Raw genomic sequence first — 111582 nt, 5'->3', positions numbered from 1 at the left:
CAAGCTTTTCAGACACGAACTCAATCAAAAGTAGCACTCGCTGCTCCCTGACTGACAGCACTCTTCACCAATGTCTTAGGATTGCATTGACATCCTATGAGCCAAAAATCACTGCTCTTGTTCAAAACAAAACATTTCCCTTCTCCCATTGAGAAAGTCAGCGATGACAAATCACAAATGAGGTGATAGTAAGCACCTAGTTTACTATAGTAGACGTGTAGTGTAGTATTCATTTATATAGTTACCCGTATCCCTTGTTATGGGTTTGTGCACTGAAGGGTTTGACAGTCCTTTCTGTATTCATTTAAATGCACTTTGTAACGTGTCTGGGTCAAATGTGACCAAAACATATGATTTTTTTGTTATTACTTGAAAGTGAAAAAATAGTATTGCTACAGTACTACCTCTTTGTGTTGCATTGGAGCTCTTTAGCTTTTTGTTTTGTATGTGAGGACATTTATTAAGACTGCTATTATTTTATTCAGTAAATGCACTTTTTGATGTGCCTGGTTCAAAAAACATAACCTGAATATTTGACTTCTAAAGCAAACAAATGTAATGCTATAACTGTGCACTTTTTTTCAGATTCTGTTAAATTAATGCTAATTTGTTGAGTTTTTATGCACTTTTTGACCTACCTTTGTTAGATGAACAATGAATAAAAATTGCATGTTTTTCATCGCAGTAATATGTGTTGGTTTAAAATGTGTCACTACCCGCTTTTACAGGCCGCTGAATGTCTGGCCCAGCTCAATTTTGTAGTTATAAAATCTGGCCCAACTGAATGTGTAGTTGACTAGCCCTGGTTTAGAGCATGGTGGTTACTTTATTCAGGCTTGTACTCTCCATGTCATTTGGTAGTAGCATGACCAGTCGTGTCCACATCCGGTCTCATACATCCTGTTAGCTCTATCACAATAAAAGCATAACAGCTGGCACCACATCACACAGAACAGACTGTCACATTTATATACTGTGACTCAGAAAATGCAAAATCAGGTGATAAACTGAAAACTCTGCAAGAACCTCAGAACATGTCATCACACTTCTTTCTGCACAATCACATAGCTATATACTTAAGCAATAGCTCACGACAGGCCGTGGTATATGCTCATTATATCAACGCTAAGGGGCGTGGTTCGGCCCGACGCGAAGCGGAGGGTTGACAACCCCCCTTAGCTGTGACGGTTACCAAGTGTGGCAATATGAAAGAAGAATACACACTCTAATTTAAATAGTTTTTATTAGTAAATAATGATGTTCAAAATAAAATAGTTCCTCCGTTGCCTTCTGCACAAAACATAGTGCGACGTGGTTGCTATGCAACGACACTAACAGCTGGCGAACATATTAGACAGAGAGCGTTGATCCATTATTTGGCTGTTTATTTACATTAATGTGTGTTGCCGTTTATTGTGCACCCACTGAAAAACTGTCCAGCATAGTACAGTAGCATGGCTTACGTGGTCACTTCTAGGTTGAGGTTGTTCTAGGCTGTTGCTTGGTGTGGCGAGAATATTGCTCCACTTTCTCCGGTCCCCGAGATTGGGCTTCCAGTAGCTCTGGAGAGAGCTTTCGCACCTGTGGCCACTAACGGTCATAATTTCTCTGCTTTGTTTCAAGACCCGCATCAGAAAGCTTTTGAATGGTGGTACTTTTCCAGTTGGTCTACCTGCTCTTCACGTAGCTCTGCATGCCGTCGTTTAGGTCCTTTTTTTTTTCTGGAGATAGGCACTGCTAAATCCACTCCTCCATAGTAAGACCCCCCCGGAGGTCGAAGTTAATCTTAAATGTTTCCATCTTATGCTTTGTAAGTTTGTTTCGTAACGGAAGAAATTTAAATATATTTATAAAACTGACAAGTCAAATCAAGCAATCTGATTGGTCGCTAGTGTTTTTGCGGACCTCTTTGATTACAGATTTGAAAACATCGTTGCTTGCTTTAAAAGTAGCACAATTCATGATGTCAAACCTTGGAAAGTATCTAGATATCCCTGCCCTATTGCCAAAGGAACTGCACACTGAATATGTTTTGCCCTTTGATGTCTATGTCTGGACCGCTGCGTAAAAAGGAGGCTTTCTGCCCCGTTACTTCTCCGCTGCTTTCTTGTTCCAGTAGCCTATGTCAACCCAAAGGTATACTGTTTTTCTCATACGCGGAGGGATACTGACTTGTTGTGAAAAGTAACTTACAATTCTACCCGTGGTATATGCTCAGTATATCACGGCTAAGAACCAATCAGATTGCTTGATTTGACTTGTCCGTTTTATAATCAAAAATAGAACATTGCACTGTTAAGGCTTCTCATGGAAAATAACAAAAACAACCACTGAGTCAGGCAATATCTTTGTGAGCATAAGTGATCTAAACATTAAAAGACAAAATTATTCAACATTCTGGCCTTTTCACATCGTCTTTTTTTTTTTCTCTTTTTTTTTTCCACATTCATTTGTCTCCCCCCCCAGTTCACAAGTCCAGTCTGTGAGGTTTTACCACCACTCTGCCATACCTAGTGGTAGGGCCGTGTGTGTGTATACGGACAGGTGTGTGCCCCTTGGGAGCCTGTTTTGGTGACTCAGGGCGTTCTGGAGAACCCAGTGTAGGCTCACCTGGTTGGGGTGGTGTGCTGGGTGTTGGAGTGTGAGGCGTGTGTGGTACAGTCTCTGGAAAAGGGACAAGATGGTGTCTGTTCCGCCTGATGGTGCCTGAAGGCCCGTCTACTATGTAGGAACGTGGAGCTGAGTGCGACGAAACCACTGTGCCTTGAGACTTTGTATCTGTAATCCACACTGGCTGACCTGGTGTGAGCTGACTTAGATCTCTCACACGGTGCCTTTTGTTGAAATTTGCAGTGTCCTTCACCCTCCTCTCCCTTTCTTTAGCTGCCACAACAGTGCTGTCTGGAAGCTCTGGGGTGAGTAGAGAGGGATGCATGGGGCACTGGAGTGTGCAGTCTCCTACCCATGAGGAGCTGGGCAGGACTGTAGCCATTAGCAAGTGGTGTAGCTCTATAGGCCAACAGAGCCAGATACGGATCCTTAGCTTTCTTTAGCAGCTGTCTCACAGTCTGAACGTGACGTTCCGCCTCCCCGTTACTCTGAGCGAACCTAGGGCTACTAGTGACATGTTTGAACCCGTAGGCTACTGCAAGTTCCTTGAACTGTTGACTGGAGTACTGGGGGCCATTGTCACTAAAAACATTCTCTGGGACCCCGTGTCTAGAGAATATTGATTTGAGATGCACAATAACATCCTGAGATCGTGTGGGAGTTAGTTTGGCAATCTCTACATACCTAGAGTAGTAGTCCACTACTAGTAGGTAGTTATCATGGTTGAGTGTGAATAAATCAGAACCTACTTTTTGCCATGGTCTCTCTGGGAGCTCACTGGACATTAATGGCTCCACAGGATTGCCACCCTCTTTGATGCATGTTTTAGTTGGCCGCTCAAGCCAGGCCACCATACCGTCTCTCTGGCCCGCTCTCTGCACCTGGTCATCCCCTGATGTCCCTCGTGTAGTGCATCGAGGACAGTGTTGCGCATCGCTGTGGGAATGACTAGTCTGGAGCCCATGAGCAGGAGTCCATTATGTACAGTAAGTACAGCTCTATCAGGCCAGTAAGCTTTAACTGGACCTGTGAGCTCGCTGCGGTCAGGCCATCCTCTCTGACATTATGACATGACCTCCGAGCAAACACTGTCTTCCTGCAGTCGCTCTCTCAGTTGTGCCATGTATGTTGAGCTGGCGGGCATGCTATTGATGATTTCATCCACATAGATGTTTGTGTCTTCCATTAAGTCGTTGCCTGGCAGTTCTGAACTTGAGTTTTGACTGACAGGTGAGCGGGAGAGAGTGTCGGCTGTAAACAGGGCTTTGCCAGGTGTGTGTGTGATTGTGTAACTGTACCTCATGAGTCTGAGTCGAAACCGCTGGATCCTGGGAGGAAGCTCAGTTAGTGCCTGGTGACCTAGCAGGCTGACAAGTGGCTTGTGGTCAGTTTCCACGGCAAAATGTCTCCCAATTAGGAAGTCTCTAAAACGCTTGCACCCCCATGTCAATCCTAGCGCCTCCTTCTCCACCTGGGCGTACCTCTGTTCTGTCTCTGTCATAGAGCGCAATGCGTACGTGACTTGTTTTCACTGCTCTCCCTCCTTCTGTAGGAGGACCGCACCCAGTCCGTAGGAAGAGTCATCTGCAGACAGTTTCAGCTCTTTGTTGGGGTCGTAAAGTGTCAGCACTGGAGGTGATGTTAGATCATTTTTCAGCTGGTCAAATGCTTTCTGTTGTGCACAGCCCCAGACCCACTGATACTTCTTTGAGAGAAGGTCTCTCAGCGACTTGTCCTTTTTGGCTAGACCTGGAGTGTATTTTCCCAGCTGGTTTAACATTCCCAAGAAACTGCGAACCTCTCCTGCGTTGGACGGCTCTCTCTTGGACATGACAGCCTTTACCTTGTCTGGGTCTGGCTGCACACCGTCAGCTGACAGAATATGACCTAGGAACTTGACTTCACGTTTGCTTAGCTCACACTTCTCCATGTTTAGTGTGACCCCGGCATCTTGGAGCTTGTTGAGGACAGTGTATAGTCTGATGTCGTGCTGCTGTTGATCTCTCCCCCAGATGAGGACATCATCCATGTGACATACAACCCCCTGCAGCCCGTCGATAATCCTTGACATGTGCCGCTGAAAATGTTCTGGGGCTGACCCTATGCCGAAGGGCAGTCTGTTAAAGTAAAAGCGCCCAAAGGGAGTTATGAACGTTGTGTACAGTGATGACTCGGGGGATAATGGAATCTGCCAAAATCCTCTGTTGGCATCGAACTTGCTGAAGATATGGGCTCCTGCCAGAGATCCAATTGTCTGCTCAACTGAAGGCATTATGTATTTCTCTCTGCAAACTGCTTCGTTGAGGCGGGTGAGGTCGACGCAGATGCGCACTGAGCCAGTTTTTGTAGGCACCACAACCATGCCCGAACACCAGTCGGTCGGCTCTTCAACTCTGGAGATGACCCCAATGTCCTCCATTTTTTTGAGCTCCTCTTTCACTTTGTCGAGTAGAGGGATGGGGACCCGTCTAGGTGTGGCCAGGGAATAGGGAATAGCGTCTTGCCTGAGTTTAATAGTGTATGGCTGCTGCATCATACCTAAACCCTGACACAACTTTGGGTAGGACTGTTCCATCTCTGACTTGTCTATGTTGTCTGCTCTGTAGTCTAGTTTAAGCTTTACACTTGCTGGTCTGCTTAACAAGGCTACGTTTAAGTCATTGACAACGTAAACATCCTCCTGTATCACCTGCTCTCCTTTGCATAGTGACTCTCTGTATCTGCCTAAAACCGATAGAAGCATGCGACCTGGGCCAAATAGTGGTCTGTCAGGCTTAGCTAACTGTGTGTTGCTCTCAGCAATGGCATAGTAGGTCATAGAATGGGTTTTGTCTTCTGCCTTTTGTTACTGCATCAATGTCCATTCTACCCCCTCCTCTGAGGTCTGTTTGCTGCCTTTTAATCACTTCGGACTGTCTGGCCATATTGACTGCTTTTTCGAGCGTCAAATCCTTGTCTAACTGCATCCTCTCAGCTAGACTGGTGTCCCTCAACCCCACTACGAGCCGGTCTCTTATTAACTCGTCGTGGAGTGCTCCGTATTTGCAGTTTTCTGCTAGGGCATACAATGCAGTAATGAAAGCGTCTACAGCCTTGTTTGGTTGCTGCACTCTCTGATTGAATCTTGCCCTCTCATATATCACGTTCTTTCTAGGCACAAAGTACGTTTCAAGTGTGGCTTTTACCGAAGTGTACTGCTGTCTCTGTGCGTCTGATAAATCATGACCCCGTAGGATGTCGTCTGCTTCCTCCCCCATGCAGTAGATCAGCGTGTTCACCTGGTTAGCTTCTGTGCTAAGATGGAGGTTGCTGGCCAGTCTGAATCTCTCGAACCTGCGTATCCATCGCTCCCAGTCCTGAGGCTTTGCAAAGTCGAATGCTTCAGGTGGTTGGGTGGTGAACGTAGCGCTCGGAGGAGCGTTAGCATTAGCCTGAAGCTGGGGAGGTTGTGGAGTCTGTGCAGCCGGTGCGGCTGCAGCTCCGTCGTCGTCTAACATCTCGCCGCTTGCAGACGTTAACTTTCCACAACTCTCTTTCCAACTTCAACCTAGCTCTTTACCGCTGCCCACGTTCTGACACCATGTCGTGGTAAGCGTAAAGTAATACAGACGGTTTAGAGCATGGTGGTTACTTTTTTCAGGCTTGTACTCTCCATGTCATTTGGTAGTAGCATGACCAGTCGTGTCCACATCCGGTCTCATACATCCTGTTAGCTCTATCACAATAAAAGCATAACAGCTAACATCAAACCCCCCTCTCTGGTCACTACATAGAGGAAAATAAATTACGGGCCAAAAGTTTTATTTCCAAGTATTAAAAGTGTCTGTCCGCTGCATCTACGCACACACTGTACCACACACACGCACCTACAGCTAACAGCCTAACAGCCGTTGTGTGTTTTATTTTGTGAAGCACTAAATGGTTTTAGAAAAATATCGACTCCTTGTTTGTAGATATCTACTAAACTAAAGCAAATAAAGAGAGTAGGCCTGTTATACTGAGTGATATATATTATACACACTGCTATGCTTTCTGCACGGACCTCACAGCTTTTCTCACTGTAAACATCGCGTCGCGATGAGAGCAGTTAATAAAATAATATCCAGGGGATGCATGCAGAGGTGTCATTGGCTGAGATAAGTCCGGCCGTGCGTCACGACTCTTTGTTCCCGGAAATGCATCCACGAAGGAGCCGTGGAGGGCCGTGGAGGACCCATCAGTGTATCCTCGGTTATAGCTCCTCCAGAGAGCCTCCTCGACGCTTGATCCTCGGTCCTCGAAGTGCATTTAGAGAAATGAGATGTCCTTCAACATGGCGCGCTGAAATTCATTTCCGGGTCACTACCGGAGGACCGAGGAGTCGAGGAGTTGAGGAGGGGGATTTGATGAAATGAGAAAGGGCCACTGCGATGGATCGTTGGAGCTATGTGCAACTCAAGGCGTATGCTCGAACGAGAGCTGCCTGGACGCTGCAATCATGTTGCGCGCACTATCCGTGCTGAGTGTGCTGACTTTTCGTACAATGCCCCACTGTCTGGCTACCTGCATAAAGTCAAGTGCTCGGCGCAGTTGTCGGCGAAATGTCGCTCCTCTGTTTTCATTGAAACAGCTCCTTATATCCGTTAGCGCAGCTAGCTAGCACCAGATGCTAACAACAACAATACACGTAAGGTGTGCCCCGGCAATTTCTGCCGGAGCCTCCGCCATGGAGCATCGGCACTTTCGGCAGGTTATTCTCATGCTGCTATTAATCTGGAGATCAACAGACACTAGCGGCCCGCGCATATGATTATATAGGCTAATCAGACAACGTCCGTTAAAAAACATTATAACACATATAGCCTAATGAGAGACGTTCTGCAGTCAGGAGGGCGTTTCACCGACGACAGGTGTTATTACTTTTATGTAGCTGACGGAGAATTTTTACTTTACACGACACTGTTCAACACTTCATTCTGCTTCACTCTTTAACCAAACAACCGTGGATGTCTTGAAAGACTCTTTCGCTAATGATTTTGAAGATATCCGCGTTCTTGTGACACGTAAATACTACGCTTCCTATGTTTTTGTGCGGACTGCGTTCACACCAGCAATTAACCGCTCCAGAGTTTGCAAGCCAGCGGTCCGAGACCACCTATTTTAGCGGAACGGAGTCCGGTTGTTTAGTTCACTTAAGAGGTCTCGGACTGCGTTCACACCGGTTCACACCGACCCAAATGAACCGCACCAAGCGGCTAAACGCACCAGGGTTCGATTGGTCCGTGCGCAAAGCATTGTGGGGATTTTAAGGACGCGAAGTCTACCTATGTGCAGCCTCGAAATTTTCCCCAAACCAAGGACGCGGCCTCTTTGGAATTCCAAGTATGCTGGAGATTGGAACAGTACTTCGGCGGCACTCGATGAATCCTTGAAAAGCATCCTTGAAATATTGGCTTGGAAGCCAGTATCCTCGAGATTGAGAAATGGCCTGAGAAACGGCCCCTGTGTTTCTGAAAGAGAAACAACGTGCCGAGGAAGGGCAGCGTTACCCCTGGGGCTGATGGGTAATCACTCCCAAATGAGGGGAACAGAGACTAGGGCCCTTTCCCATGTCTCTAACTCCCCTCCTCGACTCCTAGCCTCGACTCCTATCCTCGAGACTTAGTCCCGCCCACAGGAGATGCGAGCGGAGGAGCAGGGAATCGAGGAGAGAGGAGGGGAAGCAGCAGGCGGTTAGAGAAATGAGAACTCCTCTCCTCTGAGTGGTCATTTTAAAGAGACGTCCATTAATGATGACATGAGGCACAGCAGCACTCTGTCTGATGGACAGATGTGTTCATGACGACTTATATTTACTTTTAATTCATTCACAGTGCGGTATAATGACTTACACACACATAGTTATATTACAAGTATTAAAAGTAAGCATAGGACACCAAACCAACTGAGACCCGTATGTCCGCCGCATCGCACTGTGCAACACACACACCTACACACTGTACCACGCACACACCTACACGCTGTACAACACGCACCTACAGCTCCTAAAGCATATAATCAGGCTACAGCCGTTGTGTATTTCATTATGTGAAGAACTAAATGGTTTTAGAAAAATATCGACTCTTTGTTTGTAGATATCTACTAAACTAAAGCAAATAAAGAGAGTAGGCCTGTTATACTGAGTGATATATTTACACACTGCTCTGCTTTCTGCACGGACTTCACAGCTGTTCTCACTGTAAACATCGCGTCGCGATGAAAGCAGTTAATAAAATAATATCCAGGGGATGCATGCAGAGCTGTCATTGGCTGAGATAAGTCCGGCCGTGCGTCACGACTCTTTAGAGGTTTCTCAATACTCAAATTTCCCCTCCTCGACTCCTCGGTCCTCCGGTAGTGACTCGGAAATGAATTTCAGCGCGCCATTTTGAAGGACATCTAATTTCTCTAAATGCACTTCGAGGACCGAACATCGAGCATCGAGGAGGCTCTCTGGAGGAGCTCTAACCGAGGAGACACTGATGCATCCTCCACGGCTCCTCCACGGATGCATTTCCGGGAACGGTGGAAGTGCAGCGAGCCGTTTAGTGGAGAAAGTGAATACTGCTGAATACACATACTTTACAGAGATGCTGTATGCGAAACCAATGTGAGTTTGGAAAATTGCACAGTATTTTTCTATTTTAGTACTCAACAATAGATTTATGATCAGTGGAAATGGCCATGACTGACATGTGACGTATCGAAAACACATGTTGGCGACTGAAAGACATCCAGTGTTTGGTGTTTTATGGAAGCATCCTACAGGAGAGGTTTCTCAATACTCTAATTTCCCCTCCTCGACTCCTGTCCTCGATACTTAGTCCCGCCCACTGGAGATGCGAGCGGAGGACTGAGGAGGGGAACCGAGGAGAGAGGAGGGGAAGCAGCAGGCGGTTAGAGAAATGAGAACTCCTCTCCTCTGAGCGGTAATTTTAAAGAGACGTCCATCAATGATGACAGGAGGCACAGCAGCCCTCTGTCTGATGGACAGATGTGTTCATGACGACTCATATATTTAGTTTTAATTAATTGACAGTGCGATATAATGAGACAATAACAGGCTACAGATGCGGACATATATACACACATATATTTATATAAATATATACAATTTCAGAATCAAACAAGAGCACTCTCATAACAACGTAACACAATCAGAGACTGGATATATATATTTACTTTTAATTAATTGACAGTGCGATATAATGAGACAATAACAGGCTACAGATGCGGACATATACACACACATATATTTATATAAATATATACAATTTCAGAATCAAACAAGAGCACTCTCATAACAACGTAACACAATCAGAGACTGGATATATGCTTTCTGCACGGACCTCATAGCTGTTCTTACTGTAAACATCGCGTCGCCGTTCAATCGGTTACTAAAATAATATCCAGGGGATGCATGCAGAGCTTTCATTGGCTGAGATAAGTCCGGCCGTGCGTAACGCTTCCACCGTTCCCGGAAATGCATCCGTGGAGGAGCCGTGGAGGACCCATCAGTGTCTCCTCGGTTAGAGCTCCTCCAGAGAGCCTCCTCGATGCTCGGTCCTCGATGTGCAGTTAGAGAAATTAGATGTCCTTCAACATGGCGCGCTGAAATCCATTTCCGGGTCACAACCGGAGGACCGAGGAGTCGAGGAGGGGAAATTAGAGTATTGAGAAACCTCTAGTGTCTCAACTGAAAGAGGACCACAAAGACACAACAAATATAATACAATTTTGAGATTTTGGGATATTTCTCTCCTATTTTTTCCCTTTTTCTGACATTTTCAACACCAAACATTTCGTTAATGTCTCTGTTTAGTGAACTACAGCAATCTGAAAGCCTTTACATTATTTATATCACACTTTATCAGTAGAAAAATGCAGGAAATGATTTTTTTAATGCATTATTATCTGATGTATGGCGCAACACAAAGATATTTCGCTCTGTGCAAACCTTTGACTCTAATATGTCAACATCATGCAGGAGAGGGCTCTTTAAAGTACAGACACTACATACTGATTTCCCTTTCAGTATAGAGAGGCGAAGTCACGCCCATCTACTTCCGGTCCATGGGACCCCGGAAGCGAAAAATTATACATTGAATTCAATGGAGAGAGAAAACGTATCTTTTGATCCCGTTTGAATTGTGCCACGAACTACGCATATGATGTTTGTCAATCTTAAACAATCATTTCCATGTCAAAAAAGTCACATTTTGTCGTAATACTGTTGAAATATAAGACTATGAAAAATACGCGACTACAAAGACTACAAATCCCAAATCCCATTCTGGGTCGCGCATGTGATGTCACAGGCGATAATGCTCCAAGTGGTTGCGACTCGTAATTAAAGCGAAGAAGAAGATTTCATAACTGATTTATTCCCTCCAATAAATATAAGAGATTGCTCCAATAAATTCACTTTTACAAGATGCCTGTGTGCTTTGTACCATGTTGTAATCACAAAAGTGATCATACCACTTGCTCGTTCTATCGCTTCCCGTCTTATGAAAGGACCAGGAGTCGCTGGATCAGACATATCAGGTAATATCATAGGTAATATACATGTTGTGCATGGAACATAGTCAAGTTAGCTACCTAGCTAGTAGCGACGAGTAGCGAGCACGTTAGTTAGCATTACATTACTTAGCCTTGTCATTTTTAGTAGCCTTACCATTAAGTTATTATTTTATTACATGAAGTACACCAAAATGTTAAACAGTAAGAGTAGTCATCATGGTAAGTATTTCGTGAAACATTTGAAGAGTGGCCTGCTGCGCCCTCCACCGGGTGCTAAGGAAGCAGTTCAGGGAGAGTCGAAGGAAGGCAGGCAGGCAGGGAGCTTTGCGTGACATTCTTCTGGACATGTGTCATTGTGATGACAGTGAGAGTGAGTCAATCTGTTTGTTGGAAAGACAGTAGTTGAGTGATTACTGAGAGAACATTATTAAAAGAGATAATTATTCAGTGTTGTTACTTTAAAGTGTTGTTACTGACCTGTTTCTCTTTTATTGTCTTTACCTCACCTGTAACTGCTGAGACCCTGAGGAACATGCACACTGACCTGCTCTGGCAACCTGATTTCCACTGTACGTGATAGTATTTGGTTATGGTATATTATTTATATACATCAAAGGCACAATGCACCCCCCAGAGACACACATGTATTGAGTGTGATATTTTGCATAGGTCATGTGAAATCATCTTTACATACTAGAAAACTGTAGGAGTGGCAACTTGTTTTGAAATTGAATTTTTAATATCCGATAATAAAGTTGATCTGTTTTCTTTATTTTTCTCTCTCCCCAGCTCCATCCATCACCGTTCTCTGTTCCTGCAGGTCCTGCTTGCTAATCAATGCTCATATGTTTTTACACAATTACAAATAAAGTCAATGTACTGTATGACATGAAGTTGTGCTTCATTCTGAGTCAATAATAAATTCATTCTGCTTTCAACTGCAAAATGATTGTGGACTGCACCGACATCCATGTAGCTGCCCCCCCCCCACCCAGTAAGATGAACCAAGCAAAGCTGACACTCAACATACAGCTGTGCTCTTAAGTTTACATGAAGAATTTGTGAAATATTGGTAATTATTTGGAAAAAATGACTGACGATGCAGAAAACTTTTTTTATTTAGGAACAGTGGTCAGGTGAAGCATTTATCACTACATATGTGTCACACTTAAAAGGCCAAACACACTGGCCAAACACACCTCGTTTACAACTCCCCAGTTGACAGCCATGACTCCGTCTAAATTGTACCCCCCTAGCACCCTCTTCATGAGGGACGCGCATGGAGTGGATGAAAGTCCCGACCTCAGCACAGCACCAAAATTATTGGCTGTCAACCTGCCCTGCCTTTGTAACTGCCACTGAGGATTTGTCCGCTGTCCTACGGTGGCTGTCTGGATGGCAGCTTAATGGTCTCTGCTCAGTCGCATTGAGGCAAGAATTGCCTCAAGCCCCCGACCCCCACGCTCCTTCACCAGCTCCGGCACGTTGAAAATGGCCTGATGTTGAGGCTGCAGCTCTGGCTCAGGTGACAAAAGCCATGCCATGCCACGCTGCGCCCCTCAGTGGAGACCTGAACAAGTCTACTTCCTCAGTGGCGATGTCTCTGGCCAGTGGGTTGTATGTCTCCTCTTGTTGTTGGTAGAGTTGAGACACCGGCTGGACTACTTTTGAAGTGCCAGGCTTCCTCCACTGGCACTCAACTTCTGTGGAGCTGATCTGCCACATGGCAAATATTGCCAATGCTGCAGCGTGGCTGCATTTGTACATCCCCCGTGCACAACCACAGACAGCGCTCTGCATCGCGCCATCCTCTCCCATGTAGATCTGTACAAATAAAGTAAGTACCATGTTTGTTAACATGCTATAATAGATTGAATGAGCAATACAAGGATGGTCCAGATCTGGGGGTGGGAGGGTTTATTTTTCCAAAATGTTGTCCTCTTGTCTGATTGTTGTTGTTTGTTTTTTCTGAATTTTTTGTAATTTGTGTTGTATTGGTTGTGATTGTACATTGTATTTTTTAAAATGTGTATTACATTTTTGAAAAACATTTGATCAACAAAAAAGGATTTGGTCAGGGTCTAGACTCAGTGTGTAGTTTATGAATTAATCAATGCTCTCTACATTAGGAAAACATACCAGTGTACCAGAGGGAGTCACACACAGCTGTGCCTAGATAACCAAACAAATTGACAAGATAACCAAAATCCTTGAATCTACACACAGCAAATAAACTGAAATGACACAACGAGATGTAAAAAGGAGATCACACATATAGTCGATATAAAACTGGCCGCTTCAATCTGAAGAGCAACTAAAACAAAACACGGGAGTGTACCTTGTTCTTGTGAACACTAATGTTATCCACAGCATACAAACCCGTATACAGTACACCCGTTCTAGGTTCTGATTGGCTCTCTAGGTTGGCATTCTAGCTTCTGACTGGCTGTCCAGGTTGTCAATCACAGCCGTGGTTCATATTATGCTTGTCGACTCGTAACATCGCTAAACTTTTTTTCTTGACGGTTTTCTCAGTCAACTAATGCTATTGATAACAGTAACATAAATTAACACAGCCCTGCACACTGCAGTCATTATATGCCGGGTCTGTGGTTCATCATCTTCTTTTTCATTCTCCTCCTTATTGACTGACATTAACCTGTTAACATTGCACTCATATTACTCACCGAAACCTTGTAAAGCCGGTCCCGCGTGCTGGCTCTTACAGAACCGACTAACTCCCCTTTCGTGTATGTACAGCTCTCAACGTGCCCGGACTTGTAGTGATTTTCACCTCGTTTTATACTTTTATTCTCATTCTGAAAGAATGAGGTTAAATGTGCCAACGTGACGGCCATCTTTGTGTTGGTGACGCGTACTGTGCGGGACCAGAGACATGTAGTTCACTGAGCGGCTTAACACAAAAAAATGTGTTACTTCACAGTTTTACGACACATTTTAATTTTTTTGACTTGCAAAATGTTCTTTTAAATTGACAAACATCATATGTGTCATTCGTGGCACAATTCAAACGGGATCAAAAGATACGTTTTCTCTCTCCATTGAATTCAATGTATTATTTTCCGCTTCCGGGGTCCCATGGAGGCTCCCGGAAGGGGAGGGACTTCGCCTCTCTATACAGAAACGGACCACTATTGCGGTAAGCATGTTGTAACTTCCGGTTGTTGTGGTCATCTCCGGGTATCCCGTGTGCCTGTTCTGTTGCTGATAGCTTATTATCTTAAACTTAATCGATCGTTTTAAAACTCTTGATCACGGCAACTGCCTGACGTTGTAATCACACGTTACTACAGCTTAAGCACTCACAACTCTCCTTCTCTTAGCCACTGTAACTCCACAGTTGCCTACACTCTTTTCGGGTTTGCTAACTAGCTACTTTAGCTTGATAGCTAGCCATGTCTCTTTCCCCACCCTCGGGTGCTATTTCCTGCTCTAATTGTCTCATGTTTGGTTACTTCCCTACCTCCTTTACTGGTACCGATACATGTGTTAAATGTAGTATAGTTGTTAGGTTGGAGGCGGGAATCATAGCCATAGAAGCCCGGGAAAAAGGTAGCTCCTCTTAGCCGTCCCCTGGCAACTCCCGAGCAGCAGGGAGATTGGGTGACTGTTCAGAAGGGGCATAACGCGAAACCCGCAGGTCCCCACCAACCCGTTCACGTATCTAACAGATATTCCCCACTCAGCGAGACACCCGCTGAGAAGCCAACTCTGGTTATTGGTAGCTCTATTATGAGACACGTGAATTTAGAGACCGAAGCCTCCACAGTCACATGCATTCCGGGGGCCAGAGCGGGCGACGTTGAGGCGCATCTTAAACTGCTGGCTAAAAATAAACGTAAATACAGTAGGATTGTTATTCACGTCGGTGGTAATGATGTTTATTTACGCCAATCAGAATGCACCAAACTTAATGTGGCGTCGGTGTGTAGTTATGCTAAAACAATGTCGGACACCATAATCTTCTCTGGTCCCCTCCCCAATCTGATCAATGATGACATGTATAGCCGCATGTCATCAATTCAGCGCTGGTTGTCTTGGTGGTGCCCAGCAAACAATGTGGGCTTCGTAAATAATTGGACAGCCTTCTGGGGAAAACCTGGTCTGATTAAGAGAGACGGCATTCATCCTACTTTGGAAGGTGCAAATCTCATTTCGGCAAACATTTCAGGGGTTTGTGGACTTAATCCATGACAAACTGGAGTTGAGACCAGGAGGCGGAGTCGCAGTCTTACACGCTTCTCTGCGCTCTCTCCTAGGCAGTCATCCATAGGAATCCCGAACCCAATAAAATACCCAATATTAACGGTGTGTGTGTCTGCCCAAGGACAATTTAAGGTAAAACCTAATAGGGGTGTCATACATAATAACCTACTAAAAGTAAATGTAACAACTACTACAGTGCAACAAAACAGGAAGATTAAATGTGGTCTCTTAAACATAAGATCTCTAGCATCTAAAGCAATATTGGTAAATTATTTAATATCAGATTATAATATTGATATATGCTGTCTCACTGAAACTTGGTTGAGACATGAAGAATATGTCAGCATAAATGAGGCCACTCCACCCAGCCATATCAATACTCATATTGCCCGAGGCACGGGCCAAGGAGGTGGAGTTGCAGCAATCTTTGACTCAAGTTTACTTATCAATACTAAACAAAAATGTAATTATACCTCCTTTGAAAGCCTCGTTTTCAGTCTTACGCATCCGACCTGGAAAACTTTGCAGCCAATCTTATTTGTTACAGTGTACCGTGCACCAGGTCCTTATTCAGAATTCTTATCAGAATTCTCTATCAGCTTTGGTACTTAAAACAGATAAAGTAATTATCGTAGGTGACTTTAATATTCATGTTGACGATGATAAAAATAGCCTTACTGTTGCATTTAACTCTATATTAGATTCTGTTGGTTTCTGTCAGAGTGTAAATAAACCAACCCACTGCTATAATCACACTCTCGACCTTGTTCTGACTTATGGTATTGAAATTGAGCAACTATTAGTCGAACCGCATAATCCTGCTTTATCCGACCATTTCTTAGTAACTTTTGAAGTACTGTTACTAGACTACAAAGCATTAGTCAAAAGCTCCTGCAGCAGAAATCTATCTGTTAGTGCTATAGCCAAATTTAAGGAAGAGATTCCACCAATACTTAACTCGATAGCATGTCTGCATGTAAGGGAGGAAACTTATACAAAATGTACACCACCCCAAATAGATCATGTTGTTGATAGTGCTACAGATGCACTGCGAATAAAATTAGACTTGGTTGCTCCTTTGAAAAAGAAGAAAATAAAACAACATAGATTAGCTCCATGGCATAATGCCGAAACCCGCAAAAATAAAGCAAAAGTCGAGACAACTTGAAAGGATATGGCGTTCCACTAAACTTGAAGAATCTCGTTTAATTTGGCATATTACTCTCAATGAATATAAGAAAGCACTGCGTAAAGCGAGAGCAGCCTACTATTCTTCATTAATAGATGAGAATAAGAATAATGCAAGATTTCTTTTCAGCACTCTAGCCAGGCTGACAGAGAGCCACAGCTCGATTGAGCCTTCTATTCCCATAGCACTCAGTACTAATGATTTTATGTGCTTTTTTAACGATAAAATTGTTACTCTTAGAAACAAAATTAATGACCTCTTGCCTTTGACCAGTATAGTGTTATCAACAGCTCCCGGAAACGTAAGTTCTAATATTACACTAGATAGTAAACTAGAATGCTTTTCAGCCATAAACCTTGAACAATTCAATTAAATGATTCTCTCTTCTAAACCATCAACGTGTATCTTAGACCCGATTCCAACTAAGCTGTTAAAAGAAGTTTTTCCATTAATTAGCACTTCTTTATTAAATATTATGAATATGTCTTTATTATCCGGCTATGTTCCACAATCAATCAAAGTAGCAGTGATAAAACCGCTTCTTAAAAAGCACAACCTCGATCCAGAGGTTTTAGCCAACTATAGACCTATTTCTAATCTTCCGTTCCTCTCAAAAATTATTGAGAAAGCAGTCGCAAAACAGCTGTGTGATTACTTAAAAAACTATGATTTATTTGAAGATTTTCAGTCTGGCTTTAGAACACAACATAGCACAGAGACAGCTCTGGTTAAAGTCACAAATGACATTCTAATAGCCTCAGACAAGGGACTTGTCTCTATTCTTGTTTTGCTCGATCTCAGTGCTGCATTTGATACTATCGACCATGATATCCTATTGCAAAGACTAGAGCACTTAGTTGGCATACAGGGAACTGCTTTAGGCTGGTTTAGGTCCTATCTACCTGAACGCTCTCAGTTTGTACGTGTCAACGATGAATCTTCCACGCAAACCAAAGTTAGCCATGGAGTCCCACAGGGCTCAGTGCTCGGACCTATTTTGTTCACATTATATATGCTTCCGTTAGGCAATATTATAAGGAATCATTCTGTAAACTTTCATTGTTATGCGGATGATACTCAACTATATTTATCAATCAAGCCTGATGAAATTAATCATCTAAATAAAATTCAAGACTGCCTCAAGGACTTAAAAACGTGGATGACCTTACATTTTTTTATGTTAAACACGACCAAAACTGAAGTTATTGTACTTGGCCCAAAGAATCTACGAAACAAATTATCTAAAGATATACTAACTATGGATGGCATTAATTTGGCCTCCAGTGAGACTGTAAGGAATCTTGGTGTTATATTTGATCAGGATTTATCCTTTAACGCCCACATAAAATCAATTTCAAGGACCGCCTATTTCCATCTACGTAACATTGCAAAAATCAGGCATATCTTGCCTCAAAACGATGCAGAGAAACTAGTCCATGCATTTGTTACTTCAAGGCTGGATTATTGTAACTCCTTATTATCAGGGTGTACCAAGAAGTCAGTCAAGTCGCTTCAGCTGATTCAAAATGCTGCAGCTCGTGTACTAACCAGAGTTAGGAAAAGGGACCACATTACTCCTGTTCTGGCTGCCTTACACTGGCTCCCTATAGAACACAGGATAGAATTTAAAATTCTTCTTCTCGCCTACAAAGCCCTTAATGGGCAGGCGCCATCTTACCTTAAAGAACTCATTATACCCTACTGTCCTACTAGGGCATTGCGTTCCAAGAATGCAGGGTTGTTGGTTGTTCCTAGAGTCTCTAAAAGTACAATGGGAGCCAGAGCCTTTTCTTATCAAGCTCCACTTTTGTGGAATCAGCTTCCAGTTTGTGTTCGGACGGCAGACACCCTATCCGTTTTTAAGAGTGTGCTTAAGACCTTCCTTTTTGATAAAGCTTATAGTTAGGGCTGATTAGATTCAGCCCCTAGTTTTGCTGATATAGGCTTAGTTTGTCGGGGGACATCTTACTTCTTCCTTCTCTGTCAATACCTGTGTACTCTCATGTTCCGATTAACCCAGCTTCCCCAAATGTCTTTCTTTTTGGTGTCTATATACGCCGGGATCCGGAGTCATGGATGATCCTGCGGTCCTGTTTAATGGATCGCAAGTCCTGGATCTTGAGTCGTGGCTATGGTCCTGGATCATAAGTCCTGGATGGATATCCTCGTGGATTCATCTTCCTATTATACACACATGCATTTCCAAACATTTGGACTACCTATGTTGCAAATGTATTATCTTTTCAATTTAGACACGGCATCTATTGCACGTCTGTCCATCCTGGGAGAGGGATCCCTCCTCTGTTGCTCTCCCTGAGGTTTCTCCCATTTTTCCCTTTAAACTGTGGGGTTTTCTCCGGAAGTTTTTTCTTGTACGATGTGAGGGTCTAAGGACAGAGGGTGTCATATTGTCATACTGATATTCTGTACAAACTGTGAAGTCCACTGAGACAAATGTAACATTTGAGATATTGGGCTCTATAAATAAACATTGATTGATTGATTGAACAACATGAAACAAGAATATGAACCTGGCTTTATCCAATGTTCACACAAGAGTTCTGGCTTTCCTACATCCTGACACATCCTTCATCTCTCAACTGAAAGAGGACCAGAAACACATTACAAATATAATAAAATATGGAGACATTGGGAGATTTATCTCCCATTCTTTTACTTTTCGGGCATTTTACAGACCAGAGATGTCGTTGTTGTCACTGTTTACCACTTTTTCTGAAAAATGCATAAAATGATGCAATATATATTAAATACATGGTTTATACATGTAATTACTGGGGTTCCATTTCTTCTGATTACCTAATTGGGGCGTGCACATTTGCAGCGCGCAAACCTACCTCTTTTGGATTTGGAAAGGTTGGCATGTATGGTACTGTAGCATATTACTTTGGAATCAATCATTTTTCCAAATATGAATTTTACACATAAAAAAAAGAAAATACACATACATTCCTTAGGGGTGCTTAGGGGGTGCTATGGCTATCCTGGGGGTGCTTCAGCACCACTGCACCCACCTGTTTACAAACCATCAAGGCCTGCAGTATGAAAACCACGACAAAAAAGGAGGGAGACTGTAGTCTAAAATAGAGCCACTAGATGTCACTGCTATACAGCAGGAAGACTCGACCCCATAAAGCTTTTGGCTACAACTCGATTCACATAATTTAAAAAACAAAAACAAAAACCTTTCAGTAAATTGTAGGTTTACCTCAAGGTTTGTGACTTAAAAAATATATATATTTTACAATACAACAATAACAATACAAATGTATATACTGCTTTGCTTGATAAAAAGTTATCGTCTGTCAATCATCTGATCTAGTGGTAGGAAGTACACTTTTGGCTACATTTTCTCAATAACTGTGCTAAAGTACTATTTTGACTTACTGATAGCCTACTTTGCTTGTGTCTTATTTAATTCCTGCTGCTTAATATATACTCTAATATATTCCATAAGAAATAGGTTGTACTTTTTACTTGACCACAATTATCTGTGTGCTATAGTTGCCTACCGACGTGCATATTCAGATTACTATTCAGATTAGGCCAACAAAATATAATCACAAATACATTACAATATGGCTATTCATTATAATACAAACATATTACATACATATTTCTGAAACCGTCCATTCTGCACAATATGTAGGCCTACCATAATATTGGAACTTCCAAAAAAGACGGCTTTAGCCGAAGTGATATACAATGCAAGTGACGTATTTCGATGTGAAATGATTTGATTTAGCGTCAGGGTGCTGATCAGAAAACAGATTTACTACTTTTGGCGTCACTCTACCCGCTCCTCCAATAATCAATTCTGCCCACTCATCAGTGGATTTTTGGTCCAATCCATCGCGCGCTCAATGGGCCTTGAAATGACCGTTTATGTGGCGCCTCAAAACAATAGCGACATAAGACCCTCGCTGCGAGACCAACGGCACTACTGCCGCTTTAATATCGGATAAAATATGCTAAATAAAATAAAAATAAAAACAAAAAAAGTTCTCTCGATTGTGAGAATATCATTGAATAAAATAAAAGGCTACAATAGGCTATAGATAAGCTTTTTCTTATTTTATTTTTTATATTGTTAATAGATTCGATCAGCCTGCAGCCTATTCACTTGCTGATAGCTCTGATCGCTTGAGTCTGCCGAGCAGACAGCTCAGTTTAAGAAGATTAGCAGTGCCTCACGTTTTCTCCTCATTTGCAACAATAATCCACCACAAAAGGCTAATAATAACAACAGCAATATCCCTTTGGTCTGCTTTCAAATAGATTATCTACAATATGCCGTTATTAGCAAATTGGAATATTATCCTATTATGACATCCATGTTTCTCCATATTTCTTAACATCTCTGAAATTAATTTTCAAAATTGTTAGACACTCAATTTGATAAATTACCATCATCAGCTTCCCTTTCTTTTATTTTGTGTGCAGTGTTGTGTGAGCAAATTCAATTACTTCAACTTAAAGGAAATGTTTCAACAGATCCTCTGAGGTGCCCCAACTGACTAATGAAATTATGGCAGTTCTCCCACCTAATGTCATTCAAAGTCCCCCCTGCTACAGCAAATCTCCAAACCACCTGATTTATTTTTAATGATATTACACCCCTCAGTCGGCAGTGTCATGGTAATAATCGGGGCTGCTCCAGCTGCCTCTAGATCACATTAGCCAGGCTTAATATTGACAGTGCCGGGCCTACTAAACAATGAGGCTATGGGGATCGGGAGCTTAGGGGCTGCCTAGCCAATGGGCATACTGCAGGAGGTAGAGGAGGTGCAGGCCAGGATGTTCCAGTTCCCTATGCCCTCGAGGACTGGCACCATCATTAGGCAGCATCTTCTATAGTCCTGTGGAGCTTTAAACCCACCACTACAAGATCCAGACCCCAACCAGCACCAATACATCAAAACCATACTGACAAGGGACCATGAAACTAGTGGCAATTTGATTCCCTGCTATTCCTTTACCGGATGGAGAGACCTGCCGGGACAGCAGCTTAGCCGCCCCACCTTGTGTGACTTCATGCTGTGACAAAGTCTTAGGAAAGCTCAGGAAAAACTGCTCTGCAGGGCTCACCTTGTGTCAGCGTGGATCAGCTGTTAAAAGTTCATTGTCAAGCATACAGACAAATGAAAGCAATTTCTGCATTTATGTACAGAAAATAAGGTCTAACAAAAAAAGATAAATCATGTGAAACACTAATAAAAACATTTACTTATATTTTGTTATTTTGGACGTATACACTAATATGCAAGAAAAACCTTTTGCAATTTGAAAAGTGCTTTTATCCGTTAGTCTAATTTATGTTGCAGGCTTGTCTAGTTGCTGTATTAGCATAATGGTCACACTGGGAATCAGATAGGCCACTTGTGGGACACTCACACCTGATCACAGAGACACCATGGCTCTTTGCCAATAACACCTCCAGAGTTGATTCTCCCAATTAAAAATCACCTGGATTTATTCTTGGATTTGTCAGGTTGTTCAACATCAGTTAGATGTCCCTGTACACTGAGGTTTTTTCTGTCACAAATTGTTGTTTGGATCGTAGGGGATTTTACACGGGGGCTCACAGATTACCGTCCTTGATTAGTGGTTGGGTGTAATCCTTTCAGCCCTTCTCTCTCCTAAACACTCCTGGGATATGCCCGTCTCCCTGAGGACCGGCAGCATGGCAGATGGATCCTCCTCCCCCTCTTTTGCCCCCTCTAACAGCACACCCAAAAACACTGTTGATGTCCTGGGACGGAGGTTGTAAAGTATCCTGAATATGAAACCACAGGCACCTTTGTTTAATGGCTCTCTCCCCACTTAGTGAGAATTGCCCTCAGGCCTGATTCCCATTCTGTAGCTACATTTCTGCCCGATTGGAATGTTTTCCAAGTCCATTAGCCTAAAGGAAGAGGAATAAGATGCACACAATCTGCTCATATTGTCTGGGTGAGATTCTGCTAGATCTTATCAAAGCAAACCTTTTGAACCAGATAACTATAATTTGTTGACATCTTAGTTTTCTGGATATGCTAGCCATTTGCCCAGAAATGTATGCTTGTGTGAAGTCAAAACATGGGATCATATTCCTACACAAGGAGATATAGACAGCTTTCCTCTTGTCAGTCGGGCATCAGTTCACACATATGCCTTTTTTGAGTCTACATTGTGTGCCTTGATATATTGTACGATGGCATGCAGATGGCACAGTGAAAACCTGCAATTGCAAACTTAAATTTAGGTTGTAATCATTATGAATATCATATAGTTTGAGAGAAAAAACACATGTATGCATAAAATAGAACAAATGGCTTGAGTTTTAACTTAAGAAATGACAAAAAATAACACAATTTAGACTTATCTCCCCTATCTTCAAAATCTTGTTTAAATGTTTTACAATACAAATGACCACATATTTAAAGAATAAACAACGATCCAGGTATTTAACTGAGGTTAAAAGTCCACAACTGTGTGTGCATTTGTGTGTGTTAGACCACTGATGTTCCCCTGTATGCAGCACAGAATCAGAATCTCCCTCAGGAAAGTCTGCGTAGCATATTCAGCCTCAGTGAGCAGCAAACGGGGAGAACTGAGGGACTTCTTAACACCCAAACAAACACAATTACTGTAAAGCTAAGCTATAAAATGTAAATAACTGGTGCATACGCACATGATTAACTTGCTCAAGAAACTTTTCTCAAAAAACATTGAAACAGATACAACCTTTAAAAGTGTAAAAATGAATACAGGTTGCCAAAACCAAACCTTAACATTTGCTCTAACAACAAAACAATTTCATCTCCGAGTCTCACCATCCTGTGCCACATCACCCCCACCCCTTACAACGCCAAGCCCTCTTGCAAATCCACGCTCGCTCCATCTTTTATGATCACTACAAGGGGCTCAGCTTTCAGAAGCTGTGCAGGGAGCATGTGTGTAGAGCTTTAATTCCTATTGTATTCGTGCAGTCTTGGTGTGTGAGTGTGTCTGTGTTTTAGCAAAAGAGGGAGAGGGAGATAGAGATGAAGAAAAAGACAGGAACAAGGACCCATCTGTCAGCACAGCGCACGATTCCCTCCCATTCCACTCCGACTCCCAGGGGACCAGAGCGAGACAACTCACTTGTGGCAGGTTTTTTTTTTGTAAGGACAGGGGTTACCCCTTTAATAGCAACAACAGCCCTTAAATATAGCTAAGACTGGTACTTTAGGTCAAATCTTATTATAAACATTTTTGGGCCAGCTCATGTCCAAATATGAATGCATCTTAGCCAGTTTTACCAGCCTCACAAACTTATAACACGTGCGAAATTATCTTAATATTCTCTCACACTTTCTTAGGATATTTTTAAGCCATGCAGTAATAGACTGTATAAGTCTACTCAACATTTGAATTGGTTAGAAAATCCAGGTTAAGAATCATGCAAACTCATCAAAAGCTGTTTTAGATCAAATGTGTTGACCATGACCTCTTCCAGAAGGCTGCCTATCTATGTTACTGCTCAAATGAGAGCAGAACACAATTCCCTCTCTGTTAGTCAGTCAGTCATTTGGGAAACCGATGGGGATTGTGGGAGACTGCAAGGCTTCAATTCCCCATGCAGGCTGCAGGTGTGGTGGAGGCCATGCTCACACTCATGGGACAGAAGGGCTGAGTATACGTTCGGGGGTAGGGGTGTATGTACCTGGGGACCTTTGGGCACATCACATTAGTCTAGAGTTGTTGCCGTACACATCACATGGTGCAACACACACACACACACACACACACACACACACACACACACACACACACACACACACAAAGGACATGGGCGCTTCTTTCTCTCTGTCCACATGCCTTTATGGCCAGTGATTAGGGCCGTTAGTGGGGTGAATAAATGCTGTTTCAGCACGAGACATCATCTTGGGCAAGCAGTGACGCGTGAGCATCCAAGCAACAGATGCCCCCACCCCCCAATGCTTCCTATCCAGCCATCTGTTCAATAAATCGTTGGGTAAGTGCCTGTTTTTACGCGATGTTGCAGATTAGCCACGTGACCATATCTTTATTTTCTGAGATGTGGAAATATATCGCACCCTCAGAAACAAGGATAGCCTACAGTTTAGTTGGCAAAGTTCAGTCTCCAACACAGCTGTGCGCAATCGCGCGCACAATGGGATCAATGCAGGGACACGTGCGGCTCACGAGACCCCGGCTGTCAATGGCCACTGATGACAAAAGACCCCCATTGCGCGGCGGCCCGCCACGCACGAGGACTCGCGGGCGTTTATAAAGCCTTGGTATTTGTTGTCAACACTTGGGAAAATTCTCAATGTTGAGATAGTATTAGTGTTTGAACAAAAAAAGTCTTACACTCTTTTCAAGACCTGCACTAAGGGTTGAAAAGTTAAGTATAAAAGTAAGTGTCAGTGGGACTTTTATCATTTAGAAAAACAATTTGGAAAAACACTGAAAGTAATAGATCAAATAAAAAAAACTACAAATTGAAAATTAGCCAGCAATGCTGTGTCGGCAATTCATCTACGAGATTCGCCGTTATCAAAAATACGGTATGATGGTACGTTTACAAATCCCCCTGCCTGGGTCAGCTTTAAAGCCTACCATTAAGTACCAGTCCGTTCATTATTGCGCCAATCGATTCAACAATCAGATAGCCCTTGGGGGCAGAATATGACGCTAAAAATGGAAGAAAACAATTGAATGACTGGATGAACAACGCACACACCTGCTCTCTGCACACTAAACTGTCACAATCACTTAAATGCACGCACATGGAAGAGCGTCTCACTCAGCGAAGACCAGGCCTGCAATGTGTTTAATTAAGTGGAAAATTCCTAATCCAACCGACTAATGAAGAGATAGACAATCGATTAAGATGGTTAACACATGGAATTAAAATAGAATAATGGAATGTTTTGGCTAGTCCCATATTTTCAAGTGCGAAGATGTATAATGTTGCTTTTAAAAAGGAACATTATGCAGGACTTTGCCTGCCAACATGATGCTAGATTGGGACGATGTATTAAAGTGACCCTTCGGAATCGGTGTTATGGTTAATAACAGAAAAATATGGGTTTATAAAATAATGACAAGTAGGGGAATACTAAAATACAGCTCCTCGTTTCAGCTATTAAAATCGTGAGAAAAAAAACTAATATTCATTATCATGCAAATAGCCTTTTACAAAAATATGACGAAAATATTGCACGGTGAGAATATCTCAGACTGAGAGAACATGCAGGTGTCTAGCCAGCCTGAGTGTGTTTTGCTGCTTATTAGGGACGGATTTGTTTTTGGCGTTTGTGCATTTAGGGAAAATATTCCTTGTGTGATTGAAAACAAGTGACGTGGATTTGAGTAGGCCTATGTTCTAATGTGCTCCAATAAAACATCGCCTATAGGCTATATCAATCTGTGCTGCCAACATCATTTATGATGGGAATGTTTGGGAGTGTGCTCCTAAATTTGCGCATTGGATGAAGTGACCCAAGACCTCCCAGAGTTTTAGGAGCGTTTGATTTACAAATAAACATTGTCTACACGTGCAATAGGCCGCGCCCGGTCTCTCTGTCCAGCATTATGTTTCTGGGTGGAACTTCTGGCCACGAGCCCGCCACGCGCGTTTGGATGAATTGATGGTGGGTGGGGCCCCTGAGGGAGGGGCTTACCCGGCTAAGTCAGCAATATCAGCCCGATCGTGCCATTTGGAGAAGCAAGTTCCAAGCGCACTCATGATTATCTGAGAAAGAAGAAGAGTTCAGGACAAGAGCGACTCTGGACTAATTCCCAGTTTTATAGACCTGGTCTTACTCTTTCTTTACACAGAGCGAGCAATTGCCGAAATCCACACAGGTGAGTTTACACGTTTGTTCATTATCAGCCCAGCTGTATAAAGTAACAGATCCAAATTACATTTTAAAAAGGAATCACATTTTAGACTACTAAATTCAGCAAAATGTCTGTTGATGTCAACAAATTAAAAATATTTTATTTTCAATGCTCTTGCAGTTACGTCCTGTGGCATTAGTCCGGACACAGTTGCGTGTCTAAAGTTCTGAATTCATATATTACAATAATCCGCCCCATTTACGTATGCATTAGTGCACAATAATTAACTGGGGCAGATATATTTTTTCTCCAAACAATAGCACATTCTTTGTCTGGACTTTAAAAAAAAATATTGTTTTAATTAATCGATTGTAACATTTGGGCTTTATTAATTTATTCTGCAAGATTTTAACATGTAATGAACAAAACTGCTCTAAAATCAGGGCAGCTTGTCCACATGTGTGTTCAGTTTTATGTTGCCTATTTAATCTTTGAGCTTTATGATGAGTAAATCCTGTCGTGTCCTAGATTGATAGCATCTCTGTAGCAACTCCAGTGTAACAGCAGGGGATCATTCATTCTTAAAACAGCCATATATTTCCTCTATTAGAAAAACACCCAGTACTTCATTCTAAATAATCAAATAGACATAGACTGAGCCACCCTCTCTTTAGAGTGAGCTGTCCACACTTCAGTGCTGAAATGAGAGCACTCATTCTGTACACTCATTCATGATATTGACTGAATTGTTTGTTTTTTTCAGACAAAAATGATGACCAAACCATTTGGAAAGAGCGGAGATGTGAGTGAGCTGGTGAGCTCCCTGGGCTGGCTGGAGGAAGATGAATGCAGCTCTCAGGATGGAGAGGAGAGCCATGGCATGAGTGTAGGGGGCCAAATTCACTCCTGCACAGACATGGGCAGTGAGGATATGGAGGAAGATGAGGAGGATAACAATGATGATGATGATGATGATGATCAGGAGATTGGACCAAATGGAGAACATGCTCCCAAAAGGAGAGGCCCTAAGAAGAAGAAGATGACCAAAGCAAGACAGGAGAGGTTTCGTAACCGGCGAACTAAAGCCAATGCGAGAGAACGTTCCCGTATGCATGGGCTGAACGACGCCCTGGAAAGTCTGCGCAGAGTGATGCCCTGCTACTCCAAGACACAGAAGCTGTCAAAGATTGAAACCCTACGGCTGGCACACAACTACATCTGGGCCCTGTCGGAGTCGCTCGAGAACGGCCAGTCCCCTGACAGCCATGGCTTTGTGGAGATTCTGTGCAAAGGTCTGTCTCAGCCCACCAGTAACCTCGTGGCCGGCTGCATGCAGCTGGGATCCAGTCCGATAAACAACAAGATGGACGATAAGTGTGGAGGCCCGGGGATGGGTGGTGTGGGGGGTCAGGCAGGCCATCCTCTCAGCTTCCCGTCTCCAGGCCTTCCCAGCCCCCCCTATGGCTCCCTGGAGGCATCCCACCTACTCCATATGAAGGGATTCAAGGGGCCTGTATACGACAACCCATCCCCTAACGAGTGCAGCAGCGGCACCCCACCATACGATGGGCCCCTTACTCCCCCCCTGAGCATCAGTGGCAACTATGCCCTGAAGCAGGAGCCCTCTCCACGTGAGCCCGAGAGAAACTACACACCCCACTCCGGCCACAATCCCCACTACCTCTCGTCACACCATTACCACACTGGCGGCATGCCAGGAGGGCCTCAGGGCCATCCACTCTTTCAATCTTCACGCTATGAGATGCCCCTCGATGTGGCCTTTGACTCCTTCAATCCCTCTCACCTTGTCGCCTCACAGATGGGCAGCATCTGAAATATGAACATGAAAAGTTGAGAGGAGCAGTGTTTGACTCTTTGAAACTGGCCTGAATAGGAGCTCTGCTCTTGAATGAACTGCTGTACAAATGGCCGTGGTACTGACTGTATAGAGAAATGTGTTTGCATTATGTTGTCTAGTTCCTCTGGGAGAGCACTGAATACTCAGAGAGACTTACCACCTCAACTCAATCTACCTGATACAAACACGCACCCATTACTTTGAAATATTTTATTTATTATTTTTTTGTTATGTTATTTAGATTATAATTATTTTTTAAAGAATGTTGTGACAGAGTGACTAAAGATGAATGTACCAAATCAGATATCCACACTAAAGATTCACACAGATGTTCCAAGTGTAGAGATTGGAGAAAAACACATGAACAAACGAACTTTGATAGGAAATCTGAGTGTCTGCGTATTAAGATAAATTAAACAAAAGTTCATCCAGGGCAAGCCTAAATTGTGCACTGAGGCCTAAAACCAATGCAAACAAAAAGCCACAAAAAGCAATGCATTTATTTATATCTGTATTTAATATTTATTTTGATTACGTCTTGTCCTTTTTTATATTTTTCGCAGCAGTTTTTGTTCCGATGTCTTCTTGGTTTTGTTGTCACTAGCATCTGTACTGCATTTTATTTATTTATTTGAGGTCTTTCAGGTACTTTGAATTTGGTGTCACATTGTGTCATACTGTACTGTAAATATTTTGCAGTTTCGCACTTAATTGAATAAATATTCTTATATTATATGCTATTTCTTAGTAACAATATTTGTTTATATATATGTGTTTTCTGTTACACTTTCATCCTATACTTGAGTTTCAGTTAAACAAAAAGTTAATGTCTCCCTGTATAAAGTATACCTACACTATATCCAGCATCAATACATACAATTTCAAAAAAACATTCAAATAGATTCCTTTTTGCTTTTCAAATTTTTTATCACTTTCTAAGTGATAAGGTTTGTGAAATCCCTTTTTGTAATTTAGAAAAAAATAAAATCCTAATTAAGTTAATTGGAATCCTTTTTAACGGGTAAATCATTGCCAGCTCTTCTAACACTTACTCTCTGAAATATATATTAGCACACACTTTGTTTCAGATGTTGACTGAATTAATGCAATTTGGCAAGTTGTGCAGCTTTCTTATTTTAACATCTCTCAGTAGCCTACTTTGATATGAAGGCATATGTTATATGAAACAACTCCAATACACAAACAAACAAAAACAGGAAATGGATTCTGAGACCAAGAAAAAAAAAAATGTTAAGTGGCTCAGTTTCATTTCAAAATAATTACATTTGACTCTATTGTACAGAAATTAAGATTAAGTTGCAAGCTAAAATAAAGGAGAATTTATTTCCAGTGTGTGCGTGTATGTGTGCGTGTGCGTGTGCGTGTGCGTGTGAGCGTGTGTGTGTGTGTGTGTGTGTGTGTGTGTGTGTGTCTGTGTGTGTGTGTGTGTGTGTGTGTGTGTGTGTGTGTGTGTGTGTGTGTGTGTGTGTGTGTGTGTGTGTTTCTATGTCATTCAGAGGCTTGCTCTGGGTTTCTATCAGGTCAGACGGGAGGCTGTTGTGGGCCATGGGAAAACAGCTCTGGGGAACAGGTGAATGTGTCAGAGGCTTTTCTAAACCTCTGCTGCTGTTCTCACCCACATGTCCCATTTTCACATCTAGCTCATGCCAAAACACTGTAGGGCACATTCTCCTTTTAAAATAATTCATCCACATTAACACAGAGAGAAAAGAACCAGATTTCTGTTAAGAGACAAGACGATAGATGTTGAAAATATTTAAATATTTTTGGGGAAATGATCTTACCTCTGTCCTCAGTACATTTAAAAAATGTATTCTAAAGGTGAATGACGAGAAAATAAACTTTAGTTTTATTATTTACAGATCACGTTAAACTGGCAAGTTTCCTTCACACATTTATATCACTCAACTAATGACACTCAATTAATGACTGCGTTGAGGGAAATTATTGCACTTGAAACAGACAAAGAGCGGGGAGGCTGAGTGTAAAGATGAAGAGGTGAGAGCAAGAGGTGTGTTCAAGTGTGTTTATCATTGTGGTCAGTGAGGCAATTGTAAGAAGGGGAAGGTGCCTCTAAAGCTGTTGTCCAAGAGGACTTCCCCCCTCTTCAGCTACCTCTCCAAAAGGTTTGTCTTTTCCAGTCCTGGCAACAGGGGAGAAAGGCTGGAGGAGAAAAAGGGAGCGATTGTTTTACTGGGCGCCACTGGTCCATTGTGAACGCAGCCTGTTCTTTCTCTTGACCTGTGACCCGTATTGTTGTGGGGCTTCTCGTTTGGGGAGGGCAGACAGCTGGGGGAACTGCGGGGGGGCTGATGGACAGCTGGGCCAATTTGGAAAGCAACAGAGATGAGAGTGAGAGCATGTAAGAGAGGGATGAGAGAGGGAAAGGGGAATTAGTGTGTTGGGAGGTTAAAGGAGAAGAGGAAAGAGAAGGAGAGGGCAGAAGAGGTGACCAAGGTCCTTGCTCCCCATTCACAAGTTAGTCCTCTCTGCTCCTGTGTGTCAGCCTTGGCATAGGAATGACACATAGCTTTACACACAGGCAGACATTTGGCCTGTGAGAAAGTACTGGCAGAGTTAGCTGGCGTACACCCTCTTTGTGTCTTTGCTGTTTTGTTTCCACAAACATGGTGGGGGCAGGGTATGTGGATTATCCTCCTGAGTCCAAATACATGAGTGGGTGGATATAGAAATAATCCACGTAAATTAATTTTGGATACAAGATTACAAAACCCAGAGATACAGGACAGTCTCTGGAGATTGGGGCATGCTGATGAAGAGGCAGTGTGGGACCATTTTGGAAGAAATATTAATAATCATATCGTAATTTGGAGGAAATATTAGCATTTTGTTAGCTTGAAATACTTTTTAGGTTTAATATTTGTTTTTTAATTTGTATTCTACTGGTGCACCAAACACAATGTATGTCAAAATGATTTTAAAAATGCTGTTTGCGTATCAAGTGGCTCTCATGTATGGTGAGGACATGGAGGTCTCTTAATGGGAAGGGAACACATGCTCTGTAATACCATCTTGGCCGAGACCGCAGGCAGCAAAGCACGACCTGTGGCTGGACCCCCGGGGGAGTGAGGTCATGTCAGAAATCAGCCCAGAGAATTAGTGATGCAGCACTTCAACTCTTGATTTCCTAAACTTTTTTGGTCATGTTTTTTTATTAATCTTTATTTGCATTATTGTGAATAAGCTAAAAGCATGAACCCTTTTGGCATCATGAAATTATGTTTCACTGTTTTGGCAGAGGAAGTTTGGTTCACCAAGAAAAAAAGACAAAATAACAACAGATAACTTCTTGAAGTGAGGAGTGAAGCTTGCTCTTGTTTCCTCTCGTGCTCAAATTTTAGTTTCTGTGTGCAGCACACTTAATCCACTGGCCAAACAAGAGTGACTCCCACTAAAATGAAAAGGTCCTGATCCATAGGAGCTAGATTGAGGGATAAAGCATTGTGATTAAGATTGTATTAATGGGGCCATAGGAGGCTGGAAGGCTTTAATCAGTGTCTGTGTGCCGGTAATCCCACTGCCTTTAAGCTGGGGCAGACATAGTGATCCCCCCTCCCCTTGAGCCACGGTGCACATGCACACATAGAGACACACACGCCTCTGTGGGGAACATGGGGATATGAGTGCCCAGGTTGAGAGGTGGAGCAGCCCGAAACGGAGACGCCCTAGACTTAGAGGAGCAGCTGGTAGAAGAAAGACTGAGGAGATGGATGGAGAAAGAGATGTGGGAAACGACAGAATTAAACAATGGAAGATGGCATGGGCTGGCGTTATGAGAAGATGGAGGGATGGTGTTTGCCATGGTCAACATGGTGGAAGCAATTAAATATAAATGAATAAAATGTACACAGAATCTGGTTCCATCTATCAACCATCAGACTGTTTAGCTCAGTTTTAGATTATTCCAAAACAGTTAAACTAAAGTAAAATTTGAAGCTAAGAAAATTGTGTTAAGCCATCTAAAGCTTGCAAATATGGGCCCAGACTGATATTTAGATACGTTTCAGATATTTGTATTTATTTACATCCCTTTCTTAATTTGAATTTTCCAAGTACACCTTTCTCAGTCTTGTATTTAGACAGTGAAGTTTTTCTGTCATTCCATTGTAAAGACTGTTTTATTGTCAGAGTCCATTGAGTTTGTGTCATGCTCCAATCAGTAAAAGTATTGTATGTATATATGGTTTTTGTCCATCAATTTCAGGGAGGGGGGTCTTCAATTAAAAGTTATTTAGGATACATTTGAGTGGCAAGTAGCTGCAGTATGGGCAATACCAGAATATATGCAATTGATATCCTAAATCCAACTTTAAGTAATACATGTCCAAAGATGGTTTGTAGATCAACAGTTCTAGTTCAACAAAGCAAGGAAAGTACACCCAACTTTGTGTCTACTGAGAGCAATAGTGCTTAAGACAATTTATTACATGACAGTTTGTTCTAACGATCCAGGGGGAAAAAAGTACATGAGAAGGGAGAAAGAGGGCAGCTCACAGGCTCATTACCTATGAGAATGGGCTTAAAAGGTGACATTGTGTGCATGAGGACAGGGGGTGGTCCCTCTCCTCCCAGAGTTCTCTGAGAGTATTAGGGTGTAGGAGTTAAAGAGCTTCTAATGGGATCTGGATGCTGTCGTGTTTACCCTGCCCCCCTCCCTACTGCACGCCCACTGCATTGTGGAAGTTGCTGGGCTTTGGGACACCACAATGGGCTGAGTGGAGGGACAGATGGAGGTCCCTTTCGAACAGGGCACAAAAAACAGCCAAGGCAGGAGGGCCGTGGTGTCTAAGAGCAAGCAGCCAGCATGCAATACTGCCAGAGACGTGGGAGAACATTACAGGGAAAGGAAACACTGAAAAGGGGACACCTAATTATAATGCAGGGACAAGTAACTTCGAAAGTCCGTTTGCTTTGCTATAATCTGTCAGTAAATTCAGAAAGATCTAGAAACCTTCACAAAGCTTGGGTTTCAGGATTACTGTAAAGTCTAGGCTTCTCTGTAAGCTACGTGCCAGCCAATATAATCTTTTATCCTGCATTGTTTTTTCTCAAGTATTTTTCAGAGTGCAACAAGCTATACCTAAACATAAACGCATTTACAGCAAGACAAATGTTTAATTTCTTGGCACTCAGACGTGATTTGCCGTTAAGCACTGTTGATTAAGGGTGAAGCAGGTCAGGCGAGAGGCTAAATGCTGATGTCCTTCATTAAGGCAGTGCAGTGTATATGGCATCAGGGGAGAGGGTTTGGTGATAGATGCTGATGAGGGGAAGCATTGGAGGAGGGTGGTGGGAGGAACCAGGCGCAGGAGCAACAGATGGGGCCTGATGGAAAGCTCAGGTTGTAAACTTTCTGTTGGTAACATCTGTCCGTTTGTCCATCTGCTACATTCACTGTTCAGTTTGTTTAGCGGAAACTCATTAATTAGACAACAGAACCCTTGGTCACAGTATATTAATTAAATCAGAAAACAACCAAATCCATGTGCAGTAATGCAATGCTGATTCCTATTAAGTGAATGACTAATTTTAAATACATTTTGATTGGTTTATACTTAAAACTGCTTAAATAAAACTGGGGTAAGGGAAAACATATGAAGCCAAGCTCCCACCTTAGTTATGATCCAATCAAATCAACAGTGTTGCACCATTCCCACAGATAAGCCAACATATCACATCTGTGCCACTGAGGGATAGAAGTCATGCTGATCTCTTTGTTCATTTTCTGGAGCACATAAGCAAGTGGATGGATGTATATAAACCCTGATTGGAGTTGCATTAGCAATTACTGTAAACACTCCTTATAATCTTCACACATGCAAACATCACATCACTTGCCTTACTGAATGTCAAACCAACATCTCATCAGTTAACCATTTGAAATTGTATTCTGGTAGCTAAATGCATTTTAAATCAATTATATTGGAAATGACTGCAACATGTGAATGACTGAGGAAATATCTCGCAACAGCATAGACTTGGGAATATAAAACGCACTCCCTGAAAAGTTGAATAATAAAAGTTTCATTAGAAATGTTACATCACCTAAGGGTACTTATTTGGCTAAAAATAGTCTCACTTCAATTTGTGCTGCAGCACGCAGATAAAGGAGAATTAAGCAGCTGATCTGGGCTCAGTAGCCAGAGTGTTACATTAGACATTAATCCAGAACAGTGGAAGGTTGGAGGAGGGATAGCATCTTTTAATCCTGCACTCCATCCAGCCAAGCCTATACCACCACTCAGGGAGAGACTCAAAATGGAGCCAAACACCTTCCATGTCTGCATAAAAAAAAAAAATCAAGAATTTTCACCAACTTTGGCAAATAATATTCATGTTAGACTTTTGTTCTTGAAAAGCAAAATAAGAGCACCGAAGCAATACAGTGCATGGAGCTTTCTTCAAGTGTTTAGGGCATGAGCACCTTTTTCACAATTTCCATTGTCAGCAGCAGTACCCTTAAGGGTTTTTTAAAATCTCAGTTCTTCTCACAGGGTTAGGCAAGTGTCCTGGCGAGCCCGCTCAGTGCACACTGTCCCCTATATGTAACAGATGTTAGTGGGGCAACAGTTGGTATTGAAAGGGAGGGGCTTCAGGCCATCTGTCCAGGGTCAAGGTTTGAAAAGGGGTGGTAGAGATGGTGGCACGTTCAGGAAAATGGTAAGTATTTTGTTGAAAAGAGGGAATATAGCCCACATTGTAATCCTGGTCAATGTGCGCTTTCATTTCAGATTTTCTTTGTGAAGGTTTTGAGATTGGGAACTCCAGAAAGTGTGTCTGTGACTTAAAAAAAAGGCAGGTTTAGAGCTAAAGCACCATCTTGTGGTAGAATACAGTACTACAATTGAAGAGTAATATTTGGAACAACTTTATTGATATGTCATACTGCCATTAAATACAAATATTTAGTCAAGACTAAAAGCTTACGCTACACCCTTAAGATTAGTGTTGCAATAAAATGACACAACAAAGACAGGAAGTTTGATTTCAATCAGTTAAATGTCAAACTGAGATATAAGTCTCCCAAGGGTACGGTCTATGTCCTCCCGCAAATATGCCATCTTCTTGTGACAAATTTTTTTCTAGGGGAAAAAAAAGCAGAGTGTCAAACCACCACTGTGTGAATATTCAAACAAAACTTCACTGCACACAATCTACACAGATTTCAGGAACACTCACAAGGTAGACCTTAAGCCTCTCTCTTTCCATATGATAGAAATCAGCCGCGGTCATTTCAGTGAAATCTTTTTTCGAGGTTAAGAATCCACAGTTCGGAGAGCGTTTCAAGTGTTCAGACCTGGGCAGAGAAAATGTTACGGAAGAAGTTAGTTGAAGGGTCACAGGGGTATTTGCTTTAACACGTTCCTACCATCTATGGTCACTAACAATAACCAGCCACTACTGAGCAACAACGTCTAGTAAATGTATCATAATATAATGTAATCTTAGATAACAAACATTTGGAATATGTTTCATTGTGCAGAAACGTTTGCCCATGTGGGATAACATTAAGATTATCTACAGGAGAATACATGTTTGAAAGAAATAGAGAATGGCCTACCCTAATTATATTTGTAATTGTCATCTGCAACTTGAAGTTTTTTTTTTCCCCCTTAAATAAAGACAATTCAATGATAATGTGGTGCATTTCAATGAACCAGAATGCAGGAAATTAGGTGTTTGAATATCCAAATTGCCTGGGGAAGGACAGCTAAATCTCCTCTGCTTGAATTGTCTTGCCCCATGTTGAAATTAAATCTAAATCTTTCGGCAGCCTCTTTTCTTGTCATTCACCTACGGTCATGTTCTTTATATAAAAATGTGTCTTGTGACAGCAACACAGTGATTCCGAGGAGAAAATATAATCTTCAGTGACTCAAAGCACCAGGATATATATAAGATAAAGGGTTATCTTATAGGAATGCTTTCCTTACATGGGATCATCATCTGGCTCCCAGCCCTCAAGTTCGATCAGACAGAAGAAACAGCACGCCACATCAGGCTCATTCTCACTGGGGCAGTGGACAAACCCAGCCTTGGCCATCTGCAAAGACAAACAAATCAGTCACAGATTTCATAATGTGTACCCTGTAACATAAAGAGTTTTATGAGCTAGTAACTCAATGACAAATATAAGTTGATATGTGCAAGAACAAAAGAACTACATAGCTGCAGGGGAATTAGTGTCAGTGTGAAGTAAACGTTCGGATGATTTGGCTCTTGCGGGGTTAAGAGCTGGTAGCATGAGTGTTGCTCCTTAAGGGAGGTGCCAGCAGCCCATCCATCATGAAAATACTAGGGTGGGCAAAAGGAAGGGGCTATGTGCACCTGACACCTGATGCAATGAAACTGAAGCTGACACCTGCTTAACTGTAAATCACAAGTTGTCACAACCTTAGATGAAAGCTGTTGAGAATGTAAACAAGGTTTGGGTGTTTCAAAAATAATTGACCAGTCGAGGCCATGTGTAGGTTAATGAACATCAAGGTTTTCAAAGATCTTAAGAGCCATCTGACACATCCAGAGTAGAAATAGAAGAAAATTCCACATGAACTTAGTCTGACCTTGTGTTGGCCCTGTCTGACCTAAGTGCACTCCAGTAGCAGAAAGAAACTATGTACATTAACTTAAGCATTGCAAGCAAGCACTGTACCTACAGTACAATATTATGGTACTTTATTTGTAATTTCCACCTTTTTATACATTTCTCCACAAGGTACATTTTGGAAGTCATGACGGTGTCATTTACTCCACTACATTTTCTTGAAAGCGTCAGGTACAGTAACTTTACTCATCCACATTATTAAAACAAAATTAAGAAAAAGTAATTAACTATGAATCAATTGTTTCTGAATGTATGCTATAATTAACTGCTGCGATTCCTCGAGACACAGAGGCCTCCAGTCCTTACCTTTTCAGGAGTGCAGTAACAATCCTCTCTAAATGGCCAGTCTACATAGCTTTGTTCGCGTGATTCATAGGAATGCATTTTGTCAAAGGCGGCAAACCTGGTGGACAATACATCTATGCTTGTCATAACTCCAGCAGAAAAACGGCCTCAACTCGAGTTATTTCACGGTGTAATTGTGGACGGTATCCTAATGCTGACGCTGCTCTGACGCGGCTCAGGTGTTTCCAATTTGGCCTGATTCAACTCGTGTTCAGGGGGGGGGGGGGCGGGGTTGTTCTGGCTGGGGTCACGGGACGTCACTCCACCCACACGAGGTCATATCAGGTAGGCTACAGGAACTAGCAATAGGTAGGAGGGTCGAGCCCCTACACAATTACAGATTTTTAAAATGTTGCTTTGCTCTTTATCATTATTCAGTTAGTCGTTCTTCACTTTTCAGATGTGTTTGTTTGTTATATTCTTCATGTAGGACGACCGCAAGACAGCATGAGGTAGCCTATAATGTTTTTGTTTGTTTATGTGTGCGATTGAGATTTGTCGATTGAGAGTTGTTTTTGTATGGAGCTATTTCAAAGTCATAAGTTCTGATCATTCAAAAAAATGCAATTTATTTGAAAGTTCAAGTTTTTATCCTGAACTTTGAAAAATACTATGATGTATTCAAAAATAAAAATAAGAATTTGAAATCATTTTTCAGGTGGAATATTATCTTTGATTCAGTTCAGCAATTTTTTTTGAATAAAATATTTATTTTCAGATTTCACTTTTATATTTTGATATTTGAATCCTTTTTTTCAGTTGCAGATTTTTCGTTTTCAGATTCAAAACAATTATTTTTTCAGTTTCAAATCTTGTTTTTTCAGGTTTCACATTGCTTTTCACCTTCAGATCGTCTTTCACTTTCAGACCTTTTTTTTCGCTTTCAGATCTTTTTTTTTCGCTTTCAGACTTTTGGCCCTGATGTTGCTTGGGGGGGCGGGGCTTAGCAAAGAGTAGTTTGGCATCCTGACTGGCAGGCCTCCCTCTGTCATGTTGCCTTCAAGGTTGTTAGGTAGCGCGAGAAATATAACTCAATACTTTCTATACACTTTACTCCCGTGATTGGTGGTAAACTGATACCAGCGTCAAAGTTCTTTTAAGCAAGCTGTTGAGCATCGTAATTGGCAACAATCAAGGTATAAGAGCAATAAACTGTGCTAGAATGTGAAATTACGTATCCGCAATCACGCATTGTCCTTCCCCACTTCCACGTAGCGCCATGAACGCAGCATAGTATTGGCTTGGTTTTTGCGATCAGAATCAGATTACCTTTATTAGTCCCACAGGGGATACATTTACATTGTTACAGCAGAGAAGAGCCAAAGACAGCTTAATGCTACCTAAAGCATGCATGAAAAAAGTATTAAAGATTCAAAAAAGAAATTATATATTTTAAAGTTACACATTTTACATAATACACACCCTGTAACAGTTCTGCGGATTTAGCAGCACAGTTTTTAATGGCATATTTGCACATATTGCAAATAAAAGGAAAGGAAAGGAGCCAGTTGAGGTGGTTCGGGCACCTAGTTAGGATGCCACCTGGGCGCCTCCCTAGGGAAGAGAACAAGGGGTAGACCTAGAACCAGGTGGAGGGATTATATCTCTTGGCTGGCCTGGGAGCGCCTTGGGATCCCCCAGTCAGAGCTGGTTGATGTGGCCAGGGAAAAGAAAGTTTGGGGCTCTCTGCTGGAACTGCTACCTCCGCGACCCGACCACGGATAAGCGGGAGAAGATGGATGGATGGATGGATGGACATATTGCAAATATTGCACATAGTTGGTATTTATCAACAAGAGATGTTATAGTCTGAGTTTTTTTGTGCGGGGTCTAGAGGCTGTGCTGGTTGTATAGTCTGACCGCTGCAGGAAGGAAGGACCTGCGGTATCTCTCCGTGAGACAGCGGGGGATGGCGTCAGGTCCACCAGAACAACCTGCTGGCTCGTTGCGGATACGTAATTTCAGATTCTAGCACAGTTTATTGCGCTTATACCTTGATTGTTGCCAACTACGATGCTCAACAGCTCGCTTAAAGGAACTTTGACGCTGGTATCAGTTCTATTTCCAACCTATCACGGGAGTAACGTGTATAGAAAGTATTGAGTTATATTTCTCGCGCTACCTAACATCCATGAAGGCAACATGACAGAGGGAGGCCTGTCACTCAGGATGCCAAACTACTCTTTGCTAAGCCCCGCCCCCCCAAGCAACATCAGTGTCAAAAGTTTGAAAGCGAAAAAAAAAGATCTGAAAGTGAAAAAAAGATCTGAAAGCGAAAAAAAAGATCTGAAAGCGAAAAACGATCTGAAGGTGAAAAGCAATGTGAAACCTGAAAAAACAAGATTTGAAACTGAAAAAATTATTGTTTTGAATCTGAAAACGATAAAAATGTAACTGAAAAAAATAAGGATTCAAATAAAGAATTATTTTTTCAGTTTCAAATCTTGTTTTTTCAGGTTTCACATTGCTTTTCACCTTCAGATCGTTTTTCACTTTCAGATCCTTTTTTTTCGCTTTCAGATCTTTTTTTTTCGCTTTCAAAGTTTTGGCCCTGATATTGCTTGGGGGGGCGGGGCTTACCAAAGAGTAGTTTGGCATCCTGAGTGACAGGCCTCCCTCTGTCATGTTGCCTTCATGGATGTTAGAAAACTGAGACCAGCATCAAAGTTCCGTTAAGCGAGCTGTTGAGCATCGTAGATGGCAACAATCAAGTACAAATAAACTGTTAGAATGTGAAATTATTTATCCGCAACGAGCCAGCAGGTTGTTCTGGTGGACCTGACGCCATCCCCCGCTGTCTCACGGAGAGATACCGCAGGTCCTTCCTTCCTGCAGCGGTCAGACTATAGAACCAGCACAGTCCCTAGTAGACCCCGCACAAAACAACACAGACTATAACACCTCTTGTTGATAAATACCAACTATGTGCAATATTTGCAGTATGTGCAATATATATATGCCGTTAAAAACTGTGCAATATATACCTGGCTGCTAAATCCGCAGAAAGGTCACAGGGTGTGTATTATGTAAAATGTGTAACTTTAAAAATATATATAATTTCTTTTTTTAATCTTTAATACTTTTTGTATGCATGCTTTAGGTAACATTAAGCTGTCTTTGACTCTTGTCTGCTGTAACAATGTAAATGTATCCCTGTGGGACTAATAAAGGTATTCTGATTCTGATCGCAAAAACCAAGCCAATACTATGCTGCGTTCATGGAGCTACGTGGAAGTGGGGAAAAACAACGCTTGATTGCGGATACGTGATTTCAGATTCTAGCACAGTTTATTGCTCTTATACCTTAATTGTTGCCAAATACGATGCTTGACAGCTCGCTTAACGGAACTTTGATGCTGGTATCAGTTTTGTTTACCACCAATCACGGGAGTATTGTGTATAGAAAGTGTGTAGTTGTATTTCTTGCGCTACCTAACATCCATGAAGGCATCATGACAGATGGAGGGCTGTCACTCAGGGTTCCAAACTAAGCCCCGCCCCCCGAAGCAATATCAGGGTCAAAAGTCTGAAAGCGGAAAAAAAAGATCTGAAAGCGAAAAAAAAGATTGAAAGTGAAAAACGATCTGAAGGCGGAAAAAAGATTGAAACCTGAAAATAAAAAAGATTTGAAACTGAAAAAAGAATGGTTTTGAATCTGAAAACGTAAAATCTGAAACTGAAAAAAACAAGTATTCAAATATCAAAATATATATAAAAGTGAAATATGAAAATAAATATTTTATTAAAAAGAATTGCTGAACTGAATCAAAATAATATTCAAACTGAAAAATTATTTAAAATACTTTTTTTTGTTTTGAATACAACATTGTGTTTTTCAAAGTTCAGGATGAAAACTTGGACCTTCAAATAAATTGTATTTTTTTTGAATGATCAAAACTTATGACCATGAAATAGCTCCATATATTACCCTCTCGGATATTATGAAACAAATAACGCATCCTCAAAAGTATGGAGAAACCAGCTCGAGTACGCTAGAATTTGAAACGCAGCCGAAAAAAATCTGCCCCCTCCTCCAACACACACGAACGCGCACATGACCAATGAGGGCACGAGATAAGTTTGTGCACGAGATGGGAAGACTGAAAGGCAGGTAGGCCATCCACTTATTTGGTCGTGCTTTTTACAGCGCCACGGCTTCCACAGATGAACATTTTTTTAATGTTTTTATTGTCAAAGCATTTAATGTATTCATTGCTCTCGGGATGTTAAGAGCATTCCATGGAATATAACAAAAAGTCTTTCTGAAGTGAATTACCTACCCCACCTTTAATTTCGTAGCAAACCAAAAAACAAAGTGTAGCAGGCTGACAAACAGGTATATTCCTGAGGCTTTTTAATACAACATACATTTTTCCTTCACCCACTGATGTACTGAGGTTACTTTATATTTGCCAATTTAATTTGCATGATAGAAGATGAATTTTCCCCAAATGCAGTCAGAAACTGTGGTCCTCATTTGGATAACTTAACACCCCCTGCTGGCAAATAGGAGAAGCTCAAGGTCAAGGATGTTGTTTGCTGTATAGTGTTTTTGTCTTGTTATCAGTAGGGCTGCTCGATTATGGCAGAAATCATAATCTCGATTATTTGGGTCAATAATTGATATCACGATTATTAAAAACGATTATCCATTTACTTTGAAAACATCCATTTATTGAAAAAAAATTGAACAGTATGTTTTTAACAGTTGATTACCATGAACTTTAAGTATAATTCAACTGAAAAAATAATTTAAAATAATTAAAAAAATAAAAAATAGTTTTATTTCGATTACGTTGTTTTCATAATCGTTGCAAGCCAAAATCGTAATAGCGATTAAAATACGATTAATTGAGCAGCCCTAGTTATCAGTTAGCTATCCAAAGGATGCTGAGATTAATGCTGTGATGATTAATTATTAACTTTAACCCTACATGTTCTTTATGTCTGAGGAACAACTTATATTAAAAACAATGTCACATCCCAGATGTGTATTAATAAATGAATGCATGACTACAAAACCATCACACATTTTCAGGCATTCTTATTTAAGCTATTCTTATTTCAGTCTTGAACTGCAGTTTACATCTAGCAATATTTAAGAAATGCAAAAGTAAACTGAGACATAATAGCCAGAATGCCAACTGTCCGATTAAATGTGTTGTATAAACTTCACAAGCCTGTTTATTACTGTTGAGAGAAAGGGACAGTCCTGGTGTTCGGTGTGTTCCTGTAACTCTACCCCTCAGGCCCCTGGGTGCTGAAATGTGCTTACAACTGTAAACTGCTGTCCCTTTCCCCTTCTAACCTTATCTTCCAGTAGAGTGCCTGGGGGAGTGCTAAGACGCAGTGTGCCTGCTTATAAGGCAGAGAGTGTACATTTTTTTGTGTATAATAGGCAGCTGCTTTTGAGGGGTTGCAGTGTAAGAGCTTATTGAGCCAATGTCCTGGGGTGAATTGGACTGTACATTCAATGATATGTTTATGTGGCTCTAAGTGGCCTGTATGGTGGGTAGCTGGCTGCAGACATTGTAGAATAACATCTAGCTCTGAATTTACACATGTGTGTGTCACTGTTGTCACTCAGCATTTTTCCACATGTAATTTCTTTCTCTCAACATTGCTGAACCATAGGTGCAATGTTTATATGTTCACAACCACATTCTCTTTTGAGCATGGGGACATCTTCAAATGTCTTGTTTGTTCCTCTATATATTGAACAGTTGCCTATAGTGAAATGTTTGTGCAGTTGAGAGATTGGCAAAAAGGGCACATAAAAGCCATTTATAGGGTAGAAAAAGTGTTCTTTGTCAATGTACTGTCTTTATGGTCCGTTATGAGAGACAGTTTTGCAACTTTTTGAACTGATCATTTTGGTTGTATGATATGTTTGATAACAAATCACCTTGCCTGATATTTGGTACTCCTTATGCCTCTATTGAAATGTGATTCTTCCTCCTCTCATAGCCTCTCTGCTTCTGCCTCTCTCAGCAATCTCTTTCTTCTGACACTACTGTCCTCACTTATTAAGCTCTGCCCCGATTAGCTACTGGACTCAGTTTTGTTTTCACACGGGGTCGAGAGTAAGAGGGAGGGAGGGAGGGAGGGGAGAGGATGTAGAAAGGTGGAGGGGGGGTGATAGTCAATGTGTTTGTGGTTTCTTTTTCCACATGTCCTTTACATTGCCAGCGTGGCTGTAAGGTTGTTGTTTGTATACACAGCTCTAGGAATCTTTTTGAGAAAATTGAAGATTTTTCCGGCCTTTTTTCTTTCATCTGACCTGTTTAATGCTGCAAGAGATTTCATTGAGGAAATAGTTGTTTCTTGTGTACCTGCTCATAGTCGGAGATATCAGTCACTCACTGAGGGCGGCAGGAGGACTAGAGGTGCAATGTGGAGCACAGGTAAGAAAGGAGCCTATTACCATCTGCTTCCACTGTATATGTCTGCTTTCATTTAAAACGATTTTAAAGTTCTGTCTCTGTGGGGGACTCTTCTTTTTGTTCTCCCATCTAGTGTTTGTACAGTCAATTGATTATTGTGTGAGCTTTTGTTTACATCATTATGCGTGGATGGGAGGCGATTGTTGCTGCGTGTGTTGTCGTCTTTTTATCAGAGGGTTGTGGGTTTGATCCAAGCCCTTGCTGTCAACATGTCGATCTATCCTTGATACTTAACCCCGAGTTGCTTCCGATGGCGTGGCCAACAGTGAATGAATATGATGACTTCTAGTAATTAAAGCACTTTGAGGGGTCGTAGGGACTGGATAAAGTGCTATACATTCCATTTACTGTAGATGCAGCACAAAATGCACACGTTTCAGATGTCTTTGTGTAAGACATGTTGTTTCATTCTTAGTCTTCATTTTTTACTCAAATACACACACACATATATATATATATTCCAATGGAGTTGACAAACTGTCCTGACAGCTCCAACTGTCATCTGCTGCCCTCACTCCCAAACTGAACAGCGCACATTTAGGGCGAAGCAAATCTTGTGTGTGTGTATGCTTTTGCCTGCATGGCTTAATAATAATGTTGATGTTTTCATGCTGGTGAGTGCAGCATTTGCAATTTGTAGTCCCAACAAAACCAGATAAAAATACGATGTCTAATGTCGGAAAAGTGTGTCTACATTTCTTCCACTGATGTAATTGACTCTTGACATCATGAGATTATTTTCATCTGCCGCATCACCTTCAGCTAAGGAATGTCCCAAGTTTTAGAAATAGACTGTTATCTAAGAAGATAATTACTGCTAATTTCTGTTGTCTAAAATACACACAGCATTGCCTAATAATGTCTAAGAATGTGTCAACCTCAAGTATTTGGTCTATAAGGGTAGCATTACAGAATTATAGGAGAGGAGTTTCAACAAGTACAAACTGCAAGAGGTTATGGCGCAAATGTGTGATCCGAATGTGGTTGGAGAGAAAGACATCCTGTCCTCTGGTGCTGGTGTAAAAATGTCAAGGACGTGTGAGAATGTGACAGTCAACATCAACATTCTCCATCTCTGTAGCCCGGCGAGGACAGGCACACCCACCTGTGCACACATAGTCACACATCCTCAAAAACCTTTAGTCTCTCCATTCCCTTTTCTCTCTTTAAAGCTTTATTGAAATGGAATTGTTGCTTGAGCATAAACACAAGGAAATCATACATTGTGTTATTCTTTGCTTAGGCTTTTTGTTAATAATTGTTTAGTCTAAGCAGAATACATTTAATTTATTCATACAATTTCAGAAAGCAATGAAAATCATAATCCTTTAAACACAGGGGCATCTTCAAATGTCTTGTTTTGTCTGATGGAAATGTTAAAGCCATCAATATTCAACTTACAATTATGTTATGCCAAGAAGAGCAGCACATTCTTGCATAGATTCTAAAACTATCACATTTGTGGCAATTTTGCTTGGAAAAAACCTTTTAAAAAGTCCATTTAAGTCAACATTCACTTTTTTGTGAGATGGATTGTCCATGATGACATTTTATTCTATGTGGTTTTGCAAGTCTGTATATCCTCAAAGAGGGATCCCTCATCAGTTGTTCTCCAAGAGTTTTATTAAATGCTCACCGTTTGATCTGAGAACCCTAAGAGTGATAAACACTCAGAAATCATTTGATCATCACTTTTACGAGAAGGGATGTTTTAATTTATAACAATATCCTGAGTTAGTTTATAAGGATACAAAAATTCCACGTGTAACAATCGAAACATGTTTATCCTGATTTATTAGTTTTTCCTGGTGGGAAAGGAATGCACAGCAGACAAACTGTACAGCTTGCCACATTTCCTGCACATGTCCACACCTGATCAATAGTCTAAATTTAGTGAGATGATTATCCCTCACAGCTGAAAACTGATATGCTCAACAGCTAGCTGTCAGACTAGCAGGCTCAGGCTACTTCAAGGGGAAGGCAGAGGTCCTTCCATTTGTACTGAGCTGGCTTGTTATATGCTATGCGTGCTCCCAATGTAACCATTAGATACAGCGTGATCACAACAGGCTCAATATTTGGTGAATATGAGGACGATTCCTTTAAAGTTTCTTAAGAATTAAATATCTAATGAAGTGTGATTTATTGTGTGGTAGCTCTAGGTGATGCGTTGCCACATTATGCGGGGATGTGCAGGTATGCTGGGGCCTGCCTTACCTCCTCACCTTTGACCTTCATAGGCACTCTCTAAATTCCCCACCACAGTGCCAGCAGATACCCAAAGGAAAGCATTTTACCTGGGTGTGGATGGGAGATTTTTTATTACATCATACAAACACACTACAGAAGAAGAAAAGGGTGAACTAACAATTCTGGAAAGCAACATACCGCCTGCGGACCCGGGCTTATGAAATACGACCAGAATTTATGATCTACTGCTGTCGCATTTGACACAGCATTTTAGCTGTTGTGAGGAAGTGAGTTAAAGTCTCTCTAGCAGATTTCAGTGAGTGTAGATTTACGGTGTATTTTTCTTTGCAGGAAAGAATGAAGAAAACAGATCACAGAATTATGAATGAAGGAGTTTGATGTCTTTCTCCCTCAGGTTTGATAAATCTATCCCAGGCTGTTGTTGCACATCAGCAGAGTCCTTATCAATCCTTCACACTCAGCAGTTATCCTTTCACATTTGACCTGCTGCACTCAGGCTCAGTGCACTTTGCCCAATTCACCATTCCGCCCATAACATTAGTTTCAGAAAGGATACTGGCCTCAGCTACTTTGTCAAGTCGGATGTAAAGATAGTTTTCTGCATGAGTAAGGTATTTCTGTTCCAGCCTGACAGCACATCAATGCTGTACCAGCTGTGCCTCGTCTGTTTGGTTTCCTTATTTAACCGTGTGTTGACATGACTCTAGAAACAGACTAGCCTCTCAGTTTACATTTTTCAAGACTGCTGGCTTATACCAGGATCACTAAAGCTGTAATATTTAGACATATTTCAATAGTCTGCTTACAGTGAATTAATTCTGTGTTGACATGTGTAGACCAGCAGAGGGCAGCAAAGTTAACCACATATCATCATCCATACTCAGCAGACTGTTGAGTCCTCTCTCTTGGCTTTTATACTTATATATATATTCGCTTGTATTATTCAAACAGTAGGGGTTTCCCCTCAATCTCTGGACAAAAGCTGTTTTCTATCAAGGGTGACCATTTTGTATTAGTGAATTAGGCTCATGTTAAACTGAGGGCAAAGGTAGAGTAAAGGCCATGTGGTACTTAAGGTCATGGTAGGATAAGCCTCCAGAGGATAAGTCAATACACAAATAACAAAACCAAGCCTGTCTGCATGTGTGTTTGTGGGTGAAAAGGTTGCTGACCAGTATTGTCTTGCTCAAGTAGCAAGGTGAGAAAGTCATGTACGTTAGTGGATTCCATTGGACTTCCTCCACCTCCCTCCCAATCATTCAATATGATGGCCCAGAGGAGCAAACCTCAACCATATTGGACATAGCATAATAAGAAAGAAAATGAAAGACTTGTATGTTTCATATTGCTGTCTTAAAGTTGGAGCCTTTCTTGTACTGGCGTCCCCTAAAGCTTAGTGAAATACAGGTTAATTTGTCCGTCCATTCTATTTTGTTATTGTGATTTGTCCAGTGATTTTCATCTCAGGGCCAACATATTGTATTTTGATTGACAGTGTTTTTGTTTTACTCGTTTTTAATAGTAAATGGAAATCTTTTTCACATTTCATTAAAATTAACGAACAAAACATGGACAATTTGTCTTTGTTCATCATACAGTTCAACATATATAAATGATAATAAATTAGTGTTTCGAACTGTTCTTTAATATTTTCCCGGAAATTCTTTTGGCTACAGAACTGGAAAAAAAAGCGCTACCAGATACTCTACTCACGTTTGAAGGCATTTGTGAGCAAGGTAGCTCTAGCAATTCAAGTGAATGTAAATTAAATAATATTAGTTCATTTGAGATACAGTACCCCCTGTGGCCACTTAGGTCTCATGATGTCTGCCCATTCAAAGTTGAAAGAGTTCTGCACATCATCCATTGATCGGTAGCCAATAGCAAATGGAGGGACTAAATAGTCAAATGTCCTCCCCTCTTCCCTTTTTCTTCTTTCTGTTTCTGTCCATCACTTCTCTAATTTACCTGTCCCATAATGCCATCTGTCCTCCCACAGCGCTGTCCCCTGACCCCCTCCCCGTTCTTACCTATGGATGATACAGGATCTCCTTGCTCCGATTTCACCCTCTCATCATGACATCCATTAAAGTGGCGCGGGGCCCTGGGCCCCCGTTGGCCCGACAGCACATTAGCACTCGGCCCATTGAACGCCAACAAGGACCGCTCTGAATTATTGATACCAACACAACTAATGAGGAAACCCTATCTCAGCTCTTTTGCTGACACACACACACACACACACACACACACACACACACACACACACACACACACACACACACACACACACACACACACACACACACACACACACACACACACACACACACACACACACACACACACACACACACACCCACACACACACACACACACACACACAAATGCTCATGGAAGGACTTGCACGCATAGCCGTATTGATGATAACTTTAGTTACAGCTGGAAGTGACCCATTTTCAAAAACTAATATTCTCAACGCCCAGTCCATTTCCTGAAGACACTATGTGTGTTTGTGAGTTTGATCCCAGGGGCCACAGGCACAACTTCCTTTTCTGATGTGTGTGTTTATCCTTTGGCACTATCAAATATTTGTTCCACTTCTGTGAGTTCATTCTTTTCTATGTAAATCTGCTTATTACTGCCGCAGGTGTTAGACACTGGTAGCGGTTTTGAATGGTGTAGGTTTTTTCACCTTTGTAAAGAGCACCATATAAGTTTATAATCTGCAAGATTTTGTGTGGGTGTTTGTGGCCCCTAAATCTACCAATGTTTACATACAACAGTGTAAATATGTGCAGTAGAGCTGCTGTTCGGAGAGGTATTGGAGGTGTCAGCCAGCCTCCTTAGTATTCACTCCAACACCCTGTGACTCACAGCCTCAGCCTGAGAGCATGAGAAGGGTGGGGGGGGTATGGAAAAGAGAAAGAGAGAGCAGGACAAGAGGAGGCTATATGAACATCAGGCAGCATTTTCTGTAGCCCCAGGGCTCACGTGTTTGTATCTGTGTGTTTGCAAGCATGCCTGCCCAAGGGGATTAATTTTTTGACAGTTTTGTTAAGCCTTTTCTTAAGCATTGAGCTCCTCAATTACATCGTGGCTGTGTGATTTTTAAAGGTCTCTCTCTGGCTATCTTGCCTCTTCACAGGGGGAACTGGAGAGTGAAAGAGTCATGCTTGGGCATGACAGCAGACGTTGTTTGAGTGGTTTCTTGGTGTGGAGGAAGTGGAACATAAGAAGCTGCCTGTAAAGCTACTCTCCAATTAGTTGCTGCATTGCTTTGGTCCACAGTTTAATTCTCTGCAGCCCGTCTGCTGTGTCCGACTCGGTCTGTCTTAGTCTCTGTATTGCATCCTCCCGGTTGTCTTTTATTGTCACTCCAGGTCTCTTCATTCCTCTGTCACTTTGTATTTAGTTTAATCTTTGCCCCTCCTTATTCTGCTTCCTCCGCTCTGTCGCTTTCTATTCCATCTCTGCTTTCTACTTGCCGCCCCCCTTCCACTCCCAGTCTAAATTCCATCCCTTTGATGAAAATAGTGGTTGGTAAAATGCGTAACCTTGCCTGGGCAGGTTAAGAAATGGAGGGAGGAAAAGGGAGAAGGACAGAGCCAGACAGATAAAAGGTTAATCCTTTAACAAGTCCTCATACATGTGGAGTCAAAGGATAGAGAGGTTGGATTAAGAACAACACATAAACAGATCTGACAATCAAGCTCTCCATCAGGCGGAGATCGCGGAGAAAATAGGGGAAATTAAAGGGATTTACAGTGGTTGGAGGAGAAGACATTTCCTGTCAAGCTCCGTCGCTCCTTCATGACTTCCACTCTGCATGATGACAAGTGTCTGCTGCTGTTGCCATTGGTCGAGGCTGCCACCAATCAGAGCAGAGGCATGTAAGGTGCCTGTAGGTTATACCCAACCCCAGAAACAAGAAGCATAGAGAGGAGAAACAGCCAGAGTGGGAAAGGGAGTTTGTGTTTTACTGAGAGACCAAATCAGACGTCGGCTTTACAGTGAATTGAAGACCTCTCCCCTGGAGCTCGCCGTGAAATGACACCGTTAAGAAGAAACCGTTTGACAGCTGTATGTTGGAGACCACTGCAATTTCTCCTGACTGCTGTGGAGAAGAAGATCTTGGCTTTGTAGCCTCCCCTTGTGATTGGCTGCCACAGTTTAGGCTCCCCCTTCTCTCTCAGACTCCCCTCTTCTCTCTCTCTCTCTCTCTGTCCTCTGCTACTAACCCCCTCCATACTGTCCTCAGACTTACCTGAGCCACAACTGCAGAAACGCTGGACCCCCCTCCTCCACACACACATACACACACTTGTGCTCTCTCTGTCTCTCTCATACACGCACACACACACACACACACACACACACACACACACACACACACACACACACACACACACACACACACACACACACACACACACACACACACACACACACACACACACACACACTCAGCTTTTCACCTGGAGAGAGCAGAAGCAAGGGACGGCATGTGCAGCAGCAGCAGCAGCAGCAGCAGCAGTCTCTCCTCACATCTAGTGCTGCCTCTCTGAGTTGCCTCTTTCTGGAGTGTGGAGAGGAACTCTGAAAAGAGATTTTGGAGCCATTGTCTCTTGGCGAAATCAGGCGAGACGGGGGCAGTGAGGGAACACTTGTCAACCCAGGGACACCAAAGGCAACACACATCATGATTTTGGGTGAGTTTAAGCTTTTCGGTGCACAGGATTTTAGAGAGGTCAATCATGATCACTAATCCCTACTTCAAATTGGACACCAGCTGCTCTTTATTAATAGTGTGTTCTGTTTAGTTTTCATTCCACACAGACATCTGTCAATACTGAGCATTGGGATGAACCTTTAAATCATGGTTATCGGTGTAATTACAATATTAGTGTGCCATTAATATGGCAGGTGTGAGTGATGACAGGGAAGGTCAAAGTGTTATGTCTGGACTGTGTCATTATAGGATGTTTGGTCACGTGACCAGGCGCCATGTCCTGCTAAAAGAAGTGACCAAGATGGTTTCATACCTTCCTTCTGATAACTGATAAATTGCAAATTTATACAAATAATTCTGACAGAATTCTTTGAGTTCATTTGTATTTCTTTAGGTTATTTGTTCCACTTTTCTTCATAACCATTCCTTTAAACCTGCTTACCAATAATAAGCAAACAGGTCATTACACAAATGCCATTAAAGTTAAGACAAACATAAACTATTTGGCGCTTGGTTTACAGCATAGTTTAGCTTTTAGATATTTAACAGGGTTGTTTTGTTCTTAGTCACCAAGCACTCTCTTCTTTAGTATTCTGGTCTCATAGTGGCCGTGTCTGAGAGAGGGGATTCTGTGTTGTCTCTGTGCTCTACATAGTCAGCTTGTTTGACTGGGGATGGGAGCTTGTAAGTCCAGCAAACAACCCTGGGTGTGCTGCTTTGAGGATAGGATAAAAAAGAACATGCGTGTACGTGTTTAATAAGCAACGCGTGTCAGCTTGTAATCATCTTCTAATTTGTGTATGTGTGTGAGACTGTGAGGTGAAAGTGAGTGCATTTGTTTCAACTGTGTGTGTTGCTGTGTTCTCTGCCACTTTATTTTAACCATAGGTTTTAACGCATGCCTGAGCTGATTCAGACGCAGCTCTGCTCCTGTGCTCTCCCGGCAGACATATTTTTTAAGCAAACATCTCTAATGGTTATAGGGAGTCATGTTGCCGGAGGTGTGCGAGATGGGAGTTGAAGTGTGCACATTGAAAGATTCCTGTGAGCTAAAGGCTCAAATTGAGTTAGTAAAGTTTATGTTAAATAGATAACTTTCTTACAATTTTCCCTGTTACTTGTTTTACTTTGTTTAGTTTATGCCACTAGACAAAAGGGAACATTTTCCTGTCTTGAGCCTCATTTAACAGTTAGACAAGCACTGTCTTGATCAGAGTCCAGGTGGTAGCTGCTCCCGTAAATGATATTTGGCTGAGATGAGCCCTCACCCAGCTGTCTCACTTTAACAAACAGTAGGTAGACTAGCTTATGAGAGCAATGGTTTGAGCGAAGGGTAGTTATTAAAGTGCGTCTATTTTACCTGTTAGCACTACAGTTATTTTAGCAGTAATAAAACATGGAATGTGACTTCTGTTGCACCATGAATTCCAAATGCTCCAAATATGTACGTCCGTTGTACACCCCGCAGACTGAATGATGTTTAAACAGTGGTAATGTACTGTGGCTCAGATTCAACAAATCGGTGTATTTTTCACAACATCTGCCAAAAAAGCTGACCTAGAGTTTTCTTCATTAAGATGTCACTTAGATAGGAATCTTCTTGCATTACTTCCGAGATTTTCCAGTGCCTAGCATTCTGCTCTATTTGAGCGATGATGTGGCTGCTGAGTGATTTGACATTTCTGGCTTTCCTCCTCTGAAAAGGGTAATGTCATTGTAATGACCTTTACAATTTGGATGCTGGCTGATCTGGACCTCCAATCAGCACATTTCCTGATTCAGCTCACTGATATAAATCTGCAAGGCTGTGATATCATATCACAGACACATGGCACTATATATCATTAAAAACAAATTGATAATAAAATGTGATATGTGAGCTCAGGTGTGAGTACGCCAGGGTAAACCACATCCCCTCATTCCAGCTGTGTCGGTATGGCTATTAGTCTTTCCCTGTCCCCTGTTTTGTATGACCTTGAGAAAACAACCTTTCCCAGTGCGGCTCTGTCCTTCTCGTTGTATCCAGTAGTCCATGATAACTAGCTTTGTAGGCAACCCGGGCCCCTGGCAGAGGTCTTTGGCCGCTGTGATAGCGATGACAGTCCTGATGCTGATAATAGCAACGGATGTGTGGTTGTGCTGTACCGTGAGCTTTATACAAAGCCGCGTGCAGCCAGCAATTCTCTCTGCCTGACATGGGCTCTGCACCAAGTTGGGGGTATGGGGCTGATGCAGTGTATGCATTTGCGTATTAAATGTTTGTGCATTTTATCTAGGCAGACAACAGAGCCAAGCTGCAAGAGAACAATGGAAAGCTAATAGAGAACATGATCGCCGGGCTCCCGTTGACGTAGAGCTTCTCGATTGACTGTGGAGTCATTGTGATTAGCCGCCATGTTGTCTAAACAAAATCCTCCCACCGTTTCAGCTCGCCTGGAGGGAGCTCCTGTATGGAATCCGCTTTAGATAAGAAGCGTCTATAATGTCTTCTCACTGTCACCCAAAGTGACACATGATGATGGTCGGACAAACATTCCTGAGACATTTTGTCACCTCCATCCCAAAGTTTTCTGGGGAACCTCAGTCATGATGAGTTAATGTTTGAATTGTCTTACCTCTCTTGTCTGTTGAAGTCAGAGCTGACCTCCGGAGCTCAGGGCCGTGCAGTCTATATGTCTCTTTGTCTTTTTGTCTGTGTGCCCACTACAGCCCCATCTGTCTTCATAACATCTGTTCACCTGTCTGCATAGTGATTGCTCATTCTATTCAACGAGCTCTGCACCCACCCCCCCCCCCCCCCCCCCCCCCTCCTCTAAAGGGCTGCACTCAGCTCAAAGAGACACAGGAGAATGCGTCTTTGAGCACGTCAGCAGTTTTTCACTCCCATTTTCATTTGCTCTCTTTGTTTATGTCAATTTGACACAGTAATTATAGCTCTTAATGAGCAAGATATCTGGTATGCATGGCACAGTTTTTTCCGTTCGGCTTATTTGCATATCCAAGATATAACTGGTAGACTTTGGTGCAAAATGAATTTGTGCCTTCCGCAATGAAACATTGGCACCTGTGAACTGTAATTATCACTTAACTAATCTGCAAACTCAAGGCGAAATTGGTTGTTTAGTTAAAACTCAATGTGCACTCTTTGTTTTCATAGCGTCAGGGACACTGGCTCTAAATTGCAGCTAGTTGTTTGTTATGCAGAATATTCTGTTTTCATTCAGAACATTTCTTCTGACAAGCGCCTGGGCGATTGTGATTAGTGCTTTGTGATGAGAGTAGAGTTCACTGCACTTGACCCAGTTTACCTTTCAATAGCTCCTCAATGTGGCACTGCACTCACTGAGAAATAATTATTCCAATAATCCTAATTTAAAATAGATCACATATCCCAGAAGTGATCTAGTGTGCAAGGTCACAGTGAAACTCATCTGAAAGAAACCTGTATTGTTTGTGTGTGATGATGTGGGTCTATGCATGTGGATAGGTATAATTGGCAATAAAAGAAGCACTTGTTTTCTTCTCACTTCTTTCTTTATGTCCTGCTCACTCCTGGTTTGTGGAGAGGACTCCTCCGTCATGCCACTACAACAGTTCTCTCACTTCTTCCCCTCCTCTCCTTTCTCTTCTTTATTGCTCCACTTGTTTATGCTGGAGTGACTGTGTCAGCAGGTTGTCAATACCGTCTGTAAGAGACTCTAATAAATAGGCCTGTTATTGGACTGGTGGGAAGGCAACCCATTGTGTGTGTGTGTGTGTGTGTGTGTGTGTGTGTGTGTGTGTGTGTGTGTGTGTGTGTGTGTGTGTGTGTGTGTGTGTGTGTGTGTGTGTGTGTGTGTGTGTGTGTGTGTGTGTGTGTGTGTGTGTGTGTGTGTGTGTGTGTGTGTGTGTGTGTGTGTGTGTGTGTGTGTGTGTGTGTGTGTGTGTGTGTGTGTGTGTGTGTGTGTGTGTGTTCATATGTGGGTTGCTAGGGAGCCACTAGGGGCTGATGGTGACATTTGATAGATGGTGTGAACTTGGGGGAGAGTTGAGCAGGAGGAGAGGGGGACACACAATCCTCGCTGCATCTGGACAGATAGAGCAGGTGGAGGTGTCTGTTCAGATCTGACTCCCACTGCAGTGCCCTCTGTTAAAGGTGGAGTAGGTACGTTTGAGAATCCGGCTCGAGATACACTTCTTGTTATATTCCATGGAATGCTCTTAACATCCCGATAGCAATGAATATCTTAAGTGCTTTGACAAAAAATCCATAAAAAAATCATCTGTGGAAGCCGTAGCGCTGTAAAAAGCACGACCAATCATTTGAGCCGGCCGGGCTAAAATAACTGGATGGCCTACCTGTCTGTCAGCCTTCCATCTGTGCACAAACTTGTGTCGTGCCCTCATTGGTCATGTGTGTGTTCGTGTGTGTTGGAGGAGGGGCTCTGTAAGGAAGTGGCAGATTTTTTCCGGTTGTGTATTTTCAAATTCTAGCACACTCAAGCTGGTTTCTCCAAAATTACCTACCCCACCTTTAAGCTTTATTCACTAAAAAAGTAAAGGCAGAACTTTGCAAAAGCGTACATGGTTTAATTTTTGTTTTTTATTTGAGTGGAGGTCTTTTTTTTGTACACACTAAATGTAAACATGATGCAGTACTTTCATACACTTAAATAAAATGTTCAGTTTACGCGACACACACCAGTGCATTCACCTGCTTCCACTAACAGCCCGCTGCTGTTACCCTGTGATGCACAAAAATGCACCTGTGTGTGATTATTGGTGTCACATTAGTGCATTCACCAAGGCAGCCTGGCTGACTACTTGCGTGGATTCCTGGGGCTACAAGACACCTGGGAGTTGAAGCCTGGAAAATGTTCTGTATGCTTCAACAGTCGCCCTGATCACAGAGTGGAAAGAGGCACAGTTGGTTCTTCACACTGCAGCTCTCTAGGGTTTGCAAAAAGCCACTATTGCCTCTATTGAAATAATCATCATCTACTTTACCGATGTCTTTGCAATACTTGAAAGAATCTGACATATCCTTTTAAGATTTTTATTTTCAATTGCCTTTTATTTTGTTAATGTCTCTCTCGGAAATTCCTGCATTTAGATCTTGGGAACTACAAAGAGTCTAAGATTTGGATGAAGTATTAACATCTTTTAATAAAATAAAAGTAGAATATTATAGTCAAGTAAAAGTCTTGCATAAAAAAATATAAAGACTCAAATAAAATTCATGTTCCCCAGATTTGTAATCAATCAATTAGTCATTTGTAACAGTTACTGTCTAAAACAGACTATTTACTAAATGTTCATCTTTGACATAGCACATCTGCACTCTTTTGCCCTTGCATGTGCTGGATTACCTTGTGTCAAACATTTGGCCTCTTATAAATCTCTAGAGACCAAAAATCTGGTTTTATTATTGAATGCTTGCATTGTTATCAAGTGTGCACAACATTCCTTTTGTCTTCTCCCTATAACAGAAAGGAATTTAGAGAGATAGACATAGGACAGCTCAGTGACATACCTGTCCAAAGGCTTTTTTTATACTAAGGCATATCATACTTGCCTCAACAACAAACTATTCATCCTGTGCATGGCATATTACTTAAACATCCTTAAATCTTAATTTGCATTCTATGAAAAACATTAGTTGTTTATCATAGTTTTTCTTTAAACCGTTTTCACAGATGTTTTTGATACTGTTACATCTCAATGTGAGGGAAACGGCCTTTCGATCCTCTATATGTCTATATGTTTTGTACATATGGCAGAGTTGACTTTTTTTTTTACTGTGACTCAAATATAGTCCAGAGACCAACAATGTTTATGGACTTAATCAGGTTTAGAATTGCACATGTTGTACAAGTGAGGGGTGCACTGTAGGGATATGAAAACACACACATCAACGAGCCTTAAATGCACTCTTACTTGACCCTTTTTGTTTGTATGGTACACTGTATTATTTCCAGGTGCATTTCATATTGCTTTTCTATAAGGAGAAATCATGCTGCTGCAAAGGTAGAAAACAGCAGCATGTTCAGTCCATCTTAAATACAGCCCTTGTCATTTCTTTTTCTGCTCATTAAAAGTCAAAAGTCAAACTGCTTTATTGATCAACCAATGCGATAATTCAGTAACAGCGTTGGAGGGTGCATGAATAACAATTTCCAGCGGCAAGGCATAAAAAGGTTGAGCAAAGCTTACGTTTGGCATCGATAGATGTTGCATTAATCATGCTTGCTCTATTTCTGTTTGCTCAGAAGAGAAGAGGAGTAGAAGAGGGGGTGGAGGGTAGAGAGGGGGAGAACGGCAGACGGATAAAATGGAGTTAAAAGTGTCCTCATGAAAGAGAATTAGCTCCATCAGGCTCTGGGGGGAAGAGGAAACTCCTCCGAGTGCTGTTGAGATAGGGTTTCACACAAAGACCAAAAGGGAAATCAATTCTCCTTGAGATGCGGCAAGGTCAATTCACAGGTGCATGGATAGAGAGGAGGAAGCCAAAGGGAAGAAGGAGGAGAAAGTTGATGGAGCAACCAAAGAATGGTAGAGCGGGATTGAGCAAGTTGTGTAGGAGGAGAGAGACTTAAGGGAGCATTGAAGGGATAAAGGCAGAGAGGAAATGAGCAAACAGCGAGAGACTGGATACGGGGTAGGGTGACGATCTTTCGGCTAAAGCTGGCCTAAGGGGAGGAATAGATGCTTCCTTCCAACATTAATGCATTGAGCTGCAGTCTGTCTGTATCATCTGACTCATTCAAAGAGGAAATGTGAGAAGTATATCTGAGACACTATTGGGAATTTCACCCTACAGCCCTGCATGAACTTTTTTATTTATTACCACAAGGACATCTCCTCTGTGACATCAGCATTCCTAACATCCCTCACCTTCCTACCACATGCAGACACACAGGCTGAAAGACCGTACTAGCTTCAGCTTCTTAGAATCCTTGCGCTAGCTTGTAAGCCTTAATGTTACATGAACAGCTCAAAATAGCCTAAATCTCCACCCTAACGCTTCCCACCTGTCAACTAAATCTGTTCCAGTGTGGTTTTTTATGGTGGCTGATGTGATGCAGAAAAGCGTGGTGATAAAACTGAAGTAGTTTGAGCTCAGACCTGCCCTATGTTGTATCTTGCCCATTGACAGATATAACTGAGTCAGTGAAGCCTCGATAGCAGGTATGGGATTTACGTGGCGCTGGGCTTGGTGCAGGCGTCAGGTATGCACACCTGTCTCCACACAAGTCCTTTTCTGAACAAGCTGCCCTACCCCACAGAGAGAGAGAGAGAGAGGAACAGTTTTTAGGGAAGGAGGAGAAGGGGCTCTGCCAGGACCTGCACCACAGCTCCCTGCACCTGCCTAGGGGCAGCGTGGGGAGGAGGGAGGGAGGGAGGGAGGATCAGGAGGGTGAGTTGCCAGAGGTGTGGATTAGAAGGCTGTAAGGGACAAAGGGGTAATGCAGTATCTGAGGTCAACTGTTCACAGTCTGTTACTATACGTTTGTTTGTATCTTGTTGCTAGAATTCTTCACATTTTTGTACTTGAGGAATTTGGTTTTTCTTTAATGTCAGTTCTTATGTTCATTTAGTAGAGTACATTTCCCCTCCTGTTAGTGTCTTCTGATGCAGTAGTAGTCGGTATAATGTGAAACACGGATGGGTGAACTCCTGCTTTAACATAGCTCTCAGCTAACACTGAAACACAGACAGTGGCTGCTGATGTGGTTCAAAAGAGCACTGATGAATTGTAACAAATCAGAGGCAGAGAGGAAGGAAAGGAAACAAGCATTTCCATAAAATTAGCATAGCTGGAATCGCTGCAATTGGCCCAATGAGACAGGAATAACAGCATAAACATAAGCCACTTCACATTGCATTTTTCACATCTGAATAATGTCGGTTAATGTTCTGGCTTGTAGTGGGTTTGCTTATTAAAGAAACCTCGGGCATGTAACAGCATGTAGAAGTACAGCAGTAGCCAGCCCTTATACATTGTAAAAGTAGGGTTTCTGCCTCCATCCTACATTTTCTCATTTGTGCCTGTGATGGCTTGCGTAAATGTGAGATTGTTTTTACAGTAGCACTGAAGATGGTTTTTGTCTTTGTGCTGGGCCAATAATCACCAGCCAGCCTCCGCCACAAATCTTCATTAGAGGATTAGCCGGCAGTGGGACAGCTTGTGCTCCTTAGCTTTTATTGGTGGCCCTGCGTCCACTTCTTCCAGCCTCGGCTTCTCCTCTTCCTGTCTCCTCTGCTTAAGCATGTGAACACAGCCGCATGCTCTCCTGTGAATCACACTTACACCACATGCACAGCAATACATGCACTTTTTCTTTATTTTCTCAGTCTTTACCCTCCTCTTTCTATCTCTGTCTTTCTCCCACATATGCTCAGACCCACATGTTCATAATGCTTACACATCCTGTCAGTTTGTTCCCTCAAGGTGCATCAGCTGCCCGGTGGGTACTCATACTCAAGACAAAACAAATTAAGGTCACAGTGGGAAGAGTAGAGCCAGCATAGCCAGGATCTGCCAAGAGTGTGTATGTGCGTGCCTATATCGCTTTGTCTCTTCTGACCTCTAAACAGTGGCATGACTCCAGAGAGAGCTGTTGTCAAATGGCTCCTGTCCCACTCAAAGGAAAACTGACCCTCACTGCACCATTTTGCAGGATAAAAGGTGCCATCCCTCCCTTTGAATTCAGGCTAGAAAACAGAGTGAAGAATGCTCTTTTGAAGGCCCTTTGATATCACCTGATGAAGACTAAGGGATTAGATTCCCTCTTGTGCCTGCTGGGAGTGTTGTGACTCATCTCGCGCTGTTGATGGCCCATCAATGCTCCTCTGATATCTGAGGGTTTCTTTCTTTTCATACACTTTGGTAGTGAGCATTCAGCAGAAGTCTCTGACGAAGTCTCTGACACCTTGTTGGAACACACTGATGTCCTTTTTGTCTACACCGCAATAGAGAGATCGTTTTTACATCTTCATGTCCTGTTGCCTTATTTGTCCTCTTTCTACCCTTCTACCTTTCAGCACTTGACTAGAGTAGATGTGTCCAGAAGTTCCACAGGGCTTGTCGCTGCCAGCCGGGCCTCAGACCTCCCCTCAAGGGCAATATCGTATTCTGCCTGACTGTGCGCGCCTGTGTAATCCATAGCTGCAGGGAGGGTGACCTTCACAGCAGGCAGCGACACAGCAGGCTGCGACACAGGGAAGAGGACAGCCTGGGCGAAAAGTGTGCTGGGGGCAGGACATGGAAAGTCTTAGATAATTACCCTTTCAAATTACACTCTCTTCGTGGTTGCATGGCAAATTGAGTGTTTAGATACATTGTCTTTTTGACTACTTAGTTGCTTCTATTTAATCCTTTTAAGATACTGCGATATCAAACAACCTCTTATAAAGTATAGCTTAATTTTGAGCTAGTCCTGTTGAAAAATAAATCGTTACCAACTGCCTAGTGTTAAAGCAGCATCCTGCAGTTTTCTCTGTCTAGGGAAAAAATAGCTTTATGTCATAGAACATTTAGTGTGCATCCAATGCACCCTGCTGCCTGAGTAAAGGTGAAGCCAGAGCCAGAAAAAGTTATTGACAGTTATGTGAGGAGATGACGCAGCCAAATAAGTCCCTGCTCATGAATGATGCATGTCCCCACCGGCCCTGATGGAGAAAGAGAGCTAAGCTGGATGACAGCTGGGATGCTGTGTGTGCATGGTGCAGAACAAGGTGAAACTCTTTATGGTACAGCCCAGCTCGCTCGCTCTCTCTCTCTCTCTCTCTCCATCTCTCCATCTTCACTCTCTTTTTCCCAACTTTCCTTTTCATTCACATCAAAATCATGAGTTCTCAGTGGGGCTGTTATTTGCTACAAGTTTCCCCTGAGCCTGTACAGCAGCACAGTGACCTTAGAAATGGTCTGCTCTAAATCTCCATCTCCCTCTCTTTCCTTTATTTACTCTTCCCTCTCCCCTTCTTTCTTTTAGCATCACCCACTCACTGCGCCCCTTTATTTTCGTCAGAAACAATTACTGTATTTTCCGTCCCAGTGCCCTGTGCTGCCGCAGTCTGAGACTCTGATAGCAGGATGGAGCGAGATGAGAATAAAGGGGGTGGGCGTGGGATGCTTGCAGCACGAAGGGCAGTAACAGGAAAGGCTACATAATGGTTTGTTGTCGTCATCACTGGAGCGTCACATCTGTCTGTCCTTTTAGCAGCAGTGAAGCAGCAGCTAGCACACTCTGTCCACAGTGTCAGTGGCCTGAACAGATGCACATGGCATTTACAAGCACGCAAGCTGCAGATGCAAACTGCAACAGAGCTTATAGTTATTTTAATTGTCAAGCCGTGCCACGCATACCCAGAATAAGACCTCAAAGATGTACACGAGCAAATCTTTAACTATGATGCCATGACTGTATGCGCATGTGGGCAAATATAGAATCCTTGAAACAACTGACATTGCAACCTTTGCACATTATATTCAAGCATTATACACATTTTTGGAATTTGAGCTACTGCCTGGACAAAAATCAGGGAGTGAAATGGAAATTAAGACTTGTTTCCTGTCACTGTTTATAGCGTTGCAGATACCAACCACCAGCTGACATTCTTTGTCGCGCACGCACGCGCGCGCACACACACACACACACGTGGACATATGTCATCATTGGCCTTAGGGGCTGCATCAATATTCATTGAATCTGAAACTCTGACTTTTCCCATTTGCTCGGTCCGAACGAAGACGAGAGAGGGTATTACTTGGAGAATAATTGCTGGTGATAAACTACCTCTTCAGACGCCGCTACATTGATTTGGACAGAGCGTGTGTGTAAGGGAAAGTAACAGTGATAGATCTCAACACTTTACAAACGGACCCGGCAAGCATTTGAATAAAACATTGGGTATATGAACAACGTTGGGGACAGCCATTAAGTCCCAGATTAGTAGAAGTGGCTAATGCAGTCTGTTGGTGTGTAAAACTGTGTAGCTCTGCACCGCTCAAACAAACACATCAATCTGACTAACAGTGTGTGTCAACATGAACATGCTCCATTATTACCATGCTAATCCCAGAGCAACACACGGGAGACCACAGGAGATCATTACAATCCGACGAGAGGACTTCACTATAGTTTCAACTCCGACGTAGTAATGTTCACACACACAAACACATACACTCACACACACACACACTCACACACACACACACACACACACACACACACACACACACACACACACACACACACACACACACACACACACACACACACACACACACACACACACACACACACACACACACACACACACACACACACACAGACACACACACATGTACACTTTCCATTTTACAGGCCATTGGGAAATAGTTGTTTTGACAATCAGCACACTGTAAATGGGTGCTGAATCTCCTGTTGTGATTTGCTATCACACAACACACACACACACTAACAAAAGATCTCTGCAGTTGCTATTCAAGCACCAATTTTATAGCACTTCAGCGTTAATGTCATGTAAATGTGTTGTGAGTGTTAGAGATTTCATGGTGTGTTAGTGGAGGAGGGGGTGCCTGAGGGGTAGAGAGGAGGGTGATAGTGTGTGCGCATGTGTGCATGAATGTGTGTTTAAATGGCGACTTTAGTGAGTACCAACAGAAATCTTAACATAATGGCTGCAAAAAGGGACTTGTGGAAAACAGAAAGGAAAGGTTTATGATGGTGAGGTGGAGGCCATGCAAAAATATGTTTGCATTAATTAATTTGGATCTGGTTTAAACAAGTGGTGATGTGAAACCACAGTTCGCCCATTAAATAATGTGTTGCTACGCGGCTTTCACCCCTGATGTGCAACATGTCATTGTTAAGAGCAAGGTCATTATTCTCAATGGAGGTCAAATATTGATAGTGACTTATTATTCCTGCAGTCTTTGCAGCCAAAGTTAATTGAATTAGTGTTTAAATGTAATGAGTAGGTGGTACCTTCATTGTTTGGTGCACTTAACATATTGAAACCCATATGAGAAATGGGCATGCAGTCCAAAAAACAGCACATAGGGAATAAATGACTAAGTACATAGTGGACATTTTATATTATCTCTGCCATGATGAAAAGCGTATAAGGTCAAACTTACGAATTCACAAACATGCACACATACATACTGTACATAAAAGATAAAGAGTCAGCCATAAAATATTTTTAATAGCGATGTCTCCTGAGTTATAGCTGAACACATCTCATAATATGGCAATGGTCAGGACAGTAAAGCTGTTTTTGTTTACTTTAACCACACTGTGATGAAAATAAATCCTGATAGCAGGGTTGATGGATTAAGCTGCTTTGGGTGACAGTAAGACCTGAAAGCATTAACCTAGCAAATTAATTATGTCATTAGTGAATCTATCCAGTGTATTTGAAAGAGATTTAGTGACAACATTGTCCTTTTCTCACATGGAAGCTCCATTAATCTCACATATTTGTATCTTTATTTATTTAAATGGCATTACACATGTGCTGCTGTATCTGGACAGTTCATGCAGCACCTGCTTCTCTTGTGCAGATTTAGGTTATGTTCTTCTATGTGCTTGACATCTTTCATTGTCACCTGGTATCTTTAGGACTGGAAATGTGCTGGCACGGCAAATCCCAGTTTCACACACATAGACACTGACACACATGCACACTCTCTCACTTGGGCTGTCCTCCAACATTAATACACAAAGCTGACGATGCTGTGGGACTGCATACATGTCATACTGTCAGAGCAGAGCAGAGGAGAACAGAGTGAGATAGAGAAGGTGGGAGGGGGCTAATTTTGGATGCATGGCATGTGGAGTTAAGATAACCATCTTTTCTGCAGCTCTTTTCCACCACCCTGTTTGTTCAATTACCATTTACTGCAGAGAGAGAGAGGGACACAAAGAAAGAGGGAGAGAGGCAGAAAAGGAACAGAGGAAGAGGAGAGCAAGGGCGATGGATTTGAGAGGAGGAGGAGGAGTTGCTCAGTGATGCAGAGGATGAGGAAGTAGATGTGAAAGAGTTGGAGAGACTACAGTGAGTATGAAAAAAAAGGGAGAGAGAAAAACATTGTGTATAAAGGGGTGGGAGGCTGGGAGCACTGACTGGGGGTGAGATGTGGTGCAGAGCTGACAAGTAGAGTGAACACACTGTCACATGAAGGCGACAGGTACAGAATCACGTCCTTCCAGTACAGCAGTACATACATGTTTCATTTGCTTAGGCTGGAATATTAAAAAACATCAAATATTTGCCACAGTAAGTCCTTGTATAAAAGCTTCCAGGCATGCAAAGTTTCTGTTATGAAACAACACCACTGTTTCTGCTTTGATAAATGTTTTGGGCTGTAAGTGTAGCTCCAAGAAAACATATTCAAACAGACTATTCCCAGCTCTCTGCATGGGGTCCCAACCGTACCAAATTGAGATATACAGTGATGTAGCTGGGTTCCTGCACCCCCCTTTTTTAAATCATAATCCCTCCCTCCCTATCTTTCTTCAACTCCCCCCCCCCCTTCCAGCTTGAGCCTCTTCCTCCCTCTCTCTTGCTGGCTCCGGCTCCAGTATACCGAGCAATTACAGAGATGATAACCACTGTCAGTCAGCAGCTCACAGATGAAGCTGGGCCTCTTTAACATGCTAATGGTATGCCAGATTCAATCAGGCCTTTGTATGGCAGAGGGGAGGCCAGCACTGCTCATTAAAAAATAAATCATAATAACAATGTGGCCTGGGCTCCAAAGGCAAGCAGCACCTAAGCCACAACTTTGAAATCTTCCTCTCGCTCACTGCTGTTCTCTCTGGAAACACTCCTGGTCCGTTTTCCCTTTTTTCTACCTGTCCTCTCTCTACCCTCCGACTTTCAGACTCACCAGGCCACCAAATCATGGCATTGGTGGTGTAGAGGTTGGATGATAGGGAGGAAGCGGAGGAGGGGGGTAGGGGGGGACAGGCAGGTTGCGTGAGGGTGCAGACTGACTCTTTTTGACAAACAACAAGAGATTATCTCAAGTCAGCACTCTGTCCTATCTACCATTATCAGTCTTTTCCCCTGTGTTCCTGGTGTCCAATAAGCCCCCACCTACACACACACACACACACACACACACACACACACACACACACACACACACACACACACACACACACACACACACACACACACACACACACACACACACAGCTAATTTGTATTCTCTAAATTCACAGATTGGAGCACAGAGGTCATCTCCAGGTCTTGCATACGTTCAAACCCTCATGCAAAGGTTTTACTAGCACTGGGAACTGTTATTTATTCCCCCACAGAGACACACTTACATAGTACATTAAATGTGTGTCTGAAAACACTTAGTCAGGGTCCCAAGCCAGTTGTTAAAAGACTATTTGGACATTTTCTAAATAAATGCATTCTATGATAGATGAGAAGATTTATATCACTCTCATATCTATATACAGAGGGAAACATCCGGCCTGGTTTAATCCAGCAATTACAAAATATACCTAAGGGCATCTCCAAAGTCAATTAGAATGGCCAGTTGTAATTTTTTATATTGGATGTTGTATTGACAAAAAATACAAGATATAGTCTATACTCTGTTGATGATGGAGCTTTTGACAAGGCAAGAGACACATTTGGTGACCATTTGACAGAGCTTAACCCATTGCTGACTGAAGTCTTATCGTCAATTAATAGATATGGTATGGACTTTAAATTCAACATCTTGTTTAAAATAGCACTCCGGTGAGTTGGGGGACTACAGCTGAGTTCACTGGCTGAGTAATCCTCACGACTAGTCTGCAGCGTTATCCTTTATCTCCCTTTGAAGCTCTGTGATCCCATGACTCTCCAGCTGTGGACCGGTGTTATTCATCGGCCAGGTGCCCCTGTTACCCTTGTTGTTGGTTATTTTTAGAGAGTGAACACTTCTGTGGTGTCGATAAATATTAACGTGAGATGAGGAAAGGATCGGCCGTGGGACAGAATATTTGCTTTAGCGGTGTTTTGCTTCACAGGGGTGAACCTGATGTAATTCAGCTGTCACATTTACCAAGCATATTGCACCACGTTGGTCTGATATCCTCATTACTCTCATTACCATGCTGCTTTGGATAGCATTTCAAAAAGCCCAGATCTCCTTTCATCCACGGTACGCTTTGTTTAAGATCTCTCCATGGGGATGTGATTCATAGATGCTCACTTCCTTTTTATTCAACATGCATCAACACTAGAGGATGCAAGTTTGTGTGTGTAAGCGTGTGCAGTTTTATGTCCACGTGTCTACGGACCCCAAATGTATTACAGCCAAGACCAACCAGAGCTCAATGAATAATGCATCTGCATAGAAATATGCTGAATATGCCTGAGCTGAACTTGAGGGTGTGGGAGGAGGCATGAAAAAGCATAAAGCTTGTTCTTGACTTCGCTTCTATGAGACGACAGAAGGAAAACACCGCTCTCTGCTTTGACAAATGAGCTCAGGTCTGGTTCAAGGAGGTTTCCCTATTCAATGTAATGAGCTATCCCAGGGGAATAAGCAACTATGGGAAGATTTCTTTGCGTGAGTCTCACTTACAAAGTCTCAAATAGGTTGCCTGTTAGCACACAGTTTCAACCAGGTGTTTCATATTTCCGTTTTAACCTTTAAAGATTCTCAGTAGCATGGCCTGATTCTCTAAGCGAGCACACCTCTCCAGCTGCCAGCAATTCTTTGCAGGAGGAGGTGATGGATGCTGATTTAAACAAAAGTGTCATTGTGGTCACACCAATGACAAGTGACATTACAGAGACCCTCCAGCACTTAAAGAGATTGGGCTGTGGTTGGATTGCCAAGCGATGAACAGAGAGCGACGTGTTAGAGGACATGCTCGTTTGTTGAGCTACTCCATATTCATAGACAATACACTGCAGGGCTGACGTGAAAGCAGTGGCCGTCAACCACATAAAGTCTCCTCCCCCACTCTATTAGCCTGATAGCATATTGCCCTCTACCCTCCTTGGGGGATGCAAGTCAATGAAATGGGCTGGCAAACACTGGGCAGGGCAATGTTAATGCTGCTGTTCTTAAAAGAGCACAGGTATGTGTTTTCAAACCCCCCACATGCCCCTTGCACAAATCTGTCATGCATCCTCCTTTTCTCCTTCCTTAGAGCGGGGGGTCTAATCTTAGAGATAATCTGGTGCCTTTGTTGCCATCCCCTGAAGTGTATTTGGGTTGATCCACCCGTTTGTGGCTGAGTCATTGAATTCCATACCTGAGGGCACAGGTTTCTGGGAGGTGCATGGGAATAAAGTTGCTAGCCATTGTTCCACCTGGGTGTGTGACCACCGCCTCAATCAAGGGAAGAATGGCAGGAGATGGTAGAGAAAAAATGTGGGTTTGGGTGGGGGCTGGGTAGCGAGGAATAAGTAGGAGTGAATTTGAAGAGGCTGCAAGGAGGACAGAAAGGGTGTGCTGCCTTCTCAGGCAAAAAATGGCACCTCGTCTGAGTTTGTCCCGCCATTAATTTCTCTTTTTGCTCCCTCTTGCTGTGCACTGATATACAGACAGCATTTTCCCTCCTCCTACCAGGGCCATAAGTCTAATCTCCCTCCACTGCAGTAGATCACTGTCTTTCAATAGATACAACAAAGCAATGCTTTGGTTCCATCTCATTCCAACAATCCATCCATCACTGATGCAGACATCGCCTACAGAGACATTCAGACACATCTCCACTGGACTACTATGTGATCATCTTACACACCTGACTGGCCCTCGGCCAAGAGGGGAGCATTCATTACAAAAGGAAAATACATAAAAAGATAGAAACCTGAGAAAGAAAGAGAGCAGACAGGAGGGAATGTAAGAGAGGAAAGGGGAGATGGAGGTGAGACTGTTTCTCTTTTTACAGTAGCTGCTGGTTGATAGCCTCACGTTCCTAAACAGGCTTTTCTGTTTGTTGAATGTGTCTGTGTGTACCTGAGTGCACCATAGTTTTAATGAGATTTAAAGGGAAACTCAATTGAAAATAAAAGCAAGTGTCTATAGAAACTTCCTATACCGTCTGCACCGCAGCAAAATCCACTTTCCTGCCTCCTACAGCTGCAGTCGTCTGCAAAAAGAAAGCTACAACATTTCCAGAGATACCTTTCAAGCCTACAGGCAGTTATTGTAAGATTTTTGTCTGACTATTACTTTTACGGGACCAGTTTTGGAAAATAATTAAGGTTACATAGAACAGTGTTAACTATGTTACCATATAAGTTAGTGATAAGGGTTGAATTAAGTGAAATAATAAGCCAGTGCCATGACAAGGGTAACCTCACAGGGGTCTGTGTTTGTGTGTTTGGGCTGTGCTCTCACTTTGACCCACTCTGTGTGAAAACTGTTGCAGCGCAGTGTGCCCTGTCTCCACAGTGGTACTGTTTTGAGCTGCGCTGCACTGTTCTCTCTGTGTTCCCATCATCCCTGGCTGTCCCCTCCCATTATCCTTGACAGCTATTTGTCTGTCATTACTGACCTCAAAACAGCACAAACACTCTCTGTTACCACACACACACCCTCACACGCGCACATACACAGGCTGCAAGCTATAGCTGAGCCTTGCACTGCAAAATCATTTTGTGCCTGCGCTATAGTTCAAACTTAATTACATGGTGCGGCTTCACCACGCTTGGTGCTACAGAGATAAATATCACATTGGAATGTAATAAGACTGAGGCCAATTCAGACATATTTCATTAAGTCTTTAATCCTGTCCTGAATGGGTTGCTGCATGTTGTAACAAGAAGCCCAACATGCGGCTCCTCTCCCAAAGTATCATCATTATCAGAGCCCATTGATTTAAGGAGGAACCTGAGTCAAAGAGGATATTAGTCATGTGGAGAGAATAGAGTTTTATCATTTTACTGGCCCACCTTTACTGCCCTTGAATGGATAGATAATACAGATCCAGTGTAAAAAAGAAAGGGAAAAAAAGGATTGGCTTTGCAAAGCTGATTGCTGCAAATTATCTACAGATCAGGAAGGTCAAAACCTACTCAAGAGGGATCAGCCCACTAGATAAGTGTGCATGTATGTGCATGTCTCTGTGTTTGTGTGTTGTACCATCACACAATCCCTCATCCCATAAGCATAAGTAACAAAAGACAACAGCTTTCAAAAGTTCAGTTGCTGCTGGACGAGGAGCCAAACAGAGATTTATCTAAAGGATTAAAGGGGTGTGCATCTGCTTCCGTGGCTCAAACACGTGCATTCACCCTGGTATGTGCTCTGGACACTTTGTTTTGTTCATTTGACGTATGACAGGCAAAGTAGGGAGGGGTATCAGAGGCAGGCTGTCTTCACCCTCATTCCATCCCATTATTTCTGCATCATACCTCTTTCCTTAGCTCCTATCTCTCTCCGTCTCTCTTGGAATCCCCAGCCAGCCCCCCTGTGTCTACCAAAGAGACAGACTGGCAATTAAATCCTCCCAGCCTTAATTCAGCTACTTAACAGAGATCAAGGTAGGATCTTTTGGGGGGCTTTTTGGGGCCTACCTCTGTCATATTATCTCACCAGGGTGTCATTACCAACCCATCCACTCTGTCATTACGCACGATACTCCCCTTTGGGAGAGACTGAAGGTTTACCCTGCCTTACCTGTGTGTAGCGGGTACATCAGTGTATATTTCTGTGAGGATCTGTCCTGGGTCTGGTGTGGTTCATTATATGTGGACGTTTTTGGAAGAGAAGCTGCTCTTGAAATGAACTTGTTTTGATTTACTCATTGTTAGTTGTACTTTTTCTTTTACCCTTTTGTTGCTTTAAAATCTAAACAACAGATCATAATACCACACACTTTGCAGTGTGTACTTTACTTGTAACTTACAGTACAATGCTATTAGTAAAATTGCTCTTCTCCAAATTGGTAGGTTGGACATAGTCTGAAAGACGTACAGTTAGAGGGGAACGTTTAGCACTCTACCTCTGATGTAGAAATATGTACAGACACAAACATGTGCAGTTACTGACGCTGATACAATAAAAAACAAAACAGAAACAAAGTCAGTATTCATTTAAGCATCTTAAATGCATCATATTTCACAAACCAGCACAGTGCTGAACAGTATAGGGTTTCTGCATTGTTCACAAACCTTATAGCAGTACATACTTTTGGATTAGGGACCAAGACATGTTCTGACTTATAACTAGCACTGTGCTGGAGTTTGTGACCACTATTTCATTTCTCAGAAACTAAGCTTTACCTGACAAATAGAGATACACACACACACGCACACATACCTTACATGCAAGATGAATGCGAACAGAGAAGCCAACCTGGATTTTAGGCAAGGAAACAAGTTTCAGCCTCTCTAGCTTTCGCCTGCATAATCTTCCCATTAAGGCGAAGCAAAACACCAGCAGTGTTCAGGCAGCAAATCAAACAGATCTTTATCTACATACACCTACCTTGTGTGCATGTATTAACCTTCATAGGAAGCTAGGAATTAGAATATCATGATTAGAAAAGATGGGGGAAATAACGTTGGATAGGAACATGTGGTTTTTATATTTCATAATCATTTTCAAGCTGTAAAAAGAGAAGTGGAGGTGGATGCTTTGAAGTTTACAGAAGGGCTCAGCAGCACACTCTTGTGGGCAGTTTAAGTTACATCTCAGGTTTTGAGAGTTGAGTGTTGCATGCTGCATATGAAGGTGGAAAGCTGCACCGTGCAACTCCCCGTACAATGTAAGCTTTGTTGCATTCAGTGCTTTCTCTGAATAAGCACATCACAACCTATAAATCAGAATCTGTGAGTTGATAATTCCTGGCAGGGGGTGCTTTTTCCATGGTACATTTGTGCAGGGTTTTTGGTCAGGTCTGTGATCCTGTTGATTGCGCTTGAAGAATATTAAATGGAACTGGGCCAGATTTTCATTCTCTGTCTCCCTCTTGTACCCGGTGTCCGCCCGCTGCCGCCACTGCTGAAATGAATTGGCTATTCCTGTAGGGCTGGGCACAGCTGTGATCGGCTCAGAATACACACTGAGCTGATCATGAGGGAAGCGAGAAACGAATGAGAGAGAGAAATGAGAGAGAGAGGGAGAGATGGTAAGAGAAATGGAGACAGACAGACAGATGGAAAGCCATTCGTCACACACTACAACCCATATGAAATATCAGACCAGCAGGGACATAACAGACAAATCTTACTGCTTCGCCTTGCCTTGTATCTCTGCATTTCCTTTGGAAATGTGCAGACAGCCACCGTGCTATGAATTGTCAGACTGGGTCTGAGGAACTATATTACGAGTCTAATCTACTTGTCGTTTTTCCGGTTTGATAATGGAGGTGGGAGATATGTTGAGGAAGCTTCTAGTGCAGCCCCTGGTCTATTTAAATCATCTCACTGACTCAGAGTTCTCTCAATAATGAATACATAAGCCAAGGCTAGGTTTTCTCAGGATTTAGAGCCAGCAGTTATCTCAATCTCAATATGCCACACACACTAGGTCGATAAAGTAAATTATGAACGTTGCACTGATAATCACTAAAGCTGCTGCGTGGCACAAAACTTTGAGATGCCAAAAAAAAATACATCTTATTTTTTGGTTCATTAAGTTTATGCCAGTCGGGTCCTGCATTGTTATGTATTGAATTTTACCAGCATTTCTGTCTGTAATATTCCAACATCAATCATATCAGCAGCACTAAATATAAGCTGAGTTTGTAGTCCTGATGTCACCCTACCCTCCGCCATGTGGAGGACAGGTGCCTGCTTCACGGCCCAGCAGAAAGGCGAGTTGGCAGCCTGACTGTGACTACCTCCTTCTCCCTGCCTCTGCTGCCAACAACCCTGGCACATCTGTGGCTGTCCAGCGTGTGTGGTGCCAACTACCCTGCTCTCATTGTTCTCCCCTGAATGCACCCAACGCCCATGGGAGAAAAGGCTGAACACAGTGTGGCACAACCTACACAGCCTGTTAGATAATCTCAAGACATGAAAAGATTCTCTTAGCCTAGATTCTAGAAAAAGCTTTTTGTCTCCCTTTGCAGGCAAGGACCATTTTCACAAGATGTTTTCAATATCAGCTTCAGTTTATAGAGAGAGACATTCATTGAGGGGAACACTTTTCTTTATAAGATAATTAACGTTATATAATCATAATACTGCATCAACTCATAATAATTGGATGAGGTAGGGAACACCCAACAGATTGAATGCAGTAAGCATATGTAAATGCTCTTAGCCCCCTCTCTTTCCCTTTGCTTGTGGGTTATTTTTCTCAACTAGTTCAAACCCAAACAAACAAACACATATAAAGTTAGGGAATTAAAATGTGTCTCATGGAGAAATAGGATTGGAGAGCATTGATTTGTGTATGTGTGTATATTTCCCAAGTGTAGGCTGGGATGTGGCCAATAGCAGATTTATCAGGGCGACGCAGGCTGGCGAATTATTCCAAATAGGAGAATCAGTCGCTCTCGCCTTTGATCTCCCTTCTGCCTCCTCTCTAATTTTATCCCTCCTTCTTCTCCCTGCTACACTCCGTCTATCCTGCACAAGTATTCATTTTTAACTCTTTCCCCTTTGCTTCCACCTGCATGTAGCCAGTTCGGTCATTTATACCTATATGTGAAAGGGCAATGTTACAGTAGGCTTTTTTTTAATCCTTCTCTCCCATTTATGTACTTAATTATACTTGGGAATGACCTTATTAACATTAATTCCCTGCTTTTCTAGCTTTTATTATCATTACAACTACATGCCTGACCCAAAACCATGAAATCTGAATTTAAACCAAAGATGTTTTTATTTGCAAGGCCCAAACTCAAAATGGCGTTTACAAAGATATAACTGTAAAGCCTCTCACTAAACACACTTTGATTACCAAGCCCTTTGGCAGTGTCCCACAGGCTGTTTAAGAGCTCTGATTATGGGCTACAGCAGCCTGGTAGGATTCCCGGCATGTCAAAGGATTTAACAACATCCAAATCACTGCCTGAGTCCTCTTCCAGACTGGCGTGTCTATCATTCTGTCTCACAGAGACGTTTGCACAGATAAGGCTCCAAGAGACAGTAGGTAGAACGAAGGGAGGAGAAACAGCAATTGAGACATGTCTCAATTCTCATGTCTCAACATGTCTCATTGAGACATGAATACTAATTAAGATCTGTTGGAAATTAGTTGAAGAGTAAATCAGATATAGGAAGATGGCCTATCGCAGTGTCCCTTAAGGTCAAAGTTATGTCTTCAAATTGCTTGTTTTGTTTGACCTAAGACTTTCATTTTATAATGGTATCAAAGAGAGAAATATTCATATTAAAAAGTGGAAAAAAACAGTTGACGTTCAGCATTTGTGCTTGTTGTTAATTAATGTTAACAACATGTCAAATTGTTATTTGTAAATTGTTGAAAGAATCCGTTCAGCACTATGTTACCACTCTGCACAGTAGCAATGCCGTTTGAACTCTGGCTGGTGTTATTGTGTCATGTGGTTATCTTGTTTTGTGGCTACAGAACAGTTTTTTAAGAAAGAGTTATCATATTATTAACTCTGGCTTTAATGCAAGGTGTTGTGCAGAGTAGGGTCTGGTGGGACCACATACAAACCACAGTCTATGGTACAAACGTGCAATGAATCACACACACTTCTCTAGCACACGTACCCATAATAACTTGCACAGGTCACACAGACACACTCAGGCTTGATTCAGCGATTTTATTTGATTTACACTGTGGGAAAGTCCCCAAAGAGAGGTTTAAATTAATGGGGTAATTATACACTCCGAGAATAAAGCAGCCACACTCTGATTTATGCTCACTCTAAAACACACTCTGATTGATGCACACTCTAAAACACACTCTGATGGGACAGATTGGGTCTTTGCTCCAAGGACGAATGCTCCTCTTTCTTCTCTCGGGTCTCCGACTCCATTCACTTCCTCATATCTCCCCCCCCACCCCTTCTGCTGCTGCTGTTGCAGAGACACATTCTGTTCCCCGGTCTGCCAATCTCTGTCTGTCTGCCTGCAAGAGGCTGGCTGACCTACTGCCTATTACACGCTCCCTGTTCAAGTGCAGACTCACTGGGGAGCTGCAAACATTACTACTGTGCAACTACATCCAACAGAATCACTCCTTCCAAGCCAAAGACACACACACACACACACACACACACACACACACACACACACACACACACACACACACACACACACACACACACACTGCTGCATAAAAAATCCAGACACCAATGGAGGCCGTGTATCAACATGCGACATAGTGTCATGATAAATGCAGTGAAGAAGCAGTGTATTAGTCATGTTGTTAGTGGTGCAGCCCCAGAGGAGGAGCCCCCTTCATCAGTCATGGAGGTAGAGGTGGGGAAGAGAGCAGCTATAGGATCTCCCACCCTCCCTCTTCAAGACCAACAGCATCAAGGAGGCGCTCAGCTTAAAGACTGACTCACAGTGAGATTTGCAAATTGGGAACAACACACAATAAGTTTAAATTGTTACACTTACATTTGTTTGTAAGTGAGTCAGCCTGCGATGGTGAGACGAGTACAGTCCACCAGCTGGAAAGCCAACAGACACTTGTTTTTCATATATAAAGAATACTTGCATGTGTGGGCATGGGTTTCTGCATTCATACATGTGTGTTTATTTGTGGTTTGTTCAGTGATAGAAACTTAAATGCTGAACTGAAGGTAATGATGCAGTACTCTCCACCTCGAGGCCCACAGATGCGCCGCAGAAGGCAGCTGGGCTTCAGCTGAGACAGCACTTTCACTCAGTCTGACAAAGTCAAGCTCTCTTCCTCTATCTCTCTCTCCCTTGCTCTCTGTAATCCAAACTTTGAAGACTGCATTTGCTAACACCATATTCCCCCACACAGCAGCCATATTATTTTTTCTCTGATAGCATTCATTTGACATAAAGCTTGATGAAAATGCAGAGGTGTCAAATAAAGCACAAATTACCATGTGACAGCATGGAAGCAGGTAGAATCGAGTTTCAGTAGGAAGCAAAGGGAGGGACAGCAAGTAACGGAGTGAGGGAGTAGCTTAGAGCAATCCCAAAAAGGAGAGCGGTAAAGCTATAAGTCTCGGGGGAATTTGAAAGCCACAGAAATCCAGTTGCGGATATTAAGAGGCTTAATCTAAGAGCTTGCTGAGGCTGAGTTTTGCTGTGCGGGCCCCATCACTATCATCCTTGACAGAGGTTAAATAGGCGAGGAGGAAAGGAAAAGAGGGCAGATGGGAGTTAGGACGAGAATAGGAGCTGTGTATCATTATGAAAAGCCTTGCATGCTTTCATAGGAGACTTAAACATTTACATGGAGGCACAGGTGTGTCTGTGTGCGTCTTCTTCAGCTTCTGTGAAAATCTGCTCAAGCAGCATGTTGGATACAGTCAAAGCCGGGAGCACGTGTCAGACATGAGCAGGGTAACCAGAGTCCATGAGTCATTCATTCCATAATTGGACACTACCAACTTTTTTAACTATAGTGCACGAGTCGAGATGACGTAAAGCAACAAATGCTAAGATGGAAGTCATTATCATCAAGCTGCAGATGTCTCCCATGAGAGAAGAAGAGAGGGGAGTCACAGGCAGGTGGATGAGAGAGAAATCCCCACAGCCTCCTTCGCATTCTTTTCTTCTCTGTGGCATTCCCGCTTCATTTAATGTGCATGTTTTAGTGCAACTACGATTCTTCTATGAGGTGAATTTAACAAAGCCCAGAAAACCTTCAGTATAACAGCATTTGTGGCACAGCAGTGCTGCTGCACTTTGGAGCTTCATTCGTGTCAACTTGTCAGAAAACTGAATTTGTCCGGAGCAATCATTCAACCGTACTTCACAGACCAAATGCTGCTTTTTCTCTCAGTTTAGAGATTCTGTGTTCCACAGGGATGATACATGGTTTTGCTCTGTATGCAGACAAATAATTGCTTTGCAGTGCAATTATGGCTTATTGTGCTATTTTGAATTCAGTGGCAGTTTTCAGGAAAACATTATGTGATCAAATTCAATAAAATGCATTCAATATATCACAAAAGACATTTGATTGCCAAATGAACATGCATTTGAGTTGGAAGAAAATTCCATATAAATCTATTTATCCCTGTCTTTGTCTGTGTGCAGGAGGCATAAACCGGGCCGGGGCAGCAGTGCCGACATTCTTGAGGACCCCCACCATGCTCCAGCCCCACCTGGACATGAAGCACTTCCTGCAGTTCCCCATGGAAACCGCACATCATCCGCACAGCATGAACCTCTTTCACAACTTCAACACGGTGAGATTTAAAGCAGACACACAGACACACACACATACTGCAGTCGTTTAACTAACCCTGTGCAATAAGGGACCCTCTCGTAAAACATATATTTTTCTAAATGTAATTTGCTTTAAACTCTCTTTAAAATATTGAGATGCTACCATAGTCTTTAACACAGGCCTGACTACAAGGTAATCCTCAAACCGAACCATTTCATGTCAAAACACTATTTTTTTTATTCTGCACAAAATAAAAGAGCAGTTCTCGGGCCATCCTCATTGCTGTGCACTTCAAACACCACCGTTTGTTTGATGTAGTATTATTTATTTTAACGGAGAGGGATCTTCCTGTTTCCCCAGGCCCAGACAAACATCTTATCCTTTAGATTAGACCATAGAGAGACTTAGCATTTCACCAACTCAGCATAATATGCTGCCTGTGTCTCGAGACTCCATTAGGGAATGTCAACACATTACTTGTCAGCAATATGTAAAATCAGTGAACTTTGTATGGACTGTATGTGGGGCAGTGCTATTTCTGGTCGGTTTTTGCTACAGTCATTATCTGCATGTGTCAGCTTGGCAAATTTGGCTGCAGTTTGCAAAGGTGCGACATATCTTTTACTAATTTGGTATCTGGCATGTTGCTTTGACCCATATGATACTACAGGGAAAGTACCGGACACGGTTAAACACATTTGACTATACACTACATTTAATAGCTCTCCACGGGCCATGACATAGGTGTAAGCGTTCCTACTGGTGCTGAAACTGCAGTGCACCCAGCAGACATTGATTAATAGAGATACAGAAATTACACAGGCACTCAGTTTCCCCTCTTGCGTCTGCTAGCAAAACCCTATAATCACTCCAGCTTGCTCTTTCTTCATCCTGTATCGCTGCCTCTGGTAGACTCTATACATATCTCCTGTAACATCCCTCCACTCCCCATTCTCCTCCTCAGAACGTTAACTACGTTTGAAGGCCCACAGGGACACTGTGAATCTTAATAGCTGTTGCTGATGATGACATAGTGCACACTGAGTGGTGTTTTACAGTCCTGCGGCCAGAAGATGGGGCCATAGGAGAGAGTTGGAGGACCGCATGACCTTACAGATTTACTACATTTCGGCACATACGCATCGGCAGTATATGTGTTTACTGCATTGCATTACAAACAATGGACTGACACACTCACACTGATGGTACAGTAGAAAAGTGTGTGATGCCTGAAGCATCATTCACAATCACAGTTGTTTTATTCTTGGCATATAGACTTGCCTTAAACTATATCTTTGATCTGTGAAAATGCTAAAATAAAAAACATTGGTTGCTGCTAATGAGGGATGTCTCTTGATGTTTTCCTACAGACGGAAACCTGGCCCCTGAGTTTCTCTGAGTTGTTATGCTTTAGTTTACAGGAAGACCTAGAGTGATATAGTAAGTGTTCTGTTTACATCACTGACAGTATTTTATGGCTTGTAGGTGCTTTTAGACAGAAGAATGTGTAAACAATCAGAGCATGACTTCTTTGGTATCCTCTTTCTCACATTACTGCATGAATGGAGAATGAACTAGGACTAGTATCCCTCCTGGTGCCTGTCTGCACCAACACACTGTAATAAGTAATGATATGCATACTATTTCAATGAAGACCAAGCATTATAGCTGCAATAATATTGAGAGATGTCCCTGCATTAAGCTAGCAGCTAGTTATTCTATCATTCTCTCTTATTAGCTGATCTGTGCTGAGTTTGCATAGTCCTAATGAGCCTCACATTGAGGGTTATTAGTCTCATAGCAGACGAATAGCCTCTCCTAAAGCCATATACAGTTTTAATGGTCCTCTAATGTGATTTGTCCTCTACCTGCCTGTCTCTCTCAATGTGCCTCTAGACAGTGACAAGGCTGAATTATTTATCTGCAGCAGCTGCTCCTGATATAGACGCATGCTCACACACCTCTGAGCCAAGATGCATTCACTGATGTGGGCTTTCTCAGGCCGCAAAGTCAGACATTTCTGATGAAGGTGTCCAATCATGCAAAGGCGTATGCAGACTTGTTGAATCCCCCCTGTTGTCCATGCTCCTTGTATCTTGTTTCTTACTCTCTTCCTAAACAACTCTTATTCCAACAATAATCTCCACCATGTTAATTGACAATCATTTTATCACCTGTGCCTGGCTGCAAGGCGTCATATATACCTTTGAACCATTGAAACCAGAGAAGAAATACACTGTGTGTGTGTGTGTGTGTGTGTGTGTGTGTGTGTGTGTGTGTGTGTGTGTGTGTGTGTGTGTGTGTGTGTGTGTGTGTGTGTGTGTGTGTGTGTGTGTGTGTGTGTGTGTGTGTGTGTGTGTGTGTGTGTGTGTGTGTGTGTGTGTGTGTGTGTGTGTGTGTGTGTGTGTGTGTGTGTGTGTGTGTGTGTGTGTGTGTGTGTGTGTGTGTGTGTGTGTTCATATGTGGGTTGCTAGGGAGCCACTAGGGGCTGATGGTGACATTTGATAGATGGTGTGAACTTGGGGGAGAGTTGAGCAGGAGGAGAGGGGGACACACAATCCTCGCTGCATCTGGACAGATAGAGCATGCCTGAAGAAGGGGGGAGTGAGAGAGAGAGAGAAGGGGAGGAGAAAACTGGAAAGCAGACTAAAGGACATGCACTTTAGGGAAGCGTGAGGCAGTGAGAGAGAACATATCGAAGAGGAGAGGAGAGCAGGCTAAACTAAAGGGAAAGGAACTTGTTAGGTGATGTTTCAGTGAAATAACAGAGTAAGGCAGATATTTGGAGGGAAAACAAAGAAATCGTAGCTGGCAGTGCACCACTAGGCACAAGTCTTCTAAGTGAGTTACTTTGTATTCAGCATTGACAACCAACAAACCAGGGCGTTGAATGAGTGAGGAAGGTGCACCACACACTCTCATTCTCGCACATGCTGAGGCTCAAACACACACTTCGTCCAGCAGTACACATACAGGAGGAGAAATGCAGCTCCAAGCTTCTACAGATACACAGGAGAAGAAGGTGAGTACCTAAATGCTTGGAGCTTGTTTGCCGTTCTTTTATTTGTTTTACACCCAAGTGTGTCTTAATCTGGGCACGACTCAAAAGTATGTAGAACCTAGAGCTTCAAAGGCTTTATTTATCTGGCACAGAGCAGACTGTGGAGTGACTGCCAGAGTGGTCCCACCGAGAGTCACAGAACAGTGCATCCTTCGCTGCTGGAATCCAGCCATTCCAAACCTTTTGTCGCAGAGTACTGATCAAACACACTAGAGGAAGAGGGCACAAACAAATCATGAGGGAATGAAAAATAAAGAGTGGAGGGCAGTGAGAGTTGAAGAAAAAGACAGTAACATGCAGAGAATGTCGGTGAGTTTAGGTCCTTGTTGTGGTGAAGTGAAGGGAGATGCTTGGTTGCTCTTTGGGCTGTTTCACCTCAGAATAAACTCTGTATTGACAAAAGGCATTATGCTGTTAGTCTCTTAAGGCCCTGTGGAACTGTTGATGTGACCGCTGAGTGATAAAGTCAGCGGTTTATGTGGTTTACTCACATCGGCCAGGGCTTTCACCACATTGCAAACTGCTCCATACTGCTCCATGTTTCCAAAACTCACCCAGGCTTCTCTTATGACAACTGTTCACAGTTCACATTTTAGAGAGGGATTAGTCTTAAACTATTAATGCAGGAAACACAGCCAATTGGAATGGCAGTTGTTAGTTTTCTCAAAATTGGTCAAAGCAACTTGAGTGAGTTTTGGACGATCCCTCTTCACTTAATCACACGGCTCAGCTCCTATTACATGAGGACATGTTTTGGAGAACATGTGGGTAAGAAGCATGTGAACTGCCGTCCAAAAAGGATTGTTGGCAGCTGGGCATTGTTTTTAACAGCTGAATATACTGAATGGATTATATTCAACTCACACCCTGAGTACTGATTCATGTGTACAGTTACCTAACACAGCCTGTTCAGCTCTTATTAAACTTGATGGGTCACACCATGGAAGCCCACAAACAGTATTTACCCCACAACCTGTCAGTTAAGTCTGCTTATAATATGGGAGTTGGGGTGAAATTTAGCAGGGGTTTGAAAGAATAGACCAAAAATGTATGTGGATTTCTTTGGTTGTATTTATTCACTTTTGAGGTATTCATGCAGTTCCTCCCCATACTATTTGTCCACCAACGTCATTGCTCAATATCCGCCCCTCCCCTTCTATCCATCTAAATTCACCGCAGCAGTAGAACCTACTTCAGGCTGTTTCTGGGGAGAAAAATAGAGGCAGTCATGGAACGTGGAGTATGGGAAAGAGAGCCAAATGAGATAAGAATGTGCGATGTGAGGATGTCCGGCCTGGGCCTCTTTTTTTTTTTTTCTCCCCCTCTTTTTTTCTGGGCTATTTCCCATTTCTCCCTCCTTTTCTCTTTCTATCTGTCCCGATCCATCTTCCTCTCCCACTGTCTCATTCATTGGCTCCCCCAGATGGTGTGTTTTTGTACCGTCCTGTCACCCAGCTAAATGTCTTGGGCCTTCTCCCCATTTCTTTCTTTCTGTTTACCCCGTTTTCTTTAGAGTTGCTCGGTAACATGCAGCATGCAGAAATGTAAATGGTTTGTCTATAAGTTATGAGAAAATGTATGTTAACTGCTCTTTTGTCTCCCTCTCTTCTCACGTCTTGCTATTTTAGATTAGACAATGGCTCTGGTTGCAAGATAGTTTAAGGAAAGTTTTGGTGATAAGCCAAATTAAATCTGGGGACGAGCCATATTGAGTCATTTATAGTCTGTCATGCTCTCAACAAAAACATACAGGCCTGCATCTGACTTGGAGGACTCTCCGGAACATTCCCTCGGTGCCTTATGAATTCAAAAACACATTATCATATATCATATCCTTTTGTCCTTCAGGCCAGGTCTTCTGTTTCTCTTTATTCCTTTCGAGTACCAATGCTGTGCATCATCTTTAACATATGGACTGTTTTAGCTGCAGACATAGTGCCAGACAATAGTCTGTGATGAAATACCACCATAGCTATTGACCCTAGACTAATACTAAGGTCAATTAACAATAATCACTAGATAAATCCAGCTTCAAACACAGATAAATATAGGAATAGAGCCTTTTTAAAATGATGCGGGCAGGGTCTTTACTGTCTGGGACAGAATTGAAGTAGGTGGCTTAGCCACTGACACGTTGGAGAGCTCCTAAAGCGAGTCGGTTAAATTTATACGAGGTGCTTAACAACTTGTATGATGGACGTCCCAGCTGAAACAATTAACACGAGGACAGCATGAAGCTACAACCTGGTCAGGAAAGAAGGTTGAGCGTGGGCAGGATGCAACAGGTGTCTCAGTTGTAGCAACATGCCGTGAACAGCACTATTTGCTCAACAAAACACAAACGCGCTCTTGTCCATGCACTTAATCCACTGCTGTGTGATCAGTTTGAGATTTGGATCCCTCTACTCACCCATCTAATGCAGAGGGCATCACACGTTCACTCCTTATATCACAATGATGGATGGGCCTGTTGACTTGCGGCACATGGACGAGTGCTCCAGTGTTAATAGTCACTGGGTCTGGATTATAACTCACAGATTTTTCTGTCATTTTCTCTACCAGATGGATCCGGTGCAAAAGGCCGTGATCAACCACACCTTTGGAGTTCCACTGGTCAAGACCAAGCGGCCGGTCATCTCATGTAACGTCTGCCAGATCCGCTTCAACTCAGAGGTACAGTACAGAAACATAATAAACCCAACACATGCACAGTATTTCTCCCACTCCACATCTCCATTTCCCATGTGGCATTAGATATGCTGTATCTTGCTGTTTGTACACATTCACTTTTCAACTCATATTTTTGCTTTCGGAATGTGTTGGAGGGCTTTTCTATCTGTTTGCTATCCTGAGAGTGGGTGTTGACAGAGGATGTGGTACATTTGTTTGGGCTATGTTTTGGCAGTTGCGACCCCATTGGAATTTAATTTGTTTCAAGACGGTGTGCAGTTAGTAGAAGCAATAAGCACTGCAGCACAAAGCTGAGGAGGCTGCTGAAGAAGCTGAGAGAGAGGTAGAGGAAGAGGACTTTACCTGCATTTTCAAACAGATTTTCTCTTGCCCATCAAAGCTTGATTAAAATCCTCAACATGTGTTAAGTTAATTTCACACAAGCATATCATGAAGTGATCATTTCTTTAAAATGAACAGAAATGTTCATGCTTTTGTATAATTCTATCATTTGAACAGCAGTTTAATTCGTCCATATGGTATAGTTTACATCTCAACTCATAATGGGAGTTTAATGGCACATTATACCCATGGGCAACTTGCACACATGACTGATGACAAATTAAAGAAAACAAACATCATATGGAAGTATTTTACATGTAGTGACACCAATCCATTCTCAGTCTTTTCTTCCTGCTGTGGATGAATAGGGTAGACACATGACAACATCAGTGCCAAATGTCATGTGCGCAGTGTATCATTTGGCTGTGATGCTCCCTATTCAGTGGTGCAGACTGCAGGGCCAGGGCGTACATTCAGCCACAATACACAACATTAAGGAATGGACCGGCGCTATATATACTCCACAGGTCTACAATCATGGTTTCCATGTGGTCATGGAGCTGCAGGCCTGTAATTTTGAGCCTACACTTTGCAGAGTTCCCATCTGTATATCTTCATAGGTAGAGGAGGCAGTCATTCAAAGTTGTTTATATGATACAAAATGTTGAGCCCCACAAGGCAAATACTGGCTTCTTTATTAAAAGCTTGAATACATATATAGAGTTAATCTGTGAAGAATTCAAATATTTAAGTTAATGGTTAGATCGTTTTAATGACAGCTTAAAGGAAAATACATGACTTAACCTTGCTAGAGAAGCACCTAATGCATCCAGAGTGTTTTCCATCACATTTAGCCAAATATAACCAAAATAATCACTTGTGATGATGATGTATTTAGAAGTTCTGACATTCATTTGCAGAGTGGAACGACAAATCATGTTTAAAGCAGTAGGCTGCACTATTTGTTTTCTGACATAAGAGTGATATCTGGCTATAACCTGCCTCGTCATGGACAGATCCCTCCTCCTTACAGTGCCAACACTATGAAAGATTTAGGAAAACTCCACATATGACTGGCTCCTTTTGTATTTTTGTTTTGTTTCTTTCTCTTGTTCATTTAAGAGAGACTTGGCATAAGGTAGCATAAAAGCATAATAAAGCTCCATCTTATCTTATCTTATAAAAAACATTGTTACAACAATAAACAGACTAAGATCAATTTCACAAGCAAACAATTGCATACCATAGTTATGCAGTAAAAGATGTTAAGCCAGTTGCTGTTGGAGGAAAAAACAGGCATGACTTTCCAAAACTAGAATAATTATTTGGAGACATATGCTTAGGTTTCATGAGCATTCAGTCCCCTCTGAAGCTCTAGTTCTGTTTACTTGTGCACTTCTTTGTAACAATGCTGACACCTACTGCTGCCTTGGCATTCCTTCTGGCTCCTGAATGATAAAGGACATACAGTACACATCTCACAAATGTGAGTCCTTACGATTTTGATAGGCAGGACTACATCACTTCTCTGCTGTCATTGTTAGTTTTGCTGCCAGTGTTCACAAGAAAAAACAGGCTCTGCAGTATATCAGCAATGTCAAACTTTTGTGTCATTTGTGCTGTCCTACTAACTCGGCTGGAGAGAAATTGTCCTTTATATCGCCATGGAACGACTGTCCACCCACACTGTTCTCTTTTACATAATGTCAAGTCGGGATGAATATTTCATGGTGGAAAATAGTACAGAGGGAAACACATCGAAGAATCCTGTGCTGCTTCCCCCGCCACGTTTATCCAGTCTGTGTCTCTGTTTTGAGAAAAAAAAGATTATTATATTGCCCTTGATGTTGACATTTCTCAGTTTTTATCTGCCATCTGTGAGTTGATTAGGTCAAGGAGATGCGAGGAGTCTTACCATGTAATGTCATGATCAATGTATTTGTCTTCAAAGGATCCAGCTCTGCCTTCTAGCTTGCACCTCGTGCTCCCCTCATTTCACGCATCTTTTTGCCATCATTCATGCATCCCCATTTGATCTTTTTCTCTGTTCCTCATTCTTTCTCTGCATGTCTCTCTCTCAGCAACCCCCATCCCCCCTTTATATCTGTCTCCCTCTCTAATATGCTGCATTATTTACAGTGTGGAAATGCCTAAAATTGCCTGCCACTACTTATTATAAGATGCATTCGTCAAGGGCATGGATTAATGTCTGGCTCTGACAGCCCCAATGCATCTTGGGAAAGTCGGAAAGAGGAGACTTAGAGGGAAAGGAATGGACAACATTTATCAAGGTGTGTTTTTGCCCGGCTGTCCTTGCTTCGTGTCGTGGTGCGAGGTGTTAAACGGTGGTTTATGCACAATAACCTTGGTGGCGTGCTGCATTAGTGACATCATAGACTCTGTCGCGCTGCATTGACCAACGTCACAGCTGCGGCAGCAACACTATAGGCTGTACGTCCCTTTTTCTTACTCGCTACTTCCCTGCCCCCGCTACCCCTTTATAACTCTACCCTCTCTATTGTCCCAGTCTATCTGTTATTCACTCCTCACTTTTATCTTCCTCTTCTTTTTTCTTCCTCTTTTGTCTCATCTGGAGCTGCAGCTGGAGCTAGTCTGTGAAATCACTGCTTTTCCCTCAGATTGGTAGTCATGCTGGAAGACACTTGTTCAGTTTGAACCCTTTGCATAATGAAAAAGAGGTTGATGCGTATTTCAGCTTTTCCTCTCTCTAAGATTTTTCTCTCTGATATTATTCCCCTCTTCATTCTCAGCTCGTTACATCACCCTCCCTGGTCTTTTCCTTGTCTTTTTTTAAATTCCTGGCTACACACTTTACCTCCTTCACATTTTCTTCATTCCCTTTCACTTCTTTCCATCCAGGACCTCACACTGATACTCGGCTGCCTGGCAATTGATCCCCTTGACTTGGTTGGAAAGGTTAAGAGAGCCTCTGTGGCAGGATTTCCAGAAACCATCTTACACCCATCTATCTCCACTTGTTTCTTTTTTCCATCTGAGAAATCACTTCTCTTTTAGAAGCCCTCCCGAAACACCCCCTTCTTCCACCCACAGCCCCCTCCACCTTGATCTGCAGGCTTTGCTTAAGCAGCTACTTAAGACCCCTTTGACAGGGTCAGTTACAGAGGGTCTGCTATATCCAGAGCCCAGTTTGTTATCAATATTTACAAGAAACTTGTTATCTTCTAAATCACTTCAGTCCCTGCCCCGGGTTTACCGTGCCAGATCACGTCCTGGATGCCATCACAAACACACACATACAAAAAGCACACATGACTGGGCTCAGGGACGTTACTCATCACCGACTGCCCTCTGCCAGACTATCCCTACGTCTGAGCCTGTGGTCAGTGTGATGTCTGAAATTCTCCAAGCCTTTCAGCACCTGTTAGCCGCCAGGCGATTTGAAAAACATGACTTTCCCTGGCAACTAACTGTAATCCAGCAAATGAATAATCATCTTCAACATTGGTCCCTCGATAGAAAAAATATTTGGCTAGGACAGACTGGCATGACACTTCTGCTTAGACAACATACTTCAAACAGCAGGGAACTAACTGATATAAAGTGTCCCTATTAGCAAGAGCCTATTTGTGCTTCTAACAGACCGACACTTGAGCCATGATAAAGGGGAGATAAAGAATGGGCGAACAGATGGAAACTATGGTTACATACTCCTTTTGTGTGTTTCTGTGTATGTATGTGTTTTTTTCAACGGTCAACGGTGAAGCTTAACTAACTGGCAACAGATTAGTATAGCAACCCTGAATCTCATCCGCAATGTTGCCCCAGACTCACATACCTCTGTGCAGACACACAAACATACACGGAGTACAAACAGACTCCCCTGTTGTCTCTCTCATGATGAATGACTTGCCTCTGTTGTTTACTCTGTGAACAAACACATTAGCTAGTAGCTAGCCTTTCACTAGGAGATTACCGCACTAGCTAAGCCTTCTGTAATATATCTCTGCCCATTGTTTTCAGTACTGGAATGCAGAAAGATCTCCAGTCCCTGGAAACCTCCAGACTCAGGGTCCGGTTCCACATTTTATCTTTCTATGAGATATTTCAGACAGGGTCTTTGCATGCATAGTTTGTATGTATAGGTCTGGGATTGCATTTGAGCCTGACCATGTTAGGCAGCAGCTGAAGGCCATATTCATGTCTGCCTCCGAGGCTCTCAGTGATAATGTCTACTTCTATCAAATCAAATCAAATCAGGTTTTTATTTATATAGCACATTTTAAAACGATTTTTGGTCGAGCCAAAGTGCTGTACATGCAAATAATAAATAACACATTACTACAATCGCAAACAGAAGACAATAAATTACAACAGCAAATATAAAAATCAAACACAGGGAAATGTCATGAGTCGTGCTCCGCTCTGACTAGAATATTAACATGTGTGTATTGAGGGAGGAGGGTATTGTCAGGTAGTGACTTATTGGCCCTCCAGGCAGATAGTGTGGCATCCCACTGACCCCCAGTTGAACTTCCCTTGGCATGTCTATCAGCATGGTTGTAGTAACGAAAGCTGGAGCCAAGTTTGTATTTAGAGAATTAGACTGCAGAGGACGTATGTCAAGACTTTGAGCTTCATGATAATGTATTGTTAATTTGAAAACTGGACAATAGGATGACGAAGGCACAAGGGGGGCAGACAGGTCAATGTCTCAAATGTCTCCCTCTCTGCATCATTGCACCTTTTTGTTCCAAAGCTTGTTATATATTTATCCAGTGTAAATCTTCCTGCTTTTTATGGCTCCAGTCCCAAGAGTACATATGCTATCATAATGATACGCATGCATGTGTGTGTGTGCTGGTGTCACAGTGACTCTAATCCAGCCTGCAATGTTTATTCACCTGTTGGCATTGTTGTTCACTCACACCATAACATGTATATTTCCATGTTCCCCTATAGAGCCAGGCAGAAGCCCATTACAAAGGAAACCGGCATGCCAGGAGAGTCAAAGGCATCGAGACCTCTAAAAGTCGCCCTCAGGAGGGGGACAAGCCTCACACTGTGCCCCCCACCTCCTCCCCTTCTCCACCCGGCGCCCTTGGCCCCGCAACAGACAACGAACCCAGCAAAGCGGGTGAGACAGCAGAAAATATAAAACATGGTATGATTTATAAAAACAGTAGGAATAGAAACAGAAAACCTTTCAGAATATGTGTAGGATGTTTAAAGGCTTATCGTTTTGCTGAAAATTGAAGTGGAAAATATGCAAGAATAACAAAGGCATCTAATCACAGTGGCTTTAGAGTTTGTTGTTCTGAGCATCTCGGCTCTCTGTGTGGTCCGACAGGGTTGCAGCAGAGCTTATGGCCAACGGTTACAGTCACACAAAACTATTTGCACTTTAAAAGGGCTCACATATTCACTCACATTCTTTCATCAAACCAAACCTTTAGGTGCCAGGACTTTTTATGCTTGATTATCTGCTTCATGTCGACATAACTATTTGTAACAACAGATTAAGTGTATTTGAATTGAAAATAAGAATAGATGGACCTTTTTATTTTTCCCTGTGGGGAAATTCAGGAGAAAGAAATGCGTTCCTTTCTTTAACCCTGGACACATTGAAGTACATTTAAAAAACAACTTTAAAGCGTTGGGTCACTATGGATAAACTACAGTTTGATATTCATGGTGTATTTTATTAGAACAGTTTATGATCAGATACCCGAAGGGGAATTCATACAATTTTTTTTATCTAAAAACAAGTTTGTCAATCCTAAAACAAAATATAAATGTATTCTGACTAATTTAGTTGAATATAATCAGTATATGCTGGTAAAAGAAGCAACATACTTACAGCTGTTAGTGTTAGCTACTTGGCCAAATATTATATAGTATATGTGTCTTAAGTAAATGTATACTGTCACCAGTTATACTATTGCATTATTCATACAGGTCATAGGCCTTTTTGGCAAAGGGTTTCAACGTTAAATGATCGAATCTGTTGGACAGCTGAGTAGCACAGAGAGGAGTAGACCAACCATACCAGATGTCAGGTGTCCCGTTTTCTGAATGACAGGTTGATCAAAGTAAAAGCATCATTATTGTACCACAGTCTATTCTCATATTAGTCCAGTCCAACCACAGCAATGCTTTGTCTGCTGAGCTATGTTAAACTGGTTTAGTGTCCTTCTATTTAGGCGGTGAGCAGGTGAGTTGGCATACACATGGTCTTAAACATGGTGGTTCAAGAATCCCCCCTGTGGTGTGCGTATTTGTGTGTGTGTGTGTGTTTTCACACTTCTTAGTGAGTGATTGAAGTGCAATACCATTTGCCACAGAGTCAAAATAGACCATGTTGCCTGAGCCCAGGGTGGTGGTAATGAGTGCAAAGACTTATTGAGAAAAATAAAGATGACACCAATCTAATCCAGCATCTAAAAGCACAAAGACAGCAGATGATCTGAATTTAATGAAGAGTAATTCACTGTTGAACAATTAATGTATTGGTAAGTAAGGACGTGGGGAAATGCTCTCTTTCTTTAGCAGTATCTCTTTAGCGCTGTCTATGTTGTCTCAGTGTTACTTTCTCTCTCCCTGTCTTGCTCATCTTCCTATTTCGAGCTATAATTCAGACGGAGAGTGCTGTGTGCCTTTGCCCTTGTCCTTTTTCCACACAGATTTTGTTTCCATTCCCTCAGTGTCACCACTCTGTCCTTGGATCAAACACTAGGCATTGAATAGATCGGCCATGTTTTGGTGACATTTACAGAGGTCTCTGTAGCCGACTGTTTACCAGACATTTGCACTAGTATTCACAGGAGGGAATAGAGCAAACACATTAAATGAAAAGAGGAAACACAGGTCCAGTAAAGGCCAAAATGCAACATCCTACCAGAGCAAAGACCTTAGCATTTACCTGAGACTTTTTCTATGCACAAAAATAACACACAATTTATAGTATTTGATCCCAGAGTAGTAGGAGGGCCAGTCCTTTTCACTCTCTTTCCCTCAAGGGGGGGATCTGAGATCAGCTCCAGGCCTGTCGCCATTAGTAAGACTTCCCGTGGCGAACTCGAAAGATTGAGGAGCCAAAACAAGCCTGCCATGACCGATATCTGAAAGTAGCTACATGTGAAAGAATGCCTTTTTCCATCCAAGCCTCTTTCTCGTGACCCTAGAACTCTGTCACTTCATGGTCTTTTGCATGCACGGTTGCTTGTGAGCTTGTGAATGTGTGTGTTTATGCATGTGCTCAGTGTGATCTTGTCCCTCTGCTTCATGGTAGGGGGACAGAACTCAGGCAGCTGTGTGTGTCTTCAACTGGGCAAGCGGGAGAAGGGGCACTGTTTTAGCCTGAGAACATCAACATTGGTCACTCTGGGGCATTTACTCTGAAAAGGACAAAGACAAATACAATGCATGCACACATACACAAACAATATTGTCAGACCAGTGCAAGCACACAGATGGAAGAAAGAGGAGAATATTTCCCAAAGTGCAAATCTCCTAAAACACAGAGCAGTTGTTGTTGTGGATTTTTTCATGACTGATCTCTTTGCAAAGGATTTTCTGAAATATTTCCTTTGAGACATTCAAATATGATACAGTGTAGTTGTACAGACTAGCTTTGGTCTGATAACCTTACGCTGCATCACTTCTTATTACCATATCAAATGCATCCAGCAGTGATGACAGTATATCAGGACTTATTGTGACCTTGCTGATGGCTGAAACAGTGAAAGGTCAGTCATGTCAGTGACTCAGTGCTGATGTTTCTTTAACCTCATGGCTATCAAAACAGGCCTCGAGTTTTATAGCACTCATATAATTTGCTGTCATAGTTGCCCCTACAGAGGAGGCCCTTGCCTTTGGGGGATTTGGTCTGGTGAGCCGAGGGGTTTGGCTGAATAACGGAGAGACAGCTGTTTACTTGTAGAGAAACTCTGCTCTTCCCTCCCCCTTTTCCTTCCTCGCCATCCCTCTGCTGTCTGACACTCCTACTTTAATGAAGGGCCATGTTAGAACCACCCTGACATTATAGCACTCTTTAGTCCACACAAACACTCACAGGCGCACACACACAAGTTCAATTAAACAGATGACTTTCATGTGAAGGCTAGGGTTGCATGGCTATGAAGTTACTTTACTATTAAGTTACACAGAGCTGATGTGCTTTTCATGCTCCGTCTATATTTGTTGTTAGTCTTGGAGTTTTTTCAGGGAATTCAGCAGTTTTAGTTTTCTTCTAAAGTAAGCTATTTCATTAAATCAACCTGAATAGTCAACATAAGTATCTTTTACACATTACTTCATGCTGTGTGTGTGTGTGTGTGTGTGTGTGTGTGTGTGTGTGTGTGTGTGTGTGTGTGTGTGTGTGTGTGTGTGTGTGTGTGTGTGTGTGTGTGTGTGTGTGTGTGTGTGTGTGTGTGTGTGTGTGTGTGTGTGTGTGTGTGTGTGTGTGTGTGTGTGTGTGTGTGTGTGTGTGTGTGTGTGTGTGTGTGTGTGTGTGTGTGTGTGTGTGTGTGTGTGTGTGTGTGTGTGTGTGTGTGTGTGTGACTGAGCATGCGTGTGTGTGACTCAGAGTTCGGAAGAAGGCCAGACTCTGGAAAAAGGCACCAAACTGCATTATAAATGAGGATCGGCTCACGTTGGGGCAGCATTAGGTTACTTACATCTTAAATCATTAAGGATAGGCACTAGTGGCAGACGTCATACTGCTTAAGTAGCCCTGAATCCTGATAGCTCTTTCTCTCACAAACACACACAAAAACAATTCCACACAACAAACAGACACACATAGAAACATGGACCTACTTACAAGTTATCATAACCACAAAGTCAATTGGCCAGTTCTGCTATAAAAGTATCTCACACGAATGCAAGTCTCTGTAATCTGTTTACTGGGTTTAAATTGCACATCTTTCATTCCTCGTGTGAAATAAACAAAGCATATCTAACTCTGAACAACCTTCCCCCTGCATCCAGGATTGATAATAGCAATAACCGTGTTCTTCTGCTTTCAACATTACAATTTATATAACAACAAAAAGCACTTGTTTCTGGTTTCTGGTTTCGGATGCTCGGAGATCTCTTACATTCTTTGTTGCAACAAATTGCTTTTAGGCACTGTTTTATAATATATTTTATGCCCTACAATCAGATATTTACTTACATTTTCAAGAAGCTATCACAAAATAGACAATGCTTAACACTTAAAGGCAGATCAAACTATGTTTAAACTTGTACAATATGAACTGCTCTCAGTGATTCGTGGAGAACCTGACACCTTCTCCCTGTATTTTCATATGTTGTTGTGTTTGGGGAAGTTCCTTGGCGTCAACATATAAACACGTAGTAAACCAATGCCAGATCGTAAGCACTCATCAAAGAGGATACTACAAAGATGCGTGGCACAGCGATGAATACATGTAAATAAAGTGAAGCAAAACAGCAAGCAGACAAAGCTTGTTCCAAATCGATAGGGGGTTGACTTTCACCTTCTGGCGAGCACATATCTCTATCTATGGTCATGGGGCGTGCACTTCTTGTGTTGTTGAGCCGCAGAGGAGGGGCCAACTTTGAATATTGTGTTAACAAACAGCAACTGAAAGATCCTACTCATTCTGCCTTTAAGGAATCAGGATGATTTTTGACTTGTGCTGCAAACAAAGGAGGTGGTTTTGGTCTGAATTTGAATTAGTCTCTATTAAATCCCATGGATCTATCAACATAACCTCTCCCCATAGACTGCATACTATACATAGCTTTAATTTCCTGAGGTGGATTAAGGCAATGCAGACACACCAGGCTATAGGGAAGAGCATCTGGACTGAGTTATCTCCCTCTGCTGACCTCTCCCAATGAATAATGCCTTCCTCTGTTTGGATATGAGGCCAGCTTTCAGGGAAGGTCAGTTAACTTCCTTATCAATGTTTGATTAGGCTTACAGTATATCCTCATTTTCTGGGGATTCAAATAACTCTGACAGTTGGATACTCAGGGCAAGAAAAACATAGCAATTTATCCCCGCCACTTGGAGAGAATAGCAAATCTAGAATGAGTCTTACATGCATTTCATTTTAGTCAGTAAATAAGACAAAGGGAAACACTTTGCTGCTCAGCGAGATTGTAATTTCCGGTTGCTGACATAGACACTGAATTACTGCGGCTATGGAGGCCCCGCAGGGTTAGCCTCAAGCTGAACTGGGTCTGAGGGGGGTTGAGTGCAAAAGGCATTCACTGTGGTATGAGGTGAAGCAGGGCCTGGATGGGATGGTTTGGTACGGCAGACCTCCAGGCCATAATGGATCACGAAATCCATAATTACTATTTGGCCTACCACCTCTACTCCTCCACACTTGATTTTAACTCAAGCCACATGTTGCGAACCTCGCGGATTAGGGGTTTGGCATTGCAATGAAGCCATGTGCATGAGTACGTCTCTGTGTGTGGGCAACATTTTAAAACAATACTAGAAAAAACAAAACTACTTCTCGATCATTCCGCCTTCCTGTACTGTAGGTTTAAACTCTGTACTCAACCTAACCAGCTCAGGCAGTGATGTGGCAACTTAAGCATGTTGGGAGTCAAAAACCTCTCCATAAAGCACTTACCCTTACACTGGACTTGATGTAGACCTGGTTTATGGACTCCTAAATGCCATATTGAGTCAGTGTAAGGTCTTTTCCCTTTTTAACAAAAAATAGATTCAACAAATACAGCCATAGAGCATACAGCATATTTGCAGCTGGAAACTTCCAGAATATGGAAAGAAAGATAATTTATATCTTGGATAGCAATGGAATGAAAAGCACTCACAAATATATCTTATTCCGAAATGCATTGGAGTAGCCAGAGATACATTAGAGAAATGACCACATTGTCACCATAGCTTAACATAATCACAACCCCTGTTGACTGCCATGTGCCAAAATGACCAATCTATGGAAATCCTTAAAATGGAATTGAGCAGTTAAAGTCAATATTTGTTTTCTCCCAAAAAATACTCCATGTGACCCCTTTAATACCATAATACAGGGGGCTTTCCCTTGCCTAACCTCTGCACTGCATCCTGTGGAGAAGGGTCTTCTGATGGGGGGAGTTCTGGTGGGTCTTTTTTCAGCCAACACCCATTGCTTAGTGAATACCAAAGGCATTGCGTAGGGGAGTGGCTGACCAGAAACATATGTCTGGGAATATATGTATAAACATGTTGAAACAAGACAAAGTGAACCTCGTGCAATCACACACATGCAACAATAAGACAAAAAACTACAGAGGTGAAAGTGAGCAGAGAGCGAAAGGAGATCTCACTCAATGGAATATTCTTTGGACTTCATGGTTTGCATTGTGACAAAGCAAGTGCCATTTCCTCTTCAAACGAGCCAAAAACAACAGGTGTGTTGGAAAGAGTCAGAACATGCACAGGCTGTGGTATCTGCTTCCGATTCCTCTCCACGGAAACATTTCAATAAGACGAGACCACATCAGTGAAAGAGTGGCTTGAAAACTTCAAAAACCCTTCAAACATATTAAACACGTGGCCATGCGTTGACACATATGGGGTATACTGTACATGTTCCTACTCTGATCCACTTCACATAACTTAAATTAAAAGGAACTCTTTTTAACCAATTATAGCCAATAAAGGAAATAAAAATCCCTTCCGTCTGCAAGCGCTTTATGTTGGTTTGTCTGATCTACGCAGCAGATTTAACTGGGAGTGGTAAGTCATGTGGTTAAGCAAGGCATAGAGTTTATTTCAGGGGGACTGTGCTTCATGGCTGAGTTTAAGGACAATGAAGTCAATAGTAAAACACTTTATTATTTGAGTTATGTACTTTTAGCCCACAAAATCTGTTCTTAGATTTTTCTCTGCACTGCATCTGACTTTAATTATATTTCTCCTTTGTTTTTCTAGATGAAACACGACCTCTGTCACAATTAACCGTGGCCCTGCTGGCCCCGGGGCCCCTTACCCCTCTTATCGACCCGCCTGCCATACCCATGGACTGCTCCATGCCCTCGGTGTGCCCCCTCCTGCCCACCCCCACTCTTCCTCTGATCCCACCGTCCTCATCCTCCCCCGGCTGCGGCACGGGCAGCCCCAGCTCAGAGCAGCCTGGATCTGGACCCCCTGTTTCAGGAGCCGTCGGCAGCACGGCCCCCAGCCCGTCCAATCCAGAGACAGAGGAGGACAAGGCCAAGAAGCTGCTGTACTGCTCACTGTGCAAGGTGGCTGTCAACTCCCTGTCACAGCTGGAGGCCCACAACAAAGGTGGGTTATTATATGAGCTCTGATACATTGAAATACTGCTTCTGCTCTGTCCAGAAACACGCTGGCAATCAAAGCATGGAGAATAAACTGTGGTGATCTTGGAGCTTCTGGGATTAAATGTGAGTTTCTGGAGTGGGAACTTTCTCCCCTCTATCTTTTCAGACATGTTTGGTTATTCTCTGTTTACTCAAACCACACTGCTGCTGTTGTTGGAGAAAAAATGTGTTACATCCTGTGTCCTAGGAATTTTGCCAAGAAAACTTCTAAATATCATGAATTTCTCAAACGGGTTAAAATAAATACTTTAAAAGTATGAAAAATGTGAAATGGTTGTAAATACAATACACTTGTAGATAATGTCAATACAACAAGACATTATAGGCTCAGAGAAAACAAAACGTGTCTATTTCTGACAGGAAATTAATTGAAAACACTGGTTTACTATTAAAGTGCTTTCACATTCTCTCGTAAATATTTACATATAAATGAATCAGTCAGTTGTAATTTAAAATAACACATATTGTCATTATTTCGCTTACTTTTGGTTTCTCAAAGTTGTAGAAAGATAGACAAACATACAATAAGATATCTGGCTGCCCTGACTGTAGGTTCCATCACAGTTAATGAATGACCTGCCAGCAGAGGGTATGAGAATAACAGTGATCAGCAGATAACTGATCTGTTTGACACTGACGGGCTCGACCTACCGTATGTAATCGAGCACTGTTCTACTGAAGCTCTGTCAAGGTGCCTCACCTGTGTGTGTGTGTGTGTGTGTGTGTGTATGTGTGTGTGTGTATGTGTGTGTGTGTGTATGTGTGTGTGTGTGTGTGTGTGTGTGTGTGTGTGTGTGTGTGTGTGTGTGTCTGTCTGTCTGTCTGTCTGTCTGTCTGTCTGTCTGTCTGTCTGTCTGTCTGTCTGTCTGTCTGTCTGTCTGTCTGTCTGTCTGTCTGTCTGTCTGTCTGTCTGTCTGTCTGTCTGTCTGTCTGTCTGTCTGTCTGTCTGTGTGTGTGTGTGTGTGTGTACTCTCTCCATGCAGCACCCTGCTAACACACCCCACCTACTTCACCCACGCATTTAAAAAAAAAAAAAAATCCCCCACTCAAACATTCATGATTTGTCTTTGTACCACGCAGCATAACAAATGTTCCCCATAGCCTGAAGCTTTCCACTTGAGATAGTTTCAGAGGAGGATGGTTTATACGGGTAACCACTGCATGAGGAAATAAGAGAAAAATATGTGGCTGAGCTCACTACAATACCAGCTTTAACATTCTGTCAGACAGCTTTCACACATGACAACACTGTCTTTTTCTTACCCCTGAGGTGCCCGCTGTTGCCTTCTTTAATCCTTTATGCACTACCAACTTGGCTCTCAGTGTGACCTTGTGTCCCTGTGAGGACAGTTTGTATCTGCGGACCTCCGCTCTTTATTATTTATACACTCTCCTACACATTAGAAAAACTACTGAGACACATCAGACAATGAAGGACTGGCCAAGTATGTAACTGTATCCATTTGCATTGAGTAATGTTCGGTGCAAAGAGCTCAGCCAGACATAAAGCGGCCAACAAATACCTCTTAAGGTTTGATAAAGTATAAATCAATAAAAGTGCAATCACTGCCACCATTATTGTTAGATTAAACTCAGGAAGGTTTTTGGAATGTATGCTTTATCGTGCGCTAATTGATTGTATATCAGTCTAACACCTTCACAACAATACATTTGTGTTGCATTTGCCTACTAGCATGTTTACAAAGTACACACACATGTCAGTATCAAAGGAGATCTCACGCAAAACAGTACAGTGGATTACAGCTAATAAACAAGCCCCTGAGTCACAGCCTGTTGTCAGCTGGCTCCAAAGTGCAACCCCTGAATGGCAAAGACTTGAAACAGCTACAAGTCTGCAAGTCTATGTAGGAAACAATCTGGAAACAATCACCTTCACTCGTGTTCAAAATCAGAACTGTGTTAGCAGCGATAAAAACTGAAAGCATATGTCATGCAGACATGAGCAGCGTGCATGGCACTGAATTAGAAAGCAGAAAAGACTAAACAAGAGAAAGAATGATGTGTGTGTAATGTTATTTCAGCAGTCAACCTATTTCTGTGTTTTCAAATGTGCCTTGTGTGCTTGTGTGTAGGTCTACACTAAGAGTCAACCTTACAAAGACAACAAATCCACTGGGCCATCCATTGTCATACCAAAATAGAACAAAGGCAAAAACAGACAACCCAAGAGCACATTTCTGGCCCCCGAACGAAATCTGTCATCCCAGCCCCTTCCTCCTCAGTGCAGCCCACAGACTCCATGTTCCCCACCCGAACCATTTCTCTCTCTTCTGTGACCTTAACTGTGTTCAAAGGGATTTGAGAAATTCAGTCAAAGTCAGAGCTGAAAACAGTGAGATGTTTTACTCTGTGGGTAGAGAGGCTCAGGGGTCGATGGGGGAGCATGACTAAATGTTTCAGCCATGGATAAAATAAAATGTGTGATTATTTAATGAGAGGGTATTCTGGCACACTCTTTGGTGCACTGCAGACCATTTTTAAGGGAAAGCCATGTGTCACAGCACATCTCTCTGTGTCGTCTCCTTTGAAAATGCGGCCCCCTGGGATGGGATTTGTTCAAATTAAGAAAACAATGCACATGGAAATACTTCATTTATATGCATGAAACATGAACCCCCACAGTTTAGAATCTCTTGTAAAGAACATTTTAGCAGGTGGAACTATTTTATGACAACATCTGAGTGAATATCTTCTTTGAATTGCTGAGTACGTTTTTATTCTGGCAGGAGTCTTGATTGGAATAATAGCAGGGTGACCATTAATAGGTCTGAGTTTACACGTAACCATATATTTCTTGCCAAGAAACACATCTGTTGTGTTTTGGATGTAATAGTTTTAAACAAACCCTTCTGTATTGACTCGAGGCCCTATTTTGATTACTCTGTAGAATTAATCTTATATGAACTCTATTTCTTTTTTTTCCCGTTCGTATTAAAAAAAGCAATGCTTTTATATGGCTTGTTGAAATTATGCTATGCTATTACATAAATATTAAGTGAAAGAGTAAAAAGTACAGGTGTCATGCTCAGCCCTAAACATTCCACAGACAAATCTGCTTCCTATTATAACTTGGTCTTAAATTTCCCATTTTGACATTTACAGTTGACATTATTGAATTTGACAGAAAGGGTTCAGTAGTACAGCGCTGTCAATGATGTTGGTACATGTGGTAATATACGTTACTGTAGTGCACACCGTTTGTAGTATCTTACCCACTCCACTGAATCAAAAAACACTTATTGTAGCATTAATGTATCATTAGAGGCCTTTGTGTTGGTCTTCCAGCAGCTGTCAGACTGCAGCCCTCTTGTGGTAGAAACGCACCACTACAACTTTATACAGAGACACACTGTACTTTATGTTGAGCATATGTCATTTATTATAGAAACAGACCAGAGGTACATTTTCTTTTCTTTCATTCCCTGATATTTGTCTCTGTCACTATTTCGGCATCACTGTAATGAGTTACAGAGAAATGCTGTCCAGACTCATTTTACTTCAGACAGGTTGAAGCGGCATGACACATATGTTATAAATAGTGATGCATCTCCACTGCATTATTTCATTTTATTCCATTAGCTTCTAAATATATAATTTCATCTTGGTTGATGACATTGCTGTTGTGTCTGCCTGCAGGTACCAAACACAAAACTATCCTGGAGGCACGGAGCGGGCTTGGCCCCATCAAGGCGTATCCTCGTCTGGGCCCCAAGCCCATTGGAGAGCAGGCGGGGGGGCCGGTGGACCCCAACACTCAGGAACGAACCTTCCACTGTGAGATCTGCAATGTGCGGGTCAACTCTGAACTGCAACTCAAACAGGTAGGAGGGAGAAAGTGTGCATGTATTTATGAATGATTTGGATTTGTTATTTATGTTTAAAGTACATTACATATAATATAACTTGAGATGACTTAATGCCTAGTGTTTTGTGATAACCAACATTATTTAATAATGGAAGAAATACCCTTTTCTTTTGAGCACATTGTAAAGTCTTCATTATCAAAAAGAGGTAAAGAGTCTAAGATATATGGTGTTTTGTCATTTTTTGACCCTTTAACATGTCAAATGTTTCCCTTTGTTTTTCACAATTGATAATAAGTTGTGTTCCCTCCTTGCAGCACATATCAAGTCGAAGGCACCGGGACGGCATGGCAGGCAAGCCTAATCCCCTCCTCAGCCGACATAAGAAGCACAGGATAGCTGATCTGACGGTAACTTTTCAAGTTTTACTATTGAATTCTGACCTCTCCTGTGACACAGATCAGATAGAGAACGATAATGGTTAACATGAGGTCCACAGTGCCTTGTAGTGGTTAGAGCGTGTTTTTTTTTCTTTCTAAAAGCCTGCCAGTTTTACTGTTTTTTACTATGACCTCCTCCTGAAAGATATGAACTCAATTTTACTGAAACATCTGCATTACTACAAATTAAAATAGTCTGGAGAGGGAGGTCTATATCTGTTTCCCCTCCATGTGTTAAACTTCTGGAACTAATTGTATCCCTTTCTCTCTCTTGTCTTGTGTCTCGCTGTGATCCCCCGTCTGTTTGCAGTCTTCTTTGACCTTCTCCAAAGATCTCTCCAAAGCTTTGGGTGCAGGGCTTTTGCCTAGCCCCTTGGCTGTTGCTGCAGCAATGGCCGCTGCAGCGTCCTCGAACCAGTTGGCTCTCCGTGCAGCAGCTCCGGGGCACCACCACCACCATCACCTATTGCAAGGCCCGCCTCTCAGCCACGCCATCCTGAGACCCGCGCCCGGGCCCATGCGCACCACCCACGGGCCGATACTGTTCTCCCCCTACTGACTAATCGCCCCCTGACTTCGGCCAGTCAGGAACAGCCACTCCAAAAGCACACTGTGAAGATACAAACATGATCAACAAACAGCAATTGATAAGGGGAAAAAATCCAGTCATTTAAATATTGAACTTAGACAAATGCAAGGGAAAGGAGCGGTGGAATGAGTTAAGTTATGTTTCTTCCCTTTACCAGAAACTTTCCCTCCATTTCAAAGACTTCTGAGTCATCCGTGGATGGACTGAGCTGAGGAGAACATTTTCATTATGCATTGAACTCCCTTGAACATCTCGCACCTCCCCTGGTTCCTCTCCCTTGCACTGTGGCCCTGTCATGGCCGCCTCAATAGCTACAGAACAAACTCATGCACACCTTTCAAGAAACATTAAACCACATGTAGTGTTACAAAATTATTCTGGGCCCGGTTGGTTTTCTCCTGTCATCACGACTCAACGTGTTCTTCTCATCCTATGCACCTCAAAACCAAGACAATAATGTTATGTCAGTAGGGTAGCTGCTTCAATCGGTCTTCGCTGTTTGCGGCACATGTAGCTGTGGTGACCTTCACAGCACTAAACATGAACCCTTCTTCGCCAGAGGCCAACAACTTTGTGACATTAGGTCTTTGCTAGATACAACATGACTTGTCAGACAGGCAGGTGGTAGTCTGATGGTGGGAGGGGGTTAAAAGAGCAGAAAAGTGACTGTGGGGTATTGCACACCCCCGTCATTTCCTGAGACTGTGAGGTGAGAGGAGGGCTGGCACGGGTCAGAGGATGGATTGACCTCCGGCAGCATGCAGACGCACACAGGCCCAAACAAATCTTTGTTCTAAATTAGACTGCACCAACAAAAAACGCTACAGGGCACATGTCAACATCTATATCAGTCAGAGAAGGGCCTCACTTAAGGGGAAAAAAGGATGTGAGAAACAGCAGAAGATGCATTGGTACATACTGTACTGCAGTATTTGATACATGATCTATATTTTTAGCTTTAATTGGTGGCAAGAATCTGTTCTTTTACTTACAGTCATGAGAGATGTATGAGAGAGTATAGTTCATATATTTATTTGGTGAGACGTCAGTTCATATTAAGCTATAAAAAGGAAAGTTATTGACCTCCTCACTTCACCTTGGTCTTTATTCACAGGCTGATTCACTGTGTAGGTGGGGAGGTATGACTAGGTGTGACCCTCTGTACTGATGTATTTATGACGTTGTTGCATGCAGCCTCGTTATAAGATCCTGCAAGGTCAGGCTTCTGCATCATTGGGTTGAATTCTTCCATTAGCTGCTGTATCCTCCTCCTCTTTCTCACCTCCCCCATCTCCAAAGGTTCACATGAGTCTGTAGCAGGGGGCACATCAACAGTGGCAACCATAATGCTCAAAGCGAACAAATTAAAGAGAGGAAGTTGAAAGCCAAATACGTTCTTGGAAAAATAATCTTGAGCTGGAGTGACAACCGAGCCAGAAGCCCAGCGAGGCTTCGGAGGCCTGCGAGCCGAGACGTCCGGCTGGAAGCATCTACGATTCTTTCCGTCTTACAAGTGAAAGCCATGAAATGCGCCATGATTTGTTTTCTTTTACAAAGACTGGTGAGCACTTTGTTTTGTTTGGTTCGGACTGTTGGTTTGCATTTATATCACACGTAAAAAATAGCAAAATAGGAATCCCAATAACAATATTTTTGTAGGTAGCAAATGTTAAAAACTGCAGGGTGGAATTATAGGATGGTGGATTATATAAGAGTCGACCCAGACAGAGTGTAAGCAGACCACCTGACTCTGCAGAGAGACAGACAGAAGCTAGCTAAGCAGCGGCAGTAAACCTTTTTTGCTCGACATCACCCTTTTCTGAACGAGATGTACACTGTGCCCTTTCATTGAGAAGCAATGAGCTCTACTGTCTTACCTTTGTCTGAATATTGCAATGCAATGAGCAATTTTTATCAGAGTGACTTGTTATCATTGTGACATGTTTTCTGGAGTCATGTATAAACTGGGAGCACACCAGCTGACAGCCTTTTCTGTTCTTCCATGAGGAGTACAGGCCCTCGAAAGGCTTCAGAGAGGGACAGAGAGATGGGGGGTGTAGGGACCGACCCTTCATATTAAAGGGCCTTTTTACTTTGGTAATCTCTGCTTGGGGAACAGGTTACAACACCATGTATCAAGGGATTAAAGATAGAATTGTTCAACATGCTTATTTTCAGTTGAATCTGAGTTGCATTTTTTTCTGTGTGCGTGAGAAATGTGTTTAAGTGAAAATCCTGAGGATCATTATAAATGCCATGACTTAAAGAAGAAGCTGACTTGTCAGCTTCCACCGTTGTGCTCTTTTTGTTGCTGAACAAAACTTTTTTTGCCGAGTTCATTTTGTGAGTAAGATACTATTCCAGGATCCGTGCTCTCTTTCCTGTTGGTGTGTGTACCATATGTATTTTAGTGTGTGTTGGGACCTGCTCTATCCCCACCTCCCTACAATCTGAGACAAAGGCAACCTGGAGCTATAATGTGGCCTAACACAATAATGGAGACAAAAACCTGTATGTTTTGTTTTGAAAATATTGATCAGTCATCCTGGATTCTCGATTCTTGATCAATAAGCCAAATCAAAACAGTGCAGTTTTGTCCCTGGTAGGTCCGTCAAGTAGCAGCACAGTGGATATGTTCATTTTGTGGTTATTCCCACTATTTCATCCTCATTATTCACATTATGGGAAATAAATGTTAGATTCCTACTTTCTGGGAAGGTATTTCATGTTAGCTGTGTTTAGGCTACTAGCCTTAGCCTTATTCTGCCCTCAGCCTCTCTCATATCAGAGAGACAGAGAGAGATGGAGAGGCTTTGGTGTAATTTTGTCTTGCCAATAAAGTTATTTTTGAATTTCATTGTCAGAGGGGACAAAGAGTTTGTATGGCAAACTGTAGCAATACCTGACTCATTCTGGCTACTCTTGTTTATTGCAATAAGAAGATTTAACAATAAATGTGTATGTGAGTAAAACATTATAAATGTAATTTAAATGAAAAAGAAACTTTATGGTAAATACTATTGGTATCAAGAGAAACCATGGTGGTAAAAAAGTAAATGTCAATAAATCATTTAATGAAACAAATGTCTTCAGAGTTTTTCTAAATCATAGTGTGGTCCAATACTTTCTATCAAATGTCATAGCTCATAAATAAACATTAAAAACAATCTTGTGCAGCATCTTTAATGTCCAGACAGGATCACTCAGTGAATCACAGTTCATATGCATGTCACTAATACAGTATATAATATGTGTGGTTTCAAGACAAAAATCCACTATTCAGCAAAACACTTACTATTGGGTTGTTTTCGATGATAAAGCTGTTTATATCAACAAAGACACTGTTCGATAAGAAGTCAGATTATAAAATAAGTGGAGATGTTTTGCAGGATGACAGAAAATCAGAGACCTACTCTTAGATTTCATTTTTGAATTTATTATAAAGGGAATATTGAGTTTGTTTGGTCCATGTGATATTTTCTTTGTTTGAATGAACAATTGAGCTTTTATTCAATTTGAGTATGTGGTGTGCAACATGATTTTATAAGTGGTCCAGCAAAAATATGAGCTTGAACACAGTCAAACGTTTTAAAAGAGTCCTTCTCATCTCAACCACAATCAGTCATTCCAGAATCTACTTTGCGGGCGTCCGATGCAGAGGCAGTGCAGAGAGTGACTGGTGCTGCATTGTACTGCCAGATGAAGAGCATCATTGTGCTCCCTAGAGAGCGTTGCCGATTCCCCGTAATAGACGGCCCTTATGTCGTTCCCCTGGGAGCTTTTCTTAGCATTCCCAGACAGTGACAGCTTGCCAGCAATTCTCTCCATATTGTGAACTTACAAAACCCAGCCACCAGATGGTAGTATTATCTTGACTAGGAAGAAGGCCCCCTTGAAACAATGCAGTATAGCTTAAAAGAGAATAAGCACATTCTGCAAGTATTACTGTAGAAGTCCAATGTATTTACTCATCATGAGTGTGTGTCCCTGCTGTGCTTTGAGTGTTATTTTAGGCTAATGTTCAAGGTCATTCTGTAGGCCTACTGATGTGCATAAGCATCTTTTGTTATCTGAATATAGTATATCTGCCAATGTAGGCTCTGTGTGTGTATATGATAACGATTCATGGCCAAATGTTAAAGAAAAGGCCATGAACAGATTGGAAAGACGGTTGCTATGCAACAATCTTCAAAAGACATTGTAAAACTAAATGACCCGTTGAGCCTGCAGCCCCTTAAAAAGAAGAAGAAAAAAAATGAAACGTCACTATGACATTAGCATGGTGTGTCAGTCAAGTATGTCAGAAATATCTGAAAAACCGACAACATTTTTAAAAAGTAATGTGGAAAAGATCAGAAAAAACATTACAAAATAGCCGATGTCGATAAACGTAAAAAAGTGAGGGAATAGTATGTCAAAAAAGTCATGGTATGGTATGTAGACAGTATTTGAAAACGTATAGTATGTCAAAAACATCAGAAAAAACGACACAGTATAGTAGATTGAAAATATGCAAATAAAATGACTAAAATTGTACAGCCTCAGATCTTCATATATATGTACAGGATTCAAAGGCATGTATGTACTTTCTTTGAATTTCAGAACATGTAAAATAACCATTTTATTATTATGGGAAGAGAAATGCATTGTATTCAGACTTTTCTTATAGACATAAATACCTTTTTTTTTTATCATTCTGTCTTATTTTCATAAAAATAGATGTTAGAAAGTCCATTGACATAAATAACTATCCAACTATGGTTAAATACATTTTATAATTTCCTTTTGTCCATCAATCTTACAATGTATACATAATTATTCCCAATATTAAATGATACATACACCATGGTGCAAAAATATTGATGCCATTACTCTAACTCTATCAGAAGATGAAAAGAAGACAGAAAGAGCACACTTTCCAACACTGCGGTTTTCTCCCCTTTTCTAAACATGCTATTATTCCTCTAAAGCTTAATGGCATGGGTCTGGTTTTGCACAGTGGCTCTTCTTTTGAGAGCTCCATGCATTGAGATGTGGCAATAACACCGTGAAATGTTCAGAGAGGGATCTTCAAATGGAATCTGGAGTGGCAGAGGGGCCTGCACTTTTCTCTAAATAGAAGTCTGCACCTGAGAGGAGAGGGCATGTTCTCTGGTGTCCCCTTTTTATGTTCCCCACTGCCATCTTCTCTCTTTACAGAGTTTTGCATCATATTTTGTTCGCAAAAGTAGTCTCTTATCCATTGTATTGATGTGAAAGCAATCCTTTTTGTTCTGCTGGGTACAATATAATAAGCTTACAGGTGTTGCTAACTTGGTCTGGACAAATGAAACGGGAGAAAACAAGACAAAACACACACAAAGGGTTAAAATAAATGTTATAATTGCTGTGCACACATTTCAATTCTGATATTGTTTTTCAGGATGGAACAACTCAGGAAATACATTATCTGGGATGTTTGCATTATAATAACAAGCAAACTGTAGAATCAAAAAAACAAAGGACCCATTTACATTGTTGATTAACTAAATGATAAAGCATATTTAATCTAAAATATCTGCACATAGCCCTTGAACAAAATATTCTACTGTAGGTGTTCAACTGTTCAGACTTGACAACGCAAAACTGAATGAGTCATCTGCTGGATTTCAGTATATGAATACATCCGATCACATTCAAATATGAAAAGAATAAAAAGCTTTTTGGGATTGGGCAAAACATTTTTTACAGGCATTCATTTTTATGAGGTTATCTAATGAGAAATAGATTTCAAAAATGGATGTCACCAAGTGAAAGTGTGCACACTCTCTCCTGCATTTCAACTACATCAGTGAACAAGTGGAAGCATGTGATAAACATCCAAATAGTCTAAACAGACACATGATGCCACAACATCATCAGCATGAAAACAGATCTCTGTCAGTGTCACAGCTAAAGTCAATCCAGACGAGTGCTCTCCTGTCTGTCCCCACAAACATGAATTGACAGGTTCAGGTACACCATGGTGAGGAGGGGGGGTAGCCAGTGAGAGACACAGCGAAGTTAATCTCCATCATCTAATTTCCTTAGCCAGTCACAAAACTGTGTTGAGACCAACTGCTGCGCTTGGTATTTTCAGTTCAGCTCGTTGGATGTCACTGTCAATGTTTGTGCAGTTACTTTGGGTCGCTGTATATTCTCCAGAATACTCACTAGTGTATGCGTAAGCCGTATTATCTCACAGCCAAAACAGCTGCTTCTTAATACATCTCAGACGTGACTTACTCCCTCTATATTCTCCAACTGAATCTCGAATGCTGAAATCAGTTTCAATACTCTTTTTTGTGTTTTCGAAACTATGAAAAGCCACATCCGGTTGTGACACACATGTCACAATGCTCCCTTGTATGAGAATAATATAAAATTGAAGGATCAGTCCTGCCACTATAGTATCTTGTCCTCTTCAGGGAAATTAAGTCAATCGATGCAATAACCCAACTCCCACTCAGGGGTCACACAAAATAAGACACACCCTCAGCCGATCTCTGAAAACAAGGGGACCATGTCATACCACATTCATTTAGTTGCATAGAAGTAAACCGTGTGTCATTGCTTGTCATTAAGGGCTCTAAAGTGACAGGTACCCAATATGCTCTCACAAGGCTTCTTAGACGGCTTCCCAGGCACTAGCTGGACAGTTAAATTGTGTTGGCATGGCAGCAGCCCGAGACAAAAGCTACAATTGTGAGAGAACAGTCTGCAGTCCTTCTTTCAGGAGTAGGCGGTCAAGGCAAATTGCCCTTCTGCACTGAGGCAGCACAGGCCATGGCTGGATTGAATCTAATTAACTATTCTCAAGCAGTGAATAGGGAACATTCAATAAAATGTTTGGCGGAGGAAAATACAGCCATTTTTGTCCTTGAGCTTGGACCTGACTTAAATAAATTGAAAGTATGTTTACTTAATATCAGATGCTCAAACATCCGACAGCACAGGTGATAGAAAACACTTCACTGAAGATAACAGCCGGAGTTTAGAAAGGTGAGAGACATTAGAATGAGGGCAAAATAATGTCAATGGAAAACTAGCAAGGTATCCTGGAATGCACTTGCAAAAAGATAAGAAGACTGCACGCTATTAAATGTTGTAAATGTTAAATGTTTTATATAACTTTAATTTTTGCAGTTGTTTCCTTATCTAAGATTATCATATTCTGTAGAGATTGTAAAGCCCCTGAGGCAAATATGCGATGTGTGATATTGGGCAATACAAATAAAAATAAATGTAACTTGTTTGCTTACAATAAAACTCAACAAGGTGTCTTTAAGATAAATGAACAACTACTCAATGACATTAACAATCGCTGTGCTTTACACTTTCTCAATTGGAAGTGTCACAATCTGGCGCAATGAATGTAATTTGGAAAGAGTGCAAGCAAAAAAAGTAATACTGTAAACTGAGGTTCAACAGAAAACACACAATATAGTTGATGGATCACTACTATCAGCAGTGAAAGCAACGCATAGAGATATGGTCACAATGCTTGGTTGGGCTGAAGGTGATGCAGGGTGGATATCAAAGATGTCGTAGAAAGAGACAAACAAAGTACCTTTTTATTGCATCAAATGGATTTCAGACATTTGTGCTTTTCTTACTGTGACATGTCAAAGTGTCTAGTGACTCTTCTGCTGTATAGTAAAAAACCTGAGGCAGTTACAGTACATCAAGCAAACAAATGCCTGGGCCTGTTCTGGGAGAATGTATATATACAGATAGCAGAGACGAATAAGGATCAGGAACAGAGGCATGTGACAGACGATGAACTTCGGTTTGTAGCCGTCTTCAGATTGGACGATCAGGAGTTGCAGGTATTATAAATAATGTAAGGCAAACAATAAGTTAGAGAACTTGCAGATAGGAGCAGATAAAACTACTTCTTATATTTCAATTTGCATTTTTGAAATGCCATTCATTCATACATTTTACAAAAAGTATTCAAAGTAAAACCAATCCTCTGGCCTTCACGTTCCTGCCCTGCTGATCCACTATTATGTCAATACTGTACAGCTTCTCGCTGATGTAGATACCCAAAAGGCATGGTGAGTCACAGATGTCCTTCCAAGAATTGTCTTTTTAGATCTCCCACATACAAAATGTAAGCCCTCGAGCGTTTCAGGAAATGATGGTGTTGAAAAGGATGGCAGGCTGAGTGGGAGACGGGGAAACAGTGTCACCGAGGCTTGATGGTCTATGTTATGTGAAAGATAGGGTGCCACCTTTAATTAGATGATGAGTAACTGGCGGAAGGAAACAAATCATGTCGTCATTCAGCAGTATTATGTTGTGACAGCCACTCACTTATTATTTTTCTGTCCTCCGGGTCTCCCTTTCCTTAGGTCCATAGCAATATTTCACTTTCACACTGTTTACAGTATAATGTAACAAACTGAATCTTATGATAAAAACTCTGGAAGGGGCTGAGAGGCAGGGTAGTGGGAGGCACCTACATTCCCAACAGGTGGCTCCACCCTCTTCCAATTAGCAGTATTGGGAGCAGGTGTGGAAACCTCACACCCGCTGCTAATCACTCCCTCAAGGGAGACAAAGCACACAGGCCGTTTCTCAATCGCGAGGAAACTGGCTTCCAAGCCAATATTTCAAGGATACTACGTCATCGAGTGCCGCCGAAGGACTGTTCCAAACTCAAGCATACTTGGAATTCCACCGAAGCCACGTCCTTGGTTTGGGGGTAATTTCGAGGCTGCACATGGGTAGACTTTGCGTCCTTAAAATCCCCGCAATGCTTTGCGCAAGGATGAATTTCAAAAACCCTTGCGGAGAATGGCTGAACCGACGCAGCACAGCACACATTTAAATGTAAGTACGTAGTGGCATAGAACATGTGTTGGTAAATATGTTACTTTGCTGCATTTGTTATCACCAAAAATGTGTTCCATGAAAGTAAAGCAAGTTCATAATTAGATAGAGATCGTGAGGTATTTATTTTCGGTACAGTTTATGTTGAAACCGTTAGAGAGAGTGACACACTTGTTAGCCTGTTCCATTGTTCTTTGTTTTCCGAAGCTGTGGCTTGGAAGTATACTTGCTTCGTTTCTGAAGGAAGTGACTTGGAAGTACGTGACTACGAAGCCAGTATCCTCGCGATTGAGAAACGGCCACAGAGTTGCTCAGTTGTGTGTGGCACATGGAGGGAACAGGAGGCTCCCAGTGTAAGGAAACGTTGGAAAAGTGTAAGGTTAGCGGCCCGGCTACGTTAGCCTTTGTTTAATGGAAGGTATTTTTGAGTTTGTTAGCAATTTGTTACCAACTTTTATGAACTGCCTTCAACTTCCAGAAAAAGGACAGAAGGTTAGCAAATGCAAGCTCAAACAAACGATGAGAGAGGAAATTAATGTGTTTTTTATTTTCTTATAAGGTATGCAATGTAGGCTATATCAGGGTCTACATGTAGACCCTGATGATTTCGTCAAATGAGAAAAAAGGGTCATCTTCCAATGCTTCCAAAGTGTCTTCTCTTGGAATTGACTTGGCCGTGAATGTAGCAGAGTTGGCTGACAATTCATGTACATTTTTTATATTAAGGACACAATGCTGAGAAAAAATAAGTGAAATCACCTGTGTGAGTGTACTACGGGTGTGTACAGGTTTTAAATTATGTGATGGAAGAAAAGACACAAGTGTACAACACCTGAACGTTCTATCCAAAGAGTCCAGCTGCCTGTGACCTCTCTCTGGATGCTGCATTATCATAAGCAAATCAGTAAATTCTCTATAATCAGGACACGGCACAGTCAGATAAAAATATAATTATAGGGTCATGTCAAATTTGTGATGAATAACAATGCAGCTTATTATCAGATAGTGATGTATAATGAGTTTATAATGTGCTCCCTGTGCTCACAACAGGATTTAAGTGTCTTCCTCTGAGTATCTTATCAGTTGTTATCGTGCTTGGCCGTCTCTGACATCCTCCGGCTCAGACACTCACAGTTTCTAAGTGAGCTGGGATAAAGGTGTAGCTCATCCATCCGCCATAGCAACGACAACCCTTTGTTAGAACAAACCTACAACACAATCCATTATTTTGCATGGATTGAGTATTTGCCTTCATGTCTAGCGTGACAGACCTGGTACCAGCTGTGTTTACCAACACACCGTGTGTTATGAACATAATCACTTTACCAGCCTCTGCCTGTCTGTTATGGATGGCACTTGTCATTTACAAAGGAGAGCCCAGGGCAATCAGTCATCCCAATGTGCGAGTGTGTTTCTGTGTGAATGTGTGTATAAGGGGTTGGGGTTTGTGCGGCTTTTATCTGTCTTTGGCTCCAAAGACAACACAGTAAAAGCTCCTTACATATTAGTAAAAAAAAAAGCATGCACAATTACACAGACAAGCAAATGTGAATGGTCATTACTGTAAATGATTTCATTGCTGTTTTTTCAATATGTTTATTCTAATATTAATGCAGAAGCTTGGAATAACCACTGATAATGTGTACAACAAGAATATCTCATGAAAAAGGATTGGTACCTACAACCCTAACAATATCAGTAAAAGGCTTTTGGGAACTGTTTTATTCATGAGTTTGCAAAAGGATTAGACAACACACCGTGTGTGTTATGAACAAAGTTTCATAAAGAATCTGCCAATTAACCGTAAAACAATTCATGAGGGAGTATGCCAAACACAGATAGATAGATAGATTTGACTGTTGGTGTCCATAAGATATGTGGTGAACATTTGCTTTAAGGTTGAATATTTGACATACGCTCACTCTCTATCCAGCAGTGTATACTTAGTCAGTTTAGCAGACTTTCAGCAGTCAGATTAGCTCGTATAAATTGTAAGGTGCACTCAAAGTCATTCAGTGTACAATGCTTCATTGATTTGGAGGCATTCGGTCATATGATATTGGAGCTATTGTTACATTTGAGACTTTTCAATAAAAAACGGCAAAACTTTAATTAAAATATTCAGAAAAAAATTGAAGAATGACATGGTTGTTGAAACAAATGAAATGATATTCTGTTAAAATATTTTTGTAAACTCAATTCATGACACATTAGCACTCAAAGGTGTAGACACATTTGTTATAATATAATACTATAATTGTTTTTGTGTGTTATTTTTGATTTATGTGGGTTACGTTCAGTTTATGTACTAAACAAATACACAAAGCCTAGATTAGAAATTAGAAACAACCTGGACTTGAGAGAGTTAATGAATATGATTTATTTTTGGATTATGACCGGCAACTGGGGGCAGTGGAACAAGCTGTAGACACAACAATGACATATTATCACCTTAAGTTGTTATGGCGAACGTGTGAAGGAAATATTGTCTCTTTACACAGAGAAACATCAACATTTATTTGGAGGCATGTGGGTGTCTCTTTATCATCTCCTGTAGGAAATCATGGCTGCTCAATGATCCACTTGGTTCACCAGCTATACTCTGACTCATATCTGATGTTTGCTGCTGTTCATGTAACGCACCATTGATTTATTAAAGCTTTAGAGATGATTATAGGAATACAAAACTATATACAAAATAAAAACTGAACTTTGTGTCTGAATCATAGACGAGACATGAGCTGGTGCCTTTAACAGCTCCTGTAGCTTTGTTTCGAGAAAGACCCTTTTCTTAATGTGTCAGAGTTGATCGATAGCTGAACACTCAAACTATGAAAGCAATAACATCTGTTTCTTGAAGGTAATGCGACTAGTAAATTCATGCTTCGTGCTCCATGAATAATGTTTTCATTGACTTGGTCTCCTGTGGAAAGAGACAGAGTGGAGCACTAGAGTGCCAGCGGTCATTCATGGGCAAGTTTGTTATTGTCTCTGAAACTACGGTAATACTTTATATTAAGGTACACAAATGAACCATCAACAGTTGTTAATTAACATGCATATTAGCAGTATATTGGCTCTTTATTAGTCATTATAAAACACATATTAATGCCTTGTTCTACATGACCATATTCTACAAGTAATAAGCCATTAGTTGAGAGTTTTTCCTCAATAAACCTCTAATTAGTGCCTATTTGCTGCAAGTAAGGAAGTTCTTGTACATGAGTTTTGGTCTAAATATGCGCTGCTCAATATGGGCCTAATAAGGCAGTAGTAGCACAAGAATATTAATTCTCCCATAATAACACTTAACAAATATGATCTATTCTTATGTAACAAGACATGAAACTAAAGTGTTAATTGTGTCTAAATAACTCAACATTAGGTATTTATATCTAAGAATAATATTCTTAAGGGTATTGGGGTATTGCCAGTTCAGCTACAGTTCAGTTCAGTACAGTTCAGCTACAAGGTGATATTGACCTGTATGTATGTTTCATATTTGCATATATTTTTGTAAAATTTGTACTGAAGGTTAGCCAGGAAACCGGGTACAGGAAGTAGGAGAA

General features: G+C 42.0%; 3 protein-coding genes and 2 long non-coding RNA genes across 9 annotated transcripts; 3 read left to right on the top strand and 2 right to left on the bottom strand.

Moving 5' to 3' along the window:
* Positions 1 to 10771: 10771 nt before the first annotated feature.
* Positions 10772 to 12040, top strand: LOC307038291. Its single transcript, XR_013807941.1, has 2 exons — positions 10772 to 11720; positions 11941 to 12040. It is a non-coding gene; the product is annotated as an uncharacterized lncRNA (long non-coding RNA).
* Positions 12041 to 12251: 211 nt separating this feature from the next.
* Positions 12252 to 14200, bottom strand: LOC307038292. The gene is made up of 2 exons (XR_013807942.1): positions 13839 to 14200; positions 12252 to 12975 (listed from the first exon to the last, which is right to left on the bottom strand). It is a non-coding gene; the product is annotated as an uncharacterized lncRNA (long non-coding RNA).
* Positions 14201 to 26279: 12079 nt separating this feature from the next.
* Positions 26280 to 29017, top strand: neurod4 (neuronal differentiation 4). The gene is made up of 2 exons (XM_079678661.1): positions 26280 to 26443; positions 27183 to 29017. Exon 2 carries the CDS (start codon positions 27189 to 27191, stop codon positions 28251 to 28253), a length of 1065 nt encoding a protein of 354 aa, XP_079534787.1. The 5' UTR covers positions 26280 to 26443; positions 27183 to 27188; the 3' UTR covers positions 28254 to 29017.
* A 6146-nt stretch (positions 29018 to 35163) lies between these two features.
* Positions 35164 to 37487, bottom strand: birc5b (baculoviral IAP repeat containing 5b). The gene is made up of 4 exons (XM_079676358.1): positions 37231 to 37487; positions 36254 to 36363; positions 35499 to 35616; positions 35164 to 35401 (listed from the first exon to the last, which is right to left on the bottom strand). Exons 1-4 carry the CDS (start codon positions 37354 to 37356, stop codon positions 35315 to 35317), a joined length of 441 nt encoding a protein of 146 aa, XP_079532484.1. The 5' UTR covers positions 37357 to 37487; the 3' UTR covers positions 35164 to 35314.
* znf385a (zinc finger protein 385A) lies at positions 37469 to 102324 on the top strand. Of its 5 annotated transcripts, none has more exons than XM_079676351.1 (8): positions 37469 to 37554; positions 75781 to 75932; positions 81537 to 81647; positions 86928 to 87129; positions 93892 to 94248; positions 97962 to 98146; positions 98446 to 98538; positions 98879 to 102324. In XM_079676351.1, the coding sequence occupies exons 2-8, from the start codon at positions 75834 to 75836 to the stop codon at positions 99125 to 99127; spliced, it is 1296 nt and encodes a 431-aa protein (XP_079532477.1). In that variant the 5' UTR covers positions 37469 to 37554; positions 75781 to 75833; the 3' UTR covers positions 99128 to 102324. The 5 variants fall into 5 exon arrangements, with proteins under 5 accessions (XP_079532477.1, XP_079532473.1, XP_079532475.1 ...); XM_079676347.1 differs by lacking the exon at positions 37469 to 37554 and adding an exon at positions 43464 to 43673; XM_079676349.1 differs by lacking the exon at positions 37469 to 37554 and adding an exon at positions 43466 to 43673 and having other exon boundaries at positions 86928 to 87102.
* The last annotated feature ends 9258 nt before the right edge of the window (positions 102325 to 111582 follow it).

The sequence above is a fragment of the Notothenia rossii genome (assembly GCF_949606895.1).
Source record: "Notothenia rossii genome assembly, chromosome: 4".
Lineage (NCBI taxonomy): Eukaryota > Metazoa > Chordata > Actinopteri > Perciformes > Nototheniidae > Notothenia > Notothenia rossii.
The sequence above is the reverse complement of the archived record's forward strand: the minus strand, read 5'-3'. Positions and strand labels throughout refer to the sequence as shown.

Bases quoted from the DNA above. Each gene is read 5' to 3' on its own strand.
- birc5b (XM_079676358.1), bottom strand. From the start codon at position 37,356: ATGACAAGCATAGATGTATTGTCCACCAGGTTTGCCGCCTTTGACAAA. The intron at 36,364-37,230 runs GTAAGGACTGGA...TTGTCTTTGCAG, and splicing joins GTTACTGCACTCCTGAAAAG to ATGGCCAAGGCTGGGTTTGT. The intron at 35,617-36,253 runs GTAAGGAAAGCA...TTCTCTGCCCAG, and splicing joins GAGCCAGATGATGATCCCAT to GTCTGAACACTTGAAACGCT.
- neurod4 (XM_079678661.1), top strand. From the start codon at position 27,189: ATGATGACCAAACCATTTGGAAAGAGCGGAGATGTGAGTGAGCTGGTG.
- znf385a (XM_079676347.1), top strand. The intron at 75,933-81,536 runs GTGAGATTTAAA...TTTCTCTACCAG, and splicing joins TCTTTCACAACTTCAACACG to ATGGATCCGGTGCAAAAGGC. The intron at 81,648-86,927 runs GTACAGTACAGA...GTTCCCCTATAG, and splicing joins AGATCCGCTTCAACTCAGAG to AGCCAGGCAGAAGCCCATTA.